The 135,838-nt window shown below is 45.6% G+C and overlaps 1 protein-coding gene and 3 long non-coding RNA genes across 5 annotated transcripts; 3 read left to right on the top strand and 1 right to left on the bottom strand.

Annotated features, from left to right (window-relative positions):
* The first annotated feature begins 16,878 nt into the window (after positions 1–16,878).
* LOC145423713 (uncharacterized) lies at positions 16,879–74,090 on the top strand. The gene is made up of 8 exons (XM_080296470.1): positions 16,879–16,882; positions 19,980–20,552; positions 22,971–23,951; positions 24,711–25,436; positions 25,704–26,273; positions 30,852–31,880; positions 33,978–34,966; positions 74,082–74,090. The coding sequence occupies exons 1-8, from the start codon at positions 16,879–16,881 to the stop codon at positions 74,088–74,090; spliced, it is 4,881 nt and encodes a 1,626-aa protein (XP_080152596.1).
* Positions 74,091–78,851: 4,761 nt separating this feature from the next.
* LOC113014776 (uncharacterized) lies at positions 78,852–81,836 on the bottom strand. Of its 2 annotated transcripts, XR_013904683.1 has the most exons (6): positions 81,704–81,836; positions 81,495–81,606; positions 81,091–81,179; positions 80,806–80,978; positions 80,604–80,642; positions 78,852–80,101 (listed from the first exon to the last, which is right to left on the bottom strand). It is a non-coding gene; the product is annotated as an uncharacterized LOC113014776 (long non-coding RNA). The 2 variants fall into 2 exon arrangements; XR_013904684.1 differs by lacking the exon at positions 81,495–81,606 and having other exon boundaries at positions 81,704–81,830.
* A 42,707-nt stretch (positions 81,837–124,543) lies between these two features.
* On the top strand, positions 124,544–127,422 carry LOC145423621 (uncharacterized). Its single transcript, XR_013904676.1, has 3 exons — positions 124,544–125,519; positions 126,504–126,568; positions 126,704–127,422. It is a non-coding gene; the product is annotated as an uncharacterized LOC145423621 (long non-coding RNA).
* Positions 127,423–127,655: 233 nt separating this feature from the next.
* Positions 127,656–129,063, top strand: LOC145423665 (uncharacterized). The gene is made up of 2 exons (XR_013904723.1): positions 127,656–127,754; positions 128,041–129,063. It is a non-coding gene; the product is annotated as an uncharacterized LOC145423665 (long non-coding RNA).
* The last annotated feature ends 6,775 nt before the right edge of the window (positions 129,064–135,838 follow it).

The raw sequence follows: 135,838 nt of genomic DNA, 5'->3' as shown, positions 1-135,838 counted from the left end.
TAGTTCATTACCAGGCCTCTGGAGAACTTCAGGACATGTTGAGGAAGTAATTTAGCCATTTAAATCAGCTGTGTTGGATCAAGGACACATCTAAAACCTGCAGGGACACCGGCCCTCGAGGCCTGGCAAAAGAGGAGAAGAAGCTGGAGGAATAGGAAAAGAAATGGAACAGAAAGAGAGAGAGAGCATGAGAGTGTGTATGAAAAACCCCAGCAACATTGCCAAAACACCCAGCCAGGTGGCCCACAACCAGCAAGCGCCCACATCCTGAGGGGGAGCAGCAATGTGGAGTGGCAGAGAGGGCAATCAACCCACCTTTAATAGTGATGTCCAAAATTAAGCTTTAATCTTTAAAAGCAACAGCCATCTTAAGCACAGTCCACACACTGCAGTAGTTGCACAACCTTAATATCTGCACATCTTCTACAGAGAAAATAACAAAGTCAGTATGACAGGAGGGGCACTTCAGTGTATATTTAATTGTTTGTAATATACTGGGATATTTAAAAACAGAGCTATTTGTATATATGAATTTTTATTATTGTATGATTGAATTTGGTTTTTTCATGCTCGACCTGTTAGTTCAGTAAGATTTTGCTTCAGTGCAAACAATGAAAGAACGTGTTTGTAGAGTATGAAAGACCGATACTCACATTTGATGATATATTGGCCAAAATTATTTATTGGTTGTTGTTTTTTTCAGTCACATGAAACATAAAATTTGTCAGAGGTTGTTATTTATGAGTCCTTAATAAGATCATATGATATTGCAGTTCAAGGATAACTTTGATTTAATGTCACTACTAGTCGTGTATTACTGGTTCACACTCTGCCCGACTCTGCTCGGATCAGCTGATTGTTGTTGCCGACAGTGAAACTGAAATGAAAACATTAGGTCAAAAGATGCATTTGCTCATGTTTAAATCACAATCATTAAAAAAAACTATTAGAAATACAAAACTTTTCCCTTTTGGATTAAAAACAGAATTGTTCTTGGAAACTGCAAAGTGGCTGCAGTAACCCCCCCTCCCCCCCCTTCCCTTCTACTGACTAATCTGTGATGAAAAGAACCTTGAAATATTGCTGCAGAATTTCATGGGCGGTATAATACCTGGCTTACGCAGTGAATGCAGGGTTGGTCCTGGCACAGTCCAAAGTCTGTACAGGAAAAACCCGAATGGATAATGCACGGTTTTTATTAAAGTTCCTTTGGTTCAGCCTCCTATTATTCTATTAAGCATGGCCTGCAGAAGCTGGTTGCTCAACATTCCTTTGAATACTTCTTTAATAAAAAGAGGAATGTTGACTCACTCACTAAATAGTGGAGAACTGACTCATTTGAATCTCCACCCTGTAATAAAAGCACCAATAAGTCCTTATATACATAAGGTAAGACCTTAGTGGTATTTGTCTTCTATACAAATCATGCAATAAAATTAATAAATAATTACAATAAAAAAATATTTGCTTAGTTGTGTCTTTCATTATAAATCATTATAAATTTTGCTAAAAATAACCACATGAGCCTGATATCTAGCCTAAACCACATCTAGCCTAATAATAAATGGATCCTGTGTCAGAATCTATTTTTAACTTATGACTTTATTACCTGCATTTGAAGCCCTTGTTTGCAAAATATGATGAATCATATAGTCAGTGTTGTTTTTTTCACAAACAGGAAAAGGTTCATGTGGATCCCACTGTTACCAGATCTACCACATGCAAGCTGGAATTTAGCACCCCATGATTTCCCCTTATTCATTTTTGCAAAAGTGCTAAACGTGAAATACACGGGGTCAAGTCCAAACTGAAGTTTCATGATATATTTTTCAGTTCATTCGCAGGACAAGAACAAGAAAAAAGATACTGGTGCAAGTTTTGAGCATTATAAGCTTTCATCACCAAAAACAGTGAAATTCTGTCCCTTCCATAAAAGCTGCTGCTAGAAAGAAAAAAAGCACAGTTGTATATGGTTTGGATCCAAAATGCTGCCCTTTGTCAGACAGACCAGGAACTCTTCATTGTCTTAGCAAATAGGACGCTCATAAACTAATACTGATCCATCCAGTTTGTTAGCGAGCTGTGAGTGCTCATTCAGCAGTGACAGGGTAGTTTTATTTTGAAAAGGTTGTATGCCATGAATTGAAAATGAAGCTTATGTGCAAGTTCAGTAAGGAAGATCTATGGCCTCACATTTGTCTGCTCCCAGGTGCTCCCAGCCAAATCTAAGCTTCGCATCACGTCCACTTTCCCACACTGTCAAGCTGTTTGTGACATCACTGGTCCAGTCCTATCATCTTTCTGCCAGCCTTCCCCAGGCCAAGCAGCCTTCATGCCTCGTACTTTTAATCTCTCTGTGCATCTATCATTCTCCTTTGCAGGCACCTTTGTGAAACCACCTTCTCCCCATCACCTCCATTCAAGCCTCCATCTTCACCTCCACCAGCGTCTAGATTCTAGGGGTCCTCCCCTAATGCCTGTCGCCTATCCCTGGGGTTCCGTTCCACCAAGACGGCCATCGAAGTCTAACTGCCAAACACCTCTATCTAAATTCTGTACATCAATAAATCGTGTTCATGTCTTTCTAATAATCTCTCAGGTGGTAGAGTAGGTCATCTGCTAATTAGAAGGTTGGTGGTTCCATCCTTCCAGTCTGCAAAGCCAAATATCCTCGGGCAAGATACTAACCCTAAATTGCTTTTCGATGCGTCCATCTCTCTGAGTGTGAATGTGTGTGAATGTCAGGTGGAAAGCACTTAGTTCGACAAAGTGCTGCTGTGATTGAGTGACTGAGCCAAGTTGTGTAAAGTGCTCAGAGATCAGATAGAGTAGAAAAATAAGAGCAGTCTAAATGCCATTGACCATTTCCTTATTGAACTGAGAATCGCACACAACAGGTTTGGGATTTACTTAATCTGTCGTGCTTCATATTTTATCACCATTATATTTCACAGGTAAAAGTAAATACAATAAACATATATGGAAGCTTTTTATTTAGTCTAATGAAATATACTAAGAGTCATAGCCTTCCTTGTTATGATAACATGAATCTGTGTATTAGACATGCATATTTATTTATAGCATATACATATATTTTAGATTTAAAATACATACATATATAACCATTAGGTTTTCTGAGAATGGCTAAAATCCATATTGCTTGTGATTTCTTAGTTATTCACAAGTTTAAGCTGTAGGCAATGGTAATCTGGGATATTGTGTCTCTTTATGGGATATGGCAATAAGCGAGAAAAAAAGGCTGTGAGGTTCCACATCAAATGGGACAATTAGTCACTGTCCCGACAAACCTTAACGTCAATGCATATGTGTTTGCAGGTGTTGCAGTCAGACTGTGAGGAAAAAATATCTAAATAAAAAGATACATTTTCCTGGCTTCTGATAAGTTGAATTACTCCAAAACATAATAAATAACAAAAATATGACTAGTTCAAGGGGTTAAAGTGGACTATTAAAAGGGCGACCTTCTAAACCTTGTCCTGTGTAAAAGTGCAGTGGGAAAGAAGTGAAGAAAAAAGAAAAAGACTTTGTGAGCTCCAATAGTTTGGTTTCTTTTGCGGCCAGGCTGTGTTCAGCTGACATGCTGCCGATCCAGCTCTGAGGTTTAGTGCTCTTTGTGGAGTTAGCTGACTGCACAATACAAAACAGGGACGCCACAGGCACCTGCAGCCGTCACTGCAGTTCACAATTATAAACTGTAGCACTTGTGTAAACTGTTTGGTGTTCTTAAAGGTTTCGATAGCAACAAATGAGCATCAATAAATTTGTATTCCAAAATATTTTGTAGATATTCAGAAAATATTTGTTTTTCTCTTTCTGGGACACAATGAACTTAAACAAATATGTTTGTAAATGAGTATCAAGCAAATCTAAACACCATCATATGTACGCTGGCTGGAGTCTTTAGTTTAGACGATTACGTGAGGATTCTGATAGTTCTGTCAACTCATATGTGTCTTTATTTCTTCTATAGCAATACGATAAAAAATTGTCATGGTCCTGGGTCATTTGACCCATCGTTTTGTGTTTTCTATTATTGTAATATATTCTGGTCATGGTTTCTTGCGCGTTGGTTTTGGTTCGGTTCTTTCTCAGTTCTGTTTTTGCCACCCTCGCCTTTCTTGTATGTTCCCTCTCCATAAATACAGCTCCCTCACATCAGTAGTGCCTGCATCTTGGGTCCTTTAATAATTCCACATGGTTTGCCCTGCTAACCGTGACAGTATGAACTATTATTGTAATATATTCTGGTTGTGGTTTCTAGCTCGTTGGTTTGGGTTCAGTTCTTCCTCAGTTTAGTGTTAGTCATCCCTGCCTGTGTGTTCCCTCCGTGTAAGTCTGTGTTTCTTTGAATGTGAGAGTTCCTGCTTTATTTTGAAGGTCAGTGTCTCTTTGTCTCTTTGTGTATATAAGCCCTGTGTTGTCTGGTGTGTGTTGCTGGTTCAATTCAATTCAATTCAATTCCATTTTAATTATATAGTGCCAAATCACAACAACAGTCGCCTCAAGGCGCTTTATATTGTACAGTAGATCCTACAATAATAGATACTGTCAAGAACCGAAGTTCAACACACACAAGCTGGACCCAGGAGCAGAACACACACACAGCGGTACGAGAGAAAAAATAAACTTTATTATAACTGAGAGTGTCCCGGGAGAGTAGAAGGGAGAAAACGCACGGAACCAGAGAAACCGAGGGACCGGGAGAAGAATCGCGCAGGAAACGCCGAGAGCGGGACCGTGGGAGGCTGAAACAGAAAAAGAAAAAAGGATTATTGGGGTGCGGGTAAACCGGCAGCATACGAGGGGAGGTAGTGTACGCGTCTTACGATGATAGCGGGGCCGAGGGAACCGGAGGGAGGGGTGAGGGTCCGTGGGGAGAAGCTCCAGAAAGGGCGAGGGGGCTGGGGCTGATTGTGATCCAAATTCCGGACAGGCAGGTGGACAGGCTGGTGGCTCAAACACGCCGAGCTGTGATCTGAGTATACAAGGCAGAGTTAGTGTTAGTTCACACGGATAGGTTTACATAAGGGCTTTCCTGCAGGTGTACGTTACCGCAGAAGGACGACTACGGACTGGCGTGGAGCAGCAGGCTGGGCAGGATTAAATGGTCCACCTGGTGATCGCCTGGGATGGGATGCAGGTGTGGAGTCAGCGGCCACGCCCACGGGAGTGGGCATCCCATCAGCACCTCAGACGCCGGGCCGCGGACCATGACAGATTCAGAGAAAACCCAACAATCATATGAGCCCCTATGAGCAGCACTTTGGCGACAGTGGGAAGGAAAAACTCCCTTTTAACAGGAAGAAACCTCCAGCAGAACCAGGCTCAGGGAGGGGTGGGGCCATCTGCTGTGATTGGTTGGGGTGAGAGAAGGAAGACAGGATAAAGACATGCTGTGGAAGAGAGACAGAGGTTAATAACAGATATGATTCAATGCAGAGAGGTCTGTTAATACATAGTGAGTGAGAAAGGTGACTGGAAAGGAAAAACTCAATGCATCATGGGAATCCCCCGGCAGCCTATGTCTATTGCAGCATAACTAAGGGAGGATTCAGGGTCACCTGGTCCAGCCCTAACTATATGCTTTAGCAAAAAGGAAAGTTTGAAGCCTAATCTTGAAAGTAGAGATAGTGTCTGTCTCCTGAATCCAAACTGGAAGCTGGTTCCACAGAAGAGGGGCCTGAAAACTGAAGGCTCTGCCTCCCATTCTACTTTTAAATACTCTAGGAACAACAAGTAGGCCTGCAGAGCGAGAGCCAAGTGCTCTAATAGGGTGATATGGTACTACAAGGTCATTACGATAAGATGGGGCCTGATTATTTAAGACCTTGTATGTGAGGAGCAGGATTTTGAATTCTGGATTTAACAGGAAGCCAAAACAGGAGAAATCTGCTCTCTCTTTCTAGTCCCTGTCAGGACTCTTGCTGCAGCATTTTGGATCAGCTGAAGGCTTTTCAGGGAGTTTTTAGGACTTCCTGATAATAATGAATTACAGTCGTCCAGCCTGGAAGTAATAAATGCATGAACTAGTTTTTCAGCGTCACTCTGAGACAGGATATTTCTAACTTTAGAGATGTTGCACAAATGGAAGAACGCAGTCTTACATATTTGTTTAATATGTGTGTTGAAGGACATGTCCTGGTCAAAAATGACTCCAAGGTTCCTCACAGTGTTACTGGAGGCCAAGGTAATGCCATCCAGAGTAAGAATCTGCTTAGATACCATATTTCTAAGCTTTTCAGGGCCGAGTACAATAACCTCAGTTTGATCTGAATTAAGAAGCAGAAAGTTAGCGGCCATCCAGGTCTTTATGTCTTTAAGACATTCCTGCAGTTTAACTCATTGGTGTGTGTTATCTGGCTTCATGGACAGATAGAGCTGGGTGTCATCTGCATAGCAGTGTAAATGTATGCTATGTCTTCTAATGATGCTGCCTAAGGGAAGCATGTATAATGTAAACAGAATTGGTCCTAGCACTGAACCCTGTGGAACTCCATAATTAACCTCAGTGTGTGAAGAGGACTCTCCATTTACATGACAAACTGGAGTCTATTAGATAGATATGATACAAACCACTGCAGTGCAGTACCTGTAATACCTACAGCATGTTCTAATCGCTCTAATAGGATATTATGGTCGACAGTATCGAACGCTGCACTGAGGTCTAGCAGGACAAGCACAGAGATGAGTCCACTGTCAGAGGCCATAAGAAGATCATTTGTAACCTTCACTAAAGCTGTTTCTGTGCTGTGATGAGCTCTGAAACCTGACTGAAACTCTTCAAATAAACCTCTGCAGATGATCTGTTAGCTGTTTGACAACTACTCTTTCAAGGATGTTTGATATAAAGGAAGGTTGGAGATTGGCCTATAATTAGCTAAGACTGCTGGGTCTAGAGAGGCTTTTTGAGTAAAGGTTTAACTACAGCCAGCTTGAAGGCCTGTGGTACATAGCTGATTATTAGAGATAGGTTGATCATATTTAAGATTGAAGCATTAATTAATGGCAGGACTTCTTTGAGCAGTTTTGTAGGAATGGGGTCTAAAAGACACGTTGATGGTTTGGAGGAAGTAATTATTGAAGTTAACTCAGAAAGATCAATTGGAGAAAAAGAGTCTAAATGGATATCATTAAGATAAGATAACCTTTATTAGTCCCACACGTGGGAAATTTGTTTTGTCACAGCAGAAAGTGGTCAGTGCAAAGATATATAGCAAAAATTAGAGAACCCTGGAATACAATAAGAATAAGATACTGTACACAACCGTACAGAATAGAATAGAATAAAATAAAATATTATAAACAATAGGATAAAAATAGAATACAAATGCTATATACAACTGAGTAAAAATACAACAATGGCAGAAAAGACTATTGCACTTAGTATTATTGCATATGTATGGATGTGTGTGCTTGATCAGTTAAAGTCTTTATTATGGAGTCTGACAGCAGTGGGGAAGAAAGACCTGCAAAATCTCTCCATCCCACACCGTGGGTGCTGCAGCCACTGAAGGAGCTGCTCAGTGCTGTCAGAGTCTCCTGCATGGGGTGGGAGATGTTGTCCAACAGGGATGACAGCTTAGCCACCATTCTCCTGTCACTCACCACCTCCACTGGGTCCAGAGGGCATCCTAGAACAGAGCTGGCCATGCGGATCAGCCTTTTCAGTCTCTTCCTTACCCCGGCAGAGATGCTGCTGCCCCAGCAGACCACACCATAAAAGATGGCTGAGGCCACCACAGAGTCATAGAAGGTCTTCAGGAGTGGGCCCTTCACTCCAAACGACCTGAGTCTCCACAGCAGGTACAGCCTGCTCTGCCCTTTCCTGTAGAGGGCTTCAGAATTATGAGTCCACTTTAGTTTATTGTTTAGATGAACATCAAGGTACCTGTAGCTGTCCACAGTCTCAATGTCCATACCTTGAATGTTCAGTGGTTGCAGTGGAGGATGTTTGTGCCTGTGGAAGTCTACCACCAGCTCCTTGGTTTTATTAGTGTTGATCTGGAGGTAGTTCTGCTGGCACCAGTCCACAAAGTCATGGATCAGTTCTCTGTACTCTTTGTCATCCCCATCAGTGATGAGGCCGACTATTGCAGAGTCGTCAGAGAACTGATAACAGTGGGTGGATTATATTCTTAAATTTAGTTGCAGCACTTTCAGAAAGACATCTACTGTGATAAAGTCTACTCTCCACTGCTGTGTAATCAATTATTGTAAAGGTAAATGTTATCAGGAAATGATCAGACAGGAGAGGGTTTTCAGGAAACTAATAACAGATTAAATGCCATGTTGAGGCTGTCATTTTTAGCATCTGCATGGATGTTAAAATCACCCACAATAATTATTTTATCTGAGCTCAGAACTAAATTAGATAAAAAGTCTGAGAAATCAGACAGAAACTCTGTGTAAGGCCCAGGTGGACGATAGATGATAACAAGTAAGACTGGTTTCTGAGTTTCACAGCTGGGGTGGACGAGGCTAAGCAGCAGCCTTCAAATGAATTAAAAGTCTGTCTGGGTCTTTGGTTGATTAATAGGCTGGTGTGAAAAATTGCTGCCACACCTCCCCCTCGGCCTGTGCTTCGAGATTTCTGGTAGTTAGAATGACTCGGGGGTGTTGATTCATTTAAACTAACATAATCATCCTGCTGCAACCAGGTTTCTGTAAGGCAGAGTAAATCAATTTGTTGATCAATTATTAAGTCATGTACTAACAGAGACTTGGAGGACAGAGACCTAATATTTAATAATCCACATTTCTCTGTTTTACTCTTTGCTTCAGATGTGGATACTGCATTGTTCTTTCTTTTTGATTTTTTTATGTTAGGGTTAGTTAAGTTGTTTGTTGCTGGTTTTAGTTTGTTTTTTGTCTTTTTTGGAGCTGACACAGTCTCAGTGGAGATGTTTTTTTTTTTTTTGGGGGGGGGGGGGGGTGTAACAGGAAGAGAGAAGCTGCATAGAGGCGTGTAACGGTGCGTTCACACCAAACGCAATAGACGCGACCAGATAATTCAGAATCAGATTTGTGTCTCAAAAATGCCTCAGTCACGCGTCCAAGTAGTATATTTTGTGTATTCGCCCGTATCGCGTCTACTGCTCAAGTTGGAAAAATCTGAACTCCAGCGTCAAGTCGCGCCACGACAACCAATCAGAAGCCTGGTGACGGTTTACGACGCCATCTCCTTTCTGTACCGTGACAGGAATAAAAAGGACCGAGCTTGGAAGAAGATAAGCGAAGAGATCGGGCAACCTGGTAAGTTCATTCATTTCTCTTTTAAAATTTTTTGACTGACCCGTGGAAGCCGCACAAAAGCTAGCAAGCCCGCTTACTGTCCCGCTATTTTCCCACTGATGAACATATACCTTTCCGCTAACAAGATAATGTGTTTATTCAGAGGACATCTGCAGGAGAAAGTGGAAGAGCCTCAGGGACACATACAACAAAGAGAAGAGGACGGAGAAGGAAAGAGGAGTGGGTCTGCAGCAGGATCAGGGAGGAGATGGAAGTTCTTCGTGGTCATGGGGTTTCTGGACTCCTTCCTCACCCCGCGGGAGATTAGCAGCAATATGGTGAAGACCGTGGAGAACATCCCCCCCGAGGACCAGGGACAGCCCGCAGAGGCAGCAGGGGAGTCCCAGTCAGAAGGTATGTTTACAATGAATTAATGTAGGCAGTTCATTTATGTATGTTGTCATATAGGTATATATGTTATTGTTTATTAATAAACAGTATACAGTGGTCCCACTGTTCATCTGTCGCTGAATTGCTTTTTCACAGATTTTTTTATTGCACGGTACAACTTTCAACAATGCACATTGCATTCTGCAGCCTGATTGACAAATCTCCTCCGTGTCGTGTCTCCTGCGCTTGCCAAATTTATCATGTTTGGTTTTGATAACCATCACGTCCAATAAAAAAAACAGCACAAAAACACCCATAACTATGAACCCTCATTCGGAAATAGACCCCTGCACCGGGAGGGAAAAAGGCGCACAAAAGTGGCACATAGACAAAGAAAAAACGCGGCATAATAATACTTTTACGTTTTAAAATCTAGAAAAGTTTGCACTTTGAGAATCAACTTGTGAGAACTGTGACTAATGTTTATGTGTGTGACAAAAAGTGTATAAAGTGCGTGGTGAAGGGCTAGTTATTCTGAGAACCCCTGTTGTAATAAATGAGGGACCACTGTATATACTTTCTCTGTAAATAGTTATATTTTATATATTTATGTTTAATGTTTTTCTGTTTGAGAATTTTAATATTATTTCAAATAAATTTTTGTAATGACTAATGTCTCAGTTCTACTACCCAGCAAATATTGGCACACAATTTGACACATGTAGAATTAATTTCATATTATACTAATAAAAAAAAAATATTGCTATATAGGAACATAGTGAAGACCAATTATTTAAGAGAATAAAGAGAGGTTAGTTTATTTTGGAGGCAAGCTCCATTTATTAAGAATATTTTTAGAAAGGCAGGAACGCTCTTTAGAGGTTTGTGGGTGGCTCAGAGCCGTTGTGGGGGAAGTCACTGAGACTTTAAATGGGCTATTTTTTTGTTTGCCAAGACGCTGCTCCCTCCGCCGAGAAGTGGGCCATGAACTTCTCCCTCACCAGGACAGCCTCTCTGGAGGAGTTTTTGGCTGCTACACGACCCAGGCCTTTTTTGAAAAATTAACCTGTGATAAGACAGCATATCAAGATAGAATTGTTATTATCATATAACTAAAGATGAACCAAACTGTTCACAATTTTATCTAGCTCTCAGTTTTAAAAAAGGCTGGTGATCCCTGTTATAGAATCTGACAGTTGCAGGGATTATATACAAATATTCAATTGGTTCTATACCAGAATTAAACCAGGTCTTAATAAAAACAAAAAAGACTTTATAAGATAGACCTTTTGAGTATCACTAGAAAGATTAACCCACAGTGGTCCTCATACCACAGTTTGATATCAGCAAACACCGAGAGAAGGGCTGCTCGATTATGGCAAAAATGATAATCATGATTATTTTCACTGAAATTGAGATCTCGATTATTTGACGATATTTATTTAACAATAACAATGTATTGAATAATGACTTTAAACATCAAAAGCTCAAAAAATAATATAAAATAGTGTGCAAATACTGATAACAGTGCAAATGTTTGCAACATAAAAAATAAATGAAAAATGTAAACATCTATGTTTAGTAAAGTCAAAGGAGCTTGCAAAGAAAAGCGTCTGGACTTCTTTAAGTTACTTGAAGACGTTTCACCTCTCATCCGAGAAGCTTCTTCAGTTCTAAGGTCAAATGGTGGAGAGTCCCAGATATAAACCTAGTGGGAGTTTCCCCCCACAGAGGGACAAAAGGACCCTCTAATCGCCTGAGCCAAGGTGTGAAACTGGGTGTAGGTCACAATCAGCCAGAGTTTTGGGTGTGTTCATTGTGAAACCTGGCCCCACCCTATCATGCGAATTCCTGAGGTCAGATGGCCCAGGATGTGAGTGGGCGTTAAGGCGCCTGGGGAGGATCTCAAAACTGGATTATAGATGGCAGAGAGTTGGTGTCGTAAACCCCGCCTCTGTTCAAAGATGGTCGCTCACAGTGGACATAGATGGCTTCTTTCATGTCATGGTCCGCGGCCCAGCGTCCGAGGTGCTGATGGGATGCCCACTCCCGTGGGCGTGGCTGCTAACTCCACACCTGCATCCCATCCCGGGCGATCACCAGGTGGACTATTTAATCCTGCCCAGCCTGCTGCTCCACGCCAGTCCGTAGTCGTCCTTCTGCGGTAACGTACACCTGCAGGAAAGCCCTTATGTAAACCTATCCGTGTGAACTAACACTAACTCTGCCTTGTATACTCAGATCACAGCTCGGCGTGTTTGAGCCACCAGCCTGTCCACCTGCCTGTCCGGAATTTGGATCAAAATCAGCCCCAGCCGCCTCGACCTTTCTGAAGCTTCTCCCCACGGACCCTCACCCCTCCCTCCGGTTCCCTCGGCCCCGCTATCATCGTAAGTACTCTACTTCCCTTCGTATGCTGCCGTTTTCCCACACCCCAATAATCCTTTTTTCCTTTTTCTGTTTCAGCCTCCCACAGTCCCGCTCTCGGCGTTCCTGCGCGATTCACCTCCCGGTCCCTCGGTTTTTCTGGTTCCGTGCGTTTTTTCCCTTCTACCCTCCCGGGACACCCTCAGTTATAATAAAGTTAATTTTTTGTTCTCTCGTACCGCTGTGTGTGTGTGTTCTGCTCCTGGGTCCAGCTTGTGCGTGGAACTTCGGTTCATGACATTTCACTCCTCTTTTGAAAGAAAGCTGTGCATGGAGTGTGATTTTAATAGTCGTGGAAGCAAAACAGCAAAATTCATGACGCATTGATCAAATGTGAAGCGCAGTTTGCTGCTTCTTTTGCTGCTGGCTCGGTGAATTTTGGTTGGAGAGACAAAACCTGCAGCTCAGAATCAGCGCAAAAAGACGTAAACACAGCGCGGACCGGACGCATCAGGATCGTTGAGCTCCGACAGCGTGTCCGTCTACGGGCCGGCGGGTGAGAAAGCCGAGAAAGACAAAGTTGATTCTGATGCGTCGGCTCTGTGTTTACGTCTTTGTGTGGAGTCCGTGTACCTGCTCTCATCTGCTGTTTGGTTGTTGTTGAAATGGTTTTGTGAGCTTTAATCTGAGAATCTGGCGTTTCTGGCAAAACATAGTTATATTTAAAAGTCGATTCAGGATTTAATGAATTGATATCGCTTTATTCAAGCTACTCACCTCCCACTTCCACCTGCACTTTCAACTGGACCACGGCCAATCAGAGAGGTCCCGCCCCTTACCATCTCTGATTGGTTTAGTCCACGATAGGGGCAAAATGTGTGTCTGTTGTTGACCACAGGGAAGGTTGCAGATTTTTTTTTTTTTTTTGCTACCCGAACAGTTGGTCGCACAGGTGCAACCAAATTTTTTTTTTTAGTCGCACCACTGAAAAATTTGGTCGCATTTGCGACCAAATTGGTCGCACTCTAGAGCCCTGATATGTGTATATTTATACACAAGCACTCATATATATTCAAATAATTTACAATTTATTTTTATTTACCTGTTAGTACCACACACCAAATCCGGTCGTTGGTACTTCTTGGCTTGTGTAGCCTCTAGGTAACAAAAGCTCAACACTGCCCCCTAGCATCCTGGAGCACTTCTGTTGTGTTTTGGAGTTTGTACGTGCTTCTGAGTTTTTACGTTTTGGAGCTTGTATGTGTTTTGTCTCATGGGCCACCTTAAATATACTTTCATTTATTCACTCCACATAAAATGTAATAAATAAATCATATAATACAAAGAACATTTCAACTTTTAACTATTTAAATTTTCAGCTTTTTCCTTTTAAACAAATTTAAAGTGAAACAACACAAAACATAGCAAACCACAACACAATTAAATCTAAATTATAATATGAAAACAAAAAGAAGATGCACATTATCTGTCATATGGGCCTGCATGAATAAACTTTCTGAATCCTTTATCAACTGTATATAGTTGTGGATGATTACCATACCTTTCTAATGTGACGTTGTTGTCCCTGGCCTTCTTTCTCTCTCTTTCCCTCCCGCTCTGTTCCTGTGCCCAGTGCAAGCACAAGGCTCACGTGCGGAGTGAAGCGGGAAAAAGTGCAAGAGAGAGGGTGAGAGAAAGAAAAAACAAAACAAAACATGGCTCCCACTAAGGAGCCAGCTTGCGTCGTTCACTTCAAAGACTGCTCTAAGAGCCATTTTGTTCGCGACCGACACATCACTATTCAGTACGTAGCAATGTGGTATATACTGTAACTGCTGTAAGAGAAGCAGGGAACACCCTGGAGAGATCACAGGGTTACAGACACTGAATCTGCGTGTGTGTGTTTCCTGCTAGGTCCCAGCAAACTACTGAATAAACAGAATATTTGCTCTATTGGCTTAAATCTTTCAAGTCCTAAAACTAAGTAGAACAGAAGCAAAAGTCATGCATTTGATTATAATTTTTTTCTGACATAGTTTGATTAATGTTTTTTTGTTTATTGAAGCTACTGCAGGTCAGAATGAAAACAACTTTTAATTCCACTATTCTTGATCTCATGATACAATACAATACAACTTTATTTATAAAGCACATTTAAAACCGAAGGTACACCAAAGAGCTTTACAACAAGGTTTAAATACAAGATATAAGATAAAAGGCTATAACAGAGTACAAAAAATGATGTTACACTGCTCTCACACAGAGGCGTTGTGAATGCCTTGTTATTCTCAAATATGACTTATGCTGCTGCACAGCCGAAACTTTATATACTGTAAATTGAATAACGTCTGCTTATCTATATTTGTTCTCTAAATAGGTAATAGTACACGTTAGCTGGATCAGCTACATCACTAGCCATTATTAGCTTATTATTATTAGCTTTCTGAGCCACAGTACACTGGTATATCGGTAGCTGCCAGCCAAGGAGCTGATGTACTTTTATTGTCTTACTGTGTGTATATTTTATATTCTGGTATATATTGTGACAGCACAAATACTGCAGATGAAGGACAGAGAAGCTGAAACAGCAAAAAGACAAAAGGAGAGACCGAAAAGAAACAGGTAACAGTGAAGGTAGTCAAAGTTAGAGACTGGAAGGAAAAATGAGGTGAGCAGATGGGGAGTTAGTGAAGTTAGGTGGAACAACATAAAATCACCTCATAAAAATAGGTGAAAAAAAATCCCCAAATGATTTTGACAAGCATTTGATGAATGTTTTGTGTGCTTTCCTGTAGCACTCTTAAAATGTCAGTGGACATTTGAAAAAGAACTTATGGATTGATATGAATGGTAGCATTTATTCCGCAGTCACCCGTGTGGCTCCTGGCTGCGGCTAAGGACGTAGAACAGCTCATCTACTAATGGGAAGCTCTGTGGTTTGATCCTCATCTGTTCCAGTCCGCTACATGTCCTTGGGCAAGTTGCTGTCCAATGGATCCATCAAAGAATAAATGTTAGATAGAAAGCACTTGTGCAGAAGAAGTGTCTAAAAAGAGTGCTTGTATGAATGGGTGAATGAGGCAAGTTGTGTAAAGTGCTTTGCCATCTCAGATGGGTTGGCTAGGATAGGATAGGATAGGATAGGCTGCCACTACACTGAAATCTATTTTTCTCCTCTCGGAACCAAGAGTAGAATCTGCAGAATAAAGGTAGGGTTTGTATGAACTTGATGTAAAAGAGACTAAAACAATGCTTGGCATTTTACTTGTTTTATGTGCTTTACTACAACTTGTTCCTTAACTTACTTTGGAGTGTTATGATGAGCCTTTTCCTTAAGTTTAGGGTCTACTTTAAAAGCATCAATCCATTAATTTTCCACCGCTTATTCAGGTTTTTGCTGTGGGGCATCAGTCTGAGCAGAGGAACCCGGACTTACCTCTCACCAGCTGGCTGTTCTGGCTGATCAGGAGGAACACAGAGTCGTTCAGATATAATCTCTCCACAAAGTCCTGAGTCTGCCCTGGGAGCTCCTCCCAGTAGGGATCAAGAATATCTCCTAGGTGAGGTGAGCCGCACCTCACCTAGGAGGTGTCCAAAAGGCATTCTATGTCATGGTCCTGGGTCTTTGACTCAGTATTTTGAATTGCAATTCCTTATTCTTAGTTAAGAGTATCCTTAATCTTGCATTCTTTATGGCTGAAGTCTTGTAATTTTCGGATAAGGATTTTGATTTTTTGTTCTCTGTTTGTTTTCTTGTATTTGTGTCAGTGTATTTGTGTCACTGATGTGCCATTCCATACCCTGCCACCTACTGGTTGTTTAATGCTACTATAGATGTATGATGGTTCATTGTACTTATTTTTATTTAACCTGTCATGCATTATAATGAAAACCTCAATCAAGATTTGGCAGTCAGCTGGGTGTGTAACACCCAGCTGACTGTTTCAGGAGGACAATAGGAGAAAGGTAATTGGATGGTTAATGCACACACCTTTAACCATGACAATAACTACCATTGCTCCACCTGCACATATTTGCCTGCTCATAAAAGGAGGAGCTCAAATCAGAAAGCACTTTCTTCCACTTCAGAAGACGACTTACAAGCAGAGAAGTAATATGTAAGTAATCCTATAAAAAAAGAAATAACTGACATCAACATGTGATATTTAAGGTGAACTGTTTTTGTGTGTTCTTTTTTCCGTCTGTAATCAGTTTAGAATATATTGAGTCACACATGAGTTACTCAACGACGTTCAAAAAATCACTGATAAAATATTAACAAAAATGTATTTATTTATAACTTCTTTGCCTATTTTTTTCTCCTGGAAAGTTTTTTGTTTCAAAAATACTAGGAAGAAAACTTAAGGTGTTTGAGAGAATAATGGTTTACAATATCGCATTCAACATGATGTACAGCATGTCTAACTGAATCATCCCTTTCTCTAATATTCAATGATACTTTGATGACCAATCAACTATAAAGTTTTTTCTGTCATCCATTATTAATACTATGCTTTTCGTTCAAACAAACAGTGTACTGAAACATGTAGACTAATTGTGAAACTATTATGAACTAAAGAAAAGTGAAAAGTTGCAGAAGTATACCGAGAAAGCCCTGGTAGGAAAAATATTTATGACTAGAAAGAATACAAGGGACTTTTAAATGTAAAGTTTCCATCATGAATTAAAAAAGGAATATGTTAGAACTTTAATGTTTAAAGTTTTTAATGAAATAAAATTTTTTATTCTATGGATGGTTAAACAAAATAAAATTTCTATTGTGGACAGATTATGTTTTTAGGCTCTCTAATACATGTTATCCACATCAATTATCATTTTTAGAGAAGGCAACAGGGAAACACCATCACCATGGGTGAAAAGATTGGTGTCAGATTTCTTCTATTTGTTGGTAAGACAAACGTATATTCATGAGAAACTGTTATATTTAGTTTAATTATCTAACCACATGTAAAAATAACAAAATAGTTTCTACTAAGTCTGCACAGCTACCACACCAATATCAACAACTGCAGCCCCAACAACAACCATAACTGCGGTAACAACTACAGATGCTCCAACAACAACCACAGTGATAGCCACAACTGCTCAAACAACTACAACAGCTGCACCCACAAACACAGCTACCCCCACAACAACCACAGCTGCTCCAACAACAGCTACAGCTGCTCCAACAACAGCCACAGCTTCCCCAACAACAACAACAACACCCTCAACCACAGCTGCACCCACAACAACTACAGCTGCTCCAACAACAACTACCACTGCAACCAAAATAACCACAGCTACCATAACAACCACCACAACTGCTCCAACAACAACTACAGCTGCCCCAACAACAACCACAGCTTCCTCAACAACAACAGCAGCAACAACACCCTCAACCACAGCTGCTCCAACAACAACCACAACTGTGGCCACAACTGCAGCTGCTCCAACAACAACTACAGCTGCTCCAACAACAACCACAACTGCTCCAACAACAACCACAGCTGCTCCAACAACAACCACAACTGCACCCACAACAACCACAGCTGCTCCAACAACAACTACAACTGCTCCAACCACAACTGCCGCCCTAACAACAGCCACAACTGCACCAACAACAACCACAGCTGCCCCAACAACAACCACAGCTTCCTCAACAACAACAACAACAACAACAACTCCCTCAACCACAGCTGCTCCAACAACAACCTCAGCTGCTCCAACAACAACTACAGCTGTTCCAACAACAACCACAACTGTCTCCCCAACAACCACCACAATTGCACCCACAACAAACACAGCTGCTCAAACAACTACTACAGCTGCTCCAACAACAACCACAGCTTCCCCAAAAACAACAACAACACCCTCGACCACAGCTGCAACCACAACAACCACAGCTGCTCCAACAACAACTACAGCTGCTCCAACAACAACCACAGCTTCCCCAACAGCAACAACAACAACAACAACTGCACCCTCAACTACAGGTGCTCCAACAACAACAACTGCTGCTCCAACACCCACAACCACAACTGCGCCAACCACAACTGCCGCCGTAACAACCGCCAAAACTACACCAACAACAACCACAGCCGCCCCAACAACAACCACAGCTTCCTCAACAACAACAACAACAACAACAACTCCCTCAACCTCAGCTGCTCCAACAACAACTACAGCTGCTCCAACAACAACCACGACTGCACCCTCAACAACAACTGCACCCACAACAACCACATCTTCTCCAACAACAACTACAGCTGCTCCAACAACAACCACAGCTTTGCCACCAACAACAACAACAACACCCTCAACCACAGCTGCTCCAACAACAACTACAGCTGCTCCAAAAACAACTACAGCTGCTCCAACAACAACCACAGCTGCTCCAAAAACAACTACAGCTGCTCCAACAACAACAACAACTGTGGCCACAACTGCCGCCCTAACAACACCCACAACTCCACCAACAACAACCACAGCTGCCCCAACAACAACCACAGCTTCCTCAACAACAACAACAACAACAACAACAACAACAACTCCCTCAACCACAGCTGCTCCAACAACAACTACAGCTGTTCCAACAACAACCACAACTGCTCCAACCACAACTGTCTCCCCAACAACTACCACAATTGCACCCACAACAAACACAGCTGCTCCAACACCAACCACAGCTTCCCCAACAACAACAACAACAACAGCAACTCCCTCAACCACAACTGCTCCAACAACAACCACAACTGAGGCCACAACAACCACAGCTTCGCCAACAACAGCCACAACTGCACCAACAACAACGACAGCTGCCCCAACAACAACCACAGCTTCGCCAACAACAACTACAGCTGCTCAAACAACAACCACAGCTTTGCCACCAACAACAACAACAACACCCTCAACCACAGCTGCTCCAACAACAACTACAGCTGCTCCAACAACAACTACAGCTGCCCCAACAACAACCACAACTGAGGCCACAACAACCACAGCTTCGCCAACAACAACCACAACTGCTCCAACAACAACCACAACTGTGGCCACAACTGCAGCAACAACAACAACACCCTCAACCACAGCTGCTCCAACAACAACTACAGCTGCTCCAACAACAACTACAACTGCTCCAACCACAACTGCCGCCCTAACAACAGCCACAACTGCACCAACAACAACCACAGCTGCCCCAACAACAACCACACCTTCCTCAACAACAACAACAACAACAACAACAACAACAACAACAAGAACAACAACTCCCTCAACCACAGCTGCTCCAACAACAACTACAACTGCTCCAACAACAACCACAACTGAGGCCACAACAACCACAGCTTCGCCAACAACAGCCACAACTGCTCCAACAACAACTACAACTGCACCAACAACAACCACAGCTGCCCCAACAACAACCACAGCTTCGCCAACAACAACTACAGCTGCTCAAACAACAACCACAGCTTTGCCACCAACAACAACAACAACACCCTCAACCACAGCTGCTCCAACAACAACTGCAGCTGCTCCAACAACAACTACAACTGTGGCCACAACTGCAGCTGCTCCAACAACAACTACAGCTGCTCCAACAACAACCACAACTGAGGCCACAACAACCACAGCTTCGCCAACAACAACTACAGCTGCTCAAACAACAACCACAGCTTTGCCACCACCAACAACAACAACACCCTCAACCACAGCTGCTCCAACAACAACTACAGCTGCTCCAACAACAACTACAACTGCTCCAACCACAACTGCCGCCCTAACAACAGCCACAACTGCACCAACAACAACCACAGCTGCCCCAACAACAACCACAGCTTCCTCAACAACAACAACAACAACAACAACTCCCTTAACCACAGCTGCTCCAACAACAACTACAGCTGCCCCAACAACAACCACAGCTTCCCCAACAGCAACAACAACAACAACTGCACCCTCAACTACAGGTGCTCCAACAACAACAACTGCTGCTCCAACCACAACTGCCGCCCTAACAACAGCCACAACTGCACCAACAACAACCACAGCTGCCCCAACAACAACCACAGCTTCCTCAACAACAACAACAACAACAACTCCCTCAACCACAGCTGCTCCAACAACAACCTCAGCTGCTCCAACAACAACTACAGCTGTTCCAACAACAACCACAACTGCTCCAACAACAACCACAACTGTGGCCACAACTGCAGCAACAACAACAACACCCTCAACAACAGCTGCTCCAACAACAACTACAACTGCTCCAACCACAACTGCCGCCCTAACAACAGCCACAACTGCACCAACAACAACCACAGCTGCCCCAACAACAACCACAGCTTCCTCAACAACAACAACAACAACAACAACAACAACTCCCTCAACCACAGCTGCTCCAACAACAACTACAACTGCTCCAACAACAACCACAACTGAGGCCACAACAACCACAGCTTCGCCAACAACAGCCACAACTGCTCCAACAACAACTACAACTGCACCAACAACAACCACAGCTGCCCCAACAACAACCACAGCTTCGCCAACAACAACTAGAGCTGCTCAAACAACAACCACAGCTTTGCCACCAACAACAACAACAACACCCTCAACCACAGCTGCTCCAAAAACAACTACAGCTGCTCCAACAACAACTACAACTGTGGCCACAACTGCAGCTGCTCCAACAACAACTACAGCTGCTCCAACAACAACCACAACTGCTCCAACAACAACCACAACTGAGGCCACAACAACCACAGCTTCGCCAACAACAACTACAGCTGCTCAAACAACAACCACAGCTTTGCCACCACCCACAACCACAACTGCGCCAACCACAACTGCCGCCGTAACAACCGCCAAAACTACACCAACAACAACCACAGCCGCCCCAACAACAACCACAGCTTCCTCAACAACAACAACAACAACAACAACTCCCTCAACCTCAGCTGCTCCAACAACAACTACAGCTGCTCCAACAACAACCACGACTGCACCCTCAACAACAACTGCACCCACAACAACCACATCTTCTCCAACAACAACTACAGCTGCTCCAACAACAACCACAGCTTTGCCACCAACAACAACAACAACACCCTCAACCACAGCTGCTCCAACAACAACTACAACTGCTCCAAAAACAACTACAGCTGCTCCAACAACAACCACAGCTGCTCCAAAAACAACTACAGCTGCTCCAACAACAACAACAACTGTGGCCACAACTGCCGCCCTAACAACAGCCACAACTCCACCAACAACAACCACAGCTGCCCCAACAACAACCACAGCTTCCTCAACAACAACAACAACAACAACAACAACTCCCTCAACCACAGCTGCTCCAACAACAACTACAGCTGTTCCAACAACAACCACAACTGCTCCAACAACAACCACAGCTTTGCCAACAACAACCACAACTGCTCCAACCACAACTGTCTCCCCAACAACTACCACAATTGCACCCACAACAAACACAGCTGCTCCAACACCAACCACAGCTTCCCCAACAACAACAACAACAACAACAACAGCAACTCCCTCAACCACAGCTGCTCCAACAACAACTACAACTGCTCCAACAACAACCACAACTGAGGCCACAACAACCACAGCTTCGCCAACAACAGCCACAACTGCACCAACAACAACGACAGCTGCCCCAACAACAACCACAGCTTCGCCAACAACAACTACAGCTGCTCAAACAACAACCACAGCTTTGCCACCAACAACAACAACAACACCCTCAACCACAGCTGCTCCAACAACAACTACAGCTGCTCCAACAACAACTACAGCTGCCCCAACAACAACCACAGCTTCCTCAACAACAAAAACAACAACACCTTCAACCACAGCTGCTCCAACAACAACCACAACTGAGGCCACAACAACCACAGCTTCGCCAACAACAACCACAACTGCTCCAACAACAACCACAACTGTGGCCACAACTGCAGCTGTTCCAACAACAACTACAGCTGCTCCAACAACAACAACAACTGTGGCCACAACTGCAGCTGCTCCAACAACAACTACAGCTGCTCCAACAACAACCACAACTGCTCCAACAACAACCACAACTGAGGCCACAACAACCACAGCTTCGCCAACAACAACTACAGCTGCTCAGACAACAACCACAGCTTTGCCACCAACAACAACAACAACACCCTCAACCACAGCTGCTCCAACAACAACTACAGCTGCTCCAACAACAACTACAACTGCTCCAACCACAACTGCCGCCCTAACAACAGCCACAACTGCTCAAACAACAACCACAGCTTTGCCACCAACAACAACAACAACACCCTCAACCACAGCTGCTCCAACAACAACTACAGCTGCTCCAACAACAACTACAACTGCTCCAACCACAACTGCCGCCCTAACAACAGCCACAACTGCACCAACAACAACCACAGCTGCCCCAACAACAACCACAGCTTCCTCAACAACAACAACAACAACAACAACAACAACAACTCCCTCAACCACAGCTGCTCCAACAACAACTACAACTGCTCCAACAACAACCACAACTGAGGCCACAACAACCACAGCTTCGCCAACAACAGCCACAACTGCTCCAACAACAACTACAACTGCACCAACAACAACCACAGCTGCCCCAACAACAACCACAGCTTCGCCAACAACAACTACAGCTGCTCAAACAACAACCACAGTTTTGCCACCACCAACAACAACAACAACTCCCTTAACGACAGCTGCTCCAACAACAACTACAGCTGCCCCAACAACAACCACAACTTCCTCAACAACAACAACAACAACAACTCCCTCAACCACAGCTGCTCCAACAACAACTACAGCTGCCCCAACAACAACCACAGCTGCTCCAACAACAACCACAGCTGCTCCAACAACAACTACAGCTGTTCCAACAACAACCACAACTGTGGCCACAACCACAGCTGCTCCAACAACAACTACAGCTGCTCCAACAACAACTACAGCTGCCCCAACAACAACCACAGCTTCCTCAACAACAAAAACAACAACACCCTCAACCACAGCTGCTCCAACAACAACAACAACTGTGGCCACAACTGCAGCTGCTCCAACAACAACTACAGCTGCTCCAACAACAACCACAACTGCTCCAACAACAACCACAACTGAGGCCACAACAACCACAGCTTCACCAACAACAACTACAGCTGCCCCAACAACAACCACAGCTTCCTCAACAACAAAAACAACAACACCCTCAACCACAGCTGCTCCAACAACAACCACAGCTGCTCCAACAACTACCACAACTGCACCCACAACAACCACAGCTGCTCCAACAACAACTACAACTGCTCCAACAACAACCACAACTGAGGCCACAACAACCACAGCTTCGCCAACAACAACCACAACTGCTCCAACAACAACCACAACTTTGGCCACAACAACCACAGCTTCGCCAACAACAACCACAACTGCTCCAACAACAACCACAACTTTGGCCACAACTGCAGCTGTTCCAACAACAACTACATCTGTTCCAACAACAACCACAACTGTCTCCCCAACAACTACCACAATTGCACCCACAACAAACACAGCTGCTCCAACACCAACCACAGCTTCCCCAACAACAACAACAACAACAACTCCCTCAACCACAGCTGCTCCAACAACAACTACAGCTGCTCCAACAACAACTACAGCTGCCCCAACAACAACCACAGCTTCCTCAACAACAACAACAACTCCCTCAACCACAGCTGCTCCAACAACAACAACAACTGTGGCCACAACTGCCGCCCTAACAACACCCACAACTCCACCAACAACAACTACAGCTGCTCCAACAACAACCACAGCTGCTCCAACAACAACAACACCCTCAACCACAGCTGCTCCAACAACAACTACAGCTGCTCCAACAACAACTACAGCTGCTCAAACAACAACCACAGCTGCTCCAACAACAACTACAGCTGCTCCAACAACAACTACAACTGCTCCAACCACAACTGCCGCCCTAACAACAGCCACAACTGCACCAACAACAACCACAGCTGCCCCAACAACAACCACAACTGTGGCCACAACTGCAGCTGTTCCAACAACAACTACAGCTGCTCCAACAACAACAACAACTGTGGCCACAACTGCAGCTGCTCCAACAACAACTACAGCTGCTCCAACAACAACCACAACTGCTCCAACAACAACCACAACTGAGGCCACAACAACCACAGCTTCGCCAACAACAACTACAGCTGCTCAAACAACAACCACAGCTTTGCCACCAACAACAACAACAACGCCCTCAACCACAGCTGCTCCAACAACAACTACAGCTGCTCCAACAACAACTACAACTGCTCCAACCACAACTGCCGCCCTAACAACAGCCACAACTGCTCAAACAACAACCACAGCTTTGCCACCAACAACAACAACAACACCCTCAACCACAGCTGCTCCAACAACAACTACAGCTGCTCCAACAACAACTACAACTGCTCCAACCACAACTGCCGCCCTAACAACAGCCACAACTGCACCAACAACAACCACAGCTGCCCCAACAACAACCACAGCTTCCTCAACAACAACAACAACAACAACAACAACTCCCTCAACCACAGCTGCTCCAACAACAACTACAGCTGTTCCAACAACAACCACAACTGCTCCAACACCAACCACAGCTTCGCCAACAACAACCACAACTGCTCCAACCACAACTGCCGCCCTAAGAACAGCCACAACTGCACCAACAACAACCACAGCTGCCCCAACAACAACCACAGCTTCCTCAACAACAACAACAACAACAACAACTCCCTCAACAGCAGCTGCTCCAACAACAACTACAACTGCTCCAACAACAACCACAACTGAGGCCACAACAACCACAGCTTCGCCAACAACAGCCACAACTGCACCAACAACAACCACAGCTGCCCCAACAACAACCACAGCTTCGCCAACAACAACTACAGCTGCTCAAACAACAACCACAGCTTTGCCACCAACAACAACAACAACACCCTCAACCACAGCTGCTCCAACAACAACTACAGCTGCTCCAACAACAACTACAGCTGCCCCAACAACAACCACAGCTTCCTCAACAACAAAAACAACAACACCTTCAACCACAGCTGCTCCAATAACAACAACAACTGTGGCCACAACTGCAGCTGCTCCAACAACAACTACAGCTGCTCCAACAACAGCCACAACTGCTCCAACAACAACTACAACTGCACCAACAACAACCACAGCTGCCCCAACAACAACCACAGCTTCGCCAACAACAACTACAGCTGCTCAAACAACAACCACAGTTTTGCCACCACCAACAACAACAACAACTCCCTTAACGACAGCTGCTCCAACAACAACTACAGCTGCCCCAACAACAACCACAACTTCCTCAACAACAACAACAACAACAACTCCCTCAACCACAGCTGCTCCAACAACAACTACAGCTGCCCCAACAACAACCACAGCTGCTCCAACAACAACCACAGCTGCTCCAACAACAACTACAGCTGTTCCAACAACAACCACAACTGTGGCCACAACCACAGATGCTCCAACAACAACTACAGCTGCTCCAACAACAACTACAGCTGCCCCAACAACAACCACAGCTTCCTCAACAACAAAAACAACAACACCCTCAACCACAGCTGCTCCAACAACAACAACAACTGTGGCCACAACTGCAGCTGCTCCAACAACAACTACAGCTGCTCCAACAACAACCACAACTGCTCCAACAACAACCACAACTGAGGCCACAACAACCACAGCTTCACCAACAACAACTACAGCTGCCCCAACAACAACCACAGCTTCCTCAACAACAAAAACAACAACACCCTCAACCACAGCTGCTCCAACAACAACCACAGCTGCTCCAACAACTACCACAACTGCACCCACAACAACCACAGCTGCTCCAACAACAACTACAACTGCTCCAACAACAACCACAACTGAGGCCACAACAACCACAGCTTCGCCAACAACAACCACAACTGCTCCAACAACAACCACAACTTTGGCCACAACAACCACAGCTTCGCCAACAACAACCACAACTGCTCCAACAACAACCACAACTTTGGCCACAACTGCAGCTGTTCCAACAACAACTACATCTGTTCCAACAACAACCACAACTGTCTCCCCAACAACTACCACAATTGCACCCACAACAAACACAGCTGCTCCAACACCAACCACAGCTTCCCCAACAACAACAACAACAACAACTCCCTCAACCACAGCTGCTCCAACAACAACTACAGCTGCTCCAACAACAACTACAGCTGCCCCAACAACAACCACAGCTTCCTCAACAACAACAACAACTCCCTCAACCACAGCTGCTCCAACAACAACAACAACTGTGGCCACAACTGCCGCCCTAACAACACCCACAACTCCACCAACAACAACTACAGCTGCTCCAACAACAACCACAGCTGCTCCAACAACAACAACACCCTCAACCACAGCTGCTCCAACAACAACTACAGCTGCTCCAACAACAACTACAGCTGCTCAAACAACAACCACAGCTGCTCCAACAACAACTACAGCTGCTCCAACAACAACTACAACTGCTCCAACCACAACTGCCGCCCTAACAACAGCCACAACTGCACCAACAACAACCACAGCTGCCCCAACAACAACCACAACTGTGGCCACAACTGCAGCTGTTCCAACAACAACTACAGCTGCTCCAACAACAACAACAACTGTGGCCACAACTGCAGCTGCTCCAACAACAACTACAGCTGCTCCAACAACAACCACAACTGCTCCAACAACAACCACAACTGAGGCCACAACAACCACAGCTTCGCCAACAACAACTACAGCTGCTCAAACAACAACCACAGCTTTGCCACCAACAACAACAACAACGCCCTCAACCACAGCTGCTCCAACAACAACTACAGCTGCTCCAACAACAACTACAACTGCTCCAACCACAACTGCCGCCCTAACAACAGCCACAACTGCTCAAACAACAACCACAGCTTTGCCACCAACAACAACAACAACACCCTCAACCACAGCTGCTCCAACAACAACTACAGCTGCTCCAACAACAACTACAACTGCTCCAACCACAACTGCCGCCCTAACAACAGCCACAACTGCACCAACAACAACCACAGCTGCCCCAACAACAACCACAGCTTCCTCAACAACAACAACAACAACAACAACAACTCCCTCAACCACAGCTGCTCCAACAACAACTACAGCTGTTCCAACAACAACCACAACTGCTCCAACACCAACCACAGCTTCGCCAACAACAACCACAACTGCTCCAACCACAACTGCCGCCCTAAGAACAGCCACAACTGCACCAACAACAACCACAGCTGCCCCAACAACAACCACAGCTTCCTCAACAACAACAACAACAACAACAACTCCCTCAACAGCAGCTGCTCCAACAACAACTACAACTGCTCCAACAACAACCACAACTGAGGCCACAACAACCACAGCTTCGCCAACAACAGCCACAACTGCACCAACAACAACCACAGCTGCCCCAACAACAACCACAGCTTCGCCAACAACAACTACAGCTGCTCAAACAACAACCACAGCTTTGCCACCAACAACAACAACAACACCCTCAACCACAGCTGCTCCAACAACAACTACAGCTGCTCCAACAACAACTACAGCTGCCCCAACAACAACCACAGCTTCCTCAACAACAAAAACAACAACACCTTCAACCACAGCTGCTCCAATAACAACAACAACTGTGGCCACAACTGCAGCTGCTCCAACAACAACTACAGCTGCTCCAACAACAACCACAACTGCTCCAACAACAACCACAACTGAGGCCACAACAACCACAGCTTCGCCAACAACAACTACAGCTGCTCAAACAACAACCACAGCTTTGCCACCACCACCAACAACAACACCCTCAACCACAGCTGCTCCAACAACAACTACAGCTGCTCCAACAACAACTACAACTGCTCCAACCACAACTGCCGCCCTAACAACAGCCACAACTGCACCAACAACAACCACAGCTGCCCCAACAACAACCACAGCTTCCTCAACAACAACAACAACAACAACAACAACTCCCTCAACCACAGCTGCTCCAACAACAACTACAGCTGCCCCAACAACAACCACAACTTCCTCAACAACAACAACAACAACAACAACTCCCTCAACCACAGCTGCTCCAACAACAACTACAGCTGCCCCAACAACAACCACAGCTGCTCCAACAACAACTACAGCTGTTCCAACAACAACCACAACTGTGGCCACAACTGCAGCTGCTCCAACAACAACTACAGCTGTTCCAACAACAACCACAACTGTGGCCACAACCACAGCTGCTCCAACAACAACTACAGCTGCCCCAACAATAACCACAGCTTCCTCAACAACAAAAACAACAACACCCTCAACCACAGCTGCTCCAACAACAACAACAACAACTGTGGCCACAAGTGCAGCTGCTCCAACAACAACTACAGCTGCTCCAACAACAACCACAACTGCTCCAACAACAACCACAACTGAGGCCACAACAACCACAGCTTCGCCAACAACAACTACAGCTGCCCCAACAACAACCACAGCTTCCTCAACAACAAAAACAACAACACCCTCAACCACAGCTGCTTCAACAACTACCACAACTGCACCCACAACAACCACAGCTGCTCCAACAACAACTACAACTGCTCCAACAACAACCACAACAGAGGCCACAACAACCACAGCTGCTCCAACACCAACCACAGCTTCCCCAACAACAACAACACCCTCAACCACAGCTGCACCCACAACAAGTACAGCTGCTCCAACAACTACCAAAACTGCACCCACTATAACCACAGCTGCTCCAACAACAACCACAACTGCACCCACAACAACCACAGCTTCCCCAACAACAACAACAACTACACCATCAACTACAGGTGCTCCAACAACAACTACAGCTGTTCCAACAACAACCACAACTGCCGCCCCAACAACTACCACAACTGCACCCACAACAACCACAGCTGCTCCAACAACAACTATAGCTGCTCCAACAACAACCACAACCGTTGCCCAAACAACAAGAACCACAACTGTTGCCCCAACAATCACAACAACTCCCTCAACCACAGCTGCTCCAACAACAACTACAGCTGCCCCAACAACAACCACAACTGCTCCAACAACAACCACAGCTTCGCCAACAACAACCGCAACTGAGGCCACAACAAACACAGCTTCGCCAACAACAACCGCAACTGCTCCAACAACAACCACAACTTTGGCCACAACTGCAGCTGTTCCAACAACAACTACAGCTGCTCCAACAACAACAACAACAACTGTGGCCACAACTGCAGCTGCTCCAACAACAACTACAGCTGTTCCAACAACAACCACAACTGCTCCAACAACAACTACAGCTGCTCCAACAACAACTACAACTGCTCCAACCACAACTGCCGCCCTAACAACAGCCACAACTGCACCAACAACAACCACAGCTGCCCCAACAACAACCACAGCTTCCTCAACAACAACAACAACAACAACAACTCCCTCAACCACAGCTGCTCCAACAACAACTACAGCTGTTCCAACAACAACCACAACTGCTCCAACAACAACCACAGCTTCGCCAACAACAAGTACAACTGCTCCAACAACAACCACAACTGAGGCCACAACAACCACAGCTTCGCCAACAACAACCAAAACTGCTCCAACAACAACCACAACTTTGGCCACAACTGCAGCTTCTCCAACAACAACCACAGCTGCTCCAACAACAACCACAACTGTGGCCACAACTGCAGCTGTTCCAACAACAACTACAGCTGCTCCAACAACAACAACAACTGTGGCCACAACTGCAGCTGCTCCAACAACAACTACAGCTGCTCCAACAACAACTACAGCTGCCCCAACAACAACCACAACTGCTCCAACAACAACCACAGCTTCGCCAACAACAACCGCAACTGAGGCCACAACAACCACAGCTTCGCCAACAACAACCGCAACTGCTCCAACAACAACCACAACTTTGGCCACAACTGCAGCTTCTCCAACAACAACCACAGCTGCTCCAACAACAACCACAACTGTGGCCACAACTGCAGCTGTTCCAACAACAACTACAGCTGCTCCAACAACAACAACAACTGTGGCCACAACTGCAGCTGCTCCAACAACAACTACAGCTGCTCCAACAACAACCACAACTGCTCCAACAACAACCACAACTGAGGCCACAACAACCACAGCTTCACCAACAACAACTACAGCTGCTCAAACAACAACCACAGCTTTGCCACCAACAACAACAACAACACCCTCAACCACAGCTGCTCCAACAACAACTACAGCTGCACCAACAACAACTACAACTGCTCCAACCACAACTGCCGCCCTAACAACAGCCACAACTGCTCAAACAACAACCACAGCTTTGCCACCAACAACAACAACAACACCCTCAACCACAGCTGCTCCAACAACAACTACAGCTGCTCCAACAACAACTACAACTGCTCCAACCACTACTGCCGCCCTAACAACAGCCACAACTGCACCAACAACAACCACAGCTGCCCCAACAACAACCACAGCTTCCTCAACAACAACAACAACAACAACAACAACTCCCTCAACCACAGCTGCTCCAACAACAACTACAGCTGTTCCAACAACAACCACAACTGCTCCAACAACAACTACAGCTGCTCCAACAACAACTACAACTGCTCCAACCACAACTGCCGCCCAAACAACAGCCACAACTGCACCAACAACAACCACAGCTGCCCCAACAACAACCACAGCTTCCTCAACAACAACAACAACAACAACAACTCCCTCAACCACAGCTGCTCCAACAACAACTACAGCTGTTCCAACAACAACCACAACTGCTCCAACAACAACCACAGCTTCGCCAACAACAACTACAACTGCTCCAACAACAACCACAACTGAGGCCACAACAACCACAGCTTCGCCAACAACAACCACAACTGCTCCAACAACAACCACAACTTTGGCCACAACTGCAGCTGCTCCAACAACAACCACAGCTGCTTCAACAACAACCACAACTGTGGCCACAACTGCAGCTGCTCCAACAACAACTACAGCTGCTCCAACAACAACAACAACTGTGGCCACAACTGCAGCTGCTCCAAAAACAACTACAGCTGCTCCAACAACAACCACAACTGCTCCAACAACAACCACAACTGAGGCCACAACAACCACAGCTTCGCCAACAACAACTACAGCTGCTAGAACAACAACCACAGCTGCTCCAACAACAACTACAGCTGCTCCAACAACAACTACAACTGCTCCAACCACAACTGCCGCCCTAACAACAGCCACAACTCCACCAACAACAACCACAGCTGCCCCAACAACAACCACAGCTTCCTCAACAACAACAACAACAACTCCCTCAACCACAGCTGCTCCAACAACAACTACAGCTGTTCCAACAACAACCACAACTGCTCCAACAACAACCACAGCTTCGCCAACAACAACCACAACTGCTCCAACCACAACTGCCGCCCTAACAACAGCCACAACTGCACCAACAACAACCACAGCTGCCCCAACAACAACCACAGCTTCCTCAACAACAACAACAACAACAACAACAACAACTCCCTCAACCACAGCTGCTCCAACAACAACTACAACTGCTCCAACAACAACCACAACTGAGGCCACAACAACCACAGCTTCGCCAACAACAGCCACAACTGCACCAACAACAACCACAGCTGCCCCAACAACAACCACAGCTTCGCCAACAACAACTACAGCTGCTCAAACAACAACCACAGCTTTGCCACCAACAACAACAACAACACCCTCAACCACAGCTGCTCCAACAACAACTACAGCTGCTCCAACAACAACTACAACTGCTCCAACCACAACTGCCGCCCTAACAACAGCCACAACTGCACCAACAACAACCACAGCTGCCCCAACAACAACCACAGCTTCCTCAACAACAACAACAACAACAACAACTCCCTCAACCACAGCTGCTCCAACAACAACTACAGCTGCCCCAACAACAACCACAGCTTCCTCAACAACAAAAACAACAACACCCTCGACCACAACTGCTCCAACAACAACCACAACTGAGGCCACAACAACCACAGCTTCCCCAACAACAACTGCACCAACAACAACCACAGCTGCCCCAACAACAACTACAGCTGCCCCAACAACAACCACAGCTTCCTCAACAACAAAAACAACAACACCCTCGACCACAACTGCTCCAACAACAACCACAACTGAGGCCACAACAACCACAGCTTCGCCAACAACAACTACAGCTGCCCCAACAACAACCACAGCTTCCTCAACAACAAAAACAACAACACCCTCAACCACAGCTGCTCCAACAACAACCACAGCTGCTCCAACAACTACCACAACTGCACCCACAACAACCACAGCTGCTCCAACAACAACTACAACTGCTCAAACAACAACCACAGCTTTGCCACCAACAACAACAACAACACCCTCAACCACAGCTGCTCCAACAACAACTACAGCTGCTCCAACAACAACTACAACTGCTCCAACCACAACTGCCGCCCTAACAACAACCACAGCTTTGCCACCAACAACAACAACAACACCCTCAATCACAGCTGCTCCAACAACAACTACAGCTGCTCCAACAACAACTACAACTGCTCCAACCACAACTGCCGCCCTAACAACAACCACAACTGCACCAACAACAGCCACAGCTGCCCCAACAACAACCACAGCTTCCTCAACAACAACAACAACAACAACAACTCCCTCAACCACAGCTGCTCCAACAACAACTACAGCTGTTCCAACAACAACTACAGCTGTTCCAACAACAACCACAACTGCTCCAACAACAACCACAGCTGCCCCAACAACAACCACAGCTTCCTCAACAACAACAACAACTCCCTCAACCACAGCTGCTCCAACAACAACTACAGCTGTTCCAACAACAACCACAACTGCTCCAACAACAACCACAGCTTCGCCAACAACCACTACAACTGCTCCAACAACAACCACAACTGAGGCCACAACAACCACAGCTTCGCCAACAACTACCACAACTGCTCCAACAACAACCACAACTTTGGCCACAACTGCAGCTGCTCCAACAACAACCACAGCTGCTTCAACAACAACCACAACTGTGGCCACAACTGCAGCTGTTCCAACAACAACTACAGCTGCTCCAACAACAACAACAACTGTGGCCACAACTGCAGCTGCTCCAACAACAACTACAGCTGCTCCAACAACAACCACAACTGCTCCAACAACAACCACAACTGAGGCCACAACAACCACAGCTTCACCAACAACAACTACAGCTGCTCAAACAACAACCACAGCTTTGCCACCACCAACAACAACAACACCCTCAACCACAGCTGCTCCAACAACAACTACAGCTGCACCAACAACAACTACAACTGCTCCAACCACAACTGCCGCCCTAACAACAGCCACAACTGCTCAAACAACAACCACAGCTTTGCCACCAACAACAACAACAACACCCTCAACCACAGCTGCTCCAACAACTACAGCTGCTCCAAAAACAACTACAACTGCTCCAACCACAACTGCCGCCCTAACAACAGCCACAACTGCACCAACAACAACCACAGCTGCCCCAACAACAACCACAGCTTCCTCAACAACAACAACAACAACAACAACAACAACAACAACAACAACTCCCTCAACCACAGCTGCTCCAACAACAACTACAGCTGTTCCAACAACAACCACAACTGCTCCAACAACAACTACAGCTGCTCCAACAACAACTACAACTGCTCCAACCACAACTGCCGCCCTAACAACAGCCACAACTGCACCAACAACAACCACAGCTGCCCCAACAACAACCACAGCTTCCTCAACAACAACAACAACAACAACAACTCCCTCAACCACAGCTGCTCCAACAACAACTACAGCTGTTCCAACAACAACCACAACTGCTCCAACAACAACCACAGCTTCGCCAACAACAACTACAACTGCTCCAACAACAACCACAACTGAGGCCACAACAACCACAGCTTCGCCAACAACAACCACAACTGCTCCAACAACAACCACAACTTTGGCCACAACTGCAGCTGCTCCAACAACAACCACAGCTGCTTCAACAACAACCACAACTGTGGCCACAACTGCAGCTGCTCCAACAACAACTACAGCTGCTCCAACAACAACAACAACTGTGGCCACAACTGCAGCTGCTCCAACAACAACTACAGCTGCTCCAACAACAACCACAACGGCTCCAACAACAACCACAACTGAGGCCACAACAACCACAGCTTCGCCAACAACAACTACAGCTGCTAGAACAAAAACCACAGCTGCTCCAACAACAACTACAGCTGCTCCAACAACAACTACAACTGCTCCAACCACAACTGCCGCCCTAACAACAGCCACAACTCCACCAACAACAACTACAGCTGCCCCAACAACAACCACAGCTTCCTCAACAACAACAACAACAACAACAACTCCCTCAACCACAGCTGCTCCAACAACAACTACAGCTGTTCCAACAACAACCACAACTGCTCCAACAACAACCACAGCTTCGCCAACAACAACCACAACTGCTCCAACCACAACTGCCGCCCTAACAACAGCCAAAACTGCACCAACAACAACCACAGCTGCCCCAACAACAACCACAGCTTACTCAACAACAACAACAACAACAACAACTCCCTCAACCACAGCTCCTCCAACAACAACTACAACTGCTCCAACAACAACCACAACTGAGGCCACAACAACCACAGCTTCGCCAACAACAGCCACAACTGCACCAACAACAACCACAGCTGCCCCAACAACAACCACAGCTTCGCCAACAACAACTACAGCTGCTCAAACAACAACCACAGCTTTGCCACCAACAACAACAACAACACCCTCAACCACAGCTGCTCCAACAACAACCACAGCTGCTCCAACAACAACTACAGCTGCTCCAACAACAACTACAGCTGCTCCAACAACAACAACAACTGTGGCCACAACTGCAGCTGCTCCAACAACAACTACAGCTGCTCCAACAACAACTACAGCTGCTCCAACAACAACAACAACTGTGGCCACAACTGCAGCTGCTCCAACAACAACTACAGCTGCTCAAACAACAACCACAGCTGCTCCAGCAACAACTACAGCTGCTCCAACAACAACTACAACTGCTCCAACAACAACTACAGCTGCTCCAACAACAACTACAACTGCTCCAACCACAACTGCCGCCCTAACAACAGCCACAACTGCACCAACAACAACCACAGCTGCCCCAACAACAACCACAGCTTCCTCAACAACAACAACAACAACAACTCCCTCAACCACAGCTGCTCCAACAACAACTACAGCTGTTCCAACAACAACTACAACTGCTCCAACCACAACTGCCGCCCTAACAACAGCCACAACTGCACCAACAACAACCACAGCTGCCCCAACAACAACCACAGCTTCCTCAACAACAACAACAACAACAACTCCCTCAACCACAGCTGCTCCAACAACAACTACAGCTGCTCCAACAACAACTACAACTGCTCCAACCACAACTGCCGCCCTAACAACAGCCACAACTGCTCAAACAACAACCACAGCTTTGCCACCAACAACAACAACAACACCCTCAACCACAGCTGCTCCAACAACAACTACAGCTGCTCCAACAACAACTACAACTGCTCCAACCACAACTGCCGCCCTAACAACAGCCACAACTGCACCAACAACAGCCACAGCTGCCCCAACAACAACCACAGCTTCCTCAACAACAACAACAACAACAACAACTCCCTCAACCACAGCTGCTCCAACAACAACTACAGCTGTTCCAACAACAACTACAGCTGTTCCAACAACAACCACAACTGCTCCAACAACAACCACAGCTGCCCCAACAACAACCACAGCTTCCTCAACAACAACAACAACTCCCTCAACCACAGCTGCTCCAACAACAACTACAGCTGTTCCAACAACAACCACAACTGCTCCAACAACAACAACAACTGTGGCCACAACTGCAGCTGCTCCAACAACAACTACAGCTGCTCCAACAACAACCACAACTGCTCCAACAACAACCACAACTGAGGCCACAACAACCACAGCTTCGCCAACAACAACTACAGCTGCTCCAACAACAACTACAGCTGCTCCAACAACAACTACAGCTGCTCCAACAACAACTACAACTGCTCCAACCACAACTGCCGCCCTAACAACAGCCACAACTGCACCAACAACAGCCACAGCTGCCCCAACAACAACAACAGCTTCCTCAACAACAACAACAACAACAACAACAACTCCCTCAACCACAGCTGCTCCAACAACAACTACAGCTGTTCCAACAACAACCACAGCTGCTCCAACAACAACTACAGCTGTTCCAACAACAACCACAACTGCTCCAACAACAACCACAGCTTCGCCAACAACAACTACAACTGCTCCAACAACAACCACAACTGAGGCCACAACAACCACAGCTTCGCCAACAACAACCACAACTGCTCCAACAACAACCACAACTTTGGCCACAACTGCAGCTGCTCCAACAACAACCACAGCTGCTTCAACAACAACAACAACTGTGGCCACAACTGCAGCTGCTCCAACAACAACTACAGCTGCTCCAACAACAACCACAACTGCTCCAACAACAACCACAACTGAGGCCACAACAACCACAGCTTCGCCAACAACAACTACAGCTGCTCAAACAACAACCACAGCTTTGCCACCAACAACAACAACAACACCCTCAACCACAGCTGCTCCAACAACAACTACAGCTGCTCCAACAACAACTACAACTGCTCCAACCACAACTGCCGCCCTAACAACAGCCACAACTCCACCAACAACAACCACAGCTGCCCCAACAACAACCACAGCTTCCTCAACAACAACAACAACAACAACAACTCCCTCAACCACAGCTGCTCCAACAACAACTACAGCTGTTCCAACAACAACCACAACTGCTCCAACAACAACCACAGCTTCGCCAACAACAACCACAACTGCTCCAACCACAACTGCCGCCCTAACAACAGCCACAACTGCACCAACAACAACCACAGCTGCCCCAACAACAACCACAGCTTCCTCAACAACAACAACAACAACAACAACAACAACAACAACAACTCCCTCAACCACAGCTGCTCCAACAACAACTACAACTGCTCCAACAACAACCACAACTGAGGCCACAACAACCACAGCTTCGCCAACAACAGCCACAACTGCACCAACAACAACCACAGCTGCCCCAACAACAACAACAGCTTCGCCAACAACAACTACAGCTGCTCAAACAACAACCACAGCTTTGCCACCAACAACAACAACAACACCCTCAACCACAGCTGCTCCAACAACAACTACAGCTGCTCCAACAACAACTACAACTGCTCCAACCACAACTGCCGCCCTAACAACAGCCACAACTGCACCAACAACAACCACAGCTGCCCCAACAACAACCACAGCTTCCTCAACAACAACAACAACAACAACAACTCCCTCAACCACAGCTGCTCCAACAACAACTACAGCTGCCCCAACAACAACCACAGCTTCCCCAACAACAACTGCACCAACAACAACCACAGCTGCCCCAACAACAACCACAGCTGCCCCAACAACAACCACAGCTTCCTCAACAACAAAAACAACAACACCCTCAACCACAGCTGCTCCAACAACAACCACAGCTGCTCCAACAACTACCACAACTGCACCCACAACAACCACAGCTGCTCCAACAACAACTACAACTGCTCAAACAACAACCACAGCTTTGCCACCAACAACAACAACAACACCCTCAACCACAGCTGCTCCAACAACAACTACAGCTGCTCCAACAACAACTACAACTGCTCCAACCACAACTGCCGCCCTAACAACAGCCACAACTGCTCAAACAACAACCACAGCTTTGCCACCAACAGCAACAACAACACCCTCAACCACAGCTGCTCCAACAACAACTACAGCTGCTCCAACAACAACTACAACTGCTCCAACCACAACTGCCGCCCTAACAACAGCCACAACTGCACCAACAACAGCCACAGCTGTCCCAACAACAACCACAGCTTCCTCAACAACAACAACAACAACAACAACTCCCTCAACCACAGCTGCTCCAACAAAAACTACAACTGTTCCAACAACAACTACAGCTGTTCCAACAACAACCACAACTGCTCCAACAACAACCACAGCTGCCCCAACAAAAACCACAGCTTCCTCAACAACAACAACAACTCCCTCAACCACAGCTGCTCCAACAACAACTACAGCTGTTCCAACAACAACCACAACTGCTCCAACAACAACCACAGCTTCGCCAACAACAACTACAACTGCTCCAACAACAACCACAACTGAGGCCACAACAACCACAGCTTCGCCAACAACAACCACAACTGCTCCAACAACAACCACAACTTTGGCCACAACTGCAGCTGCTCCAACAACAACCACAGCTGCTTCAACGACAACCACAACTGTGGCCACAACTGCAGCTGTTCCAACAACAACTACAGCTGCTCCAACAACAACAACAACTGTGGCCACAACTGCAGCTGCTCCAACAACAACTACAGCTGCTCCAACAACAACCACAACTGCTCCAACAACAACCACAACTGAGGCCACAACAACCACAGCTTCGCCAACAACAACTACAGCTGCTCAAACAACAACCACAGCTTTGCCACCAACAACAACAACAACACCCTCAACCACAGCTGTTCCAACAACAACTACAGCTGCTCCAACAACAACTACAACTGCTCCAACCACAACTGCCGCCCTAACAACAGCCACAACTGCACCAACAACAACCACAGCTTTGCCACCAACAACAACCACAGCTTCCTCAACAACAACAACAACAACAACTCCCTCAACCACAGCTGCTCCAACAACAACTACAGCTGTTCCAACAACAACCACAACTGCTCCAACAACAACCACAGCTTCGCCAACAACAACTACAACTGCTCCAACAACAACCACAACTGAGGCCACAACAACCACAGCTTCGCCAACAACAACCACAACTGCTCCAACAACAACCACAACTTTGGCCACAACTGCAGCTGCTCCAACAACAACCACAGCTGCTTCAACAACAACCACAACTGTGGCCACAACTGCAGCTATTCCAACAACAACTACAGCTGCTCCAACAACAACAACAACTGTGGCCACAACTGCAGCTGCTCCAACAACAACTACAGCTGCTCCAACAACAACCACAACTGCTCCAACAACAACCACAACTGAGGCCACAACAACCACAGCTTCGCCAACAACAACTACAGCTGCTCAAACAACAACCACAGCTGCTCCAACAACAACTACAGCTGCTCCAACAACAACTACAACTGCTCCAACCACAACTGCCGCCCTAACAACAGCCACAACTGCTCAAACAACAACCGCAGCTTTGCCACCAACAACAACAACAACACCCTCAACCACAGCTGCTCCAACAACAACTACAGCTGCTCCAACAACAACTACAACTGCTCCAACCACAACTGCCGCCCTAACAACAGCCACAACTGCACCAACAACAACCACAGCTGCCCCAACAACAACCACAGCTTCCTCAACAACAACAACAACAACAACAACTCCCTCAACCACAGCTGCTCCAACAACAACTACAGCTGTTCCAACAACAACCACAACTGCTCCAACAACAACCACAGCTTCGCCAACAACAACCACAACTGCTCCAACCACAACTGCCGCCCTAACAACAGCCACAACTGCACCAACAACAACCACAGCTGCCCCAACAACAACCACAGCTTCCTCAACAACAACAACAACAACAACAACAACAACAACAACAACTCCCTCAACCACAGCTGCTCCAACAACAACTACAACTGCTCCAACAACAACCACAACTGAGGCCACAACAACCACAGCTTCGCCAACAACAGCCACAACTGCACCAACAACAACCACAGCTGCCCCAACAACAACAACAGCTTCGCCAACAACAACTACAGCTGCTCAAACAACAACCACAGCTTTGCCACCAACAACAACAACAACACCCTCAACCACAGCTGCTCCAACAACAACTACAGCTGCTCCAACAACAACTACAACTGCTCCAACCACAACTGCCGCCCTAACAACAGCCACAACTGCACCAACAACAACCACAGCTGCCCCAACAACAACCACAGCTTCCTCAACAACAACAACAACAACAACAACTCCCTCAACCACAGCTGCTCCAACAACAACTACAGCTGCCCCAACAACAACCACAGCTTCCCCAACAACAACTGCACCAACAACAACCACAGCTGCCCCAACAACAACTACAGCTGCCCCAACAACAACCACAGCTTCCTCAACAACAAAAACAACAACACCCTCAACCACAGCTGCTCCAACAACAACAACAACTGTGGCCACAACTGCAGCTGCTCCAACAACAACTACAGCTGCTCCAACAACAACCACAACTGCTCCAACAACAACCACAACGGAGGCCACAACAACCACAGCTTCGCCAACAACAACTACAGCTGCCCCAACAACAACCACAGCTTCCTCAACAACAACAACAACTCCCTCAACCACAGCTGCTCCAACAACAACTACAGCTGTTCCAACAACAACCACAACTGCTCCAACAACAACCACAGCTTCGCCAACAACAACTACAACTGCTCCAACAACAACCACAACTGAGGCCACAACAACCACAGCTTCGCCAACAACAACCACAACTGCTCCAACAACAACCACAACTTTGGCCACAACTGCAGCTGCTCCAACAACAACCACAGCTGCTTCAACAACAACCACAACTGTGGCCACAACTGCAGCTGTTCCAACAACAACTACAGCTGCTCCAACAACAACAACAACTGTGGCCACAACTGCAGCTGCTCCAACAACAACTACAGCTGCTCCAACAACAACCACAACTGCTCCAACAACAACCACAACTGAGGCCACAACAACCACAGCTTCGCCAACAACAACTACAGCTGCTCAAACAACAACCACAGCTGCTCCAACAACAACTACAGCTGCTCCAACAACAACTACAACTGCTCCAACCACAACTGCCGCCCTAACAACAGCCACAACTGCACCAACAACAACCACAGCTGCCCCAACAACAACCACAGCTTCCTCAACAACAACAACAACAACAACTCCCTCAACCACAGCTGCTCCAACAACAACTACAGCTGTTCCAACAACAACAACAACTGCTCCAACAACAACCACAGCTTCGCCAACAACAACTACAACTGCTCCAACAACAACCACAACTGAGGCCACAACAACCACAGCTTCGTCAACAACAACCACAACAGCTCCAACAACAACCACAACTTTGGCCACAACTGCAGCTGCTCCAACAACAACCACAGCTGCTTCAACAACAACCACAACTGTGGCCACAACTGCAGCTGTTCCAACAACAACTACAGCTGCTCCAACAACAACAACAACTGTGGCCACAACTGCAGCTGCTCCAACAACAACTACAGCTGCTCCAACAACAACAACAACTGTGGCCACAACTGCAGCTGCTCCAACAACAACTACAGCTGCTCCAACAACAACCACAACTGCTCCAACAACAACCACAACTGAGGCCACAACAACCACAGCTTCGCCAACAACAACTACAGCTGCTCAAACAACAACCACAGCTGCTCCAACAACAACCACAGCTTCCTCAACAACAACAACAACAACAACTCCCTCAACCACAGCTGCTCCAACAACAACTACAGCTGCTCCAACAACAACTACAACTGCTCCAACCACAACTGCCGCCCTAACAACAGCCACAACTGCACCAACAACAGCCACAGCTGCCCCAACAACAACCACAGCTTCCTCAACAACAACAACAACACCCTCAACCACAGCTGTTCCAACAACAACTACAGCTGCTCCAACAACAACTACAACTGCTCCAACCACAACTGCCGCCCTAACAACAGCCACAACTGCACCAACAACAAACACAGCTTTGCCACCAACAACAACCACAGCTTCCTCAACAACAACAACAACAACAACTCCCTCAACCACAGCTGCTCCAACAACAACTACAGCTGTTCCAACAACACCCTCAACCACAGCTGCTCCAACAACAACCACAGCTTCGCCAACAACAACTACAACTGCTCCAACAACAACCACAACTGAGGCCACAACAACCACAGCTTCGCCAACAACAACCACAACTGCTCCAACAACAACCACAACTTTGGCCACAACTGCAGCTGCTCCAACAACAACCACAGCTGCTTCAACGACAACCACAACTGTGGCCACAACTGCAGCTGTTCCAACAACAACTACAGCTGCTCCAACAACAACAACAACTGTGGCCACAACTGCAGCTGCTCCAACAACAACTACAGCTGCTCAAACAACAACCACAACTGCTCCAACAACAACCACAACTGAGGCCACAACAACCACAGCTTCGCCAACAACAACTACAGCTGCTCAAACAACAACCACAGCTTTGCCACCAACAACAACAACAACACCCTCAACCACAGCTGTTCCAACAACAACTACAGCTGCTCCAACAACAACTACAACTGCTCCAACCACAACTGCCGCCCTAACAACAGCCACAACTGCACCAACAACAACCACAGCTTTGCCACCAACAACAACCACAGCTTCCTCAACAACAACAACAACAACAACTCCCTCAACCACAGCTGCTCCAACAACAACTACAGCTGTTCCAACAACAACCACAACTGCTCCAACAACAACCACAGCTTCGCCAACAACAACTACAACTGCTCCAACAACAACCACAACTGAGGCCACAACAACCACAGCTTCGCCAACAACAACCACAACTGCTCCAACAACAACCACAACTTTGGCCACAACTGCAGCTGCTCCAACAACAACCACAGCTGCTTCAACAACAACCACAACTGTGGCCACAACTGCAGCTATTCCAACAACAACTACAGCTGCTCCAACAACAACAACAACTGTGGCCACAACTGCAGCTGCTCCAACAACAACTACAGCTGCTCCAACAACAACCACAACTGCTCCAACAACAACCACAACTGAGGCCACAACAACCACAGCTTCGCCAACAACAACTACAGCTGCTCAAACAACAACCACAGCTGCTCCAACAACAACTACAGCTGCTCCAACAACAACTACAACTGCTCCAACCACAACTGCCGCCCTAACAACAGCCACAACTGCTCAAACAACAACCGCAGCTTTGCCACCAACAACAACAACAACACCCTCAACCACAGCTGCTCCAACAACAACTACAGCTGCTCCAGCAACAACTACAACTGCTCCAACCACAACTGCCGCCCTAACAACAGCCACAACTGCACCAACAACAACCACAGCTTCCCCAACAACAACCACAGCTTCCTCAACAACAACAACAACAACAACAACTCCCTCAACCACAGCTGCTCCAACAACAACTACAGCTGTTCCAACAACAACCACAACTGCTCCAACAACAACCACAGCTTCGCCAACAACAACCACAACTGCTCCAACCACAACTGCCGCCCTAACAACAGCCACAACTGCACCAACAACAACCACAGCTGCCCCAACAACAACCACAGCTTCCTCAACAACAACAACAACAACAACAACAACAACAACAACAACAACTCCCTCAACCACAGCTGCTCCAACAACAACTACAACTGCTCCAACAACAACCACAACTGAGGCCACAACAACCACAGCTTCGCCAACAACAGCCACAACTGCACCAACAACAACCACAGCTGCCCCAACAACAACAACAGCTTCGCCAACAACAACTACAGCTGCTCAAACAACAACCACAGCTTTGCCACCAACAACAACAACAACACCCTCAACCACAGCTGCTCCAACAACAACTACAGCTGCTCCAACAACAACTACAACTGCTCCAACCACAACTGCCGCCCTAACAACAGCCACAACTGCACCAACAACAACCACAGCTGCCCCAACAACAACCACAGCTTCCTCAACAACAACAACAACAACAACAACTCCCTCAACCACAGCTGCTCCAACAACAACTACAGCTGCCCCAACAACAACCACAGCTTCCCCAACAACAACTGCACCAACAACAACCACAGCTGCCCCAACAACAACTACAGCTGCCCCAACAACAACCACAGCTTCCTCAACAACAAAAACAACAACACCCTCAACCACAGCTGCTCCAACAACAACAACAACTGTGGCCACAACTGCAGCTGCTCCAACAACAACTACAGCTGCTCCAACAACAACCACAACTGCTCCAACAACAACCACAACGGAGGCCACAACAACCACAGCTTCGCCAACAACAACTACAGCTGCCCCAACAACAACCACAGCTTCCTCAACAACAACAACAACTCCCTCAACCACAGCTGCTCCAACAACAACTACAGCTGTTCCAACAACAACCACAACTGCTCCAACAACAACCACAGCTTCGCCAACAACAACTACAACTGCTCCAACAACAACCACAACTGAGGCCACAACAACCACAGCTTCGCCAACAACAACCACAACTGCTCCAACAACAACCACAACTTTGGCCACAACTGCAGCTGCTCCAACAACAACCACAGCTGCTTCAACAACAACCACAACTGTGGCCACAACTGCAGCTGTTCCAACAACAACTACAGCTGCTCCAACAACAACAACAACTGTGGCCACAACTGCAGCTGCTCCAACAACAACTACAGCTGCTCCAACAACAACCACAACTGCTCCAACAACAACCACAACTGAGGCCACAACAACCACAGCTTCGCCAACAACAACTACAGCTGCTCAAACAACAACCACAGCTGCTCCAACAACAACTACAGCTGCTCCAACAACAACTACAACTGCTCCAACCACAACTGCCGCCCTAACAACAGCCACAACTGCACCAACAACAACCACAGCTGCCCCAACAACAACCACAGCTTCCTCAACAACAACAACAACAACAACTCCCTCAACCACAGCTGCTCCAACAACAACTACAGCTGTTCCAACAACAACAACAACTGCTCCAACAACAACCACAGCTTCGCCAACAACAACTACAACTGCTCCAACAACAACCACAACTGAGGCCACAACAACCACAGCTTCGCCAACAACAACCACAACAGCTCCAACAACAACCACAACTTTGGCCACAACTGCAGCTGCTCCAACAACAACCACAGCTGCTTCAACAACAACCACAACTGTGGCCACAACTGCAGCTGTTCCAACAACAACTACAGCTGCTCCAACAACAACAACAACTGTGGCCACAACTGCAGCTGCTCCAACAACAACTACAGCTGCTCCAACAACAACAACAACTGTGGCCACAACTGCAGCTGCTCCAACAACAACTACAGCTGCTCCAACAACAACCACAACTGCTCCAACAACAACCACAACTGAGGCCACAACAACCACAGCTTCGCCAACAACAACTACAGCTGCTCAAACAACAACCACAGCTGCTCCAACAACAACCACAGCTTCCTCAACAACAACAACAACAACAACTCCCTCAACCACAGCTGCTCCAACAACAACTACAGCTGCTCCAACAACAACTACAACTGCTCCAACCACAACTGCCGCCCTAACAACAGCCACAACTGCACCAACAACAGCCACAGCTGCCCCAACAACAACCACAGCTTCCTCAACAACAACAACAACACCCTCAACCACAGCTGTTCCAACAACAACTACAGCTGCTCCAACAACAACTACAACTGCTCCAACCACAACTGCCGCCCTAACAACAGCCACAACTGCACCAACAACAAACACAGCTTTGCCACCAACAACAACCACAGCTTCCTCAACAACAACAACAACAACAACTCCCTCAACCACAGCTGCTCCAACAACAACTACAGCTGTTCCAACAACAACCACAACTGCTCCAACAACAACCACAGCTTCGCCAACAACAACTACAACTGCTCCAACAACAACCACAACTGAGGCCACAACAACCACAGCTTCGCCAACAACAACCACAACTGCTCCAACAACAACCACAACTTTGGCCACAACTGCAGCTGCTCCAACAACAACCACAGCTGCTTCAACAACAACCACAACTGTGGCCACAACTGCAGCTGTTCCAACAACAACTACAGCTGCTCCAACAACAACAACAACTGTGGCCACAACTGCAGCTGCTCCAACAACAACTACAGCTGCTCCAACAACAACCACAACTGCTCCAACAACAACCACAACTGAGGCCACAACAACCACAGCTTCGCCGACAACAACTACAGCTGCTCAAACAACAACCACAGCTTTGCCACCAACAACAACAACAACACCCTCAACCACAGCTGTTCCAACAACAACTACAGCTGCTCCAACAACAACTACAACTGCTCCAACCACAACTGCCGCCCTAACAACAGCCACAACTACACCAACAACAACCACAGCTTTGCCACCAACAACAACCACAGCTTCCTCAACAACAACAACAACAACAACTCCCTCAACCACAGCTGCTCCAACAACAACTACAGCTGTTCCAACAACAACCACAACTGCTCCAACAACAACCACAGCTTCGCCAACAACAACTACAACTGCTCCAACAACAACCACAACTGAGGCCACAACAACCACAGCTTCGCCAACAACAACCACAACTGCTCCAACAACAACCACAACTTTGGCCACAACTGCAGCTGCTCCAACAACAACCACAGCTGCTTCAACAACAACCACAACTGTGGCCACAACTGCAGCTATTCCAACAACAACTACAGCTGCTCCAACAACAACAACAACTGTGGCCACAACTGCAGCTGCTCCAACAACAACTACAGCTGCTCCAACAACAACCACAACTGCTCCAACAACAACCACAACTGAGGCCACAACAACCACAGCTTCGCCAACAACAACTACAGCTGCTCAAACAACAACCACAGCTGCTCCAACAACAACTACAGCTGCTCCAACAACAACCACAACTGCTCCAACCACAACTGCCGCCCTAACAACAGCCACAACTGCACCAACAACAACCACAGCTGCCCCAACAACAACCACAGCTTCCTCAACAACAACAACAACAACTCCCTCAACCACAGCTGCTCCAACAACAACTACAACTGCTCCAACAACAACCACAACTGAGGCCACAACAACCACAGCTTCGCCAACAACAGCCACAACTGCACCAACAACAACCACAGCTGCACCAACAACAACCACAGCTTCGCCAACAACAACTACAGCTGCTCAAACAACAACCACAGCTTTGCCACCAACAACAACAACAACACCCTCAACCACAGCTGCTCCAACAACAACTACAGCTGCTCCAACAACAACTACAACTGCTCCATCCACAACTGCCGCCCTAACAACAGCCACAACTGCACCAACAACAACCACAGATGCCCCAACAACAACCACAGCTTCCTCAACAACAACAACAACAACAACAACTCCCTCAACCACAGCTGCTCCAACAACAACTACAGCTGCCCCAACAACAACCACAGCTTCCCCAACAACAACTGCACCAACAACAACCACAGCTGCCCCAACAAAAACTACAGCTGCCCCAACAACAACCACAGCTTCCTCAACAACAAAAACAACAACACCCTCAACCACAGCTGCTCCAACAACAACAACAACTGTGGCCACAACTGCAGCTGCTCCAACAACAACTACAGCTGCTCCAACAACAACCACAACTGCTCCAACAACAACCACAACTGCGGCCACAACAACCACAGCTTCGCCAACAACAACTACAGCTGCCCCAACAACAACCACAGCTTCCTCAACAACAAAAACAACAACACCCTCAACCACAGCTGCTCCAACAACAACCACAGCTGCTCCAACAACTACCACAACTGCACCCACAACAACCACAGCTGCTCCAACAACTACAACTGCACCAACAACAACCACAGCTGCCCCAACAACAACCACAGCTTCGCCAACAACAACTACAGCTGCTCAAACAACAACCACAGCTTTGCCACCAACAACAACAACAACACCCTCAACCACAGCTGCTCCAACAACAACTACAGCTGCTCCAACAACAACTACAACTGCTCCATCCACAACTGCCGCCCTAACAACAGCCACAACTGCACCAACAACAACCACAGATGCCCCAACAACAACCACAGCTTCCTCAACAACAACAACAACAACAACAACTCCCTCAACCACAGCTGCTCCAACAACAACTACAGCTGCCCCAACAACAACCACAGCTTTCCCAACAACAACTGCACCAACAACAACCACAGCTGCCCCAACAACAACTACAGCTGCCCCAACAACAACCACAGCTTCCTCAACAACAAAAACAACAACACCCTCAACCACAGCTGCTCCAACAACAACAACAACTGTGGCCACAACTGCAGCTGCTCCAACAACAACTACAGCTGCTCCAACAACAACCACAACTGCTCCAACAACAACCACAACTGAGGCCACAACAACCACAGCTTCGCCAACAACAACTACAGCTGCCCCAACAACAACCACAGCTTCCTCAACAACAAAAACAACAACACCCTCAACCACAGCTGCTCCAACAACAACCACAGCTGCTCCAACAACTACCACAACTGCACCCACAACAACCACAGCTGCTCCAACAACTACAACTGCTCAAACAACAACCACAGCTTTGCCAACAACAACTACAGCTGCCCCAACAACAACCACAGCTTCCTCAACAACAACAACAACAACACCCTCAACCACAGCTGCTCCAACAACAACTACAGCTGCTCCAACAACAACTACAACTGTTCCAACCACAACTGCCGCCCTAACAACAGCCACAACTGCACCAACAACAACCACAGCTGCTCCAACAACAACTACAGCTGCTCCAACAACAACCACAGCTTCCTCAACAACAACAACAACAACACCCTCAACCACAGCTGCTCCAACAACAACTACAGCTGCTCCAACAACAACTACAACTGTTCCAACCACAACTGCCGCCCTAACAACAGCCACAACTGCACCAACAACAACCACAGCTGCTCCAACAACAACTACAGCTGCTCCAACAACAACTACAACTGCTCCAAACACAACTGCCGCCCTAACAACAGCCACAACTGCTCAAACAACAACCACAGCTTTGCCACCAACAACAACAACAACACCCTCAACCACAGCTGCTCCAACAACAACTACAGCTGCTCCAACAACAACTACAACTGCTCCAACCACAACTGCCGCCATAACAACAGCCACAACTGCACCAACAACAGCCACAGCTTCCCCAACAACAACCACAGCTTCCTCAACAACAACAACAACAACAACAACAACAACAACTCCCTCAACCACAGCTGCTCCAACAACAACTACAGCTGTTCCAACAACAACCACAACTGCTCCAACAACAACCACAGCTTCGCCAACAACAACTACAACTGCTCCAACAACAACCACAACTGAGGCCACAACAACCACAGCTTCGCCAACAACAACCACAACTGCTCCAACAACAACCACAACTTTGGCCACAACTGCAGCTGCTCCAACAACAACCACAGCTGCTTCAACAACAACCACAACTGTGGCCACAACTGCAGCTGTTCCAACAACAACTACAGCTGCTCCAACAACAACAACAACTGTGGCCACAACTGCAGCTGCTCCAACAACAACTACTGCTGCTCCAACAACAACCACAACTGCTCCAACAACAACCACAACTGAGGCCACAACAACCATAGCTTCGCCAACAACAACTACAGCTGCTCAAACAACAACCACAGCATTGCCACCAACAACAACAACAACACCCTCAACCACAGCTGTTCCAACAACAACTACAGCTGCTCCAACAACAACTACAACTGCTCCAACCACAACTGCCGCCCTAACAACAGCCACAACTCCACCAACAACAACCACAACTGCCCCAACAACAACCACAGCTTCCTCAACAACAACAACAACAACTCCCTCAACCACAGCTGCTCCAACAACAACTACAGCTGTTCCAACAACAACCACAACTGCTCCAACAACAACCACAGCTTCGCCAACAACAACCACAACTGCTCCAACCACAACTGCCGCCCTAACAACAGCCACAACTGCACCAACAACAACCACAGCTGCCCCAACAACAACCACAGCTTCCTCAACAACAACAACAACAACAACAACTCCCTCAACCACAGCTGCTCCAACAACAACTACAACTGCTCCAACAACAACCACAACTGAGGCCACAACAACCACAGCTTCGCCAACAACAGCCAAAACTGCACCAACAACAACCACAGCTGCTCAAACAACAACCACAGCTTTGCCACCAACAACAACAACAACTCCCTCAACCACAGCTGCTCCAACAACAACTACAGCTGTTCCAACAACAACCACAACTGCTCCAACAACAACCACAGCTTCGCCAACAACAACTACAACTGCTCCAACAACAACCACAACTGAGGCCACAACAACCACAGCTTCGCCAACAACAACCACAACTGCTCCAACAACAACCACAACTGTGGCCACAACTGCAGCTGTTCCAACAACAACTACAGCTGCTCCAACAACAACAACAACTGTGGCCACAACTGCAGCTGCTCCAACAACAACTACAGCTGCTCCAACAACAACCACAACTGCTCCAACAACAACCACAACTGAGGCCACAACAACCACAGCTTCGCCAACAACAGCTACAGCTGCTCAAACAACAACCACAGCTGCTCCAACAACAACTACAGCTGCTCCAACAACAACTACAACTGCTCCAACCACAACTGCCGCCCTAACAACAGCCACAACTGCACCAACAACAGCCACAGCTGCCCCAACAACAACAACAGCTTCCTCAACAACAACAACAACAACAACAACTCCCTCAACCACAGCTGCTCCAACAACAACTACAGCTGTTCCAACAACAACCACAGCTGCTCCAACAACAACTACAGCTGTTCCAACAACAACCACAACTGCTCCAACAACAACCACAGCTTCGCCAACAACAACTACAACTGCTCCAACAACAACCACAACTGAGGCCACAACAACCACAGCTTCGCCAACAACAACCACAACTGCTCCAACAACAACCACAACTTTGGCCACAATTGCAGCTGCTCCAACAACAACCACAGCTGCTTCAACAACAACCACAACTGTGGCCACAACTGCAGCTGTTCCAACAACAACTACAGCTGCTCCAACAACAACAACAACTGTGGCCACAACTGCAGCTGCTCCAACAACAACTACAGCTGCTCCAACAACAACCACAACTGCTCCAACAACAACCACAACTGAGGCCACAACAACCACAGCTTCGCCAACAACAACTACAGCTGCTCAAACAACAACCACAGCTTTGCCACCAACAACAACAACAACACCCTCAACCACAGCTGTTCCAACAACAACTACAGCTGCTCCAACAACAACTACAACTGCTCCAACCACAACTGCCGCCCTAACAACAGCCACAACTGCTCAAACAACAAAAACAGCTTTGCCACCAACAACAACAACAACACCCTCAACCACAGCTGCTCCAACAACAACTACAGCTGCTCCAACAACAACTACAACTGCTCCAACCACAACTGCCGCCCTAACAACAGCCACAACTCCACCAACAACAACCACAGCTGCCCCAACAACAACCACAGCTTCCTCAACAACAACAACAACAACAACAACAACTCCCTCAACCACAGCTGCTCCAACAACAACTACAGCTGTTCCAACAACAACCACAACTGCTCCAACAACAACTACAGCTGCTCCAACAACAACTACAACTGCTCCAACCACAACTGCCGCCCTAACAACAGCCACAACTGCACCAACAACAACCACAGCTGCCCCAACAACAACCACAGCTTCCTCAACAACAACAACAACAACAACAACAACTCCCTCAACCACAGCTGCTCCAACAACAACCACAACTGCTCCAACAACAACCACAGCTTCGCCAACAACAACTACAACTGCTCCAACAACAACCACAACTGAGGCCACAACAACCACAGCTTCGCCAACAACAACCACAACTGCTCCAACAACAACCACAACTTTGGCCACAACTGCAGCTGCTCCAACAACAACCACAGCTGCTTCAACAACAACCACAACTGTGGCCACAACTGCAGCTGTTCCAACAACAACTACAGCTGCTCCAACAACAACCACAACTGAGGCCACAACAACCACAGCTTCGCCAACAACAACTACAGCTGCTCAAACAACAACCACAGCTTTGCCACCAACAACAACAACAACACCCTCAACCACAGCTGCTCCAACAACAACTACAGCTGCTCCAACAACAACTACAACTGCTCCAACCACAACTGCCGCCCTAACAACAGCCACAACTCCACCAACAACAACCACAGCTGCCCCAACAACAACCACAGCTTCCTCAACAACAACAACAACAACAACAACTCCCTCAATCACAGCTGCTCCAACAACAACTACAGCTGTTCCAACAACAACCACAACTGCTCCAACAACAACCACAGCTTCGCCAACAACAACCACAACTGCTCCAACCACAACTGCCGCCCTAACAACAGCCACAACTGCACCAACAACAACCACAGCTGCCCCAACAACAACCACAGCTTCCTCAACAACAACAACAACAACAACAACAACAACAACTCCCTCAACCACAGCTGCTCCAACAACAACTACAACTGCTCCAACAACAACCACAACTGAGGCCACAACAACCACAGCTTCGCCAACAACAGCCACAACTGCACCAACAACAACCACAGCTGCCCCAACAACAACAACAGCTTCGCCAACAACAACTACAGCTGCTCAAACAACAACCACAGCTTTGCCACCAACAACAACAACAACACCCTCAACCACAGCTGCTCCAACAACAACTACAGCTGCTCCAACAACAACTACAACTGCTCCAACCACAACTGCCGCCCTAACAACAGCCACAACTGCACCAACAACAACCACAGCTGCCCCAACAACAACCACAGCTTCCTCAACAACAACAACAACAACAACAACTCCCTCAACCACAGCTGCTCCAACAACAACTACAGCTGCCCCAACAACAACCACAGCTTCCCCAACAACAACTGCACCAACAACAACCACAGCTGCCCCAACAACAACCACAGCTGCCCCAACAACAACCACAGCTTCCTCAACAACAAAAACAACAACACCCTCAACCACAGCTGCTCCAACAACAACCACAGCTGCTCCAACAACTACCACAACTGCACCCACAACAACCACAGCTGCTCCAACAACAACTACAACTGCTCAAACAACAACCACAGCTTTGCCACCAACAACAACAACTACACCCTCAACCACAGCTGCTCCAACAACAACTACAGCTGCTCCAACAACAACTACAACTGCTCCAACCACAACTGCCGCCCTAACAACAGCCACAACTGCTCAAACAACAACCACAGCTTTGCCACCAACAACAACAACAACACCCTCAACCACAGCTGCTCCAACAACAACTACAGCTGCTCCAACAACAACTACAACTGCTCCAACCACAACTGCCGCCCTAACAACAGCCACAACTGCACCAACAACAGCCACAGCTGCCCCAACAACAACCAGAGCTTCCTCAACAACAACAACAACAACAACAACTCCCTCAACCACAGCTGCTCCAACAACAACTACAGCTGTTCCAACAACAACTACAGCTGTTCCAACAACAACCACAACTGCTCCAACAACAACCACAGCTGCCCCAACAACAACCACAGCTTCCTCAACAACAACAACAACTCCCTCAACCACAGCTGCTCCAACAACAACTACAGCTGTTCCAACAACAACCACAACTGCTCCAACAACAACCACAGCTTCGCCAACAACAACTACAACTGCTCCAACAACAACCACAACTGAGGCCACAACAACCACAGCTTCGCCAACAACAACCACAACTGCTCCAACAACAACCACAACTTTGGCCACAACTGCAGCTGCTCCAACGACAACCACAGCTGCTTCAACAACAACCACAACTGTGGCCACAACTGCAGCTGTTCCAACAACAACTACAGCTGCTCCAACAACAACAACAACTGTGGCCACAACTGCAGCTGCTCCAACAACAACTACAGCTGCTCCAACAACAACCACAACTGCTCCAACAACAACCACAACTGAGGCCACAACAACCACAGCTTCGCCAACAACAACTACAGCTGCTCAAACAACAACCACAGCTGCTCCAACAACAACTACAGCTGCTCCAACAACAACTACAACTGCTCCAACCACAACTGCCACCCTAACAACAGCCACAACTGCACCAACAACAGCCACAGCTGCCCCAACAACAACCACAGCTTCCTCAACAACAACAACAACACCCTCAACCACAGCTGTTCCAACAACAACTACAGCTGCTCCAACAACAACTACAACTGCTCCAACCACAACTGCCGCCCTAACAACAGCCACAACTGCACCAACAACAAACACAGCTTTGCCACCAACAACAACCACAGCTTCCTCAACAACAACAACAACAACAACTCCCTCAACCACAGCTGCTCCAACAACAACTACAGCTGTTCCAACAACAACCACAACTGCTCCAACAACAACCACAGCTTCGCCAACAACAACTACAACTGCTCCAACAACAACCACAACTGAGGCCACAACAACCACAGCTTCGCCAACAACAACCACAACTGCTCCAACAACAACCACAACTTTGGCCACAACTGCAGCTGCTCCAACAACAACCACAGCTGCTTCAACAACAACCACAACTGTGGCCACAACTGCAGCTGTTCCAACAACAACTACAGCTGCTCCAACAACAACAACAACTGTGGCCACAACTGCAGCTGCTCCAACAACAACTACAGCTGCTCCAACATCAACCACAACTGCTCCAACAACAACCACAACTGAGGCCACAACAACCACAGCTTCGCCAACAACAACTACAGCTGCTCAAACAATAACCACAGCTTTGCCACCAACAACAACAACAACACCCTCAACCACAGCTGTTCCAACAACAACTACAGCTGCTCCAACAACAACTACAACTGCTCCAACCACAACTGCCGCCCTAACAACAGCCACAACTGCACCAACAACAACCACAGCTTTGCCACCAACAACAACCACAGCTTCCTCAACAACAACAACAACTCCCTCAACCACAGCTGCTCCAACAACAACTACAGCTGTTCCAACAACAACCACAACTGCTCCAACAGCAACCACAGCTTCGCCAACAACAACTACAACTGCTCCAACAACAACCACAACTGAGGCCACAACAACCACAGCTTCGCCAACAACAACCACAACTGCTCCAACAACAACCACAACTTTGGCCACAACTGCAGCTGCTCCAACAACAACCACAGCTGCTTCAACAACAACCACAACTGTGGCCACAACTGCAGCTGTTCCAACAACAACTACAGCTGCTCCAACAACAACAACAACTGTGGCCACAACTGCAGCTGCTCCAACAACAACTACAGCTGCTCCAACAACAACCACAACTGCTCCAACAACAACCACAACTGAGGCCACAACAACCACAGCTTCGCCAACAACAACTACAGCTGCTCAAACAACAACCACAGCTGCTCCAACAACAACTACAACTGCTCCAACCACAACTGCCGCCCTAACAACAGCCACAACTGCTCAAACAACAACCACAGCTTTGCCACCAACAACAACAACAACACCCTCAACCACAGCTGCTCCAACAACAACTACAGCTGCTCCAACAACAACTACAACTGCTCCAACCACAACTGCCGCCCTAACAACAGCCACAACTGCACCAACAACAACCACAGCTGCCCCAACAACAACCACAGCTTCCTCAACAACAACAACAACAACAACAACTCCCTCAACCACAGCTGCTCCAACAACAACTACAGCTGTTCCAACAACAACCACAACTGCTCCAACAACAACCACAGCTTCGCCAACAACAACCACAACTGCTCCAACCACAACTGCCGCCCTAACAACAGCCACAACTGCACCAACAACAACCACAGCTGCCCCAACAACAACCACAGCTTCCTCAACAACAACAACAACAACAACAACAACAACAACAACTCCCTCAACCACAGCTGCTCCAACAACAACTACAACTGCTCCAACAACAACCACAACTGAGGCCACAACAACCACAGCTTCGCCAACAACAGCCACAACTGCACCAACAACAACCACAGCTGCCCCAACAACAACAACAGCTTCGCCAACAACAACTACAGCTGCTCAAACAACAACCACAGCTTTGCCACCAACAACAACAACAACACCCTCAACCACAGCTGCTCCAACAACAACTACAGCTGCTCCAACAACAACTACAACTGCTCCAACCACAACTGCCGCCCTAACAACAGCCACAACTGCACCAACAACAACCACAGCTGCCCCAACAACAACCACAGCTTCCTCAACAACAACAACAACAACAACAACTCCCTCAACCACAGCTGCTCCAACAACAACTACAGCTGCCCCAACAACAACCACAGCTTCCCCAACAACAACTGCACCAACAACAACCACAGCTGCCCCAACAACAACTACAGCTGCCCCAACAACAACCACAGCTTCCTCAACAACAAAAACAACAACACCCTCAACCACAGCTGCTCCAACAACAACAACAACTGTGGCCACAACTGCAGCTGCTCCAACAACAACTACAGCTGCTCCAACAACAACCACAACTGTGGCCACAACTGCAGCTGTTCCAACAACAACTACAGCTGCTCCAACAACAACAACAACTGTGGCCACAACTGCAGCTGCTCCAACAACAACTACAGCTGCTCCAACAACAACCACAACTGCTCCAACAACAACCACAACTGAGGCCACAACAACCACAGCTTCGCCAACAACAACTACAGCTGCTCAAACAACAACCACAGCTTTGCCACCAACAACAACAACAACACCCTCAACCACAGCTGTTCCAACAACAACTACAGCTGCTCCAACAACAACTACAACTGCTCCAACCACAACTGCCGCCCTAACAACAGCCACAACTGCACCAACAACAACCACAGCTTTGCCACCAACAACAACCACAGCTTCCTCAACAACAACAACAACTCCCTCAACCACAGCTGCTCCAACAACAACTACAGCTGTTCCAACAACAACCACAACTGCTCCAACAGCAACCACAGCTTCGCCAACAACAACTACAACTGCTCCAACAACAACCACAACTGAGGCCACAACAACCACAGCTTCGCCAACAACAACCACAACTGCTCCAACAACAACCACAACTTTGGCCACAACTGCAGCTGCTCCAACAACAACCACAGCTGCTTCAACAACAACCACAACTGTGGCCACAACTGCAGCTGTTCCAACAACAACTACAGCTGCTCCAACAACAACAACAACTGTGGCCACAACTGCAGCTGCTCCAACAACAACTACAGCTGCTCCAACAACAACCACAACTGCTCCAACAACAACCACAACTGAGGCCACAACAACCACAGCTTCGCCAACAACAACTACAGCTGCTCAAACAACAACCACAGCTGCTCCAACAACAACTACAACTGCTCCAACCACAACTGCCGCCCTAACAACAGCCACAACTGCTCAAACAACAACCACAGCTTTGCCACCAACAACAACAACAACACCCTCAACCACAGCTGCTCCAACAACAACTACAGCTGCTCCAACAACAACCACAGCTGCTCCAACAACAACTACAGCTGTTCCAACAACAACCACAACTGCTCCAACAACAACCACAGCTTCGCCAACAACAACCACAACTGCTCCAACCACAACTGCCGCCCTAACAACAGCCACAACTGCACCAACAACAACCACAGCTGCCCCAACAACAACCACAGCTTCCTCAACAACAACAACAACAACTCCCTCAACCACAGCTGCTCCAACAACAACTACAACTGCTCCAACAACAACCACAACTGAGGCCACAACAACCACAGCTTCGCCAACAACAGCCACAACTGCACCAACAACAACCACAGCTGCCCCAACAACAACAACAGCTTCGCCAACAACAACTACAGCTGCTCAAACAACAACCACAGCTTTGCCACCAACAACAACAACAACACCCTCAACCACAGCTGCTCCAACAACAACTACAGCTGCTCCAACAACAACTACAACTGCTCCAACCACAACTGCCGCCCTAACAACAGCCACAACTGCACCAACAACAACCACAGCTGCCCCAACAACAACCACAGCTTCCTCAACAACAACAACAACAACAACAACTCCCTCAACCACAGCTGCTCCAACAACAACTACAGCTGCCCCAACAACAACCACAGCTTCCCCAACAACAACTGCACCAACAACAACCACAGCTGCCCCAACAACAACTACAGCTGCCCCAACAACAACCACAGCTTCCTCAACAACAAAAACAACAACACCCTCAACCACAGCTGCTCCAACAACAACAACAACTGTGGCCACAACTGCAGCTGCTCCAACAACAACTACAGCTGCTCCAACAACAACCACAACTGCTCCAACAACAACCACAACGGAGGCCACAACAACCACAGCTTCGCCAACAACAACTACAGCTGCCCCAAAAACAACCACAGCTTCCTCAACAACAACAACAACTCCCTCAACCACAGCTGCTCCAACAACAACTACAGCTGTTCCAACAACAACCACAACTGCTCCAACAACAACCACAGCTTCGCCAACAACAACTACAACTGCTCCAACAACAACCACAACTGAGGCCACAACAACCACAGCTTCGCCAACAACAACCACAACTGCTCCAACAACAACCACAACTGTGGCCACAACTGCAGCTGCTCCAACAACAACCACAGCTGCTTCAACAACAACCACAACTGTGGCCACAACTGCAGCTGTTCCAACAACAACTACAGCTGCTCGAACAACAACAACAACTGTGGCCACAACTGCAGCTGCTCCAACAACAACTACAGCTGCTCCAACAACAACCACAACTGCTCCAACAGCAACCACAACTGAGGCCACAACAACCACAGCTTCGCCAACAACAACTACAGCTGCTCAAACAACAACCACAGCTGCTCCAACAACAACTACAGCTGCTCCAACAACAACTACAACTGCTCCAACCACAACTGCCGCCCTAACAACAGCCACAACTGCACCAACAACAACCACAGCTGCCCCAACAACAACCACAGCTTCCTCAACAACAACAACAACAACAACTCCCTCAACCACAGCTGCTCCAACAACAACTACAGCTGTTCCAACAACAACAACAACTGCTCCAACAACAACCACAGCTTCGCCAACAACAACTACAGCTGCTCCAACAACAACCACAACTGAGGCCACAACAACCACAGCTTCGCCAACAACAACCACAACTGCTCCAACAACAACCACAACTTTGGCCACAACTGCAGCTGCTCCAACAACAACCACAGCTGCTTCAACAACAACCACAACTGTGGCCACAACTGCAGCTGTTCCAACAACAACTACAGCTGCTCCAACAACAACAACAACTGTGGCCACAACTGCAGCTGCTCCAACAACAACTACAGCTGCTCCAACAACAACAACAACTGTGGCCACAACTGCAGCTGCTCCAACAACAACTACAGCTGCTCCAACAACAACCACAACTGCTCCAACAACAACCACAACTGAGGCCACAACAACCACAGCTTCGCCAACAACAACTACAGCTGCTCAAACAACAACCACAGCTGCTCCAACAACAACCACAGCTTCCTCAACAACAACAACAACAACAACTCCCTCAACCACAGCTGCTCCAACAACAACTACAGCTGTTCGAACAACAACCACAACTGCTCCAACAACAACCACAGCTTCGCCAACAACAACCACAACTGCTCCAACCACAACTGCCGCCCTAACAACAGCCACAACTGCACCAACAACAACCACAGCTGCCCCAACAACAACCACAGCTTCCTCAACAACAACAACAACAACTCCCTCAACCACAGCTGCTCCAACAACAACTACAACTGCTCCAACAACAACCACAACTGAGGCCACAACAACCACAGCTTCGCCAACAACAGCCACAACTGCACCAACAACAACCACAGCTGCCCCAACAACAACCACAGCTTCGCCAACAACAACTACAGCTGCTCAAACAACAACCACAGCTTTGCCACCAACAACAACAACAACACCATCAACCACAGCTGCTCCAACAACAACTACAGCTGCTCCAACAACAACTACAACTGCTCCATCCACAACTGCCGCCCTAACAACAGCCACAACTGCACCAACAACAACCACAGATGCCCCAACAACAACCACAGCTTCCTCAACAACAACAACAACAACAACAACTCCCTCAACCACAGCTGCTCCAACAACAACTACAGCTGCCCCAACAACAACCACAGCTTCCCCAACAACAACTGCACCAACAACAACCACAGCTGCCCCAACAACAACTACAGCTGCCCCAACAACAACCACAGCTTCCTCAACAACAAAAACAACAACACCCTCAACCACAGCTGCTCCAACAACAACAACAACTGTGGCCACAACTGCAGCTGCTCCAACAACAACTACAGCTGCTCCAACAACAACCACAACTGCTCCAACAACAACCACAACTGAGGCCACAACAACCACAGCTTCGCCAACAACAACTACAGCTGCCCCAACAACAACCACAGCTTCCTCAACAACAAAAACAACAACACCCTCAACCACAGCTGCTCCAACAACAACCACAGCTGCTCCAACAACTACCACAACTGCACCCACAACAACCACAGCTGCTCCAACAACTACAACTGCACCAACAACAACCACAGCTGCCCCAACAACAACCACAGCTTCGCCAACAACAACTACAGCTGCTCAAACAACAACCACAGCTTTGCCACCAACAACAACAACAACACCCTCAACCACAGCTGCTCCAACAACAACTACAGCTGCTCCAACAACAACTACAACTGCTCCATCCACAACTGCCGCCCTAACAACAGCCACAACTGCACCAACAACAACCACAGATGCCCCAACAACAACCACAGCTTCCTCAACAACAACAACAACAACAACTCCCTCAACCACAGCTGCTCCAACAACAACTACAGCTGCCCCAACAACAACCACAGCTTCCCCAACAACAACTGCACCAACAACAACCACAGCTGCCCCAACAACAACTACAGCTGCCCCAACAACAACCACAGCTTCCTCAACAACAAAAACAACAACACCCTCAACCACAGCTGCTCCAACAACAACAACAACTGTGGCCACAACTGCAGCTGCTCCAACAACAACTACAGCTGCTCCAACAACAACCACAACTGCTCCAACAACAACCACAACTGAGGCCACAACAACCACAGCTTCGCCAACAACAACTACAGCTGCCCCAACAACAACCACAGCTTCCTCAACAACAAAAACAACAACACCCTCAACCAACTCTGCTCCAACAACAACCACAGCTGCTCCACCAACTACCACAACTGCACCCACAACAACCACAGCTGCTCCAACAACAACTACAACTGCTCAAACAACAACCACAGCTTTGCCACCAACAACAACAACAACACCCTCAACCACAGCTGCTCCAACAACAACTACAGCTGCTCCAACAACAACTACAACTGCTCCAACCACAACTGCCGCCCTAACAACAGCCACAACTGCTCAAACAACAACCACAGCTTTTCCACCAACAACAACAACAACACCCTCAACCACAGCTGCTCCAACAACAACTACAGCTGCTCCAACAACAACTACAACTGCTCCAACCACAACTGCCGCCCTAACAACAGCCACAACTGCACCAACAACAGCCACAGCTGCCCCAACAACAACCACAGCTTCCTCAAAAACAACAACAACAACAACAACTCCCTCAACCACATCTGCTCCAACAACAACTACAGCTGTTCCAACAACAACCACAACTGCTCCAACAACAACTACAGCTGCTCCAACAACAACTACAACTGCTCCAACCACAACTGCCGCCCTAACAACAGCCACAACTGCACCAACAACAACCACGGCTGTCCCAACATCAACCACAGCTTCCTCAACAACAACAACAACAACAACAACTCCCTCAACCACAGCTGCTCCAACAACAACTACAGCTGTTCCAACAACAACCACAACTGCTCCAACAACAACCACAGCTTCGCCAACAACAACTACAACTGCTCCAACAACAACCACAACTGAGGCCACAACAACCACAGCTTCGCCAACAACAACCACAACTGCTCCAACAACAACCACAACTTTGGCCACAACTGCAGCTGCTCCAACAACAACCACAGCTGCTTCAACAACAACCACAACTGTGGCCACAACTGCAGCTGTTCCAACAACAACTACAGCTGCTCCAACAACAACAACAACTGTGGCCACAACTGCAGCTGCTCCAACAACAACTACAGCTGCTCCAACAACAACCACAACTGCTCCAACAACAACCACAACTGAGGCCACAACAACCACAGCTTCGCCAACAACAACAACAACAACACCCTCAACCACAGCTGCTCCAACAACAACTACAGCTGCTCCAACAACAACTACAACTGCTCCAACCACAACTGCCGCCCTAACAACAGCCACAACTGCTCAAACAACAGCCACAGCTTTGCCACCAACAACAACACCCTCAACCACAGCTGCTCCAACAACAACTACAGCTGCTCCAACAACAACTACAACTGCTCCAACCACAACTGCCGCCCTAACAACAGCCACAACTCCACCAACAACAACCACAGCTGCCCCAACAACAACCACAGCTTCCTCAACAACAACAACAACAACAACAACAACTCCCTCAACCACAGCTGCTCCAACAACAACTACAGCTGTTCCAACAACAACCACAACTGCTCCAACAACAACCACAGCTTCGCCAACAACAGCCACAACTGCACCAACAACAACCACAGCTGCCCCAACAACAACCACAGCTTCGCCAACAACAACTACAGCTGCTCAAACAACAACCACAGCTTTGCCACCAACAACAACAACAACACCCTCAACCACAGCTGCTCCAACAACAACTACAGCTGCTCCAACAACAACTACAACTGCTCCAACCACAACTGCCGCCCTAACAACAGCCACAACTGCACCAACAACAACCACAGCTGCCCCAACAACAACCACAGCTTCCTCAACAACAACAACAACAACAACAACTCCCTCAACCACAGCTGCTCCAACAACAACTACAGCTTCCCCAACAACAACTGCACCAACAACAACCACAGCTGCCCCAACAACAACTACAGCTGCCCCAACAAAAACCACAGCTTCCTCAACAACAAAAACAACAACACCCTCAACCACAGCTGCTCCAACAACAACAACAACTGTGGCCACAACTGCAGCTGCTCCAACAACAACTACAGCTGCTCCAACAACAACCACAACTGCTCCAACAACAACCACAACTGAGGCCACAACAACCACAGCTGCTCCAACAACAACTACAACTGCTCCAAAAACAACCACAACTGAGGCCACAACAACCACAGCTTCGCCAACAACAACCACAACTGCTCCAACAACAACCACAACTTTGGCCACAACTGCAGCTGCTCCAACAACAACTACATCTGTTCCATCAACAACCACAGCTTCCCCAACAACAACAAAAACAACAACACCCTCAACCACAGCTGCTCCAACAACAACCACAGCTGCTCCAACAACTACCACAACTGCACCCACAACAACTACAGCTGCTCCAACAACAACTACAACTGCTCCAAAAACAACCACAACTGAGGCCACAACAACCACAGCTTCGCCAACAACAACCACAACTGCTCCAACAACAACCACAACTTTGGCCACAACTGCAGCTGCTCCAACAACAACTACATCTGTTCCATCAACAACCACAACTGTCTCCCCAACAACTACCACAATTGCACCCACAACAAACACAGCTGCTCCAACACCAACCACAGCTTCCCCAACAACAACAACACCCTCAACCACAGCTGCACCCACAACAAGTACAGCTGCTCCAACAACTACCAAAACTGCACCCACTATAACCACAGCTGCTCCAACAACAACCACAACTGCACCCACAACAAACACAGCTGCTCCAACACCAACCACAGCTTCCCCAACAACAACAACACCCTCAACCACAGCTGCTTCCACAACAAGTACAGCTGCTCCAACAACTACCAAAACTGCACCCACTATAACCACAGCTGCTCCAACAACAACCACAGCTTCCCCAACAACAACAACAACTACACCTGCTCCAACAACAACTACAGCTGCTCCAACAACAACCACAGCTGCTCCAACAACAACTACAGCTGCTCCAACAACAACCACAGCTTCCCCAACAGCAACAACAACAACAACTGCACCGTCAACTACAGGTGCTCCAACAACAACAACAACAGTTGTTCCAACAACCACAACCACAACTGCCGCCCTAACAACAGCCACAACTGCACCAACAACAACCACAGCTGCCCCAACAACAGCCACAGCTGCTCCAACAACAACAACAACAACTGCACCCTCAACTACAGGTGCTCCAACAACAACCACAGCTGCCCCAACAACAGCCACAGCTGCTCCAACAACAACAACAACAACTGCACCCTCAACTACAGGTGCTCCAACAACAACTACAGCTGTTCCAACAACAACCACAGCTTTGCCACCAACAACAACAACTGCACCCTCAAGTACAGGTGCTCCAACAACTACAGCTGTTCCAAGAACAACCACAACTGCCGCCCGAACAACTACAACAACTGCACCCACAACAACCACAGCTGCTCCAACAACAACTACAGCTGCTCCAACAACAACCACAACCGTTGCCCAAACAACAACAACCACAACTGTTGCCCCAACAACCACAACTGCGGCCTCAACCAAAAATGGTCCAACAACAACTCCAGCTGCTCCAGTAACAACAACAACTGTTGCCCCAACAACAACTACAACTGCACCCTCAACTACAGGTGCTCCAACAACAACAACCGCTGCTCCAACAAACACAACCACAACTGCCGCCCTAACAACAGCCACAACTACACCAACAACAACCACAGCTGCCCCAACAACAACCACAGCTTCCTCAACAACAACAACAACAACAACAACAACAACAACTCCCTCAACCACAGCTGCTCCAACAACAACTAAAGCTTCCCCAACAACAACCACAGCTTCCTCAACAACAACAACAACAACAACACCCTCAACTGCAGCTGCTCCAACAACAACTACAGCTGCTCCAACAACAACCACAACTGCACCCACAACCACAGCTGCACCCACAACAACTAGAGCTGCTCCAACAACTACCAAAACTGCACCCACTATAACCACAGCTGCTCCAACAACAACCACAACTGCACCCACAATAACCACAACTGCTCCAACAACAACCACAGCTTTGCCACCAACAACAACAACTGCACCCTCAAGTACAGGTGCTCCAACAACTACAGCTGTTCCAAGAACAACCACAACTCTCGCCCCAACAACTACCACAACTGCATCCACAACAACTACCACAACTGCATCCACAACAACCACAGCTGCTCCAACAACAACTACAGCTGCTCCAACAACAACCACAGATTCCCCAACAGCAACAACAGCCACAACTGCACACACAACAACCACAGCTGCCCCAACAACAACCACAACTGCTCCAACAACAACTACAGGTGCTCCACCAACAACCACAACTGCGCCAACAACAACAACAACTGTCTCCCCAACAACAACCACAATTTCGGCCACAACTACAGCTGCCTCAACATCAACCACAGCTTCCTCAACAACAACAACAACAAACACTCCCTCAACCACAGCTGCACCCACAACAACCACAGCTGCTCCAACAACAACTACAGCTGCTCCAAAGACAACCACAACTGCTCCAACAAACACAACCACAACTGTGGCCACAACTGCACCTGCTCCAACAACAACTACAGATGTTCCAACAACAACCACAACTGTCTCCCCAACAACTACCACAATTGCACCCACAACAAACACAGCTGCTCCAACAACAACTACAGCTGCTCCAACATCAACCACAGCTTCCCCAACAACAACAACAACACCCTCAACCACAGCTGCACCCACAACAACTACAGCTGCTCCAACAACTACCACAACTGCAACCACAATAACCACAGCTGCTCCAACAACAACCACAACTGCACCCACAACAACCACAACTGCACCCACAACAACCACAGCTGCTCCAACAACAACTACAGCTGCTCCAACAACAACCACAGCTTTGCCACCAACAACAACAACTAGATCCTCAAGTACAGGTGCTCCAACAACATCAGCTGTTCCAAGAACAACCACAACTGTCGCCCCAACAACAACCACAACTTTCGCCACAACAACCACAGCTGCACCCACAACAACCACAGCTGCTCCACCAATAACCACAGCTGCTCCAACAAAAACCACAACTGTCTCCCCAACAACAACCACAACTGTCTCCCCAACAACAACCACAACAGCGCCCACAACTGCAGATGCACCCACAACAACCACAGCTGCTCCAACTACCACTTCTCATCAAACAACAACCACAGCTGCTCCAACAACAACCACAACTGCTCCAACAACAACCACAACTGCGGCCACAACCACAACTGCTCCAACAACAACTAGACCTGTTCCAACAACAACGACAGCTGCTCCAACAACAACTACAGATGCTCCAACAACAACCACAACTGTTGCCTCAACAATAACCACAACTGGACCCACAACAACCACAGCTGCTCCAAAAACAACTACAGCTGCCCCAACAACAACTACAGCTGCCCCAACAACAACCACAGCTTCCTCAACAACAAAAACAACAACACCCTCAACCACAGCTGCTCCAACAACAACAACAACAACTGTGGCCACAACTGCAGCTGCTCCAACAACAACTACAGCTGCTCCAACAACAACCACAACTGCTCCAACAACAACCACAGCTGAGGCCACAACAACCACAGCTGCTCCAACAACAACTACAACTGCTCCAAAAACAACCACAACTGAGGCCACAACAACCACAGCTTCGCCAACAACAACCACAACTGCTCCAACAACAACCACAACTTTGGCCACAACTGCAGCTGCTCCAACAACAACTACATCTGTTCCATCAACAACCACAGCTTCCCCAACAACAACAAAAACAACAACACCCTCAACCACAGCTGCTCCAACAACTACCACAACTGCACCCACAACAACCACAGCTGCTCCAACAACAACTACAAATGCTCCAAAAACAACCACAACTGAGGCCACAACAACCACAGCTTCACCAACAACAACCACAACTGCTCCAACAACAACCACAACTTTGGCCACAACTGCAGCTGCTCCAACAACAACTACAACTGTTCCATCAACAACCACAACTGTCTCCCCAACAACTACCACAATTGCACCCACAACAAACACAGCTGCTCCAACACCAACCACAGCTTCCCCAACAACAACAACACCCTCAACCACAGCTGCACCCACAACAAGTACAGCTGCTCCAACAACTACCAAAACTGCACCCACTATAACTACAGCTGCTCCAACAACAACCACAGCTTCCCCAACAACAACAACAACTACACCTGCTCCAACAACAACTACAGCTGCTCCAACAACAACCACAGCTGCTCCAACAACAACTACAGCTGCTCCAACAACAACCACAGCTTCCCCAACAGCAACAACAACAACAACTGCACCGTCAACTACAGGTGCTCCAACAACAACAACAACAGTTGTTCCAACAACCACAACCACAACTGCCGCCCTAACAACAGCCACAGCTGCCCCAACAACAGCCACAGCTGCTCCAACAACAACAACAACAACTGCACCCTCAACTACAGGTGCTCCAACAACAACTACAGCTGTTCCAACAACAACCACAGCTTTGCCACCAACAACAACAACTGCACCCTCAAGTACAGGTGCTCCAACAACTACAGTTGTTCCAAGAACAACCACAACTGCCGCCCGAACAACTACAACAACTGCACCCACAACAACCACAGCTGCTCCAACAACAACTACAGCTGCTCCAACAACAACCACAACCGTTGCCCAAACAACAACAACCACAACTGTTGCCCCAACAACCACAGCTGCACCCACAACAACCACAGCTGCTCCACCAATAACCACAGCTGCTCCAACAAAAACCACAACTGTCTCCCCAACAACAACCACAACTGTCTCCCCAACAACAACCACAACTGCGCCCACAACTGCAGATGCACCTACAACAACCACAGCTGCTCCAACTACCACTTCTCATCAAACAACAACCACAGCTGCTCCAACAACAACCACAACTGCTCCAACAACAACCACAACTGCGGCCACAACCACAGCTGCTCCAACAACAACTAGACCTGTTCCAACAACAACGACAGCTGCTCCAACAACAACTACAGATGCTCCAACAACAACCACAACTGTTGCCTCAACAATAACCACAACTGGACCCACAACAACCACAGCTGCTCCAAAAACAACTACAGCTGCTCCAAAAACAACTACAGCTTCTCTAACAACAACCACAGCTGCTCCAACCTCAATACCAACTGCACCCTCAACCATAGGTGCTGCAACAACAAGTACAGCTGCCCCAACAACAGCCACAGCTGCTCCAACAACAACCACAACTGCGCCAACCACAACTGCCGCCCCAACAAAAGCCACAACTGTGAAAACAACAACCACAACTGCACCAACAACAACCACAACTGCGCCAACCACAACTGCCGCCCCAACAAAAACCACAACTGTGAAAACAACAACCACAACTGCACCAACAACAACCCGAAGTACAGCAACATCAACCCCAACTAAATCATCAACCACAACAAAAACCACCTCCTCTGCTATTGTTAACAACTTCAGCTTTTTGTCCCTAGTTCTGGCTCTAATACCACATGTTCTTAGCTCATATTTTTAATATTTTTCTCTTACGTTCACATTCGTTAAATGAAGTCACAAACCAAAATACATGTGGAAATGTAAAATAATTAAGTATGTAAATTTTAATTTGTCTTCATTGTGGGTTCATCACTTTTGGTTTGACAGAGAAAAGTTAATTTTAACAGTTTTAGTGTTTTCCTCCTCGAGATGATGTTTGTGTATGTATCATCCAAACGTTTGATTTGATAACTGATAAAAATATTGTAATGTCTGCTATCTCAACACTGATCTTATCATGGCACTTTTCAAAACTATCATAAATAAAGTCTTTTTGCATTGATTAATAAATGTCCCCTGACTTTTTAAGGATGAGAATAAGGGCAGATTCTTAATCATTAAACTATCTATACGTGATAAAAAGCTATGTATTGCAAGTGTATATGGTCCCAATGTTGATGATCCCTCATTCTTTCACGGTTTTTTCAGTGCACTCTCTGAACACTTAGATGGCACACTTGTTCTTGGAGGCGACCTCAACCTTGGACTAAATGAAGACATGGATAGGCTCAATACAGCGCGAACTCAGCGTAATTGGCAGTCCACAAATATAATCAAACAGTATATGAGTGACTTTGGTCTTCGCGATGCATGGCGCTCCCTTCACCCCACCAGTAAGGAAAGGAATATACTTTTTTCTCACATGTCCATCACTCCTACTCTCGTCTGGATTATTTTTTGGTCAGCAGCTCACTGCTGAACGACATTTCAGACACTGAGATTCATCCTATAGCTGTCAGCGATCATGGTCCTGTATCTTTAACACTAATGCACAAGAATAATACTACGCCAAGAAAAAACTGGAGATTTAATATATCACTACTTAAAGATGAAGACTTTATTAAATATTTTAAAAAAGAGTGGACTTCATATTTAGACTATAATGACACTCCCGAAACATCAGCTTCTGTTCTATGGGAAGCAGGGAAAGCTGTGATGAGAGGTAAAATAATTTCTTTCTCATCACATAAAAAGAAAAAAGAAAACAAAAATATTCAGGAATTAGAAAAAAACATCAAATCACTAGAAGAAGCCTACGCGTCCCACCAAGATCAGGAAACATTGAACAAAATACGCAAAACAAAACTAGAATTAAATGAGATAATTGATAAAAGAACAAAATTCTTAGTACAAAGACTACGCTTACAAAATTATGAACATGGTAATAAATCCGGTCAATTTCTAGCAAACCAGCTAAAAATAAATAAAGAAAAAACAACTATATGTGCTGTTCAAGATTCATCTGGGAACACAATATATGAACCGATACAAATAAACAACATTTTCAGGGATTTCTATAAAACGTTGTATTCACCACAAATAAACCCATCTGAAAAAGAAATTGATCAGTTTTTGGACAACATAATTCTTCCAAAATTATTGGACACTCAAGCAATGGCACTGGATTCACCACTGACAACAGGTGAACTCCAGGAAGCCCTGATAAGTATGCCCAATAATAAGGCTCCAGGTCCAGATGGCTTTCCTGCAGAATTCTACAAAGAATTCTGGTCGATTCTAGCACCAGTTTTCTACAGAACGTTGTTGGAAATTAAAGAAAAGGGCAGACTTCCATCAAATATGAATTCTGCAAACATTAATCTCCTGCTAAAACCAGGCAAAGACCCTGTATATCCCTCAAGCTATCGTCCAATATCCCTTATAAATGTAGACCTTAAAATAATCTGTAAAGCTCTCTCAAAGAGACTGGAGAAAATAACCCCCCTCTTAATTCATCCTGACCAAACTGGTTTCATAAAAGGTCGGCACTCATCAACAAATACACGTAGATTACTTAATTTGATAGACTACTCATACAGTAAAAACCTAGAAACTACAATATTCTCTTTAGACGCAGAAAAAGCATTTGACAGAGTTAACTGGAAATTTCTATTTGCAACTTTACACAAATTTGGTTTTGGATCCTCTTTCATAAACTGGTTAAAAATATTATATAATTCCCCAACAGCTTGTGTTAGAACAAATGACCAGACATCCTCCAGCTTCTGTCTCTTGAGGGGCACCAGGCAGGGATGCCCACTCTCCCCTTCACTGTTTGCAATTTTTATTGAACCACTAGCAGCAGCAATTAGACAGAATTCAGTAATTAAGGGCATAAAATGCAAGAATGTGGAACATAAAATCAGCCTTTATGCGGATGATGTGTTACTCTTTCTCCAAAATTCACAAACCAATATCTCTGGGGTGATTGAATTGATAAACTCTTTTGCAAGAATATCAGATTACTCAATTAACTGGTCAAAATCTACAGTCCTACCGATTAATTGCTCCTTCCATAATTCCTCTTCTACACCACTGCAATCGGGAAATATATAATATTTAGGTATTAATGTTTCTCCCAAGCTTGCAGATCTAACTAAATTAAACCATATCCCACTTTTAAAGAAGGTAGAAGGTGATCTGGCTAGATGGAAATGTCTACCCATATCACTCATGGGAAGGGTTGCCGCTATAAAAATGATGGTCTTACCAAAAATAAATTATTTATTCTCAATGATCCCAACTAAACCGCCACAAGATTGGTTCAGATCTCTAGATTCATGTATGTCCAAATTCCTTTGGAAAAATAAACCCCCACGTATAAGCTTAAAAACACTACAAAAGACCAAGGATAAAGGAGGACTAGAACTGCCTAACTTTCAGCACTACTTCTTAGCCAACAGGCTTCAATTTATCTCAGGATGGCTAAAACACACCCTCTTAGATGAACCTTGGCTAGATGTAGAACAAGCACTTTGCAATAATCTAGAGATCTCAGACCTACCATTTATCAGCTCAAACATCCAACGACATGAATGCTTTAAAAGCATCAACATCAGCTCTTCTCTGACAGCATGGTGGGAGTTTCTGAAATTGACGGCGTCTTCATTAATCCCATCAGTGGCGGCTCCTGAAAAAAATCTCAGGGGGGGCAATTTTTATGATATCGACTAAAATGACCCATTTAACCCTTTAAGACCTACCATAGAACCAAGTTCGCCAGAGCTTATATTATATTTTTACATGCTGTGGAGCCATTTTTGGGAGCATTTCAAGTTGCTATACATCAATACAACCATTATAGCCCAAACTTTAATAATATGTCTGCATTAGGTGCATAGTAATTACATAAATTGCAAAAAAGTGCAATAAACTACAAAAAAATTGAAAATCGTTTTTGTTTTTTTAACATACATTTCTAGTTAGAGAAATTTAAGAGGCTTATCCCTCAAAACTGTAAATACAAAAAAGTTACACAAACTAGTTTCCCACCACAGGAAATTTATTTTGAGTGTCTTCATAGTTTTATTTTTGAAATACACCAATTTTTATATACTGCAGGAAAAACAAAAATAAATATTATAGTGCAAATTTGCAAAATAACAGCATATGCATCAAAATAAACTATTTCCAGCAGTGCAATATGAGTCTTAAGCATCCCAGAAACGACACAGAAAGTCATAAAGTCAAACATAACTTTTTAAAACACATAACAAGTAAAACACAAGCTCATAAGGCCTCGATCGTAAAAAACTACATTTCCGCAAAATGACGTCACTTCCGGTTTCGGGCAGGTCATGCGGTCATGTGATAGTTCGCGCTGATGGACGTAGGAAGTGTTACAAACAGCTGATGGATCGGCGAAGCGTGTTTCTGGAATATCATGTTTTTGTTGCTGCAAGTGATTTTTATGCAGTTTTTGCAAAGCTATATGTGGAAGGAAACTGTGACCGAGGACAAGCTGATGGCATAAGATGTAAGTACAACTCCTCCAGTTTCATATGCAAAAAAAATTATTGCGCTAGCTTACTTGGTTGCAGAGCTACCGGGATTTAAAAATAGTTACGCAAAACAGAGCGTGCCCGCTCCGATCGGCTGTAAAGGGTTAATGAGTACATCAAACAACACAATTTTAATTTAAATTTAAAATGAACAACCATATTCTGGCCATTTGTATAGATTTGTAAAAATGAACAACCATATTCTGGCCATTTGTATAGATTTGTAAAAATGAACATGAACAGATTTTTTTTTTTTTTTTTGAATGAATGAAAAATAACTATTGAAAACAACAACTGTAAACTGATTGGGGGGGTGGGCTAAATGCGTCCCCGCATTGCTAGCTCAAAAGCACCACAAAACTTAATACAATCGATGATTTTAGATAAAATATGACGGTTTTTATCTACCTCTTCGTTGTGCCTTCTTAAAGCAATCCGATGTCCATCATCTAGCTGCGCCGCTATGCTAGTTTTCCCTAGCACAGCTAGCTTTACACTGTTGTCCATATGAACTCGTGAGCTTTCATGTTTCTTGATTCGTTCGGAGAGGTGCTTTAAGTCGGTTTGTCCAGATTGTGTCCACGTCAAATCACACTTGTCACTTTTGAACAGTATGCACGGGAAACAAAAAAGTGCATTAGCTGTTCCACAGCCTGTCAGCCACGACTTGCGCTGGAACCAACTCCGACAAAAAGTCCTGTTGTATGCTTTTGACTTCTCCTTCGTTGCCTGGGTTAGTTGAATTTCGGGCTTGTCAGGTCCCAACTCTTTAACTTGCAGTTTTTCTGCCATTGTCCTTCTGGCAAAAGGGTAGGTTAGAAGCGATCTAACCGAATTTGGGGGAGGCTGTGCCTCAACCGTTAACAATACCGCTGCCATCGTCTCTCTCTGACCTTATAGCTCACTTAGGCTACTGACTGAGGTAAAATTCTAGAACAGCAAATCTTCGCGCGTTTTCTGCAGGGGCGCAATTTTAAGCGCCCCCAAACCATTTAATTCAGCGACGCTGATAGGTCAAATATTTATTATTTTCCCCTGGCAACCATTTAATGATAGGCTATTTCGCTGCATATCAAGGGCGCTTTGACGAGCGCCCCAGAAGAAGAAAAACACCGTTTGTTGGTTGAACTTTAATGAGTCAGCTGGTGAAAATGTTAAAATACGCCTGGCTGTATATGGGCACACACATAGTAAAACTATCATTGATGAATTTTTTAAAAATATATATTTTTACTCCTCCACATTTGGGGGGGCGGAGCCCGAGCGCCCCCTATGGGCCAGCCGCCACTGAATCCCATGCAAACGTACACCTATCTGGAACAACCCTGACATATTACAAAACAATAATATGATAAACTTTCCAGATTGGAGTGGTAAAGGAATCAAATATTTAGAACATATACTAGAAGGAACAGAATTTATTTCATTTGACGGACTAGTTACACAATATGGGATCAACAAGAAAAGATTTTTAGAATATCAACAAATTAAATCCATAGTAAAAAAGAAATTTAAACCGGGTCAAGTTGAACTACAAACACCACCAAGTGTGGTTCAATTTCTTACTCTTAAAACCCCCAAATTACTATCCAAAATATACAGAATGCTTTCTAAAACAGATGAATCAATATCACTTCCTATTGCAAAATGGGAAGCGGATTTATCAGTTAACTTAGACCTAAACTTCTGGTCTCAGATTTGCTTAAAAACCTTTCATCTAATTAGAAATCCCAGTCTTCAATTAATTCAATACAAAATATTACATAGAGTGCACTATACAGGTCATCGAATGTTCAAGATGGGCTTTACGTCTACCAACAACTGCTCACACTGCCAAACCAATTCACCGGACAATTATATCCACGCTCTTTGGTTCTGTCCACCAGTTCAGAAGTTTTGGCGCGAGATATGTGAAGACTTATCGAAGTGTCTGAAATGTAACATTCCAACTTCCCCCTTAGTGTGTTTGTTGGGCAGCTTAGATAATGTCACTTCAGAAAAGAATATCGCCCATATGGTTTTCACTGCCCTATGCATAGCCAAGAAAACAGTCCTCATGAACTGGAAAAATAAAAATAATCTTAATTCTAACCAATATAGAAATTATCTATTAGATTACATTAGTCTTGATACAGCCTCTGCCACCACATCAGATCAATTGCTCTGGGCTCCTTTGATCAGCTCCATCACCTAGTGGGGGTAGGGGGTCATAGTTTGGTCCCACCTTCACTGTTGTGATTGGTGTGGGGGTAGGGACAGGCTTAGGGCGTCGGGGGGTTCCCCGGAGGCATCTTCCTTGGGGGGCTCAACCCGGGGTAGCGGTCATGTCCGGTTAGGGGCTCTGTTGGCTCTCAGGTGACTGTTTCCTCGCGGCTGCGTGCAGCGGGGCTAGGGGAGGGTCTGTGCTGACGGACGTGGGTTACTGACCTGGTAGCCTGGCTGCCCCTGGATGGGTCCGGGATGGGCGTGAGGTTCTGGGGGCGCTCCGTCTCTGGGCTGGGGCCCGGGCTGGGGCCTCGGGGGCTTGGGTCCTGGTTGGTGTGTTGCCGGGGTTGTGGGCGGGTGGGTGCATGGGGGCCCAGCCCTGGAGCAGGGTGCCGCCGGTGCATCGAGCCACCTGGGGGGCTCTTCAACTGGTGGGGAAGATTGTCACATCTTGCAGGAGCTTTCCTCTCCTCAGGGGCTCTCTCTGCAGGAGGGGGAGATACAGGAGAGGTGGCGGTAGATCTCAGCCTGGGTGTTTATTGTCTTATGTAGTCTGGAAGAAGAGTGGATGGTGGGGTGGGTGCAGTTTTCTCTGTGGTGGGGTTGGGTGGACTGTCCCGGCCTCTGTGGGGCCGGGAGGCGCTGTTGCACTGGGCCCCGGTCTGGATGGGCCTGGGCCCCCTTTCCCTGGTGGGTCGCGAGTATGGGGGTGCCTACTGGGGTCAGCGGGGGAGCTGACCCCAGGGAGGGATCACTTGCCCCTCCCTTCCTTCCCTCCCCATCTCCAGCTGCCTCCCTCTTCCCGCTCCACCACAACCACCCACACATGCAGGACCTTGGAGTAGGGGTATGTCACCAGGGTGCAGAGGAGGCAACCCCCCCCCCCCCCCCCCCCGTCCCCTTCTGGCTGCCTCTGCCTCAATTTTATCCCACAACTTAGACATTCACATTACTCACACTCTCATTACACATACATGTAGGATCTTGGGGGTGGGCACGGTACACGGAGTCCAAAGTACCATCAGGGTGTACACCCCACCCCTGGCATCGTTGCCCACCTCTCAATGTTAAATACACGTAGACATTGAGGGCTAGCAGGAGGGACCATGCGCTTACCTGCTGCTCTCTGGCAGGTAGCTCCATGCCCTCCTGGGTTTTAAATGCACCTTAGAACACACATGCATCAACACTACAATGAGCGGGTGGAGGGAGGTTTGGAGTCTTCTCTCACCCCCGTTCTCTGCGACCTGCTGGAGCAGTTGGCCTCCTCCTAGTCGGTCTGGAGTGTGGGGCCTCCCTGCTGCTGCGGAGTCGGGGCGGTCTCCCCCCCACCGCAGGGAAAAGGGTAACACCACCTGGGTCTGGGTGCAGTTCCCCCCTCCAGGGGCAAGGGTACCTAGACCCGGTTTGTAGAGTACGCTTGGGGAGTGTGATCGTGTGTACAGCGTCTCTTTATGTCTGTCTCCACGTTGGTTGAGTGTGGAGTAAGTGCATATGAGAGCATGAGGGTGGGAATGGATGTTTGTGTCTGTGTGTGCCTGTATGTCTGTGTCTATATGTCAGGTTGGGTATCAGGTGCCACCTCTCTGGGGACATCTCAGGCCCTCCAAGGTTTGGAGGCCTATCTCCCCCCACCACCACGTTCCCTGCCAGTGGCGGACTCCCTCAGACATCGGTGCGTTGGTGGTTCTTTGTGTCCGGGGATGGGCGTCCAGGTACACACCGGCTCACTCCTTGGCGGCCGCTTATCGGGGCCTGGAGCCTGGGGCTCGCTCGGGCCACTTCGGAGGTGGGGTGCCCCCGGCCTCTCGGCCTGGGGCTCGGTCACTCAGGCGCAGCTGGCTGCCGGCGGAGCTCACGGGCGCGTCACTGCAACTCCCCCTGACTTCTGCTCCGCAGCTGCTGAGTGAGCCCTCATCTGGGACTCTCCTCAGCTCTTTCTGGGACAGTGGCGCGGCTGCCCCTCTGTTGGTCTTCCTTGGTCTCTTGTGTTCTGGGGGCCTCTGGATGTCTGGAGTTTTGATCTCCTCCATACCTGCTTCATGCCCTGGAGGACGGGGCTGTGCCCCCCCCCCCCCCCCCACACCCTCTAGCAGATTATTACATGAAGGAACCTTTTAAAAAAACAAAAAACAAGCGCGTCCATGCTCACAGGTGTACACACGGGTGATCACACCCACAAACTACACCCTTTTTGGCTCCTACCTCAAAGCACACTGTGTTCTGTTGATCTTATGTGCTGCACAATAATGTTTAACATTTAGTATTTACTGTCATATTCCCATATATCATTGTGATGCTGTTTATTCTATTACTCTTGTTCTCTTCTGCTTGTTTTCTTTTTTCTTTCTCAGCAGGTGATCCATATGCTTTTTCTTTTTTTTTCTCTGCCCGTTCTGTTGGTTTTTGTTTTTTTCCCTTCTCCCCCGTCCCTCTTCTCAGCTGTTTCTCTTTCCCTCTTTCTTTCTCCCCTTCTTTCCCCCAGTCAAGTCTGTCCCGTATTCAGTAAGTGAAAATAAAATAAACAATAAAAGATGAATCAAATGGACCATTACGGCAAGGCTGGGATGGTCAATTTGGTAAAGTAAATCCGTTGGGCATCTTTCTTTGCCTTTAGACAATAATTCTGATGCAAAAGAGCCAAACGGGACAGGCCAAAAAAAAAAAAAAAAAAAAAAAAAGGATGAGAATAATTTCTCATAATAATAATTTCTCTACAATAGTCAGTGTTAATACTAACTTATTCAGCTTTTTTTTTAATTTTGCTGCAACTCACAATAGTTCTCTCATCACATTTTGTAAATTAAAGACCGTGCAGTATTTGGAAGACAAAACAAGCAAGCACAAACTGTGGGAGAATATTGAGTGACATCCTGCAGTTGTATATAAACACACACAGAGAGAGTATATACGCATAAAAATTATGATATTTTAAAGCAAAAGTCTGAGTGATTCTGATAATCCAGACTATATGACTGTGGTTTTATGGGGTCTGATATCTCCTTGTAATGTAACCAATCAACATAAATATCCAATTTGATTATTAAACTTGACAGTGGTAATCTAACACAACTAACAGTTGACACTCACATACAACTGCTTTTACAACCACAGAGGTGCAGAAGAATGTGATCGGATGTGGTGAAATATTGTCGCTCATGTCATACTTGCCAGGTAGTGGGAAAGCCAAATAAACTGATTCCGCCAGCGCCTCTTCACCCGATTCCAGCGCGGCTGGACTGTGTGGACCCGTTGTGCTGCCACTCGTTTTCCAGAGGCAATTCCATTATGTTCATTAAAGGCAAAGAACGTTGTGAAAGCCCTCACAAAATTCTTTTCAACTTTTGGGTTACCCAGTCAGGGTGCACTGGAACGATTTCATGAAACCCTAAAAACTATGTTGCGCAAATACTGCCTTGAATCCGGTAAAGAATGGGATGAGGGACTTCCACTTTTGCTTTTTGCTGTTAGAGAAACCACTCAGGAATCCCTTGGATTTAGTCCGGCTGACTTAGTTTTTGGACACACTGTGCGCGGTCCCCTGCGACTGCTTAAAGAAAAGTGGTTATCCGAGTCGCAGCAAGCCGAACATAATGTGTTAGATTATGTTTGCAGTTTTAAAGCGCGTCTTTTCCGTGCATGTCAGTTGGCCCGTGACAATTTGGAACAACCTCAAGGCAACATGAAAGCCCGGTATGACAAAAAGACGGTGGTCCGACATTTTGCTCCTGGTGAAAAAGTTCTGGTGTTGCTTCCTTTAGTTGGGTCTAGCCTCCATGCTCAGTTTTCCGGTCCCTTTGAGGTGGACAAAAAGATAAGTGACACTAGCTATGCAATAAAAACTCCTGATGAAAGAGAAAACTGAGTGTTTGCCACTTTAACATGCTTAAAGGCTATGTGTATGTGCTTCTCTATGAGATTGTAATTGTTCTAATTCTTTTTAACAGAACTGAATTTTGCAGTTGCTTTGCACACTGTTAATGAAGACTGTGTGCTGTTTTCTTTGTACCAGGTAGGCGCTGTTAAGTATAAGTTTTAATTGATGCTGTTGTATAGAAAAAAATAAATAAATAATACTGCTACTATACGATCACAGGTTTGGTTTCAGCTAGAACTTTTAAAAGAAAGACTTTGTTGATGTTGTGTTGTATATATTTATACAACACAACATCAACAAAATTGGGGGTGAGCTATGGTGTTGATTTTCCACCTCTTTCGCACAGTTGCTTTTTATTAAAACAGTTAAATCATGACTGGAAATCTACCTTTCTTTATAGGTATTTTAACCAATACTAAACTACTGCATGTTTCCATCAATACTTCAACCAACTAAACACATAATTGTACTTATTCCTCAAATTGGACACCCTTTATAAAAAAAACAAAAAACAAAAAACAAATGTCTCACAATGTATCATGTCAATATTAATATCCTAAAATAAGAAAGCATTGCATGTGATGTAACAGAGAAAAAAAATAAACAAAAAAAGGTCAATAGGCATGTTTCGTTTGCTAAATACTTTATTAAAAGACAGTTTCCTATTTACATTTATATGTTTCACAGAAGATTGTAATTTTTTACTCTGGGATGGGGATGCATGATGTGCGTCCTGCACCACCTAAACGATCTGGGGCGTATCGGAGCCATTTCTGCACTGCTTGTGCAAAGACAAACTCGGACATAGAGTTTGCCCCTAACTGCTGCGTCAGGCCATCTAGGACAAAAATACACACACACACAAACAAAAAAAGTGAATTAGAGCACATGAATAAGCTCTTTTTAACTGTCTTCAGCGGGGAGAAAGTATGTAAACTCCTAGGCTGATAAACATGAAAGTCACCAGGCGTAAATCTGCAAACTGCTGCATTTGATTCCCAAAGAGCTATGAGTGGAAAAAGTGATAAGTCTTATTAGCATGGTGTGCCGTGTATCCTTTAAAACAAAATAAACATGGGTTCCTCGGGCTGTACAAACTACAACCCGAGGACTAAACAAGCCAAAGACCAAAGACTCCATCTCCAGATTAACCGGACATGAAAGTCTTGTTATTAAGAAAGAAAAAGTAATATAGCAAAAAAACGGTAAAACTTGCAGAGCGCTGTATCTTTAAATGCCCTTTTTTGCTTTGTCTGGTCCTTGGTTTTTTTCCCTGCCCAGTTTAGTACCGAGGCCAGCTCGTTTGTAATAGCATAAGTCATTACACGGCGGACTCGCACCTCCAGTGTGGTCCCTCCAATCAAGGCAAAGCGTCTCACCTATAGACACATTTTAAGAGATGGAATTAGCGTGTCTCATGTCTTAAATGTGTATGCAAGTGCTTGTGTGTTTAATCAACAGGTCGTTGTTATGTATTTAAATCACATCTGACAGCTATTACACTTTATAGTTACAAAGTGTACATAACCTTTATATACTTACCATTGCCTTATTTGCCTCTTGTGATTGAAGTTCTGGCTCTGCATTGTTTAGCTCCTCAATGTTGTGCAAGGGCAAATCCAGAGGCAGTACCCCAGCATCTACCGATTCATTGCAGCCGATATTGCGGATGGCTCTGACCTCCTCACGGAGTTCGTTAACAGCTCTCGTCAGGTCTGACAGAAAAAGATAATTTTTTTTAAGTATTTAAGAATACAGACAACTTGTCAAAAGTCTCCTTGTGTCACACACAGATATGTACAAAGACACTAGACAGTATTTTATTACCTGGTATTTTCACTCGAGGGGCCTGGGGAAACCATTTCTTTGTGGGCTGCTCATCCTCTGAGTCACTATATGTGTACAGGGGATTTGGTCTAAAGAAAAAAAGTTGAAAACGGTCATAAGTAATTACAAATGTGCTTTTGGAATATTTTTTCCTGAAGTTACAGTTTGATTTATAACAACACACACAGGAAACGGAGATGTGCAAGAAGGTACAGTATACAAGGAATTTTTGAAGTGCACAAGTGTACACGGCTTTGCATTTATAAAAAGTTTACAAGCTTCCACTTTTTGGACTATATTATGTGGTGATATTGCAGTATGCAAGCACCACAGATATGTATAAAAGACAAGATCATAAATTCTTAGCAATCAAAGATATGTTTGTGAAATAAAAACAGTTTTACTTGTGCTTTCTTTTATGACTGGTCTGAGTTTCAGCTTCGGACTGAAGGTCAGACGTGTCACAGTGTTCACTTAGATATTTCTGAAGACTGCGTTCTGCTTCGTGAAATGTGTCTGGAAGTACAAACACAATGTATGGCCAGACATAAATTAGGACACGAAAAACTTGTTATTGTTACATTTATACAACACCAATCCAGATGATACCCACCATGGCTTATTAGAAGTCGGACTGGTGCATAGGTGAGCCATGTTGCACCAGGATGAACTCTCCTCTTTACTGCGTCGTGGATCCTGAATGTGTCTCACGGAGGATATGGAGGCCATGACAATTTCTCTCCATTTATCCATGATCTAGGGACTATTTCTGTACCACCAGTGCTAAACTGCACAATGCACCAGTCTTTCATTTTTATCTCTTTTTAAAAATTTGGAGTCCTTTTTTGTCCTGTCTAGGATAAACAGGAAACAGATAATTACAATATATTTCATAGTCACTACAAAACTTGATCTATTGATTGAACTAAATAATAAATAATAGCTTAAAATGTATATAGGCAACAATTACAAGCAAACCCGATAAAACAAACTCTTTTTTTTTTTTTTACATACAACTGCGTGTGTATATGTAAGCATTTAAACACTGAAGATAATAAAATTAACTGTATTTTCTCTAAGTCTGCCATTGTAGGAATTCATGGCACCGAGGCAAAAACTTGGCGCACAGTGTGGCATCAAAATAGGCGCACACCTTTGACGCTGCGTTTTCTCCGTCTTCCTCGTCCACACATAAATGCCAAACGGAGTTTTCGAAAATATCCGCCCTGGCAGGCGTCTTTAAAAATCTCAGTTTTCAGTTAACAAAAACGCAGTTTACGTGTGGACAAAAGGTGCAAAAGCAAGGTAGGTGAGCGTGCAACGTAAAGGTAGGTGAGCGTGCAACGTAAAGTTTGAATTGAGTGCGAATCGAAGCGGGTGCTCTCCAATCATTAAAAGTAACAAAGTCATTGAACACATTTATACAGTTACCTTTACGTTTATCAATCATATTTACAATTTTTTGTAGTACTATGCTAAAAAGCAACAGAGCGAAAGTCTGCGTCAAGCGTCGAGGCGACGGCAAGAACAAAGGAACCCTCGAAGCGTTAAAGCTAGCTTTGTAAGGGAATATAACGGAAAAGTATGAAACGAAAATGTTTTCTTTGTTGATAGACTTTGTTCACAGTGCAAATTATTTGTTGCCGGATTGTAAGATGAAAGTAGACACAATTTCGGGCTCCCACATTTTATCCGAAACTTTACATTAACAAGTTTGTTTGTTTTTTTTACTGTTATTCAAATGCGACCGTGGAAATAACGAATAGAACAAAAGTCATTCATTCTCACCTTATACTAATCGTGGTGCAGGCCAGTGCAGTGCATGAACTGATGCCTTCTCCGGTCAATTCCGCTGAGAGTAAATCTAATGTCCCGCTCTACTGTACAAGACAATGGTTACCTGGAGGGATGTACCAATGTGATAGGGGTGCTGCGGAATAGTCCAAGTGGTAGCAGCTTTGATTTCCCGCTCAACTATAAATTGATGATTTTTCAACGTGATTGTTGTCACCTTGTCAACTATAAATAGATCAACAATCAACGATGACAGAACAACAGTGAATCAATGTTAATTCAATGTCAGTGTAAGGTTTCATCAGTATTTCAATGTTGTTTCAACATTGGTTTTGTGTTGACATTTCAATCCTGACGATTCTGATGGTTCAGATGGAAAATCAACATCTGTTCAATGTCTCCTTGCTATCTGGGTAGTCATTTGTTAAGTGTTATGTTTGGAAAGAAAAAGGAAAAAAACTCCCAAGCTGGTGAACTGAATGTTGCAGTTGCTTTGCACACTGTTAATGAAGACTGTGTGCTGTTTTGTTTGTACCAGTTGCCAGAATAAAGAGGGAGCCCAGAGTAAAGGCAAGTCCAGCGTTGCAGTGCCGTCCTTTCTACATGGGCATATCACACCACTTGCACAATAAACTCACAGAACAGCAACAGCTACATATGTTTCCAGAGAGGATGCGGCAGCTGAAAAAACCTCTCCCATTGCGCCTGTCTCTGTGTGTTCGGCACCACCATTGTATGTTTTGCAAGATGATGACTTGATTGACAAGAGCAGTTGTATGCCTGTGGCCCGTTTGCGAAACTCAGAAGTGTTAGAAAACTTAGAATCGTTTCTGTCGCATCTGTCAGATTCCGCCCGTGAAGATATCCTTGATCTGATTGAAGCTAATTTGCTGCTTTTCTCTGACCATCCTCAGCAGACGTCTGTGCTGTTTCATGATATCGTTGTGGAAGTTGATAAGCCAATAAAACAACATGCTTATAGACTAAATCCAACCAAGCGGATTTTAATGCAACAGGAAGTTGAATACCTGGTTAAACATGGGTTAGCTGAGCCCAGTAACAGTGCGTGGAGTTCGCCCTGTATTTTCGTGCCTAAACCAGATGACACCCCACGTTTCTGTACCGATTTCAGAAAGGTTAATGCAGTCACAAAACCTGATTCTTTCCCTCTCCCCAGAACGGAGGACTGCATTGATCGTAGCTCAGCTACATACTGTCACGGTGCGGCATGGCACACCGTGGAAGGAGTGGGGAAGGAGGACCCAGGCGCGTGGAAGGAGTGGGGAAGGAGGACCCAGGCGCGGTACTCTGTGTATAAACAGTGCGTTTATTTACAGTGATGGAAACAATAACAGTAAATCCCCGTGCTCTCCCGTGTCGTGTCTTCCCAAAACGTCCGTGCTCCGTGTTCTCCACTCTCGTGTGTCCACACACACCCCGTGCCTGCTGCCCTCCGATGTTCCACGCTCCTCCTGAGGGGAAAATGACAGAGGCAGCCGTCAAGACACTTAATTCCAGTAGGCATACACTCAGACTTTAACTAAACAGAAGACTAACGTGGAGTCTCATGGAATGATCCCGCGTCGGTGGGAGCTCCAAGACTCTCTTAAGTAGCTCCCCCGACGAGGCCTGATCAGCAGCAGGTGTGTGGCTTCGGGTGTGGCCAGTCCCCTTGCAGGACCACACCCTCCAGGCCTGACGCCGCCTATAAACAGGTGCTCAGCCACACACACATATATATATATACACACACACAAGCACAGAGAAGGGAAGCAACACCAAAATACATATAATAATACTAATAATATAATTCATAACTGCTCAGGGATCCTGGGTCGCTCAGACCCAGGACCCTGACACATACATCATAAATTAGACCTGTTAAAAGGGTATTGGCAAGTCCCGTTAACCCCCAGAGCTTCTGAAGTCTCCGCGTTTGTAACTCCAGATCATTTCCTCCAATACACTGTAATGCCCTTCGGGTTGCGAAACGCACCTGCAACATTTCAACGTCTGATGCAGAAGGTATTGTTTGGAGTGAGAAACTGTGAGGCATACTTGGATGACATTGTCATTTATTCTCCAACATGGTCAGAACATCTGGAAACGCTCTCTGAGGTGTTCAGAAGTTTTTGTGAATCTTCTCTCACATTAAACCTCTCTAAGTGTGAGTTTGGTAAAGCCATTATTATTTATTTAGGGAAACAGGTCGGACAGGGGCAAGTGCGCCCTGTTGCTGCGAAAGTACAGGCCATTGTTGATTTTCCTGTCCCGCAGACAAAAAGAGCTCTGCGTCGTTTTTTAGGAATGGCTGGTTTTTATCGAGGGTTTTGCAGAAATTTTTCTGATGTGGTTAGTCCCCTAACTGATCTTGTTAGCCCCTTAAAGTCTTTTATTTGGTCTCCAGCGTGTCAGGTGGCATTCGAGTCTGCCAAAGCATTGTTGTGCAGTGCACCAGTGCTAGCTGCGCCGACTTTTGAGCACCCTTTTAAACTAGAAACTGGGGGCGATCGTGGTTCAAGAGTTGGGAGTTCGCCTTGTAATCGGAAGGTTGCCGGTTCGAGCCCCGGCTTGGACAGTCTCGGTCGTTGTGTCCTTGGGCAAGACACTTCACCCGTTGCCTACTGGTGGAGGTCAGAGGGCCCGGTGGCACCAGTGTCCGGCAGCCTCGCCTCTGTCAGTGCGCCCCAGGGTGGCTGTGGCTACAATGTAGCTGCCATCACCAGTGTGTGAATGTGTGGATGACTGGATATGTAAAGCGCTTTGGGGTCCTTAGGGACGAGTAAAGCGCTATATAAATACAGGCCATTTACCATTTACCATAGAAGTTGATGCCAGCTCGTGTGGCGCAGGCGCTGTTCTGTTACAGGAAGATGGTCACGGCGTAGATCATCCCGTCTGCTACTTTTCAAAAAAGTTTAACAGACACCAGACCCATTATAACACCACTGAAAAAGAGGCCATTTTTGAGCATTTTGAGGTCTATGTCGGGTCAAGTGTGCTGCCTGTGCAGGTGTTTACCGATCACAACCCACTAGTGTTTCTTTCCCAAATGCGCAACTCCAATCAAAGACTTATGTGCTGGTCCTTGTTACTGCAAGATTTTAACTTGGAGATCAATTACAAGAAAGGGAAAGAGAATGTGTTGGCTGATACTCTGTCTAGAGCACTTTCTCCTTGAATTAAACATTTTGGGGGTAATGTTAATTCTTGGGAAAGGGGGTGTTACGACTGTGATCATATCATATCGTAAATTTGAGTGTGCAGGTGCTCCTCCGTGGTTGGTGCATCCAGGGTGGATGGCTCGCACCGATTGGCTTAGGACCGTATATATATATACATATGTGTATATGTGTGTGTGTGTGTGTGTGTGTATGTATGTATATATATATATATATATATATATATATATATCGATTCACTGATCCACACTACCAGGCTATACAGCAATGACATTGGAATGTCATTTGGGCTGGAGAAGTGTAGTCGGATGGTAACAAAGAGAGGGAAGGTAGTCAGAACTGAGGCGATTGAACTACCAGAAGGCAACATTGCAGACATAGAGGACAGTTACAAGTACTTGGGGATCCCGCAGGCGAATGGGAACCATGAAGAGGCCGCTAGAAAAGCTGCAACCACCAAGTACCTGCAGAGGGTCAGGCAAGTCCTGAGGAGTCAGCTGAATGGTAAGAACAAGATCCGGGCCATCAACACGTACGCCCTGCCCGTGATCAGGTACCCTGCTGGGGTAATAGGCTGGCCAAAGGAGGAGATAGAAGCCACTGACATAAAGACAAGAAAGCTCCTTACCATGCATGGAGGGTTTCACCCCAAGTCCAGCACCCTGAGGCTGTACGCTAAGCGGAAGGAAGGGGGCCGGGGACTGGTGAGTGTCAGCACCACAGTCCAGGATGAGACAACGAACATCCAAGAATACATTGGGAAGATGGCTCCAACTGACCGAGTGCTCAGTGAATACCTCAGGCAGCAGAAACCCAAGAAAGAGGAGGGAGACGAGGAACCATCATGGAAGGACAGGCCCCTGCACGGTATGTACCACCGGCAGATAGAGGAGGTGGCTGATATCCAGAAATCCTACCAGTGGCTGGACAAAGCTGGACTGAAAGACAGCACAGAGGCACTAATCATGGCAGCACAAGAACAAGCTCTGAGCACAAGATCCATAGAGGCTGGGGTCTATCACACCAGGCAAGACCCCAGGTGCAGGCTGTGTAAAGATGCCCCAGAGACAATCCAGCACATAACAGCAGGGTGCAAGATGCTAGCAGGCAAGGCATACATGGAACGCCATAACCAAGTGGCCGGCATAGTGTACAGGAACATCTGTGCCGAGTATAACCTGGAAGTCTCGAGGTCAAAATGGGAGATGCCCCCAAGGGTGGTGGAGAATGACCGAGCTAAGATCCTGTGGGACTTCCAGATACAGACGGACAAAATGGTGGTGGCTAACCAACCGGACATAGTGGTGGTAGACAAACAGAAGCAGACGGCCGTAGTGATTGATGTAGCGGTTCCGAATGACAGCAATATCAGGAAGAAGGAACACGAGAAGCTGGAGAAATACCAAGGGCTCAGAGAAGAGCTCGAGAGGATGTGGAGGGTGAAGGTAACGGTGGTCCCCGTGGTAATCGGAGCACTAGGTGCGGTGACTCCCAAGCTAGGCGAGTGGCTCCAGCAGATCCCGGGAACAACATCGGAGATCTCTGTCCAGAAGAGCGCAGTCCTGGGAACAGCTAAGATACTGCGCAGGACCCTCAAGCTCCCAGGCCTCTGGTAGAGGACCCGAGCTTGAAGGATAAACCGCCCGCAGGGGCGTGCTGGGTGTTTATATATATTGAACAGCCACAAGGGGCAGTACCCTCCATGGAGAAGGAGGCTAGAGGGCAAGATCATAGTAGCACAGGGGGAGGTTAGCCAACTAACGGAGTTGCAGAAAGGTGCGACAAAGAAGGTACATAAGAAATACAGCAAGCTGTCCATACCTGAGGCCTTGGAAACTGCCAAGCAAAGACTCATAGCCTTGGCAAGCCGCTTGAGGAGGTACACCAGAGAGATAGAAGGCAGGAGAATAAACCAGCTGTTCTCCACAGAACCAGCAAAGGTGTACTCTCAGTGGCAGGGGAACAATAATAATAAGAGAACAGCACCACCAAGGCTGGAGACGGAGCAATACTGGAAGAGCATATGGGAGAAGGACGCAACCCATAACGGCAATGCTCAGTGGCTAGTGGATTTGAGGCCAGACCACAGCGACCTCCCTGAACAGGGTCCAGTAACCATCACAGTGGCAGATATCCAAGAAAGGGTCTCCAGTATGAAGAGTTGGACAGCACCAGGGCCCAACATGGTTCACGCCTACTGGCTGAAGAAGCTGACTGCACTCCACGAGCGTCTGGCAGCACAAATGAACCAGCTGCTAGTTAACGAGAGACACCCGGAATGGCTAACCGAAGGTCGGACGGTCCTGATCCCCAAGGACCCCAAGAAGGGACCGGTCCCCTCCAACTACCGACCAATAACCTGCCTCAGTACTACATGGAAGCTCCTGTCAGGCATCATATCGGCTAAGATGAACAGGCACATGGGTCAATACATGAGCGGGACACAGAAAGGAATTGGCAAGAATACCAGAGGCGCAAAACACCAGCTACTGGTAGACAGAACAGTCAGCCGAGACTGCAAGACCAGACTGACCAACCTGTGCACTGCCTGGATTGATTACAAGAAGGCCTATGACTCAATGCCCCACAGCTGGATACTGGAATGCTTAGAATTGTACAAGATCAATGGGACCCTAAGAGCCTTCATCAGGAACTCAATGGGGATGTGGCGTACAACACTAGAGGCCAACTCCAAGCCCGTAGCACAAGTCACCAACAAGTGCGGGATCTACCAAGGAGATGCTCTGTCCCCACTGCTGTTCTGCATAGGCCTGAACCCCTTCAGTGAGATCATTAACAAGACTGGCTATGGATACCGACTACGGAACGGAGCAGTTGTCAGCCACCTCCTGTACATGGATGACATCAAGCTGTATGCCAAGAGTGAACGAGACATCGATTCACTGATCCACACTACCAGGCTATACAGCAATGACATTGGAATGTCGTTCGGACTGGAGAAGTGTAGTCGGATGGTAACAAAGAGAGGGAAGGTAGTCAGAACTGAGGGGATTGAACTACCAGAAGGCAACATTGCAGACATAGAGGACAGTTACAAGTACCTGGGGATCCCACAGGCGAATGGGAACCATGAAGAGGCCGCTAGAAAAGCTGCAACCACCAAGTACCTGCAGAGGGTCAGGCAAGTCCTGAGGAGTCAGCTGAATGGTAAGAACAAGATCCGGGCCATCAACACGTACGCCCTGCCCGTGATCAGGTACCCTGCTGGGGTAATAGGCTGGCCAAAGGATGAGATAGAAGCCACTGACATAAAGACAAGAAAGCTCCTTACCATGCATGGAGGGTTTCACCCCAAGTCCAGCACCCTGAGGCTGTACGCTAAGCGGAAGGAAGGGGGCCGGGGACTGGTGAGTGTCAGCACCACAGTCCAGGATGAGACAACGAACATCCAAGAATACATTGGGAAGATGGCTCCAACTGACCTGTTAGGATGCCTGGGTCGTTGACCCAGGGTGTTTGAGTTTATTATATTATTTATACTTTTTAGTCTTTGGTTTCTTTGAGTTCTGTCTTATGGTTTATATCTCTGTCTTCTTTAGTTGCTCTGTCTCCCCTATCACCTGTATCCCCTTGTCTAGTTCGTGTCTCTATGTATCCTTAGTTCCTATATCCCCGTGTTCAGTCAGTGTTTGTGTCTGCCCTGGTCCCACGTCTCTGTTCCCTCTGTAGTGCCTGCATGTGAGTCTGTGTTATGTGTTTCCTGTTTTACTTTGAAGGTCTCTGTCTTATCTCAGTGTGTTCAGTTTACGCTTCCTTTTGTCTCGTCAGTTCTGATTTGCCCCAGCTGTGTTTCCCTCCTGTTATTCATTCCCTGATTGCTCCTTCTGTGTATTTAAGCCCTGTGTTTCTCTGTGTCCGTGTCGCGATCTACCGTTTATTTTGCTGTGTGTTTTGTCAATCCGCTGGTGTTAGTTTATTTTTGACCTTTTTCCAGTTATATTATGTTTGCGTTCAGCATTAAAGCTGTTTTGGTTTAAGTTTCTCTCTGGAGTCTGCATCTTGGGTCCTATCCCTGTCCGCACACAGCCGTCACCTAACAGACCGAGTGCTCAGTGAATACCTCAGGCAGCAGAAACCCAAGAAAGAGGAGGGAGACGAGGAACCATCATGGAAGGACAGGCCCCTGCACGGTATGTACCACCGGCAGATAGAGGAGGTGGCTGATATCCAGAAATCCTACCAGTGGCTGGACAAAGCTGGACTGAAAGACAGCACAGAGGCACTAATCATGGCAGCACAAGAACAAGCTCTGAGCACAAGATCCATAGAGGCTGGGGTCTATCACACCAGGCAAGACCCCAGGTGCAGGCTGTGTAAAGATGCCCCAGAGACAATCCAGCACATAACAGCAGGGTGCAAGATGCTAGCAGGCAAGGCATACATGGAACGCCATAACCAAGTGGCCGGCATAGTGTACAGGAACATCTGTGCCGAGTATAACCTGGAAGTCTCGAGGTCAAAATGGGAGATGCCCCCAAGGGTGGTGGAGAATGACCGAGCTAAGATCCTGTGGGACTTCCAGATACAGACGGACAAAATGGTGGTGGCTAACCAACCGGACATAGTGGTGGTAGACAAACAGAAGCAGACGGCCGTAGTGATTGATGTAGCGGTTCCGAATGACAGCAATATCAGGAAGAAGGAACACGAGAAGCTGGAGAAATACCAAGGGCTCAGAGAAGAGCTCGAGAGGATGTGGAGGGTGAAGGTAACGGTGGTCCCCGTGGTAATCGGAGCACTAGGTGCGGTGACTCCCAAGCTAGGCGAGTGGCTCCAGCAGATCCCGGGAACAACATCGGAGATCTCTGTCCAGAAGAGCGCAGTCCTGGGAACAGCTAAGATACTGCGCAGGACCCTCAAGCTCCCAGGCCTCTGGTAGAGGACCCGAGCTTGAAGGATAAACCGCCCGCAGGGGCGTGCTGGGTGTTTATATATATTGAACAGCCACAAGGGGCAGTACCCTCCATGGAGAAGGAGGCTAGAGGGCAAGATCATAGTAGCACAGGGGGAGGTTAGCCAACTAACGGAGTTGCAGAAAGGTGCGACAAAGAAGGTACATAAGAAATACAGCAAGCTGTCCATACCTGAGGCCTTGGAAACTGCCAAGCAAAGACTCATAGCCTTGGCAAGCCGCTTGAGGAGGTACACCAGAGAGATAGAAGGCAGGAGAATAAACCAGCTGTTCTCCACAGAACCAGCAAAGGTGTACTCTCAGTGGCAGCGGAACAATAATAATAAGAGAACAGCACCACCAAGGCTGGAGACGGAGCAATACTGGAAGAGCATATGGGAGAAGGACGCAACCCATAACGGCAATGCTCAGTGGCTAGTGGATTTGAGGCCAGACCACAGCGACCTCCCTGAACAGGGTCCAGTAACCATCACAGTGGCAGATATCCAAGAAAGGGTCTCCAGTATGAAGAGTTGGACAGCACCAGGGCCCGACATGGTTCACGCCTACTGGCTGAAGAAGCTGACTGCACTCCACGAGCGTCTGGCAGCACAAATGAACCAGCTGCTAGTTAACGAGAGACACCCGGAATGGCTAACCGAAGGTCGGACGGTCCTGATCCCCAAGGACCCCAAGAAGGGACCGGTCCCCTCCAACTACCGACCAATAACCTGCCTCAGTACTACATGGAAGCTCCTGTCAGGCATCATATCGGCTAAGATGAACAGGCACATGGGTCAATACATGAGCGGGACACAGAAAGGAATTGGCAAGAATACCAGAGGCGCAAAACACCAGCTACTGGTAGACAGAACAGTCAGCCGAGACTGCAAGACCAGACTGACCAACCTGTGCACTGCCTGGATTGATTACAAGAAGGCCTATGACTCAATGCCCCACAGCTGGATACTGGAATGCTTAGAATTGTACAAGATCAATGGGACCCTAAGAGCCTTCATCAGGAACTCAATGGGGATGTGGCGTACAACACTAGAGGCCAACTCCAAGCCCGTAGCACAAGTCACCAACAAGTGCGGGATCTACCAAGGAGATGCTCTGTCCCCACTGCTGTTCTGCATAGGCCTGAACCCCTTCAGTGAGATCATTAACAAGACTGGCTATGGATACCGACTACGGAACGGAGCAGTTGTCAGCCACCTCCTGTACATGGATGACATCAAGCTGTATGCCAAGAGTGAACGAGACATCGATTCACTGATCCACACTACCAGGCTATACAGCAATGACATTGGAATGTCGTTCGGACTGGAGAAGTGTAGTCGGATGGTAACAAAGAGAGGGAAGGTAGTCAGAACTGAGGGGATTGAACTACCAGAAGGCAACATTGCAGACATAGAGGACAGTTACAAGTACCTGGGGATCCCACAGGCGAATGGGAACCATGAAGAGGCCGCTAGAAAAGCTGCAACCACCAAGTACCTGCAGAGGGTCAGGCAAGTCCTGAGGAGTCAGCTGAATGGTAAGAACAAGATCCGGGCCATCAACACGTACGCCCTGCCCGTGATCAGGTACCCTGCTGGGGTAATAGGCTGGCCAAAGGATGAGATAGAAGCCACTGACATAAAGACAAGAAAGCTCCTTACCATGCATGGAGGGTTTCACCCCAAGTCCAGCACCCTGAGGCTGTACGCTAAGCGGAAGGAAGGGGGCCGGGGACTGGTGAGTGTCAGCACCACAGTCCAGGATGAGACAACGAACATCCAAGAATACATTGGGAAGATGGCTCCAACTGACCTGTTAGGATGCCTGGGTCGTTGACCCAGGGTGTTTGAGTTTATTATATTATTTATACTTTTTAGTCTTTGGTTTCTTTGAGTTCTGTCTTATGGTTTATATCTCTGTCTTCTTTAGTTGCTCTGTCTCCCCTATCACCTGTATCCCCTTGTCTAGTTCGTGTCTCTATGTATCCTTAGTTCCTATATCCCCGTGTTCAGTCAGTGTTTGTGTCTGCCCTGGTCCCACGTCTCTGTTCCCTCTGTAGTGCCTGCATGTGAGTCTGTGTTATGTGTTTCCTGTTTTACTTTGAAGGTCTCTGTCTTATCTCAGTGTGTTCAGTTTACGCTTCCTTTTGTCTCGTCAGTTCTGATTTGCCCCAGCTGTGTTTCCCTCCTGTTATTCATTCCCTGATTGCTCCTTCTGTGTATTTAAGCCCTGTGTTTCTCTGTGTCCGTGTCGCGATCTACCGTTTATTTTGCTGTGTGTTTTGTCAATCCGCTGGTGTTAGTTTATTTTTGACCTTTTTCCAGTTATATTATGTTTGCGTTCAGCATTAAAGCTGTTTTGGTTTAAGTTTCTCTCTGGAGTCTGCATCTTGGGTCCTATCCCTGTCCGCACACAGCCGTCACCTAACAGACCGAGTGCTCAGTGAATACCTCAGGCAGCAGAAACCCAAGAAAGAGGAGGGAGACGAGGAACCATCATGGAAGGACAGGCCCCTGCACGGTATGTACCACCGGCAGATAGAGGAGGTGGCTGATATCCAGAAATCCTACCAGTGGCTGGACAAAGCTGGACTGAAAGACAGCACAGAGGCACTAATCATGGCAGCACAAGAACAAGCTCTGAGTACAAGATCCATAGAGGCTGGGGTCTATCACACCAGGCAAGACCCCAGGTGCAGGCTGTGTAAAGATGCCCCAGAGACAATCCAGCACATAACAGCAGGGTGCAAGATGCTAGCAGGCAAGGCATACATGGAACGCCATAACCAAGTGGCCGGCATAGTGTACAGGAACATCTGTGCCGAGTATAACCTGGAAGTCCCGAGGTCAAAATGGGAGATGCCCCCAAGGGTGGTGGAGAATGACCGAGCTAAGATCCTGTGGGACTTCCAGATACAGACGGACAAAATGGTGGTGGCTAACCAACCGGACATAGTGGTGGTAGACAAACAGAAGCAGACGGCCGTAGTGATCGATGTAGCGGTTCCGAATGACAGCAATATCAGGAAGAAGGAACACGAGAAGCTGGAGAAATACCAAGGGCTCAGAGAAGAGCTCGAGAGGATGTGGAGGGTGAAGGTAACGGTGGTCCCCGTGGTAATCGGAGCACTAGGTGCGGTGACTCCCAAGCTAGGCGAGTGGCTCCAGCAGATCCCGGGAACAACATCGGAGATCTCTGTCCAGAAGAGCGCAGTCCTGGGAACAGCTAAGATACTGCGCAGGACCCTCAAGCTCCCAGGCCTCTGGTAGAGGATCCGAGCTTGAAGGATAAACCGCCCGCAGGGGAGTGCTGGGTGTTTTATATATGTATATATATATGTATTTCCTTGACTTATTCGAATAATGGTGTAATATATATATATATATATATATATATATATATATATATATATATATATATATATATATATATTCAGTGAGCAACAAATCACCCTGTCATGAAATAAAACTGTGTTAAAATAAGGACCACTAGATTTATTGTCTTGTGTCTGGGGGTGGGCGTCCGGGTACACACCGGCTCACTCCTTGGCGGCCGCTTATCGGGGCCTGGAGCCTGGGGCTCGCTCGGGCCACTTCAGAGGTGGGGTGCCCCCGGCCTCTTGGCGTGGTGCTCGGTCACTCAGGCACAGCTGGCTGCCGGCGGAGCTCACGGGCGCGTCACTGCAACTCCCCCTGGCTTCTGCTCCGCGGCTGCTGAGTGAGCCCTCATCTGGGACTCTCCTCAGCTCTTTCTGGGACAGTGGCGCGGCTGCCCCTGTGTTGGTCTTCCTTGGTCTCTTGTGTTCTGGGGCCTCCGGATGTCTGGAGTTTTGATCTCCTCCATACCTGCTTCATACCCTGGGGACGGGGCTGTGGCTCCCCCACACCCTCTAGCAGATCGTTACATGGAGAAAACTTTGGAATGCAAGCATGCTGATCCACACAGGTGTACACACGGGTATTCACAGACGCGGACTACAGCTTTCTTGGCTGTTGCCTCAAAGCACATTGTGCGCTGTCTATCTTGCGTGCTGCACAATATCGTTTATTATTTAGTATCTACTGATATCTACTGCTAGCTAGTTTATTGTGATGGTGCTGTTCTTTTTATTATGTTGCTCTTTGTTGTTTTCTTTCTCTCCCTCTCTTTCTTTCATTCTTTCCCCCTGTCCTATCACACAGTCATGTCTGTCCCGTTTGCAACTGAAAATAAAATAAATCCATAATTATAATAAAGGTCAATCAAATGGACCAATATGGCAAGGCCATGATGATCCACTTGGTAAAATAAATCCGCTTGGCATCTTTCTTGGCCTTAAGACAACAATTCTGATGGTAAAGATCCAAACGGGACACAAAAAAAAAAAAAAAAAAAAAAAAGATTGTCTTGTCATAACGTCTTGTAATAACTGTGTATTTTGGATTTGAAAACACATAGATGAGGTTAATAATGACACCATATTCTGTACCATAAAACAAAGTGCAACTCGGGACTCTTACTTGTAATGAAGCATTACCATCTTAAAAGCAATAGTATCTCCCACCAGTGATTACAGGAAATTTTGCTGATAAATCTCCTGGACACGCCTGCAGCACAAAACAATAAATTCTCGTTCTGAGTGCCTGTTAATGCACAACAGGCTAAACTATAAACTAGGTGCGGCTGAAAGTTTATGCAACGAGAGGCAGCTTCAATCACCACACCTCATATATCTGAGCATCAGATCAACAAGATTCATAAAACAAGTTGAATAAAGTAGAACACCAATGCAATATCATCTACAGCTGGACGTGTGTTCAGTTTAAGGGGCACCATCATAAACATGTAACATATTCAGCCAACATGATTTATGGCTGTTCAGCAGTTACACGTTCAAACTAACTCGTAACCCAAGAAGAGATTAGACCCATAATGCTAGCATCTCTGACTTTCCACTGAACCGACGGAGCCTGTGTAGCAGCCACCACATTCATGTAACACTGAGGGAGGAACAATTTGAGACTATGATGGGCACACTGAAAAATGTGTATTTATGTTAAGTTGCAGATGGATTTCAGCCTTTAGCTCCATATGTGAGATGTGTGGGGCAGCGTAGGCGACTGTAGGATGAAGGCAAAGATAAAGGAACAATAATTGGAGATTAACTATCTGAATTTCAGGAGCGAGACCACTCCTCCAAACAGGGCCCTTCCAGGTCCTATGTGACCCCCCCTCCCAGTTGTACAAGCTGTTCGTTCTAGTTTTTGTGCTCCACCCTCTCTACCCTTTTTTCTCATTAGTACATGGGGATTTGTCAGGACCAGGAGCCGCTGCCAGTCACCAATGAGGCCTTCCCCAAACCATAGCTCAATTCTTGGTTAAGCCATCCGCTGTTCTCTACTAAAAAATGCTGCCCAAGCTAAAATGAGGACGTGGGCCCAGCTAGTGAAACAAAAAGACTTAGGTGACATCTAGTGGCAGCAGGGAGAGACTACAAACTCAGAAAATACAGTCCACTGTATACATGAAGGAATCTGAAACAGCAGATTTTATATAAAGTGAGACTGTGAGCCATAACTGCACACTGCAGTAAAATCCCCTCACATATGAAACTAACGCAACAGCATCATATACATGACACACACATTAGTCATATTAGTAACTCAGTCCTGAACGATGGCATCTGCTGATGTCACAGTGAGCATGTTTCCTTTGAGTGTTATGATCTGTGCACAGTCGAACAAGACCAAGCTGTCACTTGTCCTGCGATGTGGATCCAGGTGAGTATTTAGACTGGGAGGGGAAATCCATATCACAGGAAAAAGGAGGAAAAAGGAACCAATAGGGAACAAGACAGGACACAAAAATGACCGTGAGACAGAGAGAGAATATTACTCAGATACTCGCATCTTTACATTGGCTGCAAATTAAATATAGAGTGATTTCAAGGTTTTATTATTGGTTTTTAAAGCCCTCTATGGTTTGGCTCCAGGTTACATTTCAGATCACCTTAGCCTGCGCCTACCCACTCAAACTCTATGTTCCTCCAGTCAGATGCTTTTCCTGGTTCCAGGCTTCTAGTTAAAATCAAGAGGTGACAAGCTTTCTCCATCGCCGCTCCGAGACTCTGGAACAGTCTTCCGTCTTTTATAAAATTCTCTTCCTCTTTCAAAATCTTCAAATCGAACTTCAAGATTGACCTTTTCAAGTCTTTCAGATCTTTTTGACAGCGCATGTGTCTCTGTATATATATATATATATATATGCACGTATATGTATGTGCATGTGTACCTCTACATATATACACTTGTATAGACATTTGTATATAACAGTTTGCTTGTGCGTATATGTGGATGTTTTGTAATCTTTTTTACTTCAGTTATCTTAATTATTTATTTTCTTTGATTACATCAGGGGTCCCCAATCCCAGTCCACGAGGGCCGGTGTCCCTGCAGGTTTTAGATCTCACCCTGGGTCAACGCACCTCCATCACATGATTAGTTCATTACCAGGCCTCCGGAGACCTTCAAGACATGTTGAGCAGATCCATCCATACATTTAAATCAGCTGTGATGGATCAAGGACACATCTAAAACCTGCAGGGACACTGGGATTGGGGACTGGGATTGGGGACCCCTGGATTACATTGTCCCTCTGTTCAGCATTTCGGCCGACACTTGATGAAACATGCTAAACAAATAAACCTGACTTGACACAAAAATGTTCTTGACCTGACTTAACACCTTGAGTGAGTTCACTACCTGGTGAAGACTGAGCACTCATGTTAATGTTTAATTACCGCTGGGTTGATCACCAGATGGGAGGGCAGGTGTGACAGCTGAGGCGTGGGAAAGCCAGACCGCCTCAAAGGGAATAATCTCTGCCCAGTGCCGCTTAAACTAAATCAGGGAAAACCAGTAAACCTGCGCAAATCATAACAGAATCAGCTGATTACAGTACTTTACCTGGTAACAGAGTGCTGTTTTTTCTGTTGGCTTTTTTTTAGATCATACATATGTGTGTGTTGTGTTGTCTGGTGGATTTTTTAGGGTTGGTCTTTAAACAAACCAACCCTAAACAGAAGCCATCAGCTGATGTGGGAAAACAAACACAAAGTTGTTGTTCCGTCAACATCTCATCAAGCTTCAGAAACACCCTAACCCTAACCCTGTCACAGGAAGCAGCAGATTAGAACTTAGAATCAGCAGAAGAACAATGGATAATAACATTAGATTATCAAGGCTAGGCAGGGGTTGTTTTTCTTTTCTGTCTCTTACAGAGGAGGGAGCAGATACCAGACGAGGTCACGAATGTACGAGGAGAATTCGCAAGGAGACAGCAAGACAGCCATGGTAATCTTTGTTTTTGTCTCACTATATAAAGTTGTAGAGCCCATTTGAGGTTTATCCTTTTTGTGGAGCAGGCTGCTGGTTCACACAGAGGTCCACAGCGCTGTATACACTTGTAATTTCAACTGCTAACGCAAATGAAATCTTTTTAAATAACAGAACTTTCTTCTGAAATTCCTTCTGAAAAATTTGACACCACACTGTGATGAGCCACGTAAAGACTTTGGTGACATCTAGTGGCAGCAGTGAGAGTCTACAACCTTGGCAATCCAGTCTCTTCAGAAAAGTCTTGATTTTCTGCACAGATATAACTGCCTTGTTGTGACTTGGCCCTGTATAAATATTATTGAATGCTGAGGGCTTTCCACAGTAGGGTTGGTGTGTAATGGTTTGCACTCTGGAATCCAGTGATCTGATTTCAAATCTCATTGGTACTTCATTTGGCTGTCTTGCCCTTTGCCCCAGAGGTAAATTACCACACTTTATTTTCTTTTTATCACTTTGAAAAACATCCGTTCTCCGGGCTTTACCAGCTCTCCTCCTGGATGCTGCTACTGTTAGCCACCAATACTTTTATTTTGTAATACGTTTTTTTTTTGTTTTGTTTTTTTACAAGGAATGGGTGCATGGAACAGCTCAGGTATCCATACACTTAGGTCTATAAGATATTTGCTTGGGGCTTGAATTAATATATTTTTTTAACTTGTAAATGTTCTGTTTTTATTGGTACCTCCTTTTTAGACATGGCTCAATTTTGCTGCGTATCTATGTCAGCTTTTCGTTACTATATGTACTCCCCTTCATAAAAATAAATATCCGAGGATAATTGAAGCATCTTCCTTTTCCCAAAATGTACAACTCATAATCTTGAAAGGAACTGCAAGCAGCTTGAATCTGCAAGGAAAATAAAGTATCTGAGCTTGTTTCTCACATGAAACTTAGCATGTTCTCATTTCAATCAGTCATCCACACGTCTTTAGAGTTTCTTTTGTTTTATCAGTACAAAGTGAAAGGGAGAGAAGAACTCCTCGAGGCAACCCTATTCTGCAACACTTACATGTCAGAAGCTTGCCACCCACCTTAACTCTTTGCAACCTCCTTGTCAAAAAAAGCTCAAACATTTGATAATTAAGGAATTCACTTCTAAATTTATGATCTTTGGAACACCAGGCACACATGAACAGAATCAAACAGACCTGAAATCATCAAACAGAATCCCATGATGAGCTTTTGGGTCTGATGGCATATTTGTTGTCCATGTAGGCCATGGGTATCAAACATGCAGCCCAGGGGTCAGAACCAGCTAGACAAGTAGGCCGGCCTGGCCCACTGGAGGAATTTCAATTTTGCACTTTTAACTTTATTTTCAAAGGTTTTGCTGACTGATAAAGGGCTTTTGTCTTTCGGGTGAACCAGTTTTTGTCTGAGTGTGTTGCTGGGTCTGAAATGCACCGGGATGTCATGCTTGGAGAAAACTCTCCTGAGTTTCTCTGATACACCGGCTACATAGGGGATGACAATGTTGTTGCGTCTGTCCTTCTTATCCTCCCTCGCTGGTGTCTGGTCTTCTTTTCTGTGCCTCTTTGCTGACTTTAAGAACGCCCATTTAGGATGGCCGCACGTTTTGAGTGCTTCCTTTACATGCGTGTGTCCTTTCTTGGGAAACTCCCACTAGGTTCATATCTGGGACTCTCCACCATTTGACCTTAGAACTGAAGAAGCTCTCATTACACATACATATAGGATCTTGGGGGTGGGCACGATACACGGAATCCAAAGTACCATCAGGGTGTACACCCCACCCCTGGCGTTGGTGCCCACCTCTCAATTTTAAATACACTTAGACATTGAGGGCTAGCAGGAGGGACCATGCGCTTACAGGAAAGGGCAGAGCAGGCTGTACCTGCTGCGGAGACTCAGGTCGTTTGGAGTGGAGGGCCCACTCCTGAAGACCTTCTATGACTCTGTGGTGGCTTCTGCTATCTTTTATGGCGTGGTCTGCTGGGGCGGCAGCATCTCTGCTGGGGACAGGAAGAGACTGAACAGGGTGATCCGAAGGGCCAGCTCTGTTCTAGGATGCCCTCTGGACCCAGTGGAGGTGGTGAGTGACAGGAGAACGGCGGCTAAGCTGTCATCCCTGTTGGACAACATCTCCCACCCCATGCAGCAGACTGTGACAGCACTGAGCAGCTCCTTCAGTGGGAGACTGCGGCACCCACGGTGTGGGACGGAGAGATTTCGCAGGTCTTTCCTCCCCACTGCTGTCAGACTCCATAATAAAGACTTTAACTGATCAAGCACACACATCCACACATGTGCAATAACACTAAGTGCAATAATCTTTTCTGTCATTGTTGTATTTTTACTCAGTTGTATATAGTATTTGTATTTGTATTCTATTTTTATCTTATTGTATATTTATTTTATTTTATTCTACTGTATATAGTATTTTATTTTATTCTATTCTGTACAGTTGTGTACTGTATTTATTCTTATTGTATTCTAATTTTTGCCTCATAACTTTTGCACTGTCCACTTCCTGCTGTGACAAAACAAATTTCCCATGTGTGGGACTAATAAAGGTTATCTTATCTTATCTTATCTTACCTGCTGCTCTCTGGCAGGTAGCTCCATGCCCTCCTGGGTTTTAAATGCACCTTAGAACACACATGCATCAACACTACAATGAGCGGGTGGAGGGAGGTTTGGAGTCTTCTCTCACCCCCATTCTCTGCGACCTGCTGGAGCAGGGGGGCTAGGACTAGGAGGAGGAGTTGGCCGTCCGACTGCGGTCTGGAGTGTGGAGCCTTCCTGCTGCTGCGGAGTCGGGGCGGTCTGCCTCCCCCCACCGCAGGGAAAAGGGAAACACCACCTGGGTCTGGGTGCAGTTCCTCCCTCCAGGGGCGGGGGCACCTAGACCCGGTTTGTAGAGTACGCTTGGGGAGTGTGATCGTGTGTACAGCGTCTCTTTATGTCTGTCTCCACGTTGGTTGAGTGTGGAGTAAGTGCATATGAGAGCATGAGGGTGGGAATGGATGTTTGTATCTGTGTGTGCCTGTATGTCTGTGTCTATATGTCAGGTTGGGTGTCAGGCGCCACCTCTCTGGGGACATGTCAGGCCCTCCAAGGTTTGGAGGCCTATCTCCCCCTACCACCACTTCCCCTGCCAGTGGCGGACCCCCTCAGACATCGGTGCGTTGGTGGTTCTTTGTGTCCGGGGATGGGCGTCCAGGTACACACCGGCTCACTCCTTGGCGGCCGCTTATCGGGGCCTGGAGCCTGGGGCTCGCTCGGGCCACTTTGGAGGTGGGGTGCCCCCGGCCTCTCGGCCTGGGGCTCGGTCACTCAGGCACGGCTGGCTGCCGGCGGAGCTCACGGGCGCGTCACTGCAACCCCCCCTGGCTTCTGCTCCGCGGCTGCTGAGTGAGCCCTCATCTGGGACTCTCCTCAGCTCTTTCTGGGACAGTGGCGCGGCTGCCCCTCTGTTGGTCTTCCTTGGTCTCTTGTGTTCTGGGGGCCTCTGGATGTCTGGAGTTTTGATCTCCTCCACACCTGCTTCATGCCCTGGAGGACGGGGCTGTGGCCCCCCCACACCCTCTAGCAGATTATTACATGGAGGAACCTTTTAAAAAACAAAAAACAAGCGCGTCCATGCTCACAGGTGTACACACGGGTGATCACACCCACAAACTACACCCTTTTTGGCTCCTACCTCAAAGCACACTGTGTTCTGTTGATCTTATGTGCTGCACAATAATGTTTAACATTTAGTATTTACTGTCATATTCCCATATATCATTGTGATGTTGTTTATTCTATTACTCTTGTTCTCTTCTGCTTGTTTTCTTTTTTCTTTCTCAGCAGGTGATCCAGGTGATTGATATCTGCATTTTTTTTTCTCTGCCCGTTCTGTTGGTTTTTGTCTTTTGCCCTTCTCCCCCGTCCCTCTTCTCAGCTGTTTCTCTTTCCCTCTTTCTTTCTCCCCTTCTTTCCCCCAGTCAAGTCTGTCCCGTATTCAGTAAGTGAAAATAAAATAAACAATAAAAGGTGAATCAAATGGACCATTACGGCAAGGCTGGGATGGTCAGTTTGGTAAAGTAAATCCGTTGGGCATCTTTCTTTGCCTTTAGACAACAATTCTGATGCAAAAGAGCCAAACGGGACAGGCCAAAAAAAAAAAAAGAACTGAAGAAGCTTCTGGGATGAGAGGTGAAACGTCTTCAAGTAACTTAAAGAAGTCCAGATGCTTTTCTTTGCAAGCTCCTTTGACCATAATCTTGAAAGTAAACTTAGTTTCACTGGTCTAGCTGTGTGTGGCCTGTGATTTAAAACTAACTAATTAACTTTTTATTTTGTTCCCATTCATGAGCTTCTGTTAGATCAGCTGCCTGTGCAGAGAGACAATGTAGCAGCATGTGGGCAATAACTGTGTCTGTTAACGTTCCCACCTGCAGACACGAGGATTTTCATTTTTACTTTTTTATTAAGCAGAGTCATTTGGGCTGGGCCACGTAATTGCTGAATGAATGTTTAATACTTCTGCTTGTATCCTGTAGTCTGTAGGAAAAACTGGACCCACACGCAGGATGTGCAGAACAAAGACAGTGGATTTATTTATTTATAGTGTAGTCATGATGCCCCTCGAGGCAGACGTGTTTGGTTGCTCCGCTCTCAGATACTGACTTTTTGTTTGTTGTTGTTGTTTGTTTTTTGTTCTTTTTGTGCTTTGTGTACTGTCAACATACCTGAGACAGGCACTACTGGACATCAGCAACTCACATAATCTTCTGGACTTCACCTTCCGTCGAAGCTTCAAGTCATTGTTCGGCCCGGTAGCCACCTCCACCACCACCACAACACCACTCCCCCACTCTCACTAGGCCCTAGTGAGTCAGCTGACCCCAGGAGAGTGCTTCGAAGATGGCGACGTAAGCGAGGCAAGAAGGGGGGGCTCCATGCTAGGTTAAAAGCTTGGGCTAGCCGACCACCATTACCCAGCCTCCTGTTGGCCAATGTGAGGAACCTGGAAAACAAACTGGACGAATTACGAGCCAAGATCACAACACAGGAAATTAGATAATGCTTCACTCTTATTTTCACCAAGACCAGGCTCTCAGTCAAAGTCCCAGAGTGCGCTGTTTAGCTGCAGACTCACTCCATATACTGAGGAGACCGGACTGCAGCCTCCGGTAAGGCTGTCGGGGGAGGTGTGTTTGCGTTCATTAACAACTCGTTGTGCGGAGACGTGCAGATGGTCCAGAAGCACCGTTCACCAGACGTTTGGCCAGACGCAGCTGTGTTTTCCTGTGGGATCCCCAGGTACTTGTATCTGTCTTCAATGTCTGAAATGTGGCTTTCTGGTAGTTCGATCTCCTCAGTTCAGACTACCTTCCCTCTCTTCGTTGATATCGATAGTCAGTCCTGTCAATGATCTCTGAGCAGTAGTGGGGACTTGGTAGATTCTGCACTTGACGGTGACCTGTGCTATGGGGTTGAAGTTGGCCTCTAGTTTTGTATGCCACATCCCCATTAACCCTTTAAGACCTACCATAGAACCAAGTCCGCCAGAGCTTATATTATATTTTTACATGCTGTGGAGCCATTTTTGGGAGCATTTCAAGTTGCTATACATCAATACAACCATTATAGCCCAGATTTTAATAATATGTATTCATTAAGTGCATAGTAATTACATAAATTGCAAAAAAGTGCAATAAACTACAAAAAAATTGAAAATCGTTTTTGATTTTTTAACATATATTTGTAGTTAGAGAAAATTAAGAGTCTTATCCCTCAAAACTGTAAATACAAAAAAGTTGCACAAAATAGTTTCCCACCACAGGAAATTTATTTTGAGTGTCTTCATAGTTTTATTTTTGAAATACACCAATTTTTATACACTGCAGGAAAAACGAAAATAAATATTATACTGCAAATTTGCAAAAAAGCAGCATATGCATCAAAATAAAATATTTCCAGCTGTGCAATATGAGTCCTAAGCATCCCAGAAACGACACAGAAAGTCATAAAGTCAAAGATAACTTTTAAAAAGAGCAGTATAGGCCCTGAGGCCCTGATAGTAAAAAAGACTACATTTCCGCGAAAATGACGTCACTTCCGGTTTCGGGCAGGTAATGGCGGAAATGCAAAAGTTCGCGCTGACGTCTATTCCAATGTAGGAAGTGTTTTGAACAGCTGATCAGATCGGTAAAGCGTGTTTCTGGAATATTATGTTTTTGTTCCTGCAAGCACTTTTTATGCAGTTTTTGCAAAGCTTTATGTGGAAGGAAACCGTGACCTAGGACAAGCTGATGGCATCAGATGTAAGTACAACTCCTCCGGTTTCATATGCAAAAAAAATTTTTGCGCTAGCTTACGTGGTTGCAGTGCTACTGGGATTTAAAAATAGTTACGCATAACAGAGCGTTCCCGCTCCGATCGGCTCTAAAGGGTTAAGTTCCTAATGAAGGCTCTTAGAGTTCTTTTGATCTTGTACCAGGTGTGGGGCATTGAGTCATAGGCCTTCTTGTAATGAATCCAGGTAGTGCACAGGTTTGTTAGCCTAGTCTTGCAGTCTCAGCTGACTGCTCATTCTACCAGTAGCTGGTGTTTTGCACCTCTGGTATTCTTGCTGATTCCTTTCTGTGCCCCACTCATGTATTGACCCATGTGCCTGTTCATCTTAGCTGCTAGTCTACGGAGCTTGGAAAGAAAAGCGTCTGGACTTCTTCTGTGCCACTGTGATGATTACTGGGCCCTGTTTAGGGAGGTTGCTGTGGTATGCTCTTAGATACACTAGCTACTGAACGTTTCCTGTATGTGTTGCATTCTTCTCCGATATGCTCTTCCAGTACTTCTGCCGCAACAACAACTGCAACAACCGCAGCAACAACAAAACAACCACAGCAGCAACAAGAACCTCTCCTCTTCAACAACATCAGCTTTTTTGCAGCAACAGTTCCTGCAATGTGTGTCATGGTGTAATGTCAACAGTGTTGGGAAGACAACACAAATGAAACCATACTTTTTAGACACATGGGGAGTGTGTAATACGGACCCAACACACACAATGGTTTCGCTTACAGTTTCAGCTTTTATTGCCAACTTGCACCCATCCATCCTGGTCTCTCGCTTTACTATAAAGGAAAAAGAGTCATTGGTTCAATTGCCACCACCTACGGCCTCACCTGTCTCCCTGGCACTGCCCCCTTGAGCTCACTGCACCACCCCTCCCTTGCAGCTGAGCCAGGGACCACACCTCTGCCACATGGCCGAATAAAAAGTGATCTTTGGCACCTACTGTTTATTTCCCCAGACTCAAGAGTTGTATTAAGGTTAAACTGCTATACTTTGACACAATAATGAGTGGGGATAAATCTAAGAAAGGAGGATACAGACTACGAAACATCCGTGATTGTGAAATGGAGAAAGAAGCCACGGCTAATGAGGCAAGCCTTGCATCGGGACAAGATGGCAACCGAGGCCTGGACTGGCTTTGGGATGCTGTGAGTAGTGTTCTGATGGCTGACATGGCTACACTGTGAGCTGAACTGAAAGGTAACTTCAAAGATAAAACTTCTGAGGTGGCCAGCATACGACCCTGATTTTTTACCTGCCTCCCATGACAGGAGATTTAGACAATGGGCATGGCATGGAATTACTGCTGTGTGTACAGTTATTGTAAAATCTAAAATTATGGCTTTCGATACCTTATGCAAGACTTATGACCTCGAGAAACAAGACTTCTTCCGATAGTTGCAAGTCCGTGACTATATTGGTAAAAGAATAAACTGCTGTGTCCCTGGGGACTTCTCGATTGTTAACATCTTCATTGATACTTATGACTCCAGGAGTAACAGAGCCCTGATAAATAAACTGTACAAATGTATGATTAAGCTTAAAAAGGACTTAACAATTTACATAAAGCAGAAATGGGAAAGAGAAATGGACACTGAGATTAAGAAGACAGGTGGTCAAGGATTTGGGAAACACAGTTTGGGAAACATGTGGTGGAACTTGTTGGAAGAACATTATACTTTTTTTCATAACACCTAAACAAAAGTCTAAATTCAGTGCTACATCTTCGCTGAGCTGGAGAAAATGTGGGGAAGTCATGGCAGATTGAGTGAAAGAAGCATCTATGTCCACTGTGAGCGACCATCTTTGAACAGAGGCGGGGTTTACGACACCAACTCTCTGCCATCTATAATCCAGTTTTGAGATCCTCCCCAGACGCCTTAACACCCACTCACATCCTGGGCCATCTGACCTCAGGAAATCACATGATAGGGTGGGGCCAGGTTTCACAATGAGCTCACCTGAAACTCTGGCTGATTGGGACCCACACCCAGTTTCACACCTTGGCTCAGGTGATTAGAGGATCATCAGGGGGTCCTTTTGTCCCTCTGTGGGGGGAAACTCCCACTAGGTTTATATCTGGGACTCTCCACCATTTGACCTTAGAACTGAAGAAGCTTCTCGGATGAGAGGTGAAACGTCTTCAAGTAACTTAAAGAAGTCCAGACGCTTTTCTTTGCAAGCTCCTTTGACTACGATGACCTGGATGACTGAGAACCTTCACAGACATGGCAGATCATGGACACATATTCTGGTCCTGCCCGTCCATACGACCTGTCATGGTCCTGGGTCGCTAACCCAGTGTTTTGAGTTTATTGTTATTGTTTTCTAGTTTCTTCTGTTTTTGTTTTTCGTGTTTGTGTTTTGTGTTTCTGTTATCCCTTCCTGTGTCCTCTCCCGGTGTTCAGTTCGTGTCTTTGAGTTTGTGTTTGTAAAACAGTCTGTGAATTTTCTGTTTTACTTTGAAGGTCTGTTTCTCATTATGCCCATTAGTTTCAGCTGTGTTCCCCTCTGGTGTGTCATTCCCTCATTATCTTGTGTGTATTTATAGTGTGTGCCTGCCTGTGTTCCTTGTGGGGTTGTCTATGTTATTTTGTGTTTCTCCGCTCCTCGCCTCGTGTTTCTGTTATGTTTCAGGTCAGCTTACTAGCTTTCCCAGTGCAGTTTACTTTGTAATTTTCATCACCGCTCTGTGTCACTGTGACCCGTCATCAGTAAACCTCACTCGCATCATCGCCGTTGTCTGCAACTTGGGTCCTTCCTCTCCAAACACCACACAACTGCTGCCCCAGCCGTGACACGACCCTTCTGGTTGGAAGTTGTAAAAATAATTACAAAAGCACTGGGATTCAATATGAGTTGTACATTCGCATCATTGAATTTGGGATATTTTGCAGAAGATTTAGTTACAGATGATGTTTATCTCCTGAGAATTCTTTTGGCATCTGCGAAAAAAGCTATAACAAAACGCTGGCTTTGTAAAGATCCTCCCTTTTTACCTCTATAGTAGAAAACATCCGATTGATGGAATGTATGACTTTCACCTGCGACATCAGGGCGACTTGGGAAGGAGATGTTGGAGAAAATGGCAGGGGTTTACAAACTGTGACAGCACTCTTTAATGCATAGAACTTGCAACACCATAGTGTTGATGTATGTATGTGTAAATGTGTGGATGTATATACATGCATATGCATATATTGTCTTCCGATGACCTTATAATATTTTTTTTTGTTTCTGTTTTTTTCCCCCTTTTGCTGCATAAAAATGTTCCAAAAAAAAAAAAAAGTACATTCAAAACAACAACTGACATTTGATCTTCATATATACTTGCTTTTTCCATTGAACAAAATCCCTGAAATGTTTCTATCAATGCATTTCAGGCAGTTTGTCCAAAGTTTGTTCATTCTGCGCTCCAGATGGGTCGAGTGTGTTTAAAATCGCGTTAATCGTGATGACCATGTTAATGCGTGTAAGCGCGTTAATGCTGAATTGACGTGTTAACACTGACAGCACTACCTAAATTATAAAGTCACCCTCTTTGTGGCTGATAAATCCCTGTTTTTCTTTCTTTGTATTGACTTCAATGATTTTTTTGTTCAGCTGTCACACAGGTATGTAACGTCTCAACATGAGGGTTAGCATAGCTACGCTGCTCCTCACACATACCTGAAATCCTGCAGGCAGAGCAGTAACACTCCGCGAGGTGACACCGATGAAGCAGAGACGACCAAAGTCACATGACAATGAGCTGTCAGTCACTTTTCTTTTGCTTCAAAACTACATCACACACCACATTCAGACCCATCAGGCAGCTCTCAAACACTTTATCAGCAAACATAATTTTCCCACTTGTCATTTGTGGGAATTGTAAATCACAACTTTTTGGTATCTATTAATGAACTTTAGTGGCCGGAAGAAAACATAAGACTGAAAAAAAACCCCTCTTTCATCAACTGAAAAGAAAACATCATAAAAAATAATACATAAAAACATGTCGCTTTACAGTGAAGACAGGTACATCTCTGGTGTTTATTGAACAGACTGAAGTCATTTCCTGTGTTTATAATATTATCAGACATGTCCTTGTATGAATTTTAAATTCAGGTGGACCTCTGGTGTCTGTCATCTATTTGAGCAGTTTAAAATTCAGACATTCATACTAATTGGAGGAGTGCAGAGCTGGGATCCATCCAATGAAAACCAATAACAAAGTCCAGTGGTAAAATGAAATCTTATTGCAAATGTGAGATGACAGGCTTTCTCCTCTTTATTTACCTGTTGCCAAGGTGAATCATGGTATCGGCAGTGATTTCACCTTCCATTAGGCCTAATTCACTTGCTTAACTGAGAATAAATTGATTGGACAAACACTGATCAACTTTCCTGGAACCAAAGAATGAGAGTTTCTATGACAAATATGAGCACTGGACTCTGACTTTGTTTAGTCTGGTTTGTGAAACACATCCTTGAAATGTTGCTTTCAGTTTAGTCACGATGAGGCTCTCACTTGGTGCACGACAAAAGCATTTAAAGAATTTGCAGCTGCCAAAACGTAAATTACTCAAGTTCATGAAGCGTTAAATATCCTTTATGTTCAATTATGGAAAATTACCAGGGACCAAGTTCAGTTACAGCAAGATTATTAAATGGCTGTTATTTTCATGAAGATGAACTCAATGAATGACTTGGCAAAAAATGTATTGTTATAGAGAAACTCCCAAACTAGCAGGTGTGTCGTTTTTCTGTTGTGCTCTCTTCTGTTAACTGTGAGTCACTTTAATGTGAGAGGAAATGCATCAAATGTTTGGCCTTAATTGAACAGTCAGCTTTGCCGTCTGGAACCAGCCTGGGTTGATTTCATTATAGTTTCATAAGGAAGGACTGTGCAACCATAATTTATTTTATTTTTAAATGAAGCTTTTTTGAGTAAATAGATGTGATTTAGAAGTAACTGTAACAGCATCACCTGTCCTCAGTCACATGACAGCCTGTCGTTGGCTCTGATGTGCAGTACAAACACACTGTCATGCGGTGTGGTAGGACTCAGGCGCAGAGCAGAGTTCAGGGGAAAACAACGTTTATTTACACAGTCACCAGGTGCAGATATATACAGTGAGGGGAGCGGGGGTCCTGGGTCCGAAAGGGAAGTCCGGGATAGGAGTCACATACATGCTAGCTCTTCTTCTTTACGACGGTTCAAACAACAGGTTGGTCACGGGTCCGGGGTTGGTCACGGGCCTACCAAGATGGCGCCGCGGATGGTCGCCCTGGTGCTTCAGTGCGTTACTTTTGTTTTGTTTTTGTGCATTTCTTCTGTGTCTGGGCACTCCTCTGGATACTCGTACACCAGAGAAGAGCTCCTTCACTACAGGACTACAACGCCTGTGGATTTATTTCCAATATTTGTCGCATCTGCGGCAGATTTACTGCTGACTCTGACCAGGAAAGCGAGACGCCGAAAGAGAGGGAAGCGAGCCGGCGCACTCGTGCATTTGAGGAGACGCGGACTGCGAACTGCTCTTCCTGGGATCTTCCTTTCTAATGTACGCTCACTCGGCAATAAGATGGACGAGCTGGCCCTGATGAGAAGCATGAACAGAGACTTTGCCTCCTCCTGTGTCTTATGTTTTACGGAGTCGTGGCTCTGTGAGAACATCCCAGACTGCGCGCTCAAGCTGGAGGGCTTCCATCTGCTGCGCGCGGACCGGCAGGCCGCTCTCTCCGGTAAGTCCAAAGGTGGAGGTCTCTGCTTCTACATCAATAGTGGCTGGTGCACAGACGTAACAGTGATTGCTCAGCACTGCTCTTCCTCTCTGGAATACCTTTTTATTCACTGCAAACCGTTTTATTCTCCGCGGGAGTTTGCTTCATTCATCCTGGCAGCTGTTTACATCCCGCCAGACGCAGATGCGCGAGCAGCTCAGTGCGCACTCGCAGAGCAGATTCTCCACACGGAGCGGACATTCCCGGACTCTCTCATCATTGCTCTTGGGGACTTTAACAAAGCCAATCTGAGCCATGAGCTTCCAAAATATAAGCAGTATATTAAATGTCCGACCAGAGAGGAGAGGACATTAGACCACTGTTACAGCACGATCAGCGGGGCCTATCGCGCGGTGCCCCGCGCTTCACTCGGACTTTCTGACCACGTCATGATCCACCTAATCCCCGCGTACAGACAGAGGCTGAAGCTCTCCAAACCTGTCGTGAGGACTAAAAAACTGTGGAGCAACGAGGCTGTGGAGGAGCTTCGCACGTGTTTGGAGACCACAGACTGGGACACAATGAAGGCTGCTTCTAACAGCTTGGACGAGTTTACGGACACTGTCACCTCCTATATCCACTTCTGTGAGGACAGCATTGTGCCATCACGCACCAGGGTGAGTTATAACAATGACAAACCCTGGTTTACTCCTAAACTCAAAAAGCTGTGGCTGGAAAAGAGAAAGGCGTTCAGAAGCGGAGACAGGGACTGCTACTGTCACGGCGACGGATGGCCGGTACTGAATAGGACCCAGGTGCAGGAACCCAGAGCGGAGACGGTAGTTGATTTAATAGTTTATTACGGTTAAGTGCAAGGGGAACAACAAAAAAAGGGAAATGTGGCAAAGACAGAAAATGACGAGACGTGGAGCCTTGGTGTGGCGTGCCCAGGGGAACGTGGCGAGGGAACGAGGCCTGAGAAGTGGAACGGAGCTGAGTGGGGAACAGTCACACTGAGGGGAGAGGATATAGAAGTTAGGCAGGTAGTGAAGGCAGCTCAGAAGTGGCCAGTATAAGAGCAGCAATTCTTACTTTGCAGTTAGGGACCTGGAGTGTTTGAGAGGGGGGGTGATGAAGATCCAGGGAGGCTGAGTGGCGTGGAAAGGCTGACCTGAGATCCGGGGCTCCAGATGGAGTGTGATGGCAGGAGGGCAGGCAGGTGAGGCACAGAGGGATTTCCAAAATGATCACTAGGTATTCCGAGTCCGGAGGTGGAGTGAGCCAGGGTGGGTACAGCGACTGTAGCACAAAAGAGTCTTAGTTAGTAAGATGAATCACAGCGAGAACTTGAAACACAAGACCTGTTACCAACATGGGTTGATGACGAACTGGCAGTGAGTGAACATCGATGTGTGGTTTAAATCCCTCTGGCTTGATAGCCTGCAATAGGCTCCAGGTGTGCAGGAGCTGGCCCTGCCCAGGGGCGGATCCCAGGTCAGTTCAGGAGCCTAATGGAAACTCCAGCCACCCACCGTAGACCATGACAGCTACAGAGAGGCCAAGTACAGGTTCACTAAAGAAGTGGACATTGCTAAACATCAGCACTCTGAGAAGATGCAGCAGCAGATCTCAGAGAATGACTCGGCCTCTGTGTGGAAAGGTTTTAGGAATATCACCAACTACAAGCCTAAAACCCCCCACTCCACTGATGACTTGCTCTTAGCCAACACCCTCAACGACTTCTACTGCCGTTTTGACGAGCCATCAGGCAGCCTTCACACCTCCAACGACCCCAACAATAGAGACACTTTGGACACTCATTCCCCCACCTCTCCCCCCTCCATAGAGCCATCACCACCTTCAAACTGTTCACCTACAACACCCCCCTCCTCACCCCACACAAAAGAGGATTTCACACCACCTCCTCCCACCACAACTCTTCATATTCATGAAGCAGATGTGAGGAAGCAGTTTAAGAATCTGAATGCTCGGAAAGCTCCCGGCCCAGACGGTGTGTCTCCTGCCACCCTCAGACACTGTGCAAACGAGCTGGCCCCAGTGTTTTCTGGCATTTTCAACTCCTCACTGCAGGCATGTCATGTGCCTGCCTGCTTCAAGTCCTCTACCATAATCCCTGTCCCCAAGAAACCTAGGATCACTGGACTAAATGACTACAGACCCGTGGCTCTGACATCTGTGGTCATGAGGTCCTTTGAGCGCCTAGTTCTCTCCCATCTCAGGACCCTCACGGCCCCCCTCCTCGACCCCCTGCAGTTTGCATACAAAGCCAACAGGTCTGTAGACGACGCCATCAACATGGCCCTACACTTCATCCTGCAGCATCTGGACTCCCCAGGAACCTACGCCAGGATCCTGTTTGTGGACTTCAGCTCTGCCTTCAACACCATCCTTCCAGACCATCTCCGAGGCAAGCTTTCCCAGATGAATGTGCCTGATCCCATCTGCCGGTGGATCACTGACTTCCTGACGGACAGGAAGCAGCACGTGAGGCTGGGAAAGAATGTCTCGGACTCCCGGACCATCAGCACCGGCTCCCCTCAGGGCCGTGTTCTTTCTCCTCTGCTCTTCTCCCTGTACACCAACTGCTGCACCTCCACCCACCAGTCTGTCAAGCTAATCAAGTTTGCAGATGACACCACCGTCATTGGGCTCATCTTGGACGGGGATGAGTCTGCCTACAGGAGGGAGGTTGAACGTCTGGTGTCCTGGTGCAGCCACAACAACCTGGTGCTGAATGCCCAGAAGACAGTGGAGATTATTGTGGACTTCAGGAAGCACACAGCCCCACTCCCCCCCATCACCCTGACTGACACCCCCATCACCTCTGTGGACTCATTCCGCTTCCTGGGTACCACCATCACCCAGGACCTGAAGTGGGAGCCCACCATCACCTCCGTCATTAAGAAAGCCCAGCAGAGGATGTACTTCCTGAGGCAGCTGAAGAAATTCAACCTGCCAACACGGACGATGATGCAGTTCTACACTGCAATCATCGAGTCCATCCTCACCTCCTCCATCACCGTGTGGTACGCTGGAGCCACTATCAGGGACAAACAGAGACTGCAGCGTGTTGTGCGCTCTGCTGAGAAGGTGATTGGCTGCAGACTCCCATCTCTGCAGGACCTGTACACCTCCAGGACTCTGCGGCGTGCAGAACCTCACGCCATAAGAACAGTTTCTTCCCCTCTGCTGTTGGACACATGAACAATAACCGTATGACTGTTCCCACCACTAACACATGACCCTACGCTGTGTTCACTGCATCATTCCATGTTTGCACTGATCACCACCTGCACTCATGTATATATCTTTCAACGTAGCACTCTTAATTCTTATTCTTACTTTTATTTTTTTCCATGTCTATTTAAGTGCCATTTATGACACTATGTTTGCACTGAAGCACCGCAGCAATTTCCTAATGTTGTAAACCTGCTCAACATTTGGCAATAAAACCCTTTCTGATTCTGATTCTGATTCTGAAACTGTGCACAGGAGAAAAGAGGGTTACAGCAAGCAGAGTTGGCGAACTAACACAAATGAGGGAAAATGAAAAATCCCACGGACCTGCTGATTGTCAAAACTTGGTACGCGCTTCACGTCACAAACCACACACTCAGCGTGTGAGAAGTGCTGTACTGACAATGTGAACAGTCTTTCTCACATCTAAAGAACATTAAGACCGACCTACGATCCCGTTTAACGGAGTGAAGTCTCAATGCCTGCATGAAGCTTAACCTCACCACATATCAACCAGACTACAAAGCCATCAGCAAAACCATGTAGCTCCAGAAATTGCATTAATGGTAAGAAGTGCTTTATTTATCACTGGTTAGCAACAGCAAAACACCATTATTGAAAGGAATTCAGAGACTTACTGTCCTTTAAAAGCGTTCGTGCTACATAAAATGCATAAATTTACTTTTATTTCATTTTAAACATATTGTATGGCTCTCACGGCATTACATTTTAAAATACGTTCATGGCTCTCTCAGCCAAAAAGGTTCCCGACCGCGGTTCTAGAAAGTTCTCCTCTCTCCACTGAGCAATGTTGGGGTTCTGTCAGAGTGTCAGGGTCTTACTCACATACAGATGGTAACCTGCAGGTCACCTTTACAGATGATGGAAGCACTGTGCTGCGTCAATGCTGCAGAAATGTTTTTGTATCCTTCCCCAGATCTGTGCTTTGCTACTATTCTGACTCAGGGGTCTAACGATAATTTAAAGCTTAGTTTGTGCTGTGACATGCACTGGGAACTATGAAACCTCGTACAGACAGTTGTGTGTCTTTCCAAATCATGTCCAATCAATTACATGTTTACCCCAGGTAAAGTTGAACCAAGTTGTAGAAGCATCTGACGGATGGTGAGTGGAAACACTGATGGACCTGGGCAGTAATAACAGCAGTAATAATGCTCTTTGTTTATTATTGCCTTTCACTGCAGTGTGGGTCAACAAACTGCACCATCACCAGTTTGATAGGTAAGCTTCAGTCAACATAAGTTACTTTTACAGGAAATGTTTTGCAGGAAGTCTTTGCTAAATATTGCACAGAGGTGATTCATGTGTGCAGCAGCTGCTGGCGTCAGTGATCAGAACCAGGAGCATGTTTAACAAAAACATGTGGGTTCTTCCTTTATTCTCCTGCTAAATACCAACAAGCTGACTGACAGCACAGTTTATTACAGTCCATTGCATGTCTGATGATGCATTTAAACAGCAACACACCCAATGCACAGAAATGTTCTTCAGTTTTGGGTGGTGACTCTTCATTCACTGGGCTCTTTTGTTCTGACTTCATTATTTCCTGTTTATAACTCCAAGGAATTAAAGTTGTTTATCACGGTGCTTTCCATGATGTAAACACCTTTTATTAATGTGCTGTTTACTGTCAGAAAAATAATTACAAATTAGGCATTGAGAAGACAATTAAGAAGACAGCTCTTCTGCACTGCCTTCCTGGTCACACTGCAGGTTATTGTCTTCACTTAATATTCTCAGAGTCTTTCTTTGCAATTTAAACCATTTAAGATGCATCTTCTACTTTATCAAAGCACTCACACAAAAACATGAGATTCATGAATGCATAAAAAATCATTTTAGGAATCTGAATTAATTCACACACACCACGATAATGAACAGCATGACATACAATGAGAAAAACAATTCAAATAACAGATCTGAGCGAGTTAAACCTTCCAGGAAAAAGTTTTTAGAAACTCAAAAGCACAATAATTTATTCAAGAATGAACCTAAACTGGCATTAAATAGACACAATATTTGGCCATAAACTATAGTCGGCATGCATCCAGGACAGTATTGAAGTTCCACCCTTCTTTCTTCTAGCTTACATAAAACTACATAATTATTGATTATTATTATTTATTGAACATGTTTTATGTTCAGGTGACTCACAGTCTGTTAAGTAAAAGCACAATGATGATTAGTATCCACTCCAGCCTCCATTCAGTGTTTATAGAAAGATAAAGGCTGTTGTAGTTTGTGACGTGTGTTCTTGATATAAATCTGATGATGTTTATCACCTACTGCTTATTTCATGTAATGGGCTAATACTGACAAACAGATGTCCAGAGACAGTCTCATTTATCAAGCATGTAAATTGGATGATGTGAATCTTTATTGAATTTTTATTGTAAGCCAGTTTTGCTTCATGTGGTAAAAAATAGAAGGCCCTTTTCAAAAAGATTAAAAGTTTTCCAATCTATGATCAACAAGGTCTTTAGATTGAACACACCAAGGATCACACTGATACAATCAAATCTCTAGGAAGAGTTCATTAGTACAAAAATGATACCATGGCTGGCTTCTTGTTGACTTTAGGGCTACAGGAGGATTTAGGTGAAACTTATTGCTGGGGCTAATAAGGTGCAACCCAAGTGTTGGGTTTATATTGTTGGATTGTCATTTATGCTTAGAAATATATATAATTGATTGATATTAATAGGATGTCTGATCCTTAGCAGTCTGCAAAGACTCTGTGCGCCTTCCAGAGTGTTCTGGCATATACACACAAATCCTAATGTCATGAGAGAGGTCGTACCTTCTCTTACTGATTTATGGTACAAGGCAGGGGTCCCCAATCCCAGTTCACAAGGGCCGGTGTCCCTGCAGGTTTTAGATCTCACCCTGGGTCAACGCACCTCCATCACATGATTGGTTCATTACCAGGCCTCTGAAGAACTTCAAGACATGTTGAGCAGGTCATTTATCCATTTAAATCAGCTGTGATGGATCAAGGACACATCTAAAACCTGCAGGACACCGGCCCTCGTGGACTGCGATTGCGGACCCCTGGTATAGGGGGACACCTACTCTGTATCTGTTTTAGTATAGGAGCCCTTTGTTTAGGTGGACCGCTGGGCTCCTAGCACCAGCTTTGGGGATACTTCACAGGGTCACATCTTGACCTCACACACACACATACCTACACTACACACAGACAAGGTACTCTTGTGTATGATGTCATATGTTAACCTGAACCTATGCATATTCATGCAACCTCAATAAAGAGCAGTGCTACGGGGGAGCTAACGGAGAGTGACTGGGGTTCGAGCAGAAGGAATGGCGCTCGTCACAGCTCTCTCCCTCATGCACGAGCAACACAAAGAGCTCTGGTGACTTGCGTCTTGCTTTTGCTGTTGTGGTAGAATTGTCTTGGCATTCCAGCAATAGGCCTGTGCAACACAAACCTTTCAATAAGACTCAATCATGCAATTAAACTTTGACATCTTAAAGATAAGATAAGATAACCTTTATTAGTCCCACACGTGGGAAGTTTGTTTTGTCACAGCAGGAAGTGGACAGTGCAAAAGTTATGAGGCAAAAATTAGAATACAATAAGAATAAATACAGTACACAGCTGTACAGAATAGAATAAAATAATATACTATATACAGTAGAATAAAATAAAATAAATATACAATAAGATAAAAATAGAATACAAATACTATATACAACTGAGTAAAAATACAACGATGACAGAAAGGATTATTGCACTTAGTATTATTGCATATGTGTGGATGTGTGTGCTTGATCAGTTAAAGTCTTTATTGTGGAGTCTGACAGCAGTGGGGAAGAAAGACCTGCGAAATCTCTCCGTCCCACACCGTGGGTGCCGCAGTCTCCCACTGAAGGAGCTGCTCAGTGCTGTCACAGTCTGCTGCATGGGGTGGGAGATGTTGTCCATCAGGGATGACAGCTTAGCCGCCGTTCTCCTGTCACTCACCACCTCCACTGGGTCCAGAGGGCATCCTAGAACAGAGCTGGCCCTTCGGATCACCCTGTTCAGTCTCTTCCTGTCCCCAGCAGAGATGCTGCCGCCCCAGCAGACCACGCCATAAAAGATAGCAGAAGCCACAACAGAGTCATAGAATTTCTTCAGGAGTGGGCCCTCCACTCCAAACGACCTGAGTCTCCGCAGCAGGTACAGCCTGCTCTGCAGATGAGAGTATGACAGCAGCATCTTGTAAGAGGAAACTTTTGGACACATCAGTACAGGACTCCACCCGGTACAAGAGTGTTTTTATTCATGTTGTCGATGCTTCAGCTGAAGATTTGAGGCTTGTTTTAGAACACATGGTACATACGTGTGTTGTGATGTTTGTGAGTCAGGATAAGATTTGTTGTGACGTAGTTGCCTACGGTGCATCCTCAATACTCAGTATTGACGTGTTGTCTCTTGTTTGATGGATATGTGGCATTCCTTAGGGAAGACTCCACCACCTCGAGAATGTGGAAAATGCTTTGAGTTGTTTGTGTATGTATGTGTGTTTGTATACCTGACTTTCTACCTGGTTAAAGAGTGTTTTAACAACATCCCTAGTCATAAAAAAGGGTCATCTCCCCTCACCCCGTATAGGGCTTTGGAATGTGATGTCACGGGAGGGGGTGTGGCCTCTGAGGCGCCATTTCAGCAGGCCAAACAAAGGGCTAAAGGACCGAAAGCATCAGCAATGGTTCGTCCTTGCTGTGTTGGTCGTTAGATCGCACAATCGGGAAGGGAATAAGCTGGAAAATGGGCTCTGTTTTTATTCTTTCCCCACCTGGAAGCAACGTGAGGGAGCTCGTGTATCAGATGTTACCAAACGAAGGCGTTTGGTAACATCTGATACATCTGATACCATCTAGCCTGGATAGCAGCTGTGAGACGAGCTGATATCCAGTTCTCTACCATCCACAGATATCTGTTGGTGCTCCAGACGTTTTCATTCAGTTAAGTTCTAAATAAGTTCATATCACTCTTTATAGCATATTAGTTGCTAATTGTTTTTCATTATTGCAGCAAACCAGCCTATGAAATGGATGAAACAAATCCTGACTGGGTTCCAACGCTACACATGGGGCACTACGAAATCCCTGCTTCAAACCACATGCTACACACCACCATGCCAATCAGATTAGTTCTTCCATGTGAAGGTGAAGAGGTGACCCTTCTGGATAAGATGGTGAAGGTTTGCTGCATTTTGGTGAACATGTGCCCCAGTGTGGTAGTAAAACCAGGGAAAATGCTCTAGAAAGAGGTATTTAACCTGGACTCGCGGCGACAGTCGACGCGGGATTATTACTCCGAACTGGTGCAGTCTGTGCGAGCAGTGTGAGCTTGGTATTTGGCTAGCGTGTGGCTAATAGTGGATTTTTCCTCCTTCCTCCAGGAGAGGCGAGTGGAGGAGTGAGTTGGGGAGCACACACACTAGGGAGTTACAACACGGAACGCACTGGGAGCAAGGGACGTTGGACTTGCCTGTCTATTTCACTGTAAATAAACGCACTGCGTTTCTGTGAAGAAGAACTGCGCCTGGGTCCCTGTTTTCCATGACAATTGTAACTGATGTTCTACAAAGTGGTTTTAATTAAAATAGGCAAACATTTATTTCTTTATTCAACTTTTGAACTGTGGTTCATATTAGTACATATTCAGTAAATGCAAATTATTTACATGTCCCCCTAAATTAAAACATTATGGGTCATTCAGAACAGAACTATGCTTGGAGAAATATTTTCCCATCAGTTGATCCAACTCCTCCACAGTAGCAGGTGGAATCTTTTCTTTTCCCTGTCACTACAGATGGTCTGTTTATGTTTTAATCGAGAGCCTTTTTTTGGGCAGCTGAAGAGGAGAAGTCTATCTTATGGCCAACCTCTGGCTGTATCTTGGTCATATTACCAGGCAAAACCCAGTATGCAGGTTCATCTGTAACAGTCCTTGTGCCACAGATCCTCACTGTTGCTTCTACATTAAACAGAAGAGCAGCGACATGGCTGCAGGTCTCTGTGACTCCGGCCTTACAGGTGCAGTGGGCGGCTTCAACCTTCCCTGTGATGCTCACAGTGACCCATGGCTGCAATGCTGGTTCATTCAGTCTTTGAGAGTGCAGTAACACACACAGACAAAGTTCATTTATACAAGCACAGGTGAGCCCATAAAGGGTAGGAAGTGACTATCCTTACAAAAGTCTAAGGAGCTTGGAAAGAAAGGCGTCTGGACTTCTTTAAGTTGCTCCAAGCTCCTTAGACTACGATGACCCGGATGACTGAGAACCTTCACAGACATTCCTTACAAAATAAGGAAACCAGCTATAGCCTCTCCCACCATCCTACATGTAGGGGATGAACAGAAAAATATCTGAACATGCAGTTCAGGACAAGGTTTACAATTTTAAGCACAACGATGACAACTTTTATCAAAATCACTCCAACAGCTGCCTATACTGCTGTTCAACCTTCTGTCCCTCTAAGAAAAAAGGCTGATGAACTACAGGCACTCCATACAGTGTAAAGACTCCAAATCAATTTAATGATCAAATTCCAACTTGTATCATTTCACACAAGACATTTGCTGTTATATCAGGGAATGTTGACTCCTCCAATTAAACATCTGAGGATTTTTATGCATATGTGTGTGTCTGGTGGATATTTCAGGGTTGGTGTCGCAACAGGAAACAGCAGCCATCCACTGACGTGAGAAAACAAACACACAGATCATTACTGTTCCACTAACGTATTGTCACGCTTTAGAAATGCGTTCCTACCACAAGAAGCAGCTTATTAAAAGGTCACACAAGTTATGTTTAGGTATGATGGGAAAATCCCAGACATTCAGTAATGCGCTGACTCCTGTTTGACGAATCATTAAAGAACATTTTTTCTTACAAATAATTATGTAGTGGATGTTTATGTATTTTAAGAATAACAGAGAAATGTTTTCAGGAATTAAGTGATGTAGTAAGATACAAGAAAATCAAATGAAATAAAAGATGAACACCTTGTTCTCAGGAAGGCCTTTAAAATTCATTCATCTACACTGTAAAACCCAACAGTGCATCTTACTAAAAGAAGTAAGTTGTTCTTACTCAGTTCTGAAAAATAGTTAAAGTAACTTTCATGAAGTGTGTTAGGTAGACCCAAAAGTATACATATGTTATAATAACTTTATTGTAATAAGTACACATGATGTTTTTGTAATGTTTTAAGTACTGTTGCTTTAAACTGTTTAAGTAGTGTTAATTCATTTGTAACCGTGTGTTCACACCGAACGCGATGGGCGCGTGAAAAAACGCCAAAACGCCCCTAACTTGACGCCTGCACATTCGCGACCTCTACGCGTGTCCAAGAAAAATCGCTCGCGCCCCAAAATATCATATTTTCACGCGCGTGAACCGGAAATGTGGGAGGGATGTGGGAGGGATGTGGGAGGAAGTTGTGCTAGACCGGTATCTTTGAAAGATGGCAGCTGTCGAGCTAGCGCTTGAAGAGAGAGTCTCCCTTCTTTATTTACTGTGGAGAGCAGAGCAGCGGCGTAAGAGACGTCCTCGCCGTACCTGGGTCCATCAGGTCCTCGAGACGCGTGATCAGTTTGGTGAGTTTCACCATTTGCTACAGGAGCTGCGCCTGGATGGAGGGGCACCTGCTGTGGGAGGTGTGGCGCCTGCTGTGGTGGAGCCGTTGCAAGGCCTGGGTCGTGTGGCAGCAAACAACTCCTCCAGAGAGGCTGTCCTGGTGAGGGAGAAGTTCATGGCTCACTTCTCGGCAGAGGGAGCTGTGTCTTGGCAACCAAAGGAGTAGCCTGTTTGAAGTCTGAACGACTTCCCCACAACGGCTCTTTTAAGAGCCACCCACAAACCTCTAAAGAGTGTTCCTGTCTTTTTAACATTTTCTTAATGAATGGAGCTCTACTCCAAAATAAACTAACCTCTTTTTACTCTGCAACTTGTCTTCACTATGTTCCTATATACAGTGTGGTGCAAAAGTTTGGGCAACCTTATTATTAGTGTCTGTGAAGGTTCACAGTCATTATTTTCCTGTATGAATCGCTGTTACAGTAAAAAATGTTACTTACATATATCATATAGGAGACACACACATTGATATACACTACATATTTATGTTATTCCTCTTTTTTTGTGTTGCCAATTTATGCACCTGCTTCATTTAGTTTAAAGTTATTGCACTTTCTGTAAATCCAGTGAACTGCATTTCACTTCTCAAATATCACTGTGTGTCTCCTATATGATGTATTTAACTGACAATTTTTATTGTGACAACCAACGATTTGTACAGGAAAATAATTACTTTTCACAATGTTGCCCAAACTTATGCATCCCACTGTATTAGTATGTTTTGTTATTGGTGTAATATGAAATAAATTCTACTTTTGTCAAGTCCGGTGCCAATATTTGCTGTGTAGTAGAACAAAGACATTTGTCAGTATAAATGTTTATTTGATAAAATATATAAATTCAGTAACAAAAGGATAAATATATGACATCAACTATTTACAGACAGACAGGAATAAAATATACAAATTCAGTAACAAAAGGACATAAATAACATAAATATATGAGATCTAACTATTTACAGAGAGACAGGGATAAAAAGGACCCAGCTTGGAGTGGAAGAGCCTCAGGGAGAAGGAGGAGAAACATAAGAACATTGTTTCTGCCCTGGAGAGCTGCTGCCTCATCAGTAAACTACTGATCATTAGGGTCCAATGTTTCCAAATTTAGCACAGCTGTGCTGTTTTCAAAAACTGATTTATAAATTTGGAATTTCACGAATTCTCGTGTCTGAGGCGGCATAATAGGTAGCATCGTATAATTCTGGATGATTTGCCACAGCACTGATTAGTTTCTCCTCCATTTTGAATGCAGAATGAATGGCTTTGGCTGGATCTGCCCCTTTGAACTAGGTAACAGCCACGTCACCAGGCTCCTGATTGGTTGTCGCGGCGCGATTTTACGCTGGAGTTCAGATTTTTCCAACTCGAGCGGGGGAGGCGAAACGCGCGTATGCACAAAATGCAACACATAAACTCACGCGCGTGGATTTTTTCGCGAGTCAAACGCCTGAAACGCCCTACACTCACGCGCGTTTCTGGCGTTTTTGCGTTTTCGCAACGCCAAAACGCTTCCGAATTTTCGCGGGGGCCGCAATCGCGGGTCAGCGCGCCTTTCCATTGACTTTACATGTAAACCTGACGCTCCGCCTGCCTCTATCGCGTTCCGTGTGAACACACCGTAGTCATCATCCACAGCCCCGCCCCCAGCGTTTTGCCTGGACTTGTCGGCCATGAGACACAAGTCTCGTCAAGAGAAATTTTGCAAGAGTGGAAAGTACAAGATAAACGTTATTTTTATGTTTTTTTTGTTAATGCTTACTTCTAGCATACAAAACGTACATTTATCAGACTGCTTTGTTTTAATTGTACTTTGTTGTAATTTATCATACTTTGTTGTAGTAGCTCGTAACTTAGCTTGCCAGCACACAATTCCCGCCTAGCGCTGTATGGAGTCTGCTTTCACAATTTAAAAAATTAACGGTTGGTGGCTTGTTTCAATCAAATAGTTGGTAAGTAGTCTAATTTTTGCAAACTGCATGGCACAAAACTTTTGGTAAAATCAGTGTTTAGGCTTTTCTGACTCTGAACTTTATCAAGTTCAAATGTAGCCTACTTTTGACACAGTGAAAATAGTAGAAGATTTATTTAGTGTTCATTTTAAGAGTTTACTGGACAAGTTCACCTTCACAAATTTAAAGTATGATGGTTAGTGGCATTTTAGTCGTGAAATAATTTACCTTTTCAAAGCTGCACTGCACCAAACCTAAACGTTTCTGACTCTGTACTTTCCAAGGGTTAGCCTATTGTGTACTTCACTTATGTAAAATTGCTTTATTATTTTATAACATTTAGTGTAGTTGACCAACCAGAATTGAAAATGAACTGTAGTTACTGTTTTCAAAGCTTGTGTTATCCAGGTTGACTGTTTTTAAGTGAAGTAAAAGTCTAAAAGTAAAAACTGTTCTGCTAGCATTCTGTCCTCATGGCTTTTGTGTTATTACAGTCTGACGATTGAAGGAGCAGTAGCATGCGAGAGATCATCCAGCACTGCACTAAAGACAACCAGTAAAGGTGATTTTAAAACGATTTGGTATCAAAATGTGGAATTGCAAGTTGTGTAGTTTCTACTGCCATAAAAGTCATGTTGTTGAAGCATTATCGGCTCAACCATGGTCAGTACTCCACAATTTCACCCTTACCCTGTCTCTACAACACATGCATGTGTACATTTAGTACATTTAATTCATTAAAGATACACATGTGAAGAATGCACACTCCCACACAAAGAAAAGACGGTTCTTATCTAGATTTGAATAAATATGGATTTTGTTGCCCTGTGTGTAATTTTAAGCAGCCATTTATTGAAAGCCAAATGTTTATCCATCTGAGGGGGCATTTAAAACGAAAAGAAACTGTTCCATGTCCTTTCAAGAACTGCAATTTTAAAACCAATGTATACACAACCTTCAATGCCCACAAATGCAGAGACCACCAAAATTCAACAAGTTACAATGAAGGCATTGTGCAAAGTGTTATAAATGTAGAACAAAAAGATGACATGCAACTTGATTCAATAGAGTCATCAGATGACAATCAAGTGGCATCCACCAGTGAAATCAGTGGAATTGAGGGTTTAGAAGAGCAGTTGCAATACAATCTGGCTGGATTTTTCTTGAAAATGCAGACCATTCTCCATGTGTCCCAGAGAGCAACACAGGAGATTATTGAGCATATTGATCAGTTGTTTTTGTTATCAGTACCTCTGGTTAGAAAATCAGTTGTAGATATACTGAAAAAGCACAACTGTACATATACGGACAAACTGGTGGATGAGATTTGTCAGGCAGTTTCTGATAGTAATGTTTTACATAAATGTGTCACATCTGAAGGACCACTATCTACAGCAAAGAGGAGGAAATCATATTACGAAGCAAATTTTCCATATGTCAAACCTGTGGAGTATTTAATTGAATCGTCAAAGCACACTTATATGTATGTGCCTATTCTCACATCTTTGCAATTGTTGTTGAAAAAAAATGATGTGCTTGAAGAAATTAAACAAGCACCCACACAGATTCCTGGACATTTCATGTCATTTTGTGATGGATCCTACTACCAGGAAAATGTTCTACTGTCACAAGAGGGACAGAAATTGTCAATAATACTTTACGTGGATGATTTTGAAATTGCAAACCCACTTGGTACCTCAAAGAAAATACATAAAGTCTTTGCAGTTTATTGGACACTGGCAAACTTTCCAGTTAAATCTCGTTCTGCTCTACACTGCACTCAGCTTGCTCTGCTGTGCAATTCCAATGATGTACGCCAGTTTGGGTTTAAGGAAATGTTGTCACCACTCTTAAATGATCTGAAAACTCTTGAAGAAGTAGGTGTCTACATTGAGACTCTTGGTGAATGTCTTAAAGGCACTGTCTACTCTGTTGTGGCAGACAACCTTGCTGCCCATGGACTTGCTGGTTTCAATGAGAGTTTCAGGTCTACATATTTCTGTAGGTTTTGTCATGCCACCCAAACAGAAATGCAAACAGAAAATGCTGTTACAGGGAATTATGTAATGAGAACAAAAGATGCTCATGATAATCTTGTGCAAGAGCTTCAGAATGATGACATTGAGGAAAACTATGGTGTTAAAAACCCCTGTGTTCTTTCTGACCATCTCTCTTTCTTCCATCCTGTCACAGGCTTCCCACCTGACCTCCTACACGACCTGTTTGAAGGTGTCGTTCCTGTGGAGTTGGCACATTGTTTAAAAGGTTTGATTTCTAAGAGATATTTTACCTTAGAAGACTTAAACAGAGCAATTCTGCGCTTTCCCTACCAACATTCTGACAAAGTTGATCGCCCTCATCCAATACCCTCAAATTTTGCCAGGCGAGGGACCATTGGTGGGAACGGGCATGAAAATCATGCCCTTCTTAGACTGTTGCCTCTTCTCATTGGCTCCAAAGTTCCAGAAAGAGACACTTTTTGGGAAGTGCTAATGGATTTAAAGGACGTAGTTCAGCTTGCCATGTCTCATACTTTTAGTGACGAGACCATTCAGTACATGGCCTGTAAAATATTAGATCACAGACAACTCTTTCAGGAAGTGTTTCCTAATGTTCGATTCAGGCCAAAGCATCATTACATCGAGCATTACCCACACTTAATAAAGTGCTTTGGTCCCTTAGTTCATCTTTGGACAATGAGATTTGAGGGAAAGCATAAGGTTTTCAAAAAAATAGTTCATGACACTCACAACTACAAAAATATACTAAAAACTTTGGCAGAGAGACATCAAAGCATGATGGCATTTTATTTGTCCTCATCAACGTTTTTCAAACCACCTGTGCAAACATCCAAAATGGAGTCTTTGTACATTTCATCATTACCTGCAGATACACAATTATTTATTTCAGGTATTGCTGACAGTGACACAATATATGCAACAAAAAAGGTTACAATTAATGGCACAAACTTTGCAATTGGCATGTTTGTATGCACAGGTGCTTATGCTGCATTGCCAGAGTTCAAAGAGATTCTTAATGTACTGCTCATCAGAAACAACATTTATTTTCTCTTGAAAGACTATGACACTTATTACATTGAGCACTTGCGTTCATATGAAGTAGCAGAGAATCAACAGAGGGGTCTCCGTCACAGTGTAAAATCTCTGTGCCAACTGTCTGACCACATGCCGCATGTTGCTTACAAGATAGCAAATGAACTCATTCTAACAACAAACCATTTCATTCCAGTGTCTGACTAAAGAAACAGAACTGAGACATCAGCTGATTCCACCAATTTCTGAACCAATGCAAAGGTAATTCATCTATTCAGTTTTTTTGTATTCACATAAATGTTTTTATATTTTTGCACAATTAATATTTTGTAAATAACTGTAAACACAAACATGCATTAAAATGCCACTATAATATGTGAAACCTGTCTGTTACAGAAATAACAAATTCAGATGGAGGCAACAGGAATATTGAAGCTAAGGGTCATCCTTGATAAGGATAATGCTGAAAAACTTATTTTGCCATCTCGTCCAAACAGTGTGCAAGCCCTCATAGATGAGATCAAATGTAGGCTAAATTTTACTTTTGACTTTCGGCTTCAGTTTCATGACCCAGATTTTGATAATGCCTTGTGTAATTTGGTTAAAATAGAAGACCTGCCAGCTATAGCATCTGTTAAAGTTGTCAGGTTAGTTGAGCTGGACCAGATTTCAACGAGCACTGATGACACAATCCTTCAGACTGATAGCACTGATACCATAGATTCACCAGAACGTATTAGTAGATGGCCAGAAGTTTTTATTGTTCCGCCATTTTCTTATGAAGTGGAACATGTATTAAGAGAGGGTAATGCAGCATTTGATAAAAATGGGAAAGTAATTACGCTGACACGAGATCAAAAACACAACATACTTGAGACAATGGGGGAAGAAATCTACAAACTAAAAGCATACCCTAGTACAACACAAATTGGCAAGGCTGCAGAAGCTTTAGTTAGAAAACACCCCTGTCTGAAAGAGAGGAATTCTGACACTGGGTGGGAAGGGTGGAAGAATAGCCTGAGATATAAAATGGGAAACCAAAGAAAGAAGTTGGCTAAAGCTGGCATCATGGATGTTGCTGTGAATGCTGGAAAGCGCAGCAGAACAAACCCAGATGGAGCTTAGGGGAGGTGAGGTCAACTTCCTTCCTTCTTATCCTTTTGGAGAAACAAGGGAGTCTCTGGAAACCAGAAGACTTGAGATGGTAGAGGAGTTCAAGAAGACCTCAGCAGAAAGAGACATCCCTCTCATTCATCAGCATATGATGCGCACTTTTGCCCTCCGGCGTGTTATGTTTATATATATATATATATATATCTTTATTTTATTTATTTATTTATTTTGTTTTTAGGACAAAAACGACATCTATGCAACTAGAACAGCAGCTCTGGCCGGCCTACCAATGTACCTCAAGGAGGATTCTTCAGAGATTTTCAAAACATGCAAGGTACTTGGGTATTACAATAATTTGCACATTTGAATTTAAAAAAGGTTGAAAGGAGTTTATAAGTCATCTGGACTTGGGTTGAAAGTTGAAGACATGAAGTTGAATGACTTATAAACTTCTTTCATCCTTGATTTGACTGGATGAATGAAAAATGAACCTTCACTGTCAATTTAAAACATGTTATGATATATAGAATTTGAAAAACTGAAGAAAGGTGCTTGACCATTTGTATTTATACTTTTAACAGAGGTATTACAGATGAATAATTGTGCACTGTGTATTATAGGAGGAAATTGAGTTCTATGAAGCCACAATTGCTCTGGTTGCTGATGTCGATGAAGAGGAGGTGCCTGGAGGAGTTCCTTTCTCACCACGCCAAGTGTTCATAGTACTTGAAGATCAGGTTGTTATGACTCATCACTCATGGACTGATGCTCTGGTGTGTTTGTTTGGGCTAATCTATGCTCTGCATCTGAGCTATCCTGAGAAGTGTACTGGCTTTTTTGAGTTCATTCAAGTAGTGTTGCTGAAGCTAGACGATGAGAGAAAGCAACTAAAACCAAAATTGCAGACACTAAAAAATGAGCTTGTGTAGATGATGTTTGTTTTTCACTGTCAGTATAGTCATGCTTTTTCAGTTATCTGTGAATGGCTTCAATAGTTTTATTTGTTCAGGGTAATTAGCTTTCTAAAAAGCAATGTGGAGAAAGCTAAGAATAAGGAGACAATCCATATTTGACGTTTTGTTTGTGATTGAAAAAAATCTTTACATAGTGTGTAATCTTAAGCTTATTTCTAAAAACACCTTTTAGTTACATGGAAATCTTTTGGAAGATAACTGATAATTAGTCAATGTGTACAGTATACTTTCAAGCTTTATTTTTTTAATTGTGTGATGAGTGCCAGTTTACTTGATTCGAGGTCTGGGCAAAACTGTTGAGAAGCCACAAATACTTTTGAGAATATTTTTTGTTAGTTCAGCTGTTTTCTATAGTTGCATTGCTGTAGTGCATCTGATTTCATTATTATACTAAATGTTACTTAAAATTGTGATTGTTATGGCTCTAATTGCCTCTAGACTATTGTTTTTTATATGATGTACACCTAAATTTGTGTTTTGTATATTTAATTGATTTTCAAAATGCTAAAAAAACCATTCAAAATTCCCTAAAAGCGCAAGTTTTAAAATGCCTAATTATTTGTTTGTTTGATAATGGCTTTAGCAGTCATAGGTTATGACTCAAAGTATGGTTGTATTCATTCTGTATTTTCTCTGCAGTTAAAGTTAATAAAAACTGATTGGAAAGAACGATAGCTTGGTTTTGTGTTAATAGTACTTGAACCATTTGGTGCAATCGGTTTCCCCAAATGGATTAAGTTGTTTAAATACAACTATTTAAGTTAATTTAACTTAATTTGAATATGAGCATGTAACACTTTAAATAAGTTTGAATAAATACAGCATCTTAGTACAACAAATTTAATGGTTTAAGTTAAAACATACTAAAAACAATGAGTAAATAAACATAATGCATTTGAGTTACATTATCATATTTGCTTTGGGTTCTCGGGACTCTAATAAAGTACTTAAATAACCCAAAACTGTTTAAGTTATAAAACTTGAATCAATTGGTGCAACCGGTTTCCCCAAATCATTTGAGTTAACTTAACTGGTCAGGTTTTACAGTGTACTTAAACTAGTAACAACTTCATTCAGTTACTGAAGCAGAACAAATCAAGTTTGAACATTGACTCTAACAATCACAGAATTTGTTTAAAAGAAAATGTTAAAAATAAAATGAATTGAAGTTTTTTATGTGCACACTGACTGTCAACAAAGAAGTAGAGACCTGGAAAAGTTGTTTCTTTGTCTAAACCTACTCAGTCAGTTGTGAGCTTTATAAAAACCAAAACTAATCACAGAAAATTTGTTTGAGTTAGTCTGTCAGATCCTTTTTGACTACAAATTTGAAGTGATGGCTGCTTCAGGAGGACAATAGGAGAGAGATGCAGGTAAATAAAAGGTTAGTGCACACACCTTAAACCATGACGATAACTACCATTACTCCACCTGCACATATTTGCCCTCAGGTTCATGTTGGCTGTTTATAAAAAGAGGAGATGAAGTCAAAGAACATCGCTTTCTTTCACTGCAGTGGATGACATTCAAGCAGAGAGATACTATGTAAGTAATCCTAATATTAAATATATATCTGACATGTTGTATATTAATACATTTTAAATATACAACATGTGTTTTTTACGGTTAATTGTTATTTTTACTGTGATCTGGTTGCTTTATGTTGTTTAATTTAGGGAGCATTTTCATTAAAAAAAAGTAACGTTTTCGTTTTTTAAATGGTTCTGTTCTGTTTTCATAGTAATGAATAGTAATAAAGAACTATGTTAGTTCTATACTTCTGTTTCAAGCTCAGTATAAACAAGCAACTTGATGGTAAATATGAAATAATTAGCAACACATGAAAAATTACAAGAAGTGATAAAGTGTAAGAGAAGCACATTGACAACTTCAAGGTAAGATTTTTAAGAATAAAGAGATCACAGATTGGTAATTTCAAATATAAAGTTATATAATGTTGCAGCCATGAATGAAAACAGTAAAATGCAAAGATTTTAACTCAACAAAAACATTCTTTCATGCCAACCTCATACTTTGAATTAAACCGACCATAGGCATGCTAGGCATTTGATCTTTTCTTCAGCTGATAATAACCATGATGGACAAAATTTTCAGAGAGCAGAGAAACAACTTCACTATGATCGCAAAGATTTGTATCATCGTTCTTCTTTTTGTTGGTAAGAGAAGCTTTATTATTCAAAGAATTTTATACTCGTTAAAAGGGTGAACAAATATGAAACTGAGAAAAGATTTCTACACAGCCTGCTGCAATGCATGGACAACAACCTCAACCGCAGCAACAACAACTGCAGATGCTCCAAAAACAACCACAGCTGCCCCAACCACAACTGCAGCGACAACAACCACAGCTGTTCCAACAACAACCACAAATGCAGCGACAACAACCACAGCTGTTCCAACAACAACCACAAATGCAGCGACAACAACCACAGCTGCCCCAACAACAACCACAAATCCAGCGACAACAACCACAGCTGTTCCAACAACAACCACAACTGCAGCGACAACAACCACAGCTGCTCCAACAACAACCACAACTGCCCCAACAACAACAACTGCAGCGACAACAACCACAACTGCTGCGACAACAACCACAGCTGTTCCGACAACAACCACAGCTGTTCCAACAACAACCACAACTGCAGCGACAACAACCACAGCTGTTCCAACAACAACCACAACTGCAGCGACAAAAACCACAGCTGCTCCAACAACAACCACAACTGCCCCAACAACAACAACTGCAGCGACAACAACCACAACTGCTGCGACAACAACCACAGCTGTTCCGACAACAACCACAGCTGTTCCAACAACAACCACAACTGCAGCGACAACAACCACAGCTGCTCCAACAACAACCACAACTGCCCCAACAACAACAACAACTGCAGCAACAACAACCACAACTGCAGCGACAACAACCACAGCTGTTCCAACAACAACCACAACTGCAGCGACAACCACCACAGCTGTTCCAACAACAACCACAACTGCCCCGACAACAACAACTGCAGCGACAACAACCACAACTGCAGCGACAACAACCACAGCTGTTCCAACAACAACCACAACTGCAGCGACAACAACCACAGCTGTTCCAACAACAACCACAACTGCAGCGACAACAACCACAGCTGCTCCAACAACAACCACAACTGCCCCGACAACAACAACTGCAGCAACAACAACCACAACTGCAGCGACAACAACCACAGCTGTTCCAACAACAACCACAACTGCAGCGACAACAACCACAGCTGCTCCAACAACAACCACAACTGCCCCAACAACAACCACAACTGCAGCGACAACAACCACAGCTGTTCCAACAACAACCACAACTGCAGCGACAACAACCACAGCTGTTCCAACAACAACCACAACTGCCCCGACAACAACAACTGCAGCAACAACAACCACAACTGCTGCGACAACAACCACAGCTGTTCCGACAACAACCACAGCTTTTCCAACAACAACCACAACTGCAGCGACAACAACCACAGCTGCTCCAACAACAACCACAACTGCCCCAACAACAACAACTGCAGCAACAACAACCACAACTGCAGCAACAACAACCACAGCTGTTCCAACAACAACCACAACTGCAGCGACAACAACCACAGCTGTTCCAACAACAACCACAACTGCAGCGACAACAACCACAGCTGCTCCAACAACAACCACAACTGCCCCAGCAACAACAACCACAACTGCAGCGACAACAACCACAGCTGTTCCAACAACAACCACAACTGCAGCGACAACCACCACAGCTGTTCCAACAACAACCACAACTGCCCCGACAACAACAACTGCAGCGACAACAACCACAGCTGTTCCGACAACAACCACAACTGCAGCGACAACAACCACAGCTGTTCCAACAACAACCACAACTGCAGCGACAACAACTACAGCTGTTCCAACAACAACCACAACTGCAGCAACAACAACCACAACTGCCCCGACAACAACCACAGCTGTTCCAACAACAACCACAACTGCCCCGACAACAACAACTGCAGCAACAACAACCACAACTGCCCCAACAACAACCACAACTGCAGCGACAACAACCACAGCTGTTCCAACAACAACAACAACTGCAGCAACAACAACCACAACTGCAGCGACAACCACCACAGCTGTTCCAACAACAACCACAACTGCCCCGACAACAACAACTGCAGCGACAACAACCACAACTGCCCCAACAACAACAACTGCAGCAACAACAACCACAACTGCAGCGACAACAACCACAGCTGTTCCAACAACAACCACAACTGCAGCGACAACAACCACAGCTGTTCCAACAACAACCACAACTGCCCCAACAACAACAACTGCAGCAACAACAACCACAACTGCAGCGACAACAACCACAGCTGTTCCAACAACAACCACAACTGCAGCGACAACAACAACTGCCCCAACAACAACCACAACTGCAGCGACAACAACCACAGCTGTTCCAACAACAACCACAACTGCCCCGACAACAACCACAACTGCAGCAACAACAACCACAACTGCCCCAACAACAACCACAACTGCAGCAACAACAACCACAGCTGCCCCAACAATAACCACAACTGCAGCGACAACAATCACAGCTGTTCCAGCAACAACCACAAGTGCAGCGACAACAACCACAGCTCTTCCAACAACAACCACAACTGCCCCGACAACCGCAACTGCAGCAACAACAACCACAACTGCAGCGACAACAACCACAACTGCAGCGACAACAACCACAACTGCAGCAACAACAACCACAACTGCCCCAACAACAACCACAACTGCAGCAACAACAACCACAGCTGCCCCAACAACAACCACAACTGCAGCGACAACAATCACAGCTGTTCCAGCAACAACCACAAGTGCAGCGACAACAACCACAACTGCAGCGACAACAACCACAGCTGTTCCAACAACAACCACAACTGCAGCGACAACCACCACAGCTGTTCCAACAACAACCACAACTGCCCCGACAACAACAACTGCAGCGACAACAACCACAGCTGTTCCGACAACAACCACAACTGCAGCAACAACAACCACAACTGCCCCAACAACAACCACAACTGCAGCAACAACAACCACAGCTGCCCCAACAACAACCACAACTGCAGCGACAACAATCACAGCTGTTCCAGCAACAACCACAAGTGCAGCGACAACAACCACAGCTCTTCCAACAACAACCACAACTGCCCCGACAACAGCAACTGCAGCAACAACAACCACAACTGCAGCAACAACAACCACAACTGCAGCAACAACAACCACCACCTCCTCTGCCATCCTCATCAACATCAGCTTCCTGTCCGTTATTATTCCTGTGATGTCACATGTACTCAGCTCATACTGTTAACATTTTTCTCTTCAGTTCACTTCCTGTAAATAATATAAATATAACAGAAAATTATTTATGAGAATTTATGAAATGTTTAAATTAGCATGTAGCTCGTTCTCAGTGAAATGTGTTTAATTGTTCTCAATTTGTGTGATTATAATGTTCAAAACTGAGCATTTAATCTAATCCCCGTTGCTGTTTTGTTGCCATTTACTGGTGAACTTGAGTATTTTACTTGTGTTTATACTTTTTTTGGGTTGTGGTTTTATTTTGCTGGCAGAATATCTGTGCTTGTATTTCACCATAGTTTTTCACAGTGTTTGCTGGTAAAGAGATTTAGTATACACATCCAGAAATGCATACACTATTATATATTGTACACATATTTATTAGTTTCAGGTTGGCCATTCTTGTATTTTGCTCGTTTGTGTTTTTGTGTTTGCACATCTCTGTTGCTTGTGGGGCTCGCACACAGGAATTTCACTCGCATGTGCTGTGCCAGTGTGCCTGCACATGTGATGTGACAATAAAAAAGTGATTTGATCCGAGTGATTTGAAGAGGAGATTAAAATACTGGGTAAACATCAGTTGGATCATGGCCCTTTATTCTATATCAAACATCAAAAATAATTCTATAGAAGTTACAAAGCATATTCTAAATCTTATTTATTGTGTGGCAGACTTCCACCAAATATGAACTCTGCAAATATTACACCCCTGACCTTACTAAAACAAGTCAAAAAATAAAGACAGAGTCTGACCTGCTTAACTAATTCAAAACAGGAGAAAACTGGTGATCAAAAGAAACTGCAGTTCACCCCTACCCGGGTCCTCCAGCTGGAACCAGTCACGACGGGGCGGTGTATCCACGCACCAATTGGAGCAGGGCCCTGGCACAGCTGAATTAGTATAAACAGATATATTACCTGAATTAAACAACCCTCCTTTTGTTTAATTCCCAAACTAAGAAATTGCTCTTTACAAGGCGTCAGCGATGACATTTTCCGTTCCTTTCTTGATTTGCAGGTTAAAATCCTGCAAACGTTGTCAGGAAGCGCTGTGTGGCAGGCAGGAGTTGGACCCAAAATGCAGGCACTCAGACTCGAGGGATGAACTCAGAATGTAGATTTTATTCGAAGACACCAGGAAAAGATACAAAACTAAAGTATACTGGGAAAATATAAACTATACTTTACGGAGAGGCACATGAGGGAACACACAGCTTGAGGGACGACGCGACACAGACTCAGAGAAACACAGGGTTTAAATACACTGGGAAATAACGAGACACAGAAGGAGAGCACAGCTGGGGGAAATCAGAACTGACAAGACAAGGAAGCAAAGTAGGACACATTCACATAAGACATGGAACTTCAAAGTAAAACAGGAAATACACAGAGACACAGACCAAAGGGGAGAATAAAGCACAGAGAAGCACGAGGGGGGAGCACAGACATGACGGGCTGGGAAAACATGGAATGAAACACAAGGAGGGGAAGCCCAGTAAACTAAACATCTTAGGACCTCCAATAAAATACCTCCAAGAATAACAAATGAACTTAACATGAAACAGGAACACAGGAAAAACTACGAACGCTGGGTCGAATGACCCAGGATCCTGACAAAAGTAGTGACCAACGCATAAGTCTCTCATTTGAGTTTTGCATCCGGGAGAGAAACACCAATGGTTTGTGGTCAGTGAATACTTGAATGGGTATAGAGCTGGATCCAATATACACCTCGAAATGCTGCAGGGCTAACAACAAGGCAAGGGCTTCCTTTTCAATAGTGCTGTAGTTCATCTGATGTTTGTTGAACATTTTGGAAAAATAGCAAATTGGGCGATCCACCCCGCGATGGGCTTCCTGCATAAGGACAGCTCCTGCACCAGCCGCACTAGCGTCAACCTCGAGCTTGAAAGGGCACCTGAAATTAGGTCCCGTAAGAACAGGGGAACTGCACAGCAATGCTTTCGCAGACTCGAAAGCAGTCTGACAAACAGGCGTCCACACAAAAGGCTTCACTTGGCTGATCAAATCGATGAGAGGA

This window comes from Astatotilapia calliptera, chromosome 22 (assembly GCF_964374335.1).
Source record: "Astatotilapia calliptera chromosome 22, fAstCal68.1, whole genome shotgun sequence".
Classification (NCBI taxonomy): domain Eukaryota; kingdom Metazoa; phylum Chordata; class Actinopteri; order Cichliformes; family Cichlidae; genus Astatotilapia; species Astatotilapia calliptera.
The sequence above is the reverse complement of the archived record's forward strand: the minus strand, read 5'-3'. Positions and strand labels throughout refer to the sequence as shown.

Bases quoted from the DNA above. Each gene is read 5' to 3' on its own strand.
- LOC145423713 (XM_080296470.1), top strand. The intron at 26,274-30,851 runs CAACAACAACAA...CCCAAACAACAG, and splicing joins ACCAACCACAGCTTCCCCAA to CCACAACTGCACCAACAACA. The intron at 31,881-33,977 runs CTTCGCCAACAA...CCCTAACAACAG, and splicing joins TGCCCCAACAACAACCACAG to CCACAACTGCACCAACAACA.